Raw genomic sequence first — 144,179 nt, 5'->3', positions numbered from 1 at the left:
GTCAGCTAAGGTAATCTGGTAATCCTAACACAGGATGTTCTTTGATGTCTTTCTCAGTTAGGGTCTATTGTTTGTTTGTTTTGGCTTTTTTGCCCCTTTTTTTCATCAGGGGAGGAGGAGGGAGAGAGGAAATAAATTTAATGTTTTTCATTTAGGTAAATTAAAATTATGCAAAATCACTTTTCTTGGCTTTTGCAGTTTGATTTAACAAATAAATAAGCACACGTCTATTCGACATCTCTACCTGGAAGCACAAATGTGCTGGAGCCTCTCTATCATAAAGAATGTATTGACTTCAGAATAGGGGATGATATTTTTTTACTTTTTATTTTGTAATAATTTTAGAGAGAAAATTTGAAAAAATAGTACAAAGATTTCACATATATACTTTACTGAGCTTCCCCTAATGTTAACTATTTACATAACTATTAATTAACAGTTAACTATGATGTTAACTATTTCCATCCTATGATGAAAGAACCAGGAAATTACTATTATCTAAACTATGAACCTTATTGAACGTTTACTAGTTTTCCCCCAATGTCCTCATTTTCTGCTTCAGTATCCAATCTAGGGTCCCATATTGCATTTAGTCTCTGCCAATCTGTGACATTCTTTAGTCTTTCTTTGTCTTTCATAACCTTGGCACTTTGTTTTTGTTTTACTTATTTATTTATTTATTTATTTATTTATTGGCTGTCTTGGGTCTTTGTTGCTGTGCATGAGCTTTCTCTAGGTGCGTGAGTGGGGGCCACTCTTCATTGTGCACAGGCTTCTCATTGCAGTGGCTTCTCTTGTTGTAGAGCATGGGCTCTAGGCACGCAGGCTCAGTAGTTGTGGCTCATGGGCTCTAGAACACAGGCTCAGTGGTTGTGGCCCATGGGCTTAGTTACTCCACAGCGTGTGGGATCTTCCCGGACCAGGGCTCAAACCTGTGTCCCCTACATTGGCAGGCGGATTCTTAACCACTGTGCCACCAGGGCAGTCCATCCTTGGCACTTTTGAAGAATACTGTTTAGTTTGTAGAATATCTCTCAATTTGGGTTTGTCTAGTATCTTCTTATGATGGGGTTATGCATTTTTGGCAAGGATGCTATACAAGTCATCTTATGTCCTTCTCAGGGTATCATGACAGAGGAACATGACGTTGATTTGTCTTATTATTGGTGACATTAACTTTGATCAGTTGCTTAAGTTGGTCATGTTGGGTTTCTTCACTGAAAAGTTCTCATTTTCTCTTTTGTAATTGATAACTATTTTGGTTATTTTGAGAGTAGGTTGATATCCTATTTCTCCTCAAAGTTTTGCTTCCATAGGTGGATCTTGTCTGCAATAATTATGCAATATAAATAATAAATACTGCAGTATTTGCCTAATAAGGACTTTGTATTTCTTATTATCTCTACATTTATTGATTAGAATTTTTCTATAAGGAAGAGCTGCCCTCTCTTCTCCATTTATTTATTTACTCAGTTATTTATATTGGTATGGACTCATGGATATTTATTTTATCTTATGGGTTATAATCCAATATTATCATTATTTTATTTAGTTGCTCAAATTGCTCTGGATTTAGCCATTGTAGGGTGCCTTTGAGTTGGCTCCTGCATCCTTTGACTTGCCCCATCCTTTTTTGAAAACTTCTCTGTTTTCTGGTACCATAAGATTACCCAGGCTTATCCTGCTCCAGCCCTGGAATCAGCCACTTCACTAAGGAGTCCTGATTTGTTTTATTGGCTTTGTCCTGAGGTCTTGCACTGCTCTGCCTGGGTGGGTAGCCTTTTGGGTATGATGTTCTCCTATACTCAGTTTCTTTCTCTAACTTTGAACTTGGAAGGTCAATCCCTAGACATAAACTGTCCTGACAAATAGCTAATGAACCTCTTCTGGTGCTTTCATTGTGCCTCTAAGTTCCCCTCTGAACTATGGATTTTTTTTTCACTTTTGGCTCTTGGTGTCTCCTAGAGACCTTTTGCTACTGTCTTATCTAGCCTGGGACCCATGGATCACAATATTGGAGCTTACTCTTTTACTTACTGTACTGACTGACCCTGATACCTCTGGGCTCAGATTCTACCCAGACCACACCTCACTAGGTGGCATGGTTGAATGCTATGGAGGACTAAACTTGCCAGCTACCTTTAATTGTGCTGATTAGACTGAGAGGTGGGGTAGGGTAAGCCTGTTCCTCTCTCTGGGCTTTTTGGGGAGAGTGTAGCTTAAATTCTTAGGGGTAGAGATGTCAGAGAACTCCCAGTGAATGGATGGTCCCAGCAGGTAGAGCCAGGTCAGGAGCCCTACAAAAGAACCTGAGCAAGGGCCCAGTCCATGGGCTCTGGCAATAGTCACTTACAGTAGCAACTGTTTTTCCATCTTCATACTTCTTTTCTCTTATTCTCTAGCCCTTAAGTACAATTTTATTCAGAAGTTGTAGCTTCACATTAGCTGTGCTTCAGGGATTTTAGTGGAGTCTGTCCTACATAGATGGAGATGCAAAAGGGAGAACAGTACCCTCTTCCTTGAAGCCAGAGAGGAGGTTACAGTGGGGGGATCATAACTGGGAATAGCTGTGCCAGTGGAGTGGCAGTTTCATGTGGTAGTAGGAGTTGTCATAGCAGAAAAACAATAGCACACCTGTAACACAATCTGGAGAACTTTCCAGTAGATTCCTTCAATTGAGTCAGCAGGGTCCATTGTAATTTCTATATTTAGTGGCAGTATGACCTTATTTTGTAGCTATAGATTGTTAAAGCCTGGAAATTTGGGATAGACCTATTAAAGTTTACTTTGATAGCTTTTGTCCAGTATTCCAGTCTACTAAGATCATCCTGAATTTTGTTTCTATAATCCATCATATTAATTATTCTTTTTGGTTATAATTCTGTTCATTTCAAAAACATGACTATTTTTTTTTTACCTTCATCTAAGTCCAGAATAAAAATGTTGACTTCAGATGATAACTTGTGGTAGGCACTATGGTCCTCCCTGCAGTTAGAGAACTATGGCTCAATCTATGGTTTCTAAAATCTACCCTTTCTCCTCTTTCTGAGATAAGGAGATTATCTTCCCATTCTAGGATTCTGGCACCTCTCCCATTGCCCATTGATTCTCTAAGACTTCTTGACTCAGAGACCACCTCAGCAAGTTCCTTCTGGGTCCATGAATGTAATTCATTAAGATTTAGAAATTTGAAGTCATTTAATGTGGCTAAGTTTTCCTTTCTGATCTCTACCAATTGGTCATTTACTGATAATTAGTTAAACTGTTAAAAAATGGAGAAATTTTTAGTGTAGGTAGAAACCTGAAAGTGCCTTGTACCACATTATATGCCCAATACATGTTGAATGATTGGATGGATGATAGAATGAGTGAATGAGTTCCTGACAAGTTTGAGCATCTATAATAGTGTTAGTGATACCATTGGCTGTTGACAGTGAAAGTACTTCCTCACTAGAAAAATAGGATCTGATTTATACAAGATATTATAAGTTTACTAGTTAAGAGGTTATGAATCAAATACAATGCTGCTTCCTTTAGCTAATTGGAAGGTTATTTAGCTAATTTGAAATTAGTATCTAGATATATTATGTGCCAAAATATCTGAGTTTTAACTTTTAAACTAGTGGAATAAGATTAAGACATTTTTCGTCCATAAACTTACTTAACTTTACTGTTTATTAGCATTATCCATCATGGCGGTTTATATGATATCATTTATGTCACAAACTCTTTCAAAGTATGGGGGTCCATGATTAAAAACAAAATAGAAGGAGTCCTTTGATAAAAAGATTGGGGATGACTAGACAAAATCTCTAAGGTCCCTTTCAATCTAACATTTTACGTTTTACATTTTTAAAATCAGTTTTATTGATGTATAATTAACATATGACCAAATTCACCTATCTGAAAGTGTAAATTATAATCGGTTTTAAGAAAAGATATTTTTTTTTTACTGGAAAAAACCCACTAATTAGTAGATGGAGAATTTTGAATTCTCTGTTATCTTTTATTTTTTGTATGAAACAACTTTATTTGAACATTTTGTGTTTAGCTTCCACATGGTGTCATTATCATCACCAGGGCTGTTTGCTACATTTATCGAGACCCCTACGGAATTGTCGAGAGCACATCATCTTCATTTCTATGTAAATTATTTGATCTATTGCACTTTTTAAACCAGAGCATGGTGCTAGCACTGCATATTACATTAGGAAAGTAAGTTCTTCCTTTCATGTTGTAGGTGAATGGTCTCTATAACAAATCCATTTTACTTAGAGTTTATTTTATTCATTTAATTTTAATTTAACTTTGAATAAACAATGATTCACCTGGTTAAAAAATTAAAGTGTACTGTGAAAATATATGGTATACTCTCATCCCTGAGCCCCATTTGCTCAGTTGCTCCCCCAAATTTGAAATCACTTTACAGTTTCTTGTGTATCATCGAAGAGTTTATTGATTCATATATGAATAAATGTAAATATAGGTCTCACTTTCCCACCTTTTAAAAAACACTGGCACCCCTTAACATTCACCATTTTCCCCTAGCAATCAGTGAGCCATTTTTTCTTTTATTTTTCTCTGGAAAAGGTACTTTTTATTATTTTTAGAACTTAAGATTATTCAGACTGAAATGTCCTGAAATGAAACATAGAGATTCCCTATATCCTTTAGTTATGTTCATTCATCTATTTAATTCATCCCTTCAACAAAAATCTACTGATTTTCTGCTGTGTCAAAGATCCTGTGCTCAGTTCTTAGAGGATTCAAAGGATCTTGCCCTTGAAGGACATATAGTATAGTAGGAGATATAAGACATGAGAGATGTATGAAATGCCACAGCAGTTCAGAAAAGAAAGAGATTAGTTAAATCCTATGGATCAAGGAAGGCTCTGGGAATAAAATGACCTTTGAGCTGAGCCATGAAATTTGAGTCTATGTACCTGTGGGGATGGAATGAGAGAAAAAGAAGAACATTCTATGCTATATCTCAACACTCTTATTAACAAGTGACAGGAACTCAAAGAAAGAAAGAACAAGTAGGAAGGTAATATATTACCTCCTGTTATAAAGAAAGAAAGAAAGAAAAGGAAGAAAGAAAGAAAGAAAGAAAGAAAGAAAGAAAGAAAGAAAGAAAGAAAGAGAGAGAGAAAGAAAGAGAGAAAGAAAGAAAGAAAGAAAAAGAAAGAGAAAAAAAGAAAGAAAACTAGAAAAGACAAGGCTGGAGTGTCAACAGTACACAAAGACTTTATTAATGTTAGCCTTTTCTGTCTCTCCTCCCTCCATCCTGCTTCTTTTCTTCAAGGCTCCTTCTTGTAACAAGTGGTACGGTTGCCAATAACTTTGGCATCATATTCTTACTGCTCTCAATCCAAGAGTAAAGAGACTGTTGCCCCTTGGCTTCCAATTCAGAAATTTTGGAAAAGAACAGGCCCAACTCGGTGATTATACCCCACTGTGAGCTGAAGAGGGAGGTCTTGTGTTTGGCAGCCCCATCAGAAACACATTGAATTAGGGAGTAGTGATCTAAGAGTGCTGCTACCAGAGGAAGGTAGGAAGGAGTGCAGGGCAGGTACAAAGCGTGGAGGTTCACTTACCTCTATAGCATGAGTGAAGGCATGAAGGCAGAAGAATTGCAGGCTGTGCTTTAAATATGGTGAGAAGCTCAGTTATGTTTCAGAAGCAGGGCTGGGAGTAGCATGAGGGAAGTGAGGCATCTATGGTGCACAATTTAAGGAGGTGCTCACTCTCAGATGCCAATCCTGAGCTTGTAAAGCTCTGAGGGTGCCTCCTTAACTTTTGTACTTTAGGCACGTTGCCTGCCCCAACCTAATCCTGGTCCTGTTTAGAAAGAAAGGATGTTCAACAGTGTTAAAAATCAACAGGGTGAGTAGTTTGAGGACCAAGCAGAGTGACCTTTGAGGGAACAGTTTTGATGGGATGATGCAAGTAAAAACCAGATTGCAGGAGGTTGAGGTGTCATTGAAGAAATGGAGACAAAGAATGTAGGCTACTCTCTCATGAACTTTGGTGGTGAAGAGAATGATAAGGAAGGAAGTATAACTTGAGGGGAAAGCTGGGGGCCCAAAAAGTTTATTTTCATTTTATTTTTTATTTTGGCAGTATCTGACTCCAGATGCAGTCATCTGCTTCCATGGAATGACTTGAAGGATTCCTGGCTCTCTTCCAACCAAAACTAATTTTCTACTGGCCTATGAGTGATGTCTGAATTGCTACCATTAGTGATTTGGGGTTATTGAATTAAAGGATTATCTCCTAGCAGTTAGTAAGTACCCTCTCAGGCCCCCATCTGTAAGTAATTCATTAAGCTTTTAGCAGCTATTTGTGTGTTGATGTGAATTGGTTTATCTGATTTTTTGGTGACAACTGAAAATAGATTTTGAAAAAGGGAGGGTGAAGAGCACTGAAGAGTTTCTGACAGTTTGGAATGCAGCATCTGTAAAAAGCCAAGGTAAAGATGCCCCCCAAAAGAAAGGTAACCAGGTTCTAAGGGGTAACCCATCTACCTCAATTCTACCCAAGGCCAGTTTTCCATTTGCAATCTTAAGCTGTCCCCTACTCCATCAATGGGTCATTTTTAAAGACAGCTTTTGAGTAGAACCTTGTCAAAACTTTCTGGGAAAATACATTTTGTCCCAGAGAATAGAAAAGAGTACTGAACCTGGAGTCAGAAAACCTCTTCTCATCAAACTCTCACTGGGCATGTACAGAGGCAGAATTACCTTGAAGCAAATGACGCTTGGGTTTCAAGACACCTCACCTGCACAGGCCCCTTTCAAGGCCCTGGGAGGGATTCTAGCAATCTGTTCGCATGATCATGCATTTTCTAGAAATTAGCAAAATAAAATAATTTAACTACAATAGACCACGTTCTCTTCCACTCTTATTTTCTCTTTGTCACATTTCCCCTAGTGCTGGGTGGCACCTGAGTAATTACAGTCATCTTTGTGATCCAGTAGCTAAAGGGAGGTTGAGTTGGAGGCACAGGCAGTTTGGATTTAGTAGTATAAATTGTTACGGTTTGTTGTCACTTCTGTGTATTGCTAGGTTACTGCTAGCTGCTTCAGTGCAAGGATGTCTTGTAGGAATATTCCTACTGCTCACTGTGCTGACTGATGTGTCACAACATGAATGTTTAAGGCCTTTGATCACAAACTGGTTAATGAGTATTACCAACGCAAAGATTATTCAAGTGGGTCACTGTTCAAGGAAATTTGAAATGTCACAAAACCTTAATGCTCATATATGAAAGAAACTCCATAGAGGCCTTCCCAAATTTAATACCAAATTATACATGGCATCACCAATCATGAGCTACGAAGCTAAAAGAAATCTTTCTAAACCCTGAATAATAAAAACTATTGAAATCAACCCATACTACAGGAAAGACTGAATTATTTTTCTATTTGAGAGTCTACTATAAAATTGTTATATAAAGAAGCAACCAAAGAACATAACAGAGGAAAATAAAGTAGGGAAAAACTATTCTAGAGGTTTACACAACAGTTAATTAATAAAATGATTTTGTTAGGGTTTGAATTTTGTGATGCTTGTTGTATTTGCCAGGTTTTAAAATTTTGTAATTGTTGTCATTTCTTATGTCCAATTTTGTACTCACAATCTTGTATCCTTTATCTTAAAGAGTATCCTCTCCTCCAAACTGTGTTAATTTCAGGTCCTACAAAATCTGGATTCTTACCCAATACTGTGATTTTGAACAAGTAATATGAGCCCCAGTTTTCTTATCTGGAAGGTGGGAATCACCATATCTGCTGACTTACCATACAGGGTTCTTGTGAGGAAGTGAATGATGAAGGTGAAAGGACTTTATTATTAGCTCCAAGAGCCCTACAAATGTAAACAAAGTTGGATCTTTGCTTCCTCCTCAAAGAAATGAACCTTGCCTTTTCTCCAAGAGGTTAGGTAATCTTTCCAGGATAAAATGTTACATTTGGGGTTATCCTGACTTGCAGGATGGGGCAGGATCTCTTTTGGAGAGCTTCACAGAGATGACAAGCAGCTCCAAGCAGAATAAAAAGCCTAGGAAAGAATGATGGTGTGTTAGCACAAGCCCATTCATTACCACTGTTGGAAAATCAACATATTGGGTCTTCCCTGCTGAGTGTGGTGAGCAGAGCTGCTTCTGATACTAAGAACAGCATTTAGCATTTAAATTCAATAATATTCAAAATATGTAGATGAAATCTATTTAAAAAACAAATTTAAGGGGAGTTGTACAGCCTACTTCTTTGCCCCAGCATTTAACAAGGAAAAATAGGAAAAGGAAAGTTCCTTCACTCAACACCTATTATATGTGTGGTTCTGTGCTAGCTGCTTTATATACACTATCTCAGACACCTAGCACATGTAATAGGTGTTCAGTGAATTTACAGGCAATGTCCCTGGATATTGTCAACCCCTTTTGGCAAAAGTAAAAACCAAGGCTCGAAGAATTGAGTGACTGGCCCAAATTCAGAGTGATTTGGTATTTTAAGCAAAGTGTATTTGAGTCCATCCTCCTCAGGTACCAGTCCATTGCTACATCGTGCTTACAATCTAGTTTTCCTTTTCCTATTTACTTGTCTGTTTTAATTTGAGGAATCCAGCTCATAGTCACAATTGCTTGCAAAAATAATTTTATAAATCAGATGTCTAGTATATACACATGGGTCTTTTGTTAAAATGCATGCTTTATCATGAATTTATGGAAAATCAGAAGTATATCCAATGCAATAGAATATGCTTTAAATGGTGCTTAATTTAAACATATGATTTAAATGGATAAATCTTTATTAGGAATTTTAAATATCTGAAAATGTTTGAGATGCACCATAAACTTGTTTACTACCAACTAGACTTTTCATATATCAATTTAATATGCACCAGCTGAACTTAGATATTTGATTTCAAGCTAGAAAATTCAAGACTAAACTCTTCAGTCAAAAAAAAAAAGTAAATCAACATTTTCAGGTTGCAGATTGACAGTATCAGGCTAAAATGATTTTCATCTTCGCAGCTTTATATATATATATATATTATCAGAATTCAAAACTACAGGAGCAGTTCACTTGCTCCTTTCCATTAAGTTTTAAAATTGAGATGAGTTTGGTAGCCAGTAGATTTTCCCAGGGCTTTTGTGATTTACCATGTAAATGAAAACTCTGTCCCCACCTCACCGCCCAGGTCAGCCGAAGCATGGGATGGAATGCCAACATACTATCTCAAAAATGGAGACATTTTTGTGTGTTTTTACTTTTTAATTTGTAGGTCAAGACTAAAATTGGGGAGGGGAAGAGAGAGAGAGAGAAGAAAGAGTTATTTTGGAAGGGGAAACTTCTATCATCTTATCATAGACAAAAATATTAGGAATTATATTCTATTGGGTTCAGAGAGTGTAACAGCTAGAATTTTCAAAACCTAAGGGAATGACTCATGTTACTATTTGGGGAAATGTGTTTGTGAGAAGATAATTTTCATGTTATGAACCCAAAGCCACAGGATTCTGAAAATCAATATGCCTAGAAGGAGACTCATTCCAGAGAACCTGAGAAGTAGGTACCAGCCATTAACCTGAGCTGGGAGGATTCAACTGAACTTTGGGTCCAGTCAACATAAGTCATCTTTGCTGTTCAAATGAACACAGAGCTGCCAGAACTCTTCCACTAATTTGGAACAGTGAGGCTTCAAGGAAGATCCATTAATTCATTCCATTTTAAAATATTTATTGAGCACCTACTACTTAAGCGAGGCGCTGGGAATATAAAGATGAATGAGATTCGCTCCTTGCCCTTAAGGAGCTTACACTCTGGGGTGGGAGGGGGAGGTGCGGGAGTCAAACACATAGACAAATAAACACACAAATGTATTGCAAACTTTAAAACAGACATTTAGATAAGGTGCAGTGGCAGCATTAAAAAGGAAGTGGAAAAGTCTCTGTGGGGAGCTCAGTAACTCAAGAGAGGCTCCTGGGGTGGGGGTGAGGGTGGGGGTGGGGGGGTAGGATCGATGGATTGACAGGTTAGCACTCGAGGTAGGAGCGACGTTCCGGACGGAGGAAACCACCCGGCCAGCGGAAACAGCGAGAGCAGAGGCACGGAGGCGTGAAACTGCTTGTTCTGCCCCGGGGTCGCCCTCTCACTCCTTTGTCTCCAGACAAGGAGTTCGATCCCTCGCGGTAGGGTCCGTCTAAAGAAGTTTGGGACTATAAATCCTAGCAAGTAGAGCTGCAAGGCAGGATCTAACCTGAGATCTGTAAAAGCTGAAACGGAAGCGGGCAAGTTTCCAAAAGAAGGGGGCTCGGGTGGCGGCGGGGGCCTGCCAGAGTCTAATTGGGCGGCCGCGGAACTCTGGTTCTCAGGGAGCCCTGCTCCGGGTCCCCGCCCCGCGGCTCTGCCGGTCGCGCAAAGCCGTCTCGAGGACGCCTCGCCTGCAAATCCCGCTCCCTGAGCCTGGCGTCTCCCTGCTCTCCCGTCCCTGCTCGGGCGGGCGACTGGCTCGGCGCCGCCGAGAACCGGCGGTGGCAAATACTGTTCTCCGGCCCGGCCACGCCACGCTGCTCCGGGCGGCGGGTCCGGGCCCCACGCGCGCGGCAGCTCCGCGGCGCCGGCCGCGTCCTTCAGCTCGAGAGGCCTGCGAACCGCCGCGCCGTCCGAGGCTCGAGGGCGGGCGCGCGCCTCAGCTGCTGCCGGAGCGCGCCTGTGTGTGTGTGTATCCCCTCACCTTGGTTTTCATTTAATTCTTCCCCCCCGGCTTTCGAGAGGTTTCTTTCCTCCGAGTCGGGAAGTCTAACAATAGGAGGGGCTCGAGGCCTGCAGGTCTGAAAGCTCCCAGGGCGGCGGAGGGAAAAGGTGGGTGTGTGGAGTTGTCACCTCACAGAGTCGCGACCCGGGCCCTGAAGGAAGGACCCACCGTCCCGGGTCCTGCGGGCCCTCTCTGGGCTTCTCCTGGGTAGCAAAGTTCGGGCTCCACCTCCCCGCGCCAGGCTACCTCCCCTGGGGGACCCGCGCGCCCGCCGCGCCGGCCGCCATTTCCCAGCAGGCCTCCAGGGGGCTTCCCCGCTGCGGCCTCCCTGGCGGCCGCGCCGCAGAGGGACGCGCCTGGGCGCCCGGGCCAGTGCGCGGACAATGACCCCCTCTCTCCTCCCCGCCTCCTCCTCCCGACACCGCCCCCCTCGCAGCCCCCAGGCAAACCTATTAGCCATTCAGACCGACCAAACCCCGCGGCCCCGCGCATTGTCCCGCGGAGCGCCCGGCCACCGTCATTAGCCCTGATTACGCTGAGCCGCCTGACAGCCCCGCGGGCCGCCCGGCGGACCCCCCATTCACCGCCGCCCCCCCGGCCCCGCCTCACAATAGCAGCGGAAATCGTCCGCGCTCCCGCGTCCCGGCTGAATAGAACCAAAAGCTGCTTCTCTTCTCCTCCCGCCCCATTCACGCTCTCTTTGGATACAATTTTTTTTTCCTTTTTGTTAAAATTGGGGAGAAAGAACGAGGTCAAGGAAGATTTTGCTTGAGCTCTTTGCCTGTCATTTGTTTAATGTAAACAAAGAACAAGTCCTCCCTCACCCCCAGCCTCTCATCCCCTCCCTCCTAGATTTTTATAAACAAACTGGTGATGGGAAAGGCGGCGCGGGGGGTGGGGGTGGGGTGGGGTACCAGGGCGGCGGTGGAAGCCGAGTGGGTCATTAAAGTGGAGGAGAGAGGAACTGCGGCATTTGGCGAGCAGGAGCTGTCGCGCTTTTGGTTGAACTGGCGGGTGGTTGAAATATTTATAGACCATTCGTAAAAGGGGCTGAGGGTTAAATCCTCACACTGGTCAGGTCTGTTGAAATGTAGAAATGCAGCTTCTTTCTACTCTGCTGGAGCAACTGCTTTTGGGGAAATTGTTATAGGAAAAGAATTTTAAGAAAAGAAACCCATCATCACAGATATTTCTCCAAATTCAGAACCCTTCAGCACTGCTACTGACTGGAATTAAAAAACCAAAAACCAAACAGAAACAACGCTTTCTAGATCAGGATAAAACAGATAAGGAAAAAAATTTTAAAAAGAAACGGAAAACCTTTACAGTATCTGCCTATGGGAAGATTTGGACCAATTAAAATAAATCTGTGTGAAGATTTGGACCAATTTCCTACATGTAATCATCAATGAATTGATTATTCACAAATAATTACTATTCATAGGTGCCACCAGGTTTCAGATATTTCAAAAAATCTTTTAAATAATGTCACCCCTTAAGATGCTAAAGTGAAATTATGTAAATAAATCAACAAATTGGTGGAACAGAATAATTACTTTATAATGTAAGCCTTAGGCAGCATGCTACTTTAAGCAAATTAGATGTACTTTAAAAAAGAAGATGTACTTTAAAGGCTTTCAGCAAAGCAGGAAGAGAAATCCTCCATCACTGTTTGGCTTTCTCTTTTTTTGCCACACAATTAAGCATTACTTAAAAATTATTTGTAAAGAGAAAGCTTAGTTCTTACTAAGAACTATATTTATGTTATGTTACCCACCTTTTTATCCCCCTTGAGAATGCAAAATGGACACTTTCTTCTACTTTTAGGCATCATTTGAACTGCTGAGTGGAGTGGGATTTTTAGAATCTTAAATTCCTTCACATCATTCCACTAATTAGTCCTTTCCCTTCCCTCTTAGATGTGAAAGCATCAGCTTAAGAGAGAAAATTTGCCAGCTATTTTCTCCAAATGCTGGTCTGGACAACTCTGTAGTTAGGACGAGGGAACAAGATGGGAAATCTATTGATTTTTTGTTGAAGTGCAATACTCCTTAGCAGATTCAGGACAAGGGTGATGAAGGAGGCACCTAGAGTGCAAAATTTAAGGAGGTACTCACTCCCAGATGCTGTGCACTTGCTTGACCTTGAGAATGCCTCCTTAAATTTTATAGTCTAGATGCCTCCTTTGCCTGTTAGGAGTCCTGGCCCTGCTTCTTGGCATTCTAGGAAGTACCAGGGGCTCTAGGAAATAAAATAGAGCCTTGAGGAAGGTTTACCATCCTAGCTTTTCAGGACCCACAGAAGGGCATTTGCTTGCTTTCTGGAAGAACACCAGCTTGGTCACAAAGACTTCCCCACTTCTTCCATGTAGAGCTCTTGTGCAAGAGAGTTTTGACTCTCAGCAGTTCTCTGGATAAGGGCTCCTGTATACAAAGACAACCATTTATAAAGCCCAAAGGAGGCCAAATCTGTTTAAGTGATTTGGAAACTAAATATCGATCCTTATTCACGTCCTGGGCTTTCCCCATATATCTTGGCATTTGACTGCTTTTTGTCTTCCCTGACTTCACTTATTTTTATTTGGTTTGCACATTGGCACTTCTGTCCAAATAAGTTAGCAGGCTTCTGAACCAAAGAGCATCTGCTAAGGACAGAGAGGCAAATTGAAAGAAGTCCAAGGGCGGAAGTGGGGGCGGGTGCTCAAGGAGGAAGTTCAGCTCAAGAGATTTAAAGATCAATGTCAAATTTTATAATATGCAATCCATTTCACTAGGAAAAAGCTTAGAGACTCTTCTGGATAGCATTTACTTTTTTAGTGCAAGGACGGTAGGTGGGGTTTTTTTTTTTTTTTGGCTTTTTTTTTTCTTTTTTTGGTGTGTGTGTGTCTGTGTGCCTGTGTGCACCTGCACACTTTGGGAGGACAAATTTAATCCTGAGAATATTTGATATTTTTAATTGAGGCCATTACAGGTCAGCGAGGCTCTAGATGACTTGTTTCATGTTTAATACATTGATCAGATTTTTTAAATGCCAGTCCTTTCTCTGCAGCCTTCTATTTGACCTCACTATGTGACATGATTACATCCTTTCCCCCATCTCAGTATCCCTTTTGTTGAAAATAATGCATTTGATTAAAACCTGCTTCTGTGTTGAGAAGATGCTGGTCTAGTTATCACAACCTCTCCTATCTTCTTTTGTCTTATTTTAATACCAGTTCAATCCTAAATGCTGTATATGTTAACTTGCATGATTATGGGTACCTGCTGCTTTTGTATGGATGGGGCCTCAAAAGAGATGGAAAACCTTTCTCATTGCAGAGCCTCGGTTGGAATAGTCTTGTATTTTTATAAAATAGAACTCACTATTGAGTCTCAGAGTTTGGCTTCAGAAATTGTTCCTGAAAGCCAAATGAGCATCTGGTGGACAAGCCATAGTTAGTTACCTGTGCTGGGGATGTGGGATGTTGCCTTAGAGGGGATGATCATATTGCCACTTTCTAGGTTTAAATATATCATACTTACACACATATGTACCTACATACATACACATGCATGCAATTTGACAAGTGGTTATGGACCTACCTTGGGCTGTTTTAAAAATATACCAGGAGACATCAGAAAAGGCAAAAGATATAGAGAAGACACTCCTGAGACCATTTGTACAAGGACCCCTGCCTGGTGAAGAGAAGGATTTCTCTGTTTTCTTTTTAGCAATCTGAGAGCAGCTCCCTTAATTAAGAAAGGTTGCTCATCAGGTTTTTATTGTTTGGCTTCTTCACACAGAACCCATCGGCTCCACCCTGCGCCTTTAGAAACAGCAAGTTCTCTCGATGCAGAGAAACCTAACACGCAGTCTCTTAAATAAGTAAATAAACAACATATATATGTTTTGTTTAAAAAAAAACCTTTAAAGCAAAAGTTATACATATATAACAGCGTCCTTTCGACGTGAAATACCCACGGGAGATTCAGGGCAGGCGCTCAGCGTGCAGTTCGGGTTCCGGAGGCATCTTTGCAGCAAAATCCTTGGGAAAAAGCAAAGCAAGGAGAACGTGGAGCTGGGTCAGGCCTCACCGCGGGCCCCTTTGGTAGCGGCCGGGGGGCACCAGTGGAGCGGGTCAGGCCGCGGGGCAGACACGGCAGTCCGAGCCCGCGGGTCCCAGGCCACCTGGATCGCAAGCGCTGGGTAGCTTGGTGTCTGATCCTTTCCCCTTCATTTTGTTTGTCTCGTTTTTTACACCGAATTCTGTTTCTGAGCGTGCTGGGCGGGCAGCTCAGATGTCGCACTCGCTGTCGCTGGACGTGATGGAGATGGCCGAAGTGGCTGCCTTGCTGGATAGGCTGGCGGCCGGGCTGGCGGCGGTGCCCAGCACCTCTGGCGTGCCCTCTTCCTCGGCCCTTAGCGCCCGGCCGGAGCCCTGCGACAGGACCTGCTGCTGAAGTCTACAGGGAAGGAAAGGAACCGAGTCACTGCGGGTAACATAGCCGCCGGTCTCCCAGCCCCCAGGTCCGCATCTCTTAAGCCCATCAGTCAGCGGCTCTCCCTCAGCCCCTGGCAGTTAAAGAGGGTAAGACGAGGCAACAGAGGCCGGGCAGGAGGTCTGCGGCCGCTGCTCTGCAAAATCCTGCAGTTGCCCCATCCTCCTTCTTAGCCCTTTCTTGGCTCCCTGTCTCCCCAATTGGGGGGATGCTGTGCTCGCAAGGTCGGTCCCGGGTGTTGGTCACCTTTGAGAGATTTACAATAGTGTCAGGATAAATGAGGTGTGGGTGACAAGGACAGATCAGGCTCTGGGACAGCAGACCCCTTTCCCAGCTTGCGTCTGTCTAGGGCGCACGCCTGTGTCGGTGCCCCTGAGACCGGGTCCGCCCAAAACTAAAGGCAAAAAGGATGGCCTGACGTTGCAGGGAGCGTTTGGGCCTGGGGGAAGAGGTTGGGTTCTTGGTCAAAATATTTGGCTGATCGAGAGCCATACGCTGGGGGCGGGGGAATGAAAAACCTCTGCCGACTAGTTTGCTATTTTGAGACAGGGCTGCCCACACATGGGAAAAGTAAAACTCGACTTTCCACTTCTTACAAACAGAAGTTAGAAATTTCAAAGCATTAGAGAAGGATGCATCTGGGCTTTTAAAATGACAACACTAAAGTGCCACATTGTTAATAAGCCAGGCTGCATTTACTAATAGGAGCCTGGGCCCCGGCTGACAAGAATTAGCTTTGAGCCTTGGAGTCTCTAACTGTTTCTGGGATTTTAATTTTTATTTCTCTCTCCCTCTCAGTGCATCCTTGATTTGGTGACTGAAACCAGCTACCGGAGCGACCCCCAGGCGCCGAAGACCAGAAAGAAAGGGAGGAGAATCAAAAGCCTGGAAGGAAATCCCCACCCAGGATCCGAAGTCCTCGCTCAATCCCATCCCAATTCCTGCGAAATCCAAGTCTCCAGGCCTTGGGTAAGGGCGCCGGGAGTGCGGTCACCCGCTCCCTCCCCGGTGAGTTCAAGGCTCCGAGGCCTTTAGGTACCGACCTGTTCTTGGCTGCAGCCGCCCGGTCCCTTTGTCGGCGGTTTTTGAACCAGTTGCCCACCTGCGTAGGGGTTAGTCCGGTTGCCTGGGCGAGCTCACGCTTTTTGCTGGGGTTGGGGTATGGGTCCTGCAGGTACCATTCCCGTAGCAGATGCCGCGTGCGCTCCTTGAAGCAGTGTGTCTTCTGTTCGCCGTCCCAGATGGTGCGCGGCAGCGGGAACTTCTTCCTCACGCGGTACTTGTCCACTGGCCCCAAGGGCCGTCCACGCAGCTTCTCAGCTTCCTGGTAATGCGCTTCGAGCCACAGCGCCTGCAGTTTAGCGTGCGACTCCTTGGTGAACTTATGGTTTTCCAGGATATGGTAAAGCTCGCGGTAGTTGCCACCGTGAAAGGCCACGATGGCTCGCGCGCGCAGCACGGATTCATTCTTGTTGAGCGCCTCGCAGGCCGCAGGGGCCACAGGCAGCGACCAGAGGAAGCGACCCAGGCGCTCCACGTCGCCGCTCTCCTCTAGAGTCTCGCATACCCCAGCCACTTGCTGGGGACTGAAATTCAAGATAGGCAGCTGGAACATCGAGGCAGCGCCGGCGGCAGCGGAGGCGCCGAGTCCGGAGCGCGACACGCAGCAGATGCCCGCGGGCCCGGCCGGGTGCGCCAGGCTCTCCTTGGTGAAGCGGCTCGGGGCCACCAGGACGCACGGCCGGGGCAGCGGCAGCGGCGGCGCAACCGCGGGGAGCGAGCGAGCGGGAGGGACTGGAGGAGGTGCCGACTCCGCAGCTCGGGTTCGGCTCGGCTCCGTTAGGGCACGCAGACCAGCTAGCAGGCGCCGCTACTGGGGTGGGCGGATTGGCCGCGCGGGCGCCATGGAGACCCCCTGTCAGTCACTGGCCGGCTCTGCCAATCAAGACTGCGACCAGAGCGCCCAGGCCATTTCAGCACCTCCCCGCTCTCGACAGCGCCCGCCGTTCTCCCGTAGACTTCTCAGTAATTTGCAGAACTTGGAGAAGGAAAAGACGTACCAGTGGATGGGAGAAAAAGACGGGCCAGCACCGCAGCGTTTCACTACCATCCCTAGCCTTGTACCTCTTTCTTCCCCCGCAACCCTCTCCCCCACCCCCAAGAGGCAGTGATGCTACAGAAATCAATCCACTTTGGGGCGTGGCACTGCCTGGGTCAAGAGGCCTCCAGAGGACAAAGAGGACTGAGCCAAATCGACATCCTCCAAGAGAACTCACCAAGTTTAGTTGTAACGAAACAGAAAACCTTGAGGGGAGAGCACGAATGGGGAGGGAGGGGAAGTGAATCACCTCTTTTCTTGCCGGCACCTATCCCTGCATTCCTCTCCAGCTGCCAAGGCAGCCGAGTGGGAATCGAATCTGAAGCAGAAGGAACGGACCCGGAATCTGTAGAAGAGGTCAGTTTGGACGCTACCCCCATCACCTTCAAAAGCCTCCTGAAATCATTTAAAATACGAGCTAGGGCACTCTCACTCCTGATAACACAGGTGCTGACCACGGAAGTAAAATACTCCCAAGAAAAGGGGCACCGCACACCCCAAGTTTATACTTTTCAGTTTTTTCTCCCCAGTTTAATGGACTTGAATAAATATGCAGCATAGCCACATCTAGAGTGAGAAGTCACTGGTAGGTCAGGACAGCAACTTAAAAGCTTATTTCAAAGACCTTTTTAAAAAGTATTGATTTGCTCTTCTTGCAGGCTAATTTTGCCATACCCTGTGTTAGAATATTTAACTCTTGAGCTGGAAATAAAAACTCTAACCTTGGCCTTTGGGCCCAAAAGTAATTCAATGAAAGTAAGATAGAGAAGGGGGAACCACACCAATAGAGAAGGGAGTGTAGAGAGCACTTCTTAAGCCGCTGAGTACTGACCTCCCCTGAAGAGAGGAAGGGCCTTCTAGGCAGCTCTGCCTTGGGGCCAGCTGTTGAATTGACAACTTTATTGATTCCCAATTGACATACTCCTCATACCGTTTTCTGAGACCTAGGTCAAAAGTAACTACGATCTCACCTGGGCTTTTCATAGGGGTTTGTTTAGTTTGAAGAAAATAATTGGGAGAGGGGAGTCCAACGAAAATGCCAGGAAAACCATCTTCGGGGGGGTCCATCCACAGAAAGGAATCAGATGGGAATTTTCGCCACCGAACTGGACTGGGCCCGGCTGTCTTTTCTTTAGTATCAGCTACAATTTGTATGCGGCTTGTACAGTTCTGGTAAATCAGAAGGCAGATAGATAGCACAGATGGTTGGAGGTGTCGGGTCAGATCATGCTACGCCTGAGTGCAGGGCAAAGCTCATTCTGACGGAAAACCCTGATATTATTTTCACAGATCTTCACAGTTCACTCAAAAAAAAAAAAAAATAGTAGAGGGGAAGAAAAAAAAGCCCTGCAACCATTTGCATCATTTCTCTGAGATTGCCAGCCTCCTCAACGGAGAGACTTTCTTTACTAAGAGCTTATTTTCATGAAATGCGACAGGGCAGAGGCAAAATGGAAAGGGTGATGAGGATAACGTCAAAGCGCAAACCTTCCCTAGCTTGAGGCGACGTCCTCATCCGTCGCAAGGACAACTTTTAGTGAGAAAGATCGCAAACCAGGGCCAACAATGAACTTATAGAAAGTATAGAAAACCCGGCAGGCAGGGAAGGGGTGAAGAGGGACCCCAGGAGGGCTGCGTTCCCGGCACCCCTGGCCACGGAAGGAAAGCACTCCTTTGCTCCAGTTTGCAGAGGTTTCCTAATTTTCCCTCGCGAGGTGTCTCCCCTCCGGGCTCTGCCTAGCCCAGTCGCTTCTCCATCACCCTCCGCGCGCAGAAGCCGCGGGTCCGCGGGACCTTACAGCCCTCGAGGCCCAGAGGGGACCCCCAACCTCTGCTTCTAGCCGCTGGAGGTGAGGAGAAGTTGTGGGTGCCCCCAGGAGACCGCACCTCCGCAGTCTTTTTGCTGCACCATTCGAAAGTGAATTCCAGTTTCTTACCCTAAGTCGTGTGATTTTCCGAGTCTAGGTGCCCTATCCAGGAAATGGGAATGTTTATTTCCAGATGTCCCCTTTGGCTTCTGCGTGTCTGGGGCTCTCCGGTGACTGGGACCGAAGGCCTAGGTTGGCCATTGTGGAGTCGCGGGAAAAGGGCGCTGGCTGCTGCCGCAGAGTCCGACTCCCGCCGGACGCGGTGCCTGGGCGCCGGGGCGGGCGGGTTCTGAGAAGTGTCTAGAGGCCGGGGTCTACTGCCAGGAGATCCTATCTTCATCCTCGCAGGGGGCTTGGCTTAATTTTATTAACTCAACGGAAATAAACTTCTCCAGGGCACACTGGGATCGCTCATTCGTTCATCTGCTTCACTCTGGGAAGGGACAAACGGGAGAAATTTGTGAGCCCCCATCCCTGAGAATGAGAGAAGCTTCGAGGATTTCCTTAGAAATAACTCCATTGTGAAGAGAATGACCCCCACCTTACGACTGAAGCGCACTTTTCCAGCTCTGCCAGGTGAAGGCTGGACCTTTTCTTAATTGTGAGGGGGGATAGATTTTTACCAATTTTAGAAATTTACGCCAACCTTGCAGGCAACTCGCCCCCTCCGCCCCCACTTCATTTTTCTTATGTGCTTGACCAGGAAACCTGGAAAGCTCCGCCGCAGCCTTTGGCCTCGGGCCCGTCTGGGCAGGTATGCAACTTTCTGTGGTTGGTTTGCAGCTCCTAGTAGATTTGGGAGGCCTTGGATTCTCGCCGGCAATCCGTAGATGGCTATTCTTTCTGCAGACTCAAGACTTTTACTTTATGGAGGAAAAGCGTGTAAGAGACAATGCCTCCCCCTGCCCCCTCTGGGAAGGGGGGGAAATTCTGTGTCTCATTGTTCAGTGCAGAGGTAGCAGGGCAGAGTGCCTCCAGGGAGTTGAGAGGTTCATACCAGAAACCTTCAGAGTTCAGCCTGGGACGTCTTGCATATATTGGTCTCTCCCCTCATTTTGCCCCTTATGATTTTGCTGTCTAGAGCAGAGGGGCACTTGGAGCCCAGGTTACACTTTGCTGAAAGATTTGCCAGTGGAGAGCACTGTGTAGAGGTCAATACATTCTTATGTCTAGTTTCCAGTCTCTTGTTTTGTCTTTCTTTCCTTTGACTTTTCCTAAATTAAGCTGTGAAATAAACGTTGTGTCTTTGTTTTCTTTCCTATACAATTCACATAGTCAGGGATTTTAAAAATATAGTAATTGAATGCATCTGAATTCCTTGATAAAGACATTTGTGCTGAATGTGAGAGTCACAGACTGGAAGACAATGAGATCCCAGCCTTTTGTGTATGTCCATTTTGACTTTGTGGGGAGAGATCTTTGTTTCCCTTTTCTGGGCCTCAAAGCCATGTGTTGCAGATAATGTAAAACAAACAAACAAACAAAACCCACAAAGATCAAAAAGCATTTTACTTCTTTGAAATTACAGTATTAAAAATTCACACTCTCATTTATTCATGAATTTAATATTCTGATTTTCAGATGATACCATATACATAAATATAGATATATATTTGTTTATGTACTCGGTGGTTGAGATCTTCAGATTTTGAAGTTAATTCAGTATCCTAGTTTTAAAGTACCAACTATCCTAATAAATTCCCAAAATAGATTGTTGTCTTTCGTGCATTCCTCGCCTGCTTGTATGCACCTTGTAACAAAGAAGAGAGATGCCTCTTTTATTGTGTATGCCTAAGAACAAACACCATTTGAGAAGTGTTTTGTAGATTTCTTGGTGCTGTAAAATTAACTGGCAAAAAAAGTATTACAATCAAAATATTGATCTAATTTTAAGAGATTAAGATATTTTTTGCTATTATTTGCAAAATTATTCACCAGCTATTTTTTAAATGCTACAAAATTGCTTGTGTTGTTAAGTGGAGGAAATATTTATAGGTTTAAATGTGAGGAAATGTACCATTTGAAAGTATTGATTAATTAGCAGTAATGGTTTTTTAAAATGTTAGGCTGACTATGCAACTCTGTTTTGACCTCCAGTTTGTGGTTGCTTCTAGGCATTTGGATGATAATTTGTATTTAAGCCAAAGAGTATATTACAAGTTATAACCCCTTATTTAAACTATGGTTTTAAATTCACTTTTCTCTCTCTCTTCTGCTTCTCTGAGGCTAAGTCTAAATCTTCAGAGGGCTAACCACACCACAGCATAGCTTTCTTAGGGCGATGTGACAGTGGGTTCTTATGTGAAGAATTAATTCTTAAAAATGTAACCAACATGTCATTTATAGACAATTTATTATCAGTAATGAAACATTAGTTGTATGACTGCAAGAATAATTAATTCATAATTCTCTACTAGAACTTTATTTTTTTCTACTAGCAGGTCATTTTTGACCATTTTCAAACCCAAAATCAAAGTATCTTTCTAAAATACACAGACACCTTATAATTCAATGAAGTGAAAGAGTGTAAATTTGTTAATGTTCTCTGGCATGAGTCAAACATTATTCACATTAAATTGTATGTATTGTATGACATATATGTATTAGTTGCATATATCAACATTTTATGTGTAATAAATAATAATTTCCTTCCAAGTAGTGTAAAATCAAATAGAAGCATTAGTCTCCAATAAATACCGTAAATTCTTTGAGTTAATCCAGTTCATTAGCAGAAAATACTTTTAAAGAATTACATTAAAAAATATAATTTTTATGGCATCTCACCCTTCAAAGTAGCAAACCTCAGGAGAGCAGTTATACTCCTTCCTTCCAGGGGACATTTGGCAATGTCTGAAGACATTTTTGGTTGTCACAACTGGCATCTAATGCTTGGAGGCCAGAGATGCTGCTAAACATCTTACAATGAATAGCATAGCCACCCTTCCAACAAAAAATGTCAATAGCATCATTGTTAAGAAACCCTGTTTCAAAGGAACTCAAAATAATCAACAAGGCACAGAAGTACAAAACCTGTTAAAATTGTGTTTATTCTGGAGTTGAAGCACTTTTAAAGGAATCAGTGCCTTTTTAATTTCACCTTAGGTCTAGGCCACACCAATACAATCTGTTCCTAAGGACCTAGTGTAATTTTGTTTCTTTTAAAATTTTATTGTAAATGATATTTATGGTGACTGAATATTTATAAATTTAGAAATATCTCTGAGGGAAGTGGGGTTTTGTTTCTATCATGTTGGAATATATGTTTTTCAAGTAATTGGTGGAAGAGACAATGGTGGTTGAAAAGTGCTCAGTTCCTTTCCATTTTATTTATTTTTTTAATAGACTTTTTTTTTTTTTTTTTGGCCTAGATGTGTGGCATGTGGGATCTTAGTTCCCTGACCGGGGATCGAACCCATGCCCCTTGCATTGGAAGCACAGAATCTTAACCACTGGACTGCCAGGGAAGTCCCTCTATTTTATAAGTGTATAAAATATGAAGGCCGAAGAAATTAAATGATTACTCATATTATACAACTTGTTAGTGGCAGAGATTTGTTTAAAACACAGATTCAATCCTCTATCACATACCTTGCTTTCCCTACTCAAGGAAAATGGTATAATTCCTGCTGAGTTGGAGGGTAAGGATCTGAATCATACATGGATATTTATTGTTGGCTGCCATGTGTAATGTCCTATGCTGTGACTTTCAGAGTTCGATGCACTCTAGTTCCTGGATCTCAGAGAGATTGAAACTATTCTGGGGCTTGTCAAATGGTATACCCTTGGAAACCCTAAAAAGTTCTTGAATCTCAAGTGTGATTCTGGGACTTCAATTATCTTCTTTGTGGGGTGGGAATGTTGGAGTCTGGGTTTATTGAAGACCTTCTCTGAGTCATCACACTGTATACTAGCAGGAAAATGGAACTGAATCCAGCCTCTTGGGCAGGAGAGATTGGACTTGAGGTGCTGTAAGGCTTGGTTTAAGTAAAAAAACCCTCTGAATTCTTTTGTCAGATCTTTCAAAAGAATAACAGTGATGCTCACTAGCATTTCTATAATTAACAAGCTGTCAACATTTCTATTACAACCACAGAAGTCTATTACAGACCACAGAATTGTGATAAATGTTTCTTTAGGTCTGAAATGTTAGCCTTCATCTTCTTTTCAGCCTAAGGCAATTTTTGAAACCAATTTTGTTTCAATCATTTTGGATCAGTTGTGTGGTAATTTTGGAAGTGCAGATGCTCTAGGCCCACCTATTGAAATAAAGATTTTTAAATGGAAGCACAGAGAGGAGTCTGCTTAAGCCCCAGTGGGGACCAGCTGCAAAGCTCTGGCAGGGAATTATATAGGCAGACAGTGAGAGTAGATTTAGAAAAAATTAAGAGGCAGAGAAATGTGTGCATGTTTCCTTTAACAGCAGATTTTTTTCCCCTCAGATCCTTCAAACTATGCAATTTTAATCCTCTTTTGTCTGTTTTGTATTTTATCTGTTACTACTTTCCCTATTTTTCCTAGGTTTTGGTGAAATTAATGTAAGAGAATTTGTCTTTACAGCGATTAAAATTTGGGGCTGAACTGATTACTTTGGAATTTTAATATTAAACCTTCATTTAGTTAAATTTTCTTTCTACCCCTCTCATCTCCTTTCTGCTTCACCATCTTTTCATCCTTGTCAGTCCTTTTATGGACTCTGAAGGTTCATATTTCCCAATGATTATAATTCTCTGTATTTAATAATTTGTATTTATTTATTTATTTATTTATTTTCTCTTTTCCTGTTTGTTCTGACTCCATGATTCCTTCCTTCTGCTTCCCAAGTCTCCATTGCCAAATACCTCTTCACTAAACTAAGCCTTGTTAAATTGTGAGGTTGACAAAGACAAAGTGCTTACTCCTGAAAGTTGATGGGTTATAAGAGTGGTTCTCAGAGAAGAAGGGTATGGTATCATTGTAATGATGTTTTAGTGCAGTAATGCTTCTCAGACTAAACTTTGTGAAAGATAAAATAGTAGAAACAGCAAGGACTCTCAATAGTTTAAGTTTAAATCGTTGCACCAACCAGAAGATTTTAGGCCCCGGTTTCCTTATTGGATAAACAGTATAATACTTATAATACAGAGTAGTTGTAGGGATTAAATAAGATTATGAATGGCTATTCCCTGCATAGTGCCTGGCTCATAGTAAATTCTCCACATGTATTAGTTCCCCTCTTGTGGAAAACCATCCACTTAATCTAGTAGTTTGACCCTCTATATTGGCAATGTCTCACTTTTCACCTTGTCCTTGGTCTCATAATCCTTCAGTGTTCTGGTTAGGTTTCTTGAAACTTTCCGAGCAATAGGTTCTTTTGAAATAGGCCTTCCTGTCTCTGTAGAGGACTGTTTTTTGCAATAAGTTAGTCTAAAGAAGTCAATAGATAGCGTCCATGAAATTTCCCAAATCTTCACTGTATTAGTTTCCTGTGGCTGCTGTAACAAGTTACCACAAACTGGATGGCTTAAAACAACAGAAATTTATCCTCTCACAGTTCTGGAGGCCATAAGTCTAAATCAAGTACAGTGCTTCTTCCAAAGACTCTAGGGGAGAATCAGTTTCTTGCCTCTTTCAGCTTCTGGTGGCTGCCAGGCATTTCTCAGTTTGTGGCTGCATCTCTCTGATCTCTGCCTCCTTCTTCACATCCCCTCCCCTTCCCTTGCCTCTTCCACTCCCCTCCCCTCCCCTTCCCTCTTGCTCTTGCCCTTGCTTTCTGTGAAAATTCCTCCTGCTTATATTTTACATGTACATGTGACTGCATTTAGGGCCTACCATATAACCCAGGATTATAAACTCGTCCTCTCAAGATTCTCAACTTAATCATACATTTTGCCATAAAAGGTGATATTCACAGATGCTAGGCATTAGAAGGTTATATATATCTTTGAGGGGGCTTTTTTTCAGCACGTCACATCCCCATATATGACAAATGTGCTAGTCTCAAATGTTTCTTGAAAGTAAATTGAAAGAGTAGAACATTATAAGTGGTCAATCTGCAAGTAGGAAAATAATCCTTTGGCTTTGTTTTTTATAAATTATAGACTTTCACCTCAACATCATTTAGTGTCAAGATTGACAAATATCCCAAACAAAGAAGAATTTTTATTACTTTCTTCATTTTCATATTGAACTTTGCTTTTAAAACTTCCCTTGGGACATTAACTGAACTGAACAACTAAAGTAGTAGATTTATCTCATGGAAAAAGATAAAAGAGAAGATTCTATCCCTCTCTGCGTGTGTTTAGTATAGAGTGAAAACACATTATGGTACTATATTGAAGTACAATTCACAGATGTAAGAAGAAATTCACAGTTTAATTTATTTCAGTGAGTAGAAATAATAATTTAGAAGTTCTGCAGTATTTTCTAGTCCATCAATGATTATCTTTCCTTTCCTTGTTCTCTTAATTGTTACATGTGACTCTCATTGTCTATAAACAGGATACTTTTAATATCTTCCCCATCAAGATGCACTGTTTTTCCTACCATGGCATTACTTTCCCCATTGTTTTCACCATCCAAATAGGATTAGACTTCTAGAGTATTTTCACTTGCTCACTTTCCTCCTTTCTTACCCCAATCCCAAAGTTTTCTGAAAAGGTGTAATACCTAGAGTTTTCCTTGTAATGTGTCTCTTCTGTTTTAAGAATACTTATTTAGCAATTATGTCACACACTTCTAGACAGTCTATTCTTATTACACACACATACAGACTCACATATTCCTCTCCATTCTTTCCCTCTGCTATGGTTCATTTGTTGATATTTAGATTTCTTTTCTCATGTATTTTCCTCACCTGGAGTGCTATTTTTTTCCGCTACTGGAAATACCTTTTTGTGTTTTTGCTCTTTATAAAAGCAATACATGCTCATTGCAATAACTATCCATATACTTACGGAGTCAAAAGTGAAAATTTTTTGTAATGTCATTATTCCATAGATAAATCACTATTTGTGCTCAGTGCATATCCTTAGAGACTTTTTTTTCCTACACACAGAGATACAGATTTTTTTCTTTTCACAGAAATGCTTTCATATTATCCATACTGTTCTATAGCCTTTTTCCATGATAACATTTTAATGAACATTTTTCCTGATAATAAATACATGTAATCAATTTTGAATGCCTGCATTGTATTCCACAGCATACATACAATAACTCATTTAACCAGTCCCTATTGATGTTTACATTGATTTCAGTTTTTCACCATTATAAACAATGAAGCAATGACGATCTTTATATATTGTCCAATTTTTCCTTCAAATTCTTGGAAGTGAGATGAATGGGTTCAAGCATTTACATATTTAAAAATTATGTATTTCCAAATTGTGATCCAAAAGGATTTTTACTGGTTTTTACTTCTACCCATATGGTGTGAGTGCCATTTTCCCCATACCCTGGCTGTTATTCTTTTAAATCTTTGCCAGACTGATAGATGAAAAATAGTTTTTCATGTTTTCAAAATAGCTGTTTCTTTGATTATTAATAAGATTATGCAGTTTTACATATTTATTGGTCATTTAGATTTCTTCTTTTGAGAACTGCCCAATTATGTCCCTTGATTTGTGAAGTTTATCCTTTTTATTCATTTGTGGTATTTCTTCTAAAATTAAGGATACATTTTTTCCCGTCATATATTGCAAATATTTCTTCCTGCTTTTTCATTTGCTTTTTTACTTTATGGTGTTGTTTGTCCTATAGTTTTTATAATTTTCACATAGTCAGATCTATTAAATCTGGTTCTGTCTCAGGTGTTATACTTAGTACAGTCTCCCTTCCAAGTTATAGAAATAACCTGTATTTTCTTCTCTTACTCTTTCTAGATTAAAAACTTAAAAATTTTTAATCCATCTGGATTTATTTTGAGGTCTCATGTAAATTTGGACTCAGGGTTTTTTTTCCCCCTTCAAATTATTTTCTAATTCTTCTTTCTCCTTCCCTCCCCCCTTCCCTCCCTCCCTCCCTCCCTCCTCCCCTTTCCTCCTTCCTTCCTCCCTTCCTTCCTTCCTTCCTTCCTTCCTTCCTTCCTTCCTTCCTTCCCTCCCTCCCTGGACCAAGAAAACTAGAAATGCAACCCCTTTCATCCCTGGCCCCATTTCCTTTCTAGCCCCCTTCCTCCTTTAATCAAAGAAGTATAAATTTTTCCCTGTGACTTTTCTCCCCCCTTCTCCTGCTTCTCAGCTAATTCACCCCAGGCCTCAGAATGTCCTGGAAACCTCCTTCCATTCCAGACCTGGGTTTGTCTTTTGACAGCCTGGTTCTCTTCTTTCCCTGGCAGTCTTGCTTGGCCTGAGTGTATCTAGACTGTGCTGGTTCTCAGAATATTAAGAGGGTGGAAGCAGGTGGGGTTGCCTAAGGTGCCAAGAAGACTTGCAAGGCTGGAAGAAGATAGGAGTATGTCACTATACAGGAAAGGGAGTTCTCTCGACCTGGGCCTTAAGGACTTGGTGGGATGAGCAGAGATTGGGTTGGAGATAATGAAGTGGTCTGGAGACAGTCTGGAGATTAAAACCAGGGCTCTAAGAGATTTCTTGGACCAAAAAGTGCCTCTGTTGTATATTTCCCAGGGTTTAGTTTTACCACCTCTGAATTCTGCTGTTATTTATTGGTTGATAATTCTTTTCCCACAGATTTGAAATGCCACCTTTATTACATATTAAATTTCTATGTACACATAGGTATTCTTTTGGATTTTCTATTTTCTTTCCTTGATTTGTCTGTTTATTCCTATGGTTCCACTACTGTAGTTCAAATACATTTTAATATTTGATAGGGTAAGTTCTTCTTCAGTATTTTTAAAGAAAAATTCTTTGGCTGTTTTGTGGATATTTTCTTCCAGATCAACTTTAAGGTCAGTTTTTTTTTTATATATAAATGTATTTATTTATTTATTGGCTGCATTGGGTCTTCATTGCTGAACACAGGCTTCTTCTAGTTGCGGCAAGCGGGGGCTACTCTTTGTTGTGGTGTGTTGGTTTCTCACTGCAGTGTCTTCTCTTGTTGCGGAGCATGGGCTCTAGGCATGTGGGCTTCAGTAGTTGTGTTGGGTGGGCTCAATAGTTGTGGCTCATGGGCTCTAGAGTGCAGGCTCAGTAGTCGTCGTGCACGGGCTTAGTTGCTTCACGGCATGTGGGATCTTCCTGGACCAGGGATTGAACCCATGTCCCCAGGATTGGCAGGCAGATTCTTAACCACTGTGACACCAGGGAAGTCCCCTTAAGGTCAGTTTTGTCAAGTCTTCTTCACAATCCCAGATTCCAGTGGAGTTTTCATGGAATTGTGTTGTTTCACAAACTGGCCCTGTACGTGGAGGCAGGGAGAGACCGAAGAAAGAGGCAGACCACTCCAGATTGGTAGGTGGGAGGTTTAATAAGCAAGGGAACTTATTTACAAGAGTAGTCTTGGGTGACCACAAGACAAGTAGATCTCTGCATCGGCTTGCCAAATCTTAAAGTTTATATAGAGGCCTTAACTGGCTTCAGTCATGTATTCAGTCCAGATGATCTCAACAACACCTTACTCTTTTAAGGCTACACCCATGAAAATGGCTCCCGCTGTGGGAATGGTGGGCAGAGCATTCATTCCAAGTACAGGGGAGGAGGGGAGGAGTCTCTGATTGCCTAGGTCTAGCTCATGGGTCAGCTGGTGGTCATGTCCTCTCAATGACCTCCTCCAACACTCCACCCCTTGTGACTGGCTCTTACGGTCTTACACAGTCACTCATTCCCAATGTGCCCTGAGCAGCCAGCAAGGAGTTTCACTAGCATGGAGGTGGCTTGTTTGGCAGCTATCTGGCCACCCAGGTGAGACATACCATTGCAAATTACAGTAGATGACACCTTTCCCAGCATGATAGGGGCTTTGGTGTTCTCAGCAGCATAGCAGATTGATCCACGGTGAAAGTCAGGCAGTGTCTGTTTCCTACAACTTCCATATCTATGGTATTGAGTGTCTCGGCAGGGGTCCCTAGTGTGTCACACAGGGCAACAGGCCGTACTGATTAATCATTCCAATGTATTAAAGCCAAGTTGGTTTTACCTGTTCATATTTTAATCTGCTGCTTTGATAACCTATTTTTCCTTTCTGTCAACCCTGCTGGTTGCCGATTTTAGGGGAGATGAAACCTCCATTCAATGTCATGTTCTTTTACCTAGTCCTGCATATCATAACCTTTGAAATGTGACCTCCAATTACTGTCTATTTGATGAAGGTATCTGTACGTGTTACGCAGCTTCTCTAATCCCCTAATGGTGGCACCCTGGTTTGAGCTGTGGCAAGGGAAAGCTTGGATTAGGCCAGATTCAGGGTTCACACAAACAAGGCATATTTAGAAACCCCACTTGTAGGGAGGGGGCCAATATAATCAATTGCCTATCCTTGCTGGTTGGGAACTCCAGTATATGCCCCCAGACTCCTTTGGTAATTGCCTTGGGTGTTGCTTAGAACACAAAGGACATGTTACTGCGTTAACCAAGTCACTGTATTTCAAGGGCAATCCAGCATCCTTGACAATATGCCATCCCACCCACATGCTAGTGGGTGGTCACTCTTTCTATGCAACCAGTCTACCATGTATAGTGAAGGATCAGTTGCTAGGGCTTGTACCTGAGCTAGGACAACAGCTTCCTGATTGCCAGGGTGTGTCAGTGCCTTGTGAACCAGGACGTGGAAGATGGTAAGGACTGCCTGAAGCTCTTCCAGGCAAACCCAAAATTCTTTCCACATATCCTGATGCTACAAAGGCTTTTTCATGATCATTCACTCCTTAGCTTCCTGTTGTCCAAGTCATAGTGTTCATGGCTTTATAACAGCCCAACTGTCAGAGCAAAGGATTAATGACCAGGGTTCATGAGTGATCACCAGCCAAACTGCTCTGAGTTCAGCCCACTGGTTATTGTGGTTTGTTCCTGTTTCCAGGCATCTGTTTATCAGATATCAGCAGGAATTCCTTCCACTCCCTCTTTACAGGCTGCAGGGTCTGCCACAGGAATAGGGGTGGAGGCATTCAGAGCATCTTCATATTCTACAGGACTTAGTAGCACCTGTATTTCTAGAGACCGTGGGCTGGCAGACAGGGTGCTCTCTGCTGCACATAGGCATGCCACTTAGTCAAAGTGGGAGTTTGAGCCATGACAGAAGTGGGTTGATGGAACATATTCTCTATCCACCCTTTGATAGGAAGGGAAGTTCTTACCATGGTATGCTGTTCTTTTGTGAGAACCTCTACCTTGAGGAGCACTGTATACACTGTCAGGAACTGTTGCTGTCTATGTGTGTTGGGGGTGGGGTGGGCATATTGGGTTTCTGCCCCTTTCCAGAGCTGGGACCAAAATCCTAGGGATACTTTCTCATTCTGTTGTCTCTGCCACCACCCCCAATCCAGAACTTCCAGAGTAACAGATATATCTAACTCAAACGGTAGCCCTGCATGGGAGATGCCCAGAGCTTTAATCTGCTTCACTAGTGTTTTTGTCTTTTCAAAGTTAGCTTGTTGCTCTCATTCTCAGTCCCACACATGCCCTTTCTTCACCAGGCAGTATAAAGGATGGAGGCACTGTGCCATGTGGGGAATAAAACCACAACCCCCACATTCCTACAAAACTTACACCTCTTTCATGTTCTTAGGGGTTGGATAGGCTTGCACCTTGTCAATCACAGCTACTAGGATAATGCACATCTTACCCAACTAAATGACTCCCCCAAACTTTATGGCAGTGCCTGGACCTTGAATTTTCTATGGGTTCATTGTGCATCCTCTCCCTCACAGATGTTCCAGCAAAGTCTGCAGAGTGTCCTGCAGCAGAGGCAAGTCTTCACATGTTAACATAATGTCGTCAATGTAATGGGCCCATTTTACTTAGTGGGGAAGGAGAACAGGGCCAGATCTTGGGCTGCCATCCCATAGCATATTGTGAGCCTGTGCAGGTAGCCTTAAGGAAGCATTTGAAAAGTCTATTGTCCCTACCATGTGAAGGCAAATTGATCTTAATTGTTAGAAACCTGTACTTGTCAGAGTCTTTTCCTTAAAACTCCTTGAAGAGGAAGCACTTTTGCAGGAACAAAATAACCTGAAGAAAGTTTAGTATCACTTCTTATTTGACATTGCTTCCCACATAATTTAATATATCAAATAAGCCTAATTAATTTAATTCTCTTTTATAAGGAGAGATAACATATCTTTTAGATGTTCCAGGAGCCCTCTAGAAAATCCCAGTTAGGTCAAGGTCAATAGGACTTTGTTTAGAATTTGATTTGGGGTAAGTTTGTCAAAAATATCAAAAGGTTTAAAACACTTGATTGAATAGGACCATAGATCACTGTGAAAAAATACTTATTTATCTAGTTAACCAAAGTGATAATTAAAGGCTTCAAAGGCAAATACATAAAGTTATATAGTTGTAAAAACAAACCAAAACTAAAACACAACATATCTCTTTTAATAGAGAAGACTCAGTTTTCTTAAGTAATCAAAGCCTGATAAAGACAACATGAAACATAGGAAATTATTTTGATAAAGCACAGATTCTCTGTTTTCTAGGCAGATTATTTAAAAGGTGAAGAAAAATCTTTCACAGTCCCACTAAGAACAAACCAATGGTGCAAAACAACTTTGTCCTTTTAGCAGATGAAAACAATTTTCACTTTTATATAAGTACACTATTGATATTAAAGCTTATTTTTCTTTAAGCCAATTAAATAGAGTTCTTTTAGAGGTTAATTTTGGCAACACCCTCCAGAGGTTAAAAAAATGTCACCTGTACGTAACATACATTCATAGACATACATCAACATATAGACAGACACAGAGACCCCATAGGTTTCATTCAAAAACTATAGCCAAGAGTCAGGTACAGTAATATAAAACTCACTAATTTATAAGCCAGTTGAATCCAATGTGTTTCTGGTAAATGGAACAAGTTAAGGTTACCTACTCACATGGCTAAAGCTTTTTATTAATATTTGTGGAGAAGACTTTTAAAATTTGCAATTACCAGTGATCCTATGGAGTCTGTGGATTAGATTTTAAAAACAAATAAATTTACTTATTTATTTATTCAATTTATTGGCTGTGTTGGGTCTTCATTGCTGTGTGCAGGCTTTCTGTAGTCGCAGAGAGCGGGGGCTACTCTTCATTGCAGTGCACAGGCTTCTCATTGTGGTGGCTTTTCTTGTTGCAGAGCACGGGCTTTAGTCACGTGGGCTTCAGTAGTTGTGGTTTGTGGGTTCTAGAGCACAGGCTCTGTATTTGTGGCGCCTGGGCCTAGCTGCTGCATGGAATGTGAGATCCTCCTGGATCAGGGCTTGAACCCAGTGTCCCCTGCATTGGCAGGTGGATTCCTGACCACTGCACCACAAAGGAAGCCCCTGTGGACTAGATTTTGAGCAAGGGAGCTTCTGTAGCCATCTGTATTTTAAATAGTCTCTTTCTCTCCTTTTTTCTGTTCAATCTCAGGCAATTATGGGCAGTGTTTTAGTTATCTCCTGAGGAGTTTACATTTCAAATAAAACTTACAACTTCAAGGAACAGAAAATGAATGCAAAATTTTCTCCTAGGAGTTTTTGGGTATATTTCTCTATTATAAAAATTTAGGGGACTTCCCTGGTGGCGCAGGGGTTAGGAATCTGCCTGCCAATGCAGGGAATACAGGTTTGATCCCTGGTCCAGGAAAATACCACATACCTCGGAGCAGCTAAGCCCGTGTGCCACAACTACTGAGCCTGCGTGCTGCAACTACTGAAGCCTATGCTCCACAACAAGAGAAGCCACCACACTGAGAAGCCCGTGCACTGCAAGGAAGAATAGCCCCCACTCACTGCAACTAGAGAAAGCCTGCGTGCAGCAACGAAGACCCAACACAGCCAAAATTAAAAAAAAAAAACTTAGGGTAATTAGTATTTAAAATTTACCTTTGTATTAAATGTCAGATGGCATGGGTCTACTCTGCCCATTTTATTGTTCAATCACTACAACATCCTTCTCTTTGCTTTCCTCACTTTCCCAGAGATTCTGCCTCTTAGTGTCCTAATCAGGCTTAATCCATGGCAGCTTATGGTCTCCTAGCTTTCCAAAATAGCACTCTAAGGTCTCCAACTTATTATTCTGCTCTTCCAAAATTGTCTGCTACCTCTGAAATTAGAGTAGTGGACAACCGCACGTCCTTTTCTAACCTGAGCTTTTCTTCCAGCTTTCTAACTCAAGTTAGCCCCTAGTTGGGCATCAGTGGTCAGCTGAACTGCCCACAGTAGAGGCCAGCCCACTGTGGCAGCCATTTGTTTCTCTTCTTTACTTAAGTTCTCTATGTGTAGTTTCTCAAACAAGTTCATTAAAGCAGCCACATTTTGGGGTGTCCTCATACTTATGGGGTGGTCCACATGCATCTGACATATGGGCCACCCTGCCTCATGCAGTGGTCAATGGCCAATGCAGGATTTCCCCCACAGATGACTCTTTCTCAAGGCCCATTTATTCCATCTCCTGCTGGCTTACCAGTTGTTGGTTTGCAAACTTGCCCCCTGAACACAGAGAGCAAGGAAAGAACAAAGAAAGAGGTAGATTACTCCATATTGGTAGCTGGCAGGTTTTATAAGCAAGGGAACTTGTTTACAAGACTTGTCTTGGGTAACTGAAAGTTGAGTAGGTCTTGGAACCAACTCATCAAACCTTAAAAGTTTTTAATATAAGGCCTTAACTGGGTTCAGTCACCTATACAGTCCAGATGGTCTCAACAACACCTAACTCTCTTAAGGCTACATACTTGAAAATGACTCCCACTGTGGAAATGGTAAGCAGAGTGTATATTCTAAGGACAGAGGAGGGGGTAAGGACTTTCCAGTTGCCTGGGTCTGGCTCATGGGTCAACTGGCGGTCATGTCCTCTTGATGACCTCCTCCAACAAGTTGCATTACATAAATAGATTAATTTGGGATAAACTGCATCTTTACAATGTTGAATATTCCCATTCATGTACACAGACTGGCTCTCACTTATTCAAATGTTCTTTTATGTCCTTCAATAAAATTTTACACTTTCCTCATGTAGGAAAAACAGACATGAGAAAAAGAATCCTGGCTTGAGGTTATTATTATAAAGGTCTTAAGTCCTATACAACTCCATAGATTTTGAAGGCATCATTGTATTACAGCATGGTACAATAATTAACATTTACTATTGTTTAAAATGAATGAGGAAGTTTTTCCGTTGAGTCCCCCTGAGTTGGTAGATATAGATAATTGGAAGGGGAAGAGGAGCAGAAAATGAGGTTAGAGCTTGAGGAATTGTCTAGGGCAGGGTCATGATAATTGACCTTTCCTATCTGCCCCCTACTCCTCTGAAAGCACCCAGACCGAAGCCTAAGAAATAGTCTTTAATGAAATCTAGTGATTAGCCTGGGAAGGTATAGGTCTTTCAAAGTGGAGAATTTATGCTTACTCAGGGCTCAGAAATTATGCCAGTGCATTCAAAAAGCAGTAGGGAGCCTGAGGGATTTAGTGATATGGCAAAGAAGACATGATTCTTCTGTATATTACTCAGCTATAAAAAGGGATGAGATGGAGCTATATGTAATGAGGTGGATAGAACTACAATCTGTCATACATAGTGAAGTAAGTCAGAAAGAGAAGGACAAATATTGTATGCTAACTCACATATACGGAATCTAAAAATGGTACTGATGAACTCAGTGACAAGAACAAGGATGCAGATACAGAGAATGGACTGGAGAACTCGAGGTATGGGAGGGGGCGGGGGGTGAAGGGGAAACTGAGAAGAAGCGAGAGAGTAGCACAGACATATATATACTACCAACTGTAAAATAGTCAGTGGGAAGTTGTTGTATAACAAAGGGAGTCCAACTCGAGGATGGAAGATGCCTTAGAGGACTGGGGCAGGGAGGGTGGGGGGGACTCGAGGAGGGGGAGTCAAGGGAGGGAGGGAATACGGGGATATGTGTATAAAAACAGATGATTGAACCTGGTGTACCCCCAAAAAAATTAAAAAAAAAAAAAGGACAAGGAAAAAAAAAAGAAAGAAAGAAAGAAAAAAAAAGCAGTAGGGAGCCTGAGGGATTTAGTGATATGGCAAAGAAGACATGATTCTTCTGTATGCAGGGAAAAAAAGTACACTTAGGAACTCCGGGGAAAACAAAATCTGTGTAAGAAATCATGGATCAAATGTGAAACAAATGAAAATATGGCATAATTATAATCAATTGGTGGAGACTAAACAAAGAAAATTTAATTGATTTTGATACTTGGAAATTTGATGCAAGTAAATTTTCAAATGGCATATGTGTAGTGACACGAAATTTCATCATCTCTACTTTTCTGCTTTCTTTAAAAAGACTATAGGTGCAGGTGATATAAACCCAATTTAGGCTATCTTGAATGAAAAGAGAATCTCTTGACTTACAGAACTAACTGACTCTTCTATATCTTGCTTCTGTGTTCATCTGCGGGCCTTCATTATACGGCAGGTTTTTTCCATATGGTGAGATAGTTATCAGCTGCTCCACCCTTACAAGGTTTTTGGAGTTCACCAGCTCAGACAGACAATTTTCTTCTGTTATTCTATATGTACCAGTTAAGGAAAGACTGGGCTCAGCGGTAGAGTGCTGTGATTGGTCAGGCCATCTCTGCCTGGTCACATGTCCATTCCTGAGATCTGAGCCCTGTGGGAGCTAGATACCTAATGTTACTGATTCCTCTTATAAAAGAGGAGTCCTGTTGTCTAAAAAGGAAGTCTTGGATGTCCTGAGACTTTAGCTCTTTATAAGTGATCGAATCTTTCTCACAAGCTTCTACCCTGCTGGGTACCAGGGGCAGTCAGGGGGACAAGTTTAAACTTCTGATAGATATCTTAGTTACTGCCAGTTTAAAAGTTTCTTTTAGATAACTCAGTCTGTTTCAGATGTATGCTAAATCTTTTAGATTTCCCCTGCCTTCCTCTCTAAAATGGCATTTTAATATATGGGAAATGGAGTAAATGTGACTTCATTGTGGTGTAGACAGGGCTTCGGATACATTTGGATTTCTTTGGATCCTTTCTGGTTTCTGCTTTGGAATGGATGATTTTACAGTATGGATTGGCTGCCATATGGCTTTTTGGAGTGTTGTGCAGCCACCTGTTGCTAGAATCTGGGCTTCTATATGTTTACCTTTATGAGTGAAACACCATACACCTTGTCCTCAGCCCATATGTCTATAGGTAGTCTTTTCACTAAAGTCTTATCACTTGACTCATCTGGGGCGATTTTGTTTCCTGCTGGAACCCTGACTAGTACAGAGTTGCTGACTGACTTTGAATTAAAGGTCACTGAAGTCATTGATGTAACATTCCCAAACTATCATCCAATCACATATGTGTATCTCTGTGATAGTAGTCATAACTATTAATATCTGTCTTCACTGTCAAATGGTGAGGTTTTTGAGAGCAAGAACTTTCTTCATCTTTATAAAAACCAGTGTTTAGCATACTGTGTAAGTAAGTAGTACACACAGTTCCATATACTTCAGAGAAAAGGAATATCTATAATAGCCAAGGAAGGCTTTCTTGGGATCTGAACTCTGAAGAATGGGTAGATCTTGATTGGATCAAGGAAAAGAAACTTTCCAGTTGGGAGGAACATTGAACACAAAGCCATGGAGGCTTAAGTGAATATAGTGTCTTCATGGATCAGTGAGGGAACTGCTTAAAATAGATTTTGTTGAGAAATAAAGTTGAGGTCAAATTTAGAAGATCTTAAAATAGTGCAGAGGCATTCCAATTTGAAGCAGAGGAAAATATAATCATTAATTTCTTTTGACTTTTATGAGAATCATGATAAAATAGATGTAAAAAAATCAGTATTGTAATAGGATGGAATAGGAAGAGTATAGAATAGATCAAAGGGGAAGGATTGTCCCCAGCCTGTTACAGTAATCCAGATGTGAAATGGTGTAACCATTTTTTTAGCATTAACATTCATTCATGTATTCATTAAAGTATCTGCTGAGTTTCTATCATGTATTAGGCACTGTGCTAGGTGCTGGGGATAAAATGGTGAGCAAAAAAGGAATAAAATTAAAGAGTTATGTGACATAAAGGATAGAATAATGAAGAGTAAATTATAATTTAAAATACCACATAATAGGATTTTAGAGGTAAGTAGACATATTTGATGGAAATAGTCTTGCACCAAAGATAAAATCAAAGGTACATGAACAGTAAAACAATGAATGAGTCAGATTAATATTAAATGGCATCTACAAGATCTACAAGAACAAAAAAGGCATTCTTTTTTTTTTCATTTGCCTAATATGGTTTGCACACATTTGGAAACCCTCTAGCATTAGAATTACTGTCAAGAAAGGTCAGCAGAGTTGTCAAACTACTACCTATATTTTATTGACATGGTAATTCAAGGAGGTGATGAAGGTATAGATCTAATGTGGCTAGGAAAGTCAACTAATTTCAACACAGGCTATCAACTGAGAAAACAAAGGAGAGGTTTTTGTTTTAACATTAAAATGTAAATTTAATCATGCATATTTGAAAATCCTGGCACACTTTAATCTGTTGTTTTTCCCACCGACCTGATTGCCATTCACGTAAATAAATTTGTGAGCAGATTCACATTGCTTCACTTCCTGTATTTTGACTATTTACCATATAAGCAGTGTTCTTAGAATGAAGTGGCTTTTATTCTCTTGGAATTGCTTGTGAATTGAATTGGGATTATAGCCATTATAACAAAACACTGCTGTAACCTACTCATTGTGGCTGCCAAGGTGTCTGTGTGGGCTGAGGGGAGGGGAAAAAAGAGGGCCTGTTTTCATGGAGCCTACAGTATGGTGGATGAGATAGATATATAATAATTGCACAAATAATTTAGCATTATAACCATGTTAAAGGCTATGAAGGATAAGTAAATGAACTTTGAGAGTTGATAATGGGCATTGCTGAGACTATGATACTTTAGTTGAGATTTGAAGAATGAGTAGGAGGTTATTAAATGAGGAAGGATAGAGCATCCCAGGCTGAGGAGCCAGCCAGTGCATTGTCTCTGTTATGGAAAGGAGGATGTTAAGGCTGGATTTAGGAGAAAGAAAAGGTGGTATAATATGAAGAAGCAGAGATAGATGGGGACAGGATCATAAAGGGCCTTGTAAACCATGGTAAGAATTCTGTTCTTTTTTTTTTTTTTAAATAAATTTATTTATTTATTTATTTATTTATTTACTGGCTGTGTTGGGTCTTTGCTGCTGCAGACGGGCTTTCTCTAGTTTCCCCGAGCCTGGACTACTCTTCGTTGTGGTGCACAGGCTCCTCATTGCCGTGGCTTCTCTTGCGGAGCACGGGCTCTAGGCGTGTGGGCTTCAGTAGCTGCAGCACATGGACTCAACAGTTGTGGCTCACGAGCTCTAGAGCGCAGGCTCAATAGTTGTGGTGCATGGGCTCAGTTGCTCCGCGGCATCTGGAATCTTCCTGGAGCAGGGCTCAAACCTGAGTCCCCTGCATTGACAGGCGGATTCTTAACCACTGCGCCACCTAGGAAATCCCTGTCCTTTAGTCTCAGAAGAATAAGAAGCCATTGATGTGTTTTAAGGTGTGTGTGTATGTGTGTGAGAGAGAGAGAGAGAGAGAGACAGAGACAGAGACACACACACACATAGAGAAAGAGAGAGAGAAAGAGTATAAGAATTGCTCTGTTGAAGGATGGATGATTAATGGACAAGAGGGCTGGAGTAGACATGCAGCAAAACCAGTTTCAAAGCTATTACAATAATCTAAATGAGAGAATGATGGTAACTTGGCTTAAGATGGTGGCAGTTGAGATGAAGAGAAATGGATGGATTTGAAAGATATTTAAAAGGTAAAATTGGTAAGATTTGTGCTAGATTAGATATGGGGGATGATAGGAGAGGAAGACTGTCAAGGATGATGCCTAGGTTTCTGGTATGTACAGCTGGATACTGGTCCCATTCATGAAAAGAGAGATAATAAAAAAGGTCCAGGATTAGTGGGGGGAAAACACATGTTGTGTTTTGACTTATCATGTAGGCAGTTAGATATGTGGGTTTGGAACTCAGAGGTTAAGTATCATGGAAAGTTGCTATTGTTTTTGACTTCCCAGCATTTAAATCCACTTCTTATGTTTGGAGAAGTTCCTAGCTTAACAGTCTGAAAGGACAACGAAGTGAAGCATGGGTCTAGGCTTCTCCAATCAAATGTACCATCCAAAATTTTGGATTGGGAATAAGTGACACAAAGAAGTATGCCCTAGGAAGAATCCCGTCTGGCAGTGGGGGCAGTTGAAATAAGATCGAGTTTATAGGGTGGTTGTGGTACTGAAACATCTCGTGCTGGTAGTAGTGGTGTGACCTGCAGCCCTTAGCGCTTGGTTGTGATTGTGGTATCGACCCCCAGTTCTGTAGTATGAGTTTGGGCACTGCTCTTTGCTATGCTGCTTCTTTGCTAGCGCTTGGCTCTCTAGCTATTCTGGGGATTTTGTGTTACACAATATCCTTTTTAACAAATTTGATTTTTGCTTAAATCAGCCAGAATCAACTTCCGTTATTTGCCACTAAGGACCTGAATTGATACTATAGATTTGTGCTAGAGATATGCATTTGTGAGTCATATGTATAGCAGTAAGCTATAGACAGGGATGAGATTACTTAAACATAGAGAACAGAATGAGAGAAAAGGGCTAGGATTGAGCCTAAGGAATTTATGACATTTAATGACAGTAGAAGACGATGAATCTGAAAGAGGAGATAGAGAAAAAAAGTTAAGTAAATACTGTGTCTTCAAATCTTAGAAACCAAGATGTAGAATTATTAATTCTTACTTCACATTTGAGGAAATTGAAGCTTAGGTTAGAAACTTGCCCAAAGGTGTGACTTAACAAAAAGCAGAATAGAAGTTGAATCCATATCTAACTACAAAAGCTATTTACAGAATTAATTGGATATATACAAGGGATATATCAAAGAAAAAAATCAACAAGGCTTTGTGAATAATTATTTATGAGGCAGTAATGAGTCATATAAGATACCAACTCTTCATGTATTGATTTTGGGAAGAATTACTGTGCCACTGAGACAGGTATGTTAGAGGCAAAGGAAGAGATGACTTTGGATTTGGACCAGATTGAACCTAGATTGATGGAAAAGCATGTAAATATAAATATTTGGATAACTCTCAGATAATAGGATACAGCTGGAAATATAGATTTGGGAGTTTTAATCACATTTTGAATGAATAATCCAAATAACGTATAGAAGAGGGTGAAGTTAAAAAGCTTAGATGAGAGTCTATAGTTGGGTAGTGATGGTGAGAGAGAAAGAAGTAGAAGCTAAAATCAGAGGGGCAGGTAAGAGAAGTGTGAGAACTTTAAGAAAGTAGTGTCTTGGAAGTCAGGGTTAGGGCTGCAGAAAATTCTAATGCGACCAAGTACGGAAGAGTCAGGAAAAAAAGAGGGAAGGATAAGACTGAGAAAAGACCATTATATATGGAATAAAAATATTTTATTGATTATCTGAGCAAGCAGTTAAATGTGATGGGGTATAGTGGTTGAGTTGAAAAAGTCAATGAGGAAAGGAGCGGAAAGGAATTGTAGGTAGAAGACATACTTTCTATTGAGAAATTTAGCAGTAAAAGTAATACAGTGCAATTAGAATGGGCATCAGTTTTAAATTAAGAATTTCTTTAGATTCTGATTTGCATGTGTGGAGCAAGAAGGGAAGGTGCTAATAATAGATAGGGAGAGGTTTTAATGATTTGCTAGGATAAATGTTTATCTGAGTCAACATTCTATAATTTTTCAAACAGAACATTATATTTCATTGAGGGGATTTAGAGGGGAGAATAAAATTTATTTAAAACTCTCCAGTAGATGGAACATCTTCATCTTTATTGCTTTTCCAGAAGGAAGTTTTGCAATTGAATAAGGGGTAGTGGAGTTGGTAGAATTCAGGTATATTTTTATGAGAGTAATTAGGATATGCATAGATGTGAATGTAAATGCAAATAAATGGATTTCCAGGTCTCAGTAGGGTGATGTTTCTAGGTTTCCACAATTTTACATAAGAAAATCTACTATTAAGTTGAAATGGATGAGCTCTTTGACCTGTCAAATTTTCTTGACAAAGCAATGTAATGCCAGCAAGACTAATGATAATTTAGCCTTCATATCCATTCTCTCATACCATCCTAAAAAGGGATAGCTAATAAATATATTATAAGCAAGTATAAGAATAAAGCTTCTAAATCTCTTCTGTCATCAAATTTACATTAGTCTTGATGACTCACTATCATTAATACTAATGAGCAGTATTACATCATATTATAATAAAATTGGTTATGCATATTTGATCTGAAGTACTTAAGAAAAATCTCTGAAAGTACGTTTTTCATTTTAATAATCTGTGAAACAACTTAGGTTATGGGGAATTGAGGCAATTATTTACATCATTTAGTACTGAAAACATTTTCACCAGAAATATACCAACAATGAAGACAGTTTGGGGGAATATTTGTTTAAATTATTGTGAACAAGTTATAAACCATAAATAATTTATAAATTATAAAGTGAACTCTTTATTTCACCTTGGATATGCAAAGTCCAAGAGCATAAATTATCCAAAGACATTATTTTGGAAAGAAAATATGTGCCTTTTATTTGAAACTAAATAAATGAGTCACTCTCAAAACGTTTGTTGAATGAAAATATATTCGAATTCTTATACTTGCTTTTCAAGAAGTTTTGAATGCTGAACGCGAAATTAAATTTTGCCGATTGATTCGAGTGGTTTTTGTTGTCTTGTTAAAGTTAGTATCAATTTTACTGCTGCCCTCCAAAATATATTTTAAACTGTTCTTTTACAAGCAGAATGGATAGTCTTAAAAAAACAGCCCCTGGCAGCTTCCCTAGCCTGGGTCTGTGGCTTCCGACCCAGCACGCTCTTCTCGCGCGGTGAGAGGCTGAGTTCTCCATTCACCGGCGAGGGAGGAGGGAGCGCCGCCGCGCAGGTCTCGCGGGGAGCTGAAGCCCGCTCTGGAGCGCGATTTGCAGCTCCCGCCGTGGGCTTCGCGGGGTCAGGTGGGGCCGAGCGTGGTCGAGGCGGGGCTCCGGCCGTCCTGTGTCGGGATCTGCTGTCGCGTCGTCGGCGCTCGCGACCCTGAGTAGCGTCTGGGACCGGGGGAGGAAGGGTGGGCGTTCGGGTCCCAGAGGGGCCAATGAGGTGGGTGGGAAAGAACCGAGTATGGCGGTTATTCCGTGGGCAGGCGGCCCTGAGGGGTTTGGCGGGCTGGCGGGCCCTGTCGCCGGAGAACTAGCGGAGGTCGCGTTCTGGAGGCTTCCCGGCGCGTGGCCTCGCCCTCGGCCACACTGCCGCCCGAGGTTTGGGGGGTTGCCGCGTGGCTGGAGGTTTCGGGGGCCGCCTCACCCGTGGCGGACTCGGGTGACGAGAAGCGAGTCGGCTGTGAAGGTAGTCGGCGAGCCAACTCCCCGCTTCAAAAGGCGCGGGAAGAGTGATCCACACCTCGCCTCGGGCGTGGTTTGTTTGGTTTTTTTTTTTTTTTTGATGCGACTTGATAGTTCAGTGAATACCTCCATTTTTGGATTCTCGGTGGTAAATTCGCAAGTGTCACATTGCACGGTTCCTGTAGGTTTTACCTCGCTGTTGGTGAAGGAATTTTTTAAAGAATTTTGCTACGCGTAGTAGTACACACAGAGACGGACATATTCAGAGATACTATTTATTTTAAAGGGCATATCCTTTTGCGAAATCTGGGTGTCTGTGGACTTCAGAATATCCATGTATAAACAATTATGAAGTTTCAGTTATGGAACGACTTTCAATTTATTTTATATATAATTGTGTACATATATTTTAATAAATATAACAACATTCATTTATTAAATAACTGCTAGGGCTCTGCCCAGTACCGGGATGAAGGTGTCTCTCCCCTCCGCAGTTCTTGCTCCACCCACATTTTTCTCTAATAATGCTATGTCAAACGGTTTTTAGAAAATCCTCCCTTATTATTTTTTTTTAGCAAAGTATCCAAGATGAATGACAGCCTATTTATCAGTTTGGACAGACTTTTGCTAGAATTTGGTAGGTATAAAATGAAAATGAAGTAGTTAACTATTTATTTGTATTATCATTTGACATTTTAACAATGAAATAATGTAACAAAAGAGTTGTTTATTTTAGTTTTCCAGTATGAGCAAGATATAAGTACTAAAGAAGATATGATTCAACGAATTAATAGTAAGTAGTTTTGCATGACAAAGATGTTTTTATTTTTAATTTTTTATGGAATATAAGATATTATGCAGTTGCCTTGTTTAGAGTAATTTATAGTGGGCATTAGAACTTTTCTCCTGGTTCTGTCCAGTGACTAATAATGAGCTATTTACCCTAACTAGTTTTTCCATAATACATTTTTGTATTCAGCATTTAATTATTTTGTGTTTAACAATTTTTGTTTTAAGTAGAAATCACCCTTAATTAATTAAATACAATTGAAAATGTTATTTTTCTCAAATAACACAGGTTATTTTAAACATTTGAGTGAAAATTTTAAAATATATTTAGAAATCATCAAAAGTCAGTGGCCAGAATTAATGGATGCCACATTTTCAGAAATGCTAATTATGAAAAATTAATATTATGAGTGGAATGACAAAGCAAATTACATAAAACTTTAAAATCCTACATAAAAACTATCAAACTACAATCATTAATTTCTTAAAAGTTCTGAAAGATATTATAGAATTTGGTTATCTTTTCTGCAACAAGAAAGAATATAGGATATTAAGAATTTATTTTACTCTTTTTAAGAAATTACATTTTATTTTTATCTTGTGTTTACTCAATAGTAACAGAAGTGAGTTGAAGGTGCATTAAATAATGACATGGAATTGATGAATGGTAATTTCACATTTGTCAAAAACAAAACTCATGTTAGTATCATATGAGTAGATGTTTACATGAACTAATAGCATCATAAGATGCCATTGATCTTAGGTATTACTTAATCTAACCGTCTTACATTAAAGATGTGGGACTGGCGACAATTATTTCTCTTCCATCTCAAACAAATTCTTAGCTTGTGGGTCTAGGAGCAAGCCTGACTCTGGTCCCGTGCTTTTTAGTATAGGGCCCTTCCATCTCAAGCTTCACTTCCTCTCCATTCTCTGGCTCTTTTCTAGGTGGGTTGCCATACCTTTTTTTCTACTGTATTTGTTTATTTTGAATTTATGATTTCTCCTTAAGAAGATAAATATTTCCATTTTCCAGAATGCTTTGAAGATATTAAAGAAAACAAAGCGACTATTTGTAAGATACATGAAACTATAAATACAACAGATGAGGAAATTGGTCATTACTGTAAACATAGTAAGGAGATCAAAGACAACTGTAGTGAGTGAGTATTTTAAAGAAATTTTCAATAGTTGTCATTAGATTTTCTTATTCAAGGTTTTTGAGTTTATGGTTGAAGACACTTGCGTTAAAGTAGTATTTTGTATTAGGAAAATGATGAATCAAGTCTTAAATTTTGCTGTTCCATGCCACTGTAAAAAGGATCACAGAAGTTTCAAAAGAAAAATAGAAGTTCTGTAACATCTCTCTAATTAAGATCCAGTTAGTCTGAATACAGTATTTTGAATAATCTAGGCTCAGTATAAAAAATTCCTATTAAATAAATAAATTTGAAATAATTTCCATCTTTGAATTTTCAAAATCTTATTTTTGTCTGAGGGAACCAAGCCTAAAATTAGTAGCTTTTCAAAATGAAACTATTTAGTATGTTAAGAATTCTTTCCATATAGCTTCAGGTTCTAGATTCTAGTAGTTACATCTATTATAAGACAGACGTTTTGAAACAGAGACTTGTTAATGGAACTTAATTGTATGGACAGGTACTTACAGAGGTAAAATGTGTTAGTTTTCTGTATTTAATTTTATGTGGACTGCTGTCTTTGTATTAAGTACTGTACTTAAGAATCGTTTGTTTTAAAATATTCTGTTATTTAAAGTTTACATAAGCTTTTTGGTTTTCCCTCATTACTTTTTTTTAATATTGGTTTTAAAATTTTATGAAAGTAACACATGCCTAGTGTAAAAATTGAAAGACTATACAAATGTATGGAGTAAAAAGTTTCTCCCTGCCTGCAGTCCCCACCCCTACCCTGTCTTCTTTGTTATAGGTAATCACTCTTTAACAATGAGTACCATTTCAGACCTTTTAAAATATATATTCAGCACGACTATTTATATACTTATATGCACATCTACCTGTATATCTGTTTCCTTTTTCCAAAAATGCAACGTACCATACTTATTTTTCAACTTGTTTTTTAAATTTAACAATATGTGATGTAAATGGTACTATACATTATGTATAGATTTCATTTTTTTAATAGCTTGATAGTATTTTATAGTATTGATGTATCCTAAGTTATTTAACCAGTTTCCTATTAATAGACTTTAGGTTTTTTCCAGTTATTTCCTATTATAAGCAACATATACAGGTATCCTTCCATATTTCTAGACTTATTGCTATAGAATGAACTCCTGGAAGTGAAATTGCCAGATCAAAGAGTATGCATGTTTAAATATTTGATAAGTAATGCCAAACTGCTCTCCAAACAAAATTATACTAATTTATATTTTCACCAACAATATATGAGCGTTTCTATTCCTCACAGCCTTGCTAACACTGAAATTATCAGTGTTTAAATTGTCAATCTGATCAGCAGGAAACTACGTGTTGTTGAACTTTTTCTTTTACTTTGGTTTAGGTTTATCGTAGTAGGTTTTACCAGTGGTTTCCCTTAACTAGCTGCAGTGGATGCTGGAAACGTACTGGTAGTTTCCCCTTAGAACGTACTGTGTCCAAGATGTACTTTACAGGATTATTCTCTGCTGGGTTCTGAGGACAGTTAGTAGGATCTGTTGATTTTAATGCATGAATACCTCTAGTTCATGATTTCAGCAAGCTGGCTAAGAGGTTTAAATGTAAAATATGAATTCATGAACGTATTAGAAGAAAATATAGGTGACTATAATCCTTGGGAGAGGAAGGCCTAAGTATGTCATCAAAGGTAGAAACCACATAAGAAACAATGGATAAATATGACACATAAATTAAAAAGAAAAACACCTCAAAATGATACAAAAAGCAAAAGGGTGAGGTAGGAAAATGTCAAAGAAGGGTTAATTTTTAAAATATAAAGTGCTTGTAGAAATTAATAAAGAGCCAAAGCTTGTTAGAAAAATAGGCAAAGAAGGTAAACAGGTAAATACCAAAATAAAGAAATGTATGTCTAATAAACATGTGAACAAATGCTCAATCTTACTAATAATCAAAGACATCCAAATTAAAGCAATAATAAAATACTGTATATTTTTTTGCCTTTAAGTTTTGCAGAAATTTAAAGAAGCATAATACCCAATGTTGGCCAGGAAATAAGAAAATTACATCTCTTATACACTGTAGGAATGTACGCTGACATATACCTTTTGGATGACATATCAGTATACTTTAAAGGCTTTAAATATAAGCATGACTTTTGATTAAAGGGTTCCATTTTTGATAATTTTTCATAAGAAAATAATTAGGCATTTTCTCAAAGACGTATGTACAACAAATTATTTATTTCAACCTTTTTATGATAGGAAAACATTGGCAACAAGTCAAATGTTCAACAGTAGGTGAATTGTTTAAGTGAATTTTGGTATATCCATATGAATGAACAGTAGGCAGCCTATTAGTTTATAAGTGAATATTAATTGACATGGAAAAGTGTTAACAGTATATTACAAATTGAACAAAACATTAAAACAACATTCATAGGATGAACTCAATTTAGTAATTGTATATTTATGTATAATTAGAAAAAGTCTAGAAGTATGTACATCAAAATGCTTACAATGAACATCTTTTCAGTGAACATGTATTTCTTATAGAATTTTAAAAATAGTCAGAATATATGTATATATAACCTTTGACCTTGTAATTCCATTTTGGGGAATATTGTCTAAGGAAATGATTGGAAACAGACAAATATTTAAGTACAAGCTCTTAAGAGAAACTTAGACTAACCAGAATGGGCAACAATATTGGAATAGTGAGATTAATTATTTAATATGTTGTATTTATTAAAACCTTTACAGTAAGTTCTTAGTGACAGAGAAAATGTATATAGTTTAAAAGTAAGTGATAAGTCGAGGGAGGGAGGGAATACGGGGATATGTGTATAAAAACAGATGATTGAACTTGGTGTAACCCCCAAAAATAATAAATAAATAAAATTTTAAAAAAAAGTAAGTGATAAAGGAGGATATGTTGTTTTATGTGAATATAATCTCAAAGATGTTAAACTATATACTTACAGTAAAATCTGTAAATAACTTATTAAAACATTATCAATATTAGTAGTTATTCAGTGTTGAGAATATGGATCATAATTATTTTCTTATGTATACTTTTCTGTGTTTCCAAAGTGGGTATGCATACTTTTTGAATCTGAAAAAATAAAAAAGGATTAGAAAAAAGAGCTAGAGGAAATATTTGAACAATACCTAGAATGTAAGCTGCCGTGTGTATGCTTAATTTTAAATTTTTCACATTGGCAACATTTTTTGAGTCATGTAATAAAACAAATGTATAAGTTGAATATTCATTTTATTCTTCCTATCTGATTTTATAATTCATTTTGGTCTAGTTTCTTTCAAGTTCAGGAGGGTATAAAACCTGACTTTCTTATTCTAGCTCTTTCAATGTTTACTCCAAAAGAATTTCTTAGCAAAGATCTTAGAAGCATGATGAGAAAGAAAGCCTGATGCTGGAGTGTTGCAGAGTATATTCCAGAAATGCCATAGCAATACAGTCCAGCCATGTTACATTTGTTCCTTCCCTAGTTGTGGTTCCAAAACCAGCTTTATGTAAAAATTAATGGATACTGATATTTGGGCATGTATGTGATTGCATGAATGGTTGTAGTAGTGGGACGGCAGATGGGAATGTTTTTCTTGTTATAAACTTGTTTTTCCCAGAAAAGCAAAGATTTGTTTACCTTTAAATGGTTACATTCATTATTATTATTTCTTCAATTTGTTTATCATTCTGAGATGCTAATTACAGTATTTTTTTCCATAGCTGGAAGCCAACATGTGATGTATTTCATAAACATGAAGACTACATGCAGGATCAATTTACTATCTATCAAGAAACTATTGAAAAAGACAAGTACAGTACATATATTAATTTAAGCTTATCAGTTCTATAAGTTAGTATTAATAAGATTTTCTTTGTAAAAATATTAGTTGAAAATGTACACAAAAAGTTTTGGTTTTTATTTTTGAGTTTTTTTTTTTAAGTAAATTCAGTGTTTTGGACTCTGGTTGTCATTGTTGGCCTACCTATTTGTTATAAAGCTCTATCCAGCCTCGGATATGTTTAAATATGTCCTTAGAAAGAAACTATTTATCAATGGCGATTATAAGGCAGAGTGCTTCAGTTAATGTTTTTGATGACTGAATTGCTATAGACAAACATCTGGGGGAGTAGTTAGCTGTGCAGTTAGCGTACGGAAAATTTGGAGTATTGACTTTTGAAGGGTTTTTTTTTTTTTTTTTTTTTGTCTACAATCACTTTTATTTATTTATTTTTTTTTTAATTTTTTTTTTTGGGGGGGTACACCAGGTTCAATCAACTGTTTTTATACACATATCCCCGTATTCTCTCCCTTCCTTGACGCCCCCACCTCGAGTCCCCCCCACCCTCCCTGCCCCAGTCCTCTTAGGCATCTTCCATCCTCGAGTTGGACTCCCTTTGTTATACAACAACTTCCCACTGACTATTTTACAGTTGGTAGTATATATATGTCTGTGCTACTCTCTCGCTTCTTCTCAGTTTCCCCTTCACCCCCCGCCCCCTCCCATGAAGGGTATTTTTATATCAAACTTCTGTTTTTGAAAATGCCGATTTAGTTGGAGGTTATATTCTGACAGAGAAATACTGTTGGGTTGGCCAGAATATGAGATGTTTCGGAAAAACCTGAACGAACTTTTTGGCCAACCCAGTATCTGTGTGGGCTTATTTTATTATGTGTTAAATCACCTGGTTTGGGGGACTAAATGTAATTAGTGGATATAATGAAACAAGGTGAGAAACTTTGAACCCATTATATAGCATTATAATTTCACTTAATTTAAAAAATTGAAATTTTTTATTTTTAACATAATTGGACAAGAGCAGTATCGATTTTATTTTTAGTTTTTATTTACTTACCTTACTACTTTCCCCCCAACTTTATTGAGGTATAGTTGACATATATCATTAAGTCAGAGGTGTAAAACATGATGATTTAATACGTGTGTATTGTGAAATGATTACCACGATAAGGTTAGGTAATAAATCTATCACTATTTTTTTGTAGTGAGAATATTTAAGATTTACTCTTTTAACAGCTTTGAAGTGTATAATACTCATGGTATTATTATATTCACCGTGCTTTATATTAGATACCTAGAACTTATTCAGCTTTTAACTGAAAGTTTGTACTTTCTGACCAACTTCTCATTTCCTCTACCCCTCAGCCCCTGGAAACCACCATTATACTCTCTATTTCTATGAATTCAGCCTTTTGTTTGTTTGCTTTTTTAGATTTTACATATAAATGAGATCATAACAGTATTTGTCTTTCTCTTTCTGACTTATTCACTTAGCATAACACTCTCAAGATCCATCCATATTGTTACAAATGGCAGGATTTCCTTCCTTTGTAATGGCTAAATAACATTCCATATATATATATATATAATATTTAAAAAATCTGTTCATCTGTCAGTGGACACTTAGGTTGTTTCCATGTCTTGGCCATTGTGAATAATGCTTCAGTGAACATGGTGCAGATATCTCTTTGGGATAGTGATTTTATTTCCTTTGAATGTATAACCAGAAGTGAGATTGCTGGATTATACGGTTTTTCTATTTTTAATTTTTTGAGGTACCTCCATACTATTTTCCATGGTGGCTATATCAATTTGCATTCCCACTACCAGTACATAAGGGTTCCCTTTTCTCTACATGCTTGCCAGCACCTATCTTTTGTCTTTTTGGTAATAGCCATTCTACACATATGAGGTAATGTCTCATTGTGGTTTTGATTTGCATTTCTCTGATAATTGGTGATGTTGAGCATCTTTTCATGTAGCTGTTGACTCTTCGTATGTCTTCTTTGGAAAAATGTCTATCTAAGCGCTTTGCCCATTTTTAACTTGGATTATTAATCTTTTTGCTGTTGAGTTGTATGCATTCCTTATGTATTTCGCATATTAACCCCTTATTGGATATATGGTTTGCAAATATTTTCTCCCATTCTATAGTCTGCCGCTTCATTTTGTTGATTGATTCTTTTGCTGTGCAGAAGCTTTTTTAGTTTAATGTAGTCCCACTTGTTTATTTTTCCTTTTGTTGCTTGTGCTTTTGGTATCATATGCCCCCATATCATTGCCAAAACCAACATCAAAGAGATTTTTTCCCCTATGTTTTCTCTAGGGGTTTTGTGGTTTCAGGTCTTACATTTAAGTCTTTGAGTTACTCTTTATGAGTAGTATAAGATAGGGGTGCAATTCCATTCTTTTGCATATGGCTATCCAGTTTTCCCAGCACTGTTTATTGCAGACTATCCTTTCCCCATTGAGTATTCTCGGTTCCCTTTCCAAATATTGGTTGACTATATATGCATGGATTTATTTCTGGACTCTTGATTCTATTCCATTGGTTTATCTGCCTGTTTTTATGCCAATACTGTGCTGTGTTGATTACTATATCATTGTAGCATAGTTTGAAACGAGGAAGTATGATGCTTCCACCTTTGATTTGTTTTGAGATTTCTTTGACTATTTGCGGTCTTTTGTGGTTCCATACAAATCTTAGGGTTTTTTTTTTCTATTTCTGTGAAAAATGCCATTGTAATTTTGATGGGATTGCATTGAATTTATAGATGGCTTTGGAATAGTATGGATATTATAACAATATTAACTCTTATAATCCATGAGCACAGGACATCTTTCCATATTTGTGTCTTCTTCAGTTTCTTTCATAGTGTCTTATAGTTTTCAGTGTACAAATCTTTTACCTTGTTGGTTGCATTTACTATGAACTTTTTAAAATGTGTTTGATGCTACTGTAAATGGGATTGTTTTCTTTATTTCTTTTTTCAGATAGTTGTTTGTGTATAGAAGTACAACTGATTTTTGTATGTTGATTTTGTATCCTGAAACTTTACTGAATTTGTTGATTAGTTCTAAGAGGTTTTTGGTGGAGTCTTAGGGTTTTCTGTATATTGATATAAGGACATACTGTTTTGCAAACAGACCATTTTACTTCTTCCTTTCCTTTTTGGATGCATTTTATTTCTTTTTCTTGCCTAATTGCTTTAGCTAAGTCTTCCAATACTATATTGAATAAGAGTGGTGAGAATGGCACCTTTGTCTTGATTTTGGAGGAAAAGCTTTTAGCTTTTTACCATTGAGTATAATGTTAGTTATGGACTTGTCATTTATAGCCTTTATTAAGTTGAGGTATACCCAATTTATTGAAAGTTTTTATCATGAAAGGGTGTCAGATTTTGCCAAATACTTTTTCTTCATCTATTGAGATCACATAATTTTTGTCCTTCATTCTATTAATGTGATATTTCATGTTTAATGATTTGTGTATATTGAATCATCCTTGCATCCAAGGATAAATCCCACTTTGTATTTCATGTATGATTGTTTTAATGTGCTGTTGAATTTGATTTGCTCGTGTTTTGTTGAGAACTTTGCATCCATATTTGTCAAGAATATTGGCTTGTAGTTTTCTTTTCTTGTAGTGCCCTTATTTGGCTTTGGTATCAGGGTAATGCTGGCCTTGTAAAATAAGTTGGAGAGTGTTTTCTCCTCTTCCATTTTTTGGGAAGAGTTTGAGAAGGGTTGATGTTAATTCTTCTTTAAATGTTTTGGTACAGTTTATCAGTGAAACCATCTGGTCCTGGGCTTTTCTTTGGAGGTTTTTGATTAGTGCCTCTATCTCATCACTAGGAATTGATCTGTTCAGATTTTTAATTTTTTCATAATTTGATCTTGGTAAGTTGTCTGTTTCTAGAAGTTTATCCATTTCTTTTAGGTTATCTAATTTGTTGTCATATAACTGCTAATAGTAGCTTCTTAAGAGCTTTTGTATTTCTTTGGTGTCAGTTGTAATATCTCCTCTTTCATTTATAACTTTGAGTCCTCTCTCTTTTTTCCTTGGTTAGTCTAGCTAAAGGTTTGTAAATATTGTTTTACGTTTTCAAAAAAGCAACTTTTTGTTTCATTGATTTTTTTCCTATTGTCTTTCTTATCTCTCCATTTATTTATGCTCTAACCTTTGTTATTACCTTATTTCTGCTATCTTTATGGTTTGTTCTTTTTCTAATTCCTTGGGAAGTGAACTTCTTTGTGTCTTGTGACTGATTTTGACTGAAAAAGTCTATCTTATCTGATATAAGTATAACCACTTCTGATCTCTTTGGTTACCATTTGCATGGAATATCTTTTTCCATCCCTTTGCTTTCAGCCATGTGTTTCATTAAAGCTAAAGTGATTTCTTGCAGTCAGCGTATTGTTGGGTCTTGTTTTTTCTAATCCACTCAGCCACTATTTGCCTTTTGAATTTAGTCTATTTACATTTAAAGTAATTACTTTCTATTGCCATTTTATTAATTGTTTCCTGAGTGTATTTTTAGTCCCTTTGTTTCTTCCTTTCTTGCTGTCTTCCTTTATAATTTATTTTTTGTGGTGGTATGCTTTAATTCCTTTCTCTTTCTTTTTTGTGTATCTACTGTAAATTTTTCCTATGTGGTTACCATGATGCTTATATAAAACATCTTATAGATATAACAGACTCTTTTAAACTGATAACAACTAACCTTCAATTGCATGCAAAAACTCTGCACTTTTACTTCTCCTCCCCACACATTTAATGCTATTGATGTCATACTTTATACCTTTTTATACTGTACATCCATTAACAAATTATTGTAGCTGTAATAATGTTATATAATATTGTTTTTTAACTTTCATACTAGAGATTAAAGTGACTTACATACAGTCATTACAGTATTATGGTATTCTGAATTTGCGTATATATTCACCTTTAGCATTAAGTTTTATTCTTTTATGTTTTCATGTTGTTACTTAGCATCCTTTTATTTCAGCTTGAAAAACTCCTCCTAATATTTTTTATAAGGCAGTGTAATGAACTCCTTTAGTGGTAATGAACTCCTTTAGCTTTTGTCTGTCTGGGAGTGTCCTTATTTTTCCTTCATTTCTGAAGGACAGTTTTGCTGGTGTAGCATTTTTGGTTGGCAGTTTTTTCTTTCAGTACTTTAAATATGTGATCCCATTCTCTTCTGGCCTACAAAGTTTCTGCAGAGAAATCTGGTAACATTATAGAGGTTCCCTTGTGATGAGTTGTTTTTCTCTTGATGCTTTCAAAATTCTCTTTTTGTCTTTGCATTTTAACATTTTGATTATAATGTGCTTTGGAGTAATCTTCCTTGGATTGGTCTTGCTTGGGATCCTTTCGGCTTCCTCTATCTAGATGTCTATCTCTTTCCTAATATTTGGGAAGTTTTCAGCTATTGTTTCTTTCCTGTCCTAAAAATTTTTATTGGGATATAATTGATTTACAATGTTGTGTTAGTTTCAGGTGTATAGCAAAGTGAATCTGTTTTACAAATACACATATCCACTCTTTTTTAGATTATTTTCCCATATAGGCCATTACAGAGTATTGACTAGAGTTCCTTGTGCTATACAGTAGGGGTCCTTATCAATTATCTATTTTATATATAGTAGTGTGTATGTGTCAGTCCCAATCTTCCACTTGATCCCTCCCTCCCCTTACCCCCTGATAACTGTAAATTTATTTTCTACATCTGTAACTCTATTTCTGTTTTGTAGGTAAGTTCATTTGTAACCTTTCTTTTTTAGATTCCATATATAAGTGATATCATATGATAATGTCTTTGTCTGACTTCACTTAGTATGAGAATCTCTAGGTCCATCCATGTTGTTGCAAATGGCATTATTTTGTTCTTTTTTCTGGCTGAGTAATCAACTATTATTTCTTTAAATAAACTTTCTGCCTCTTTCTCTCTTTTCTCCTTCTGGGACTCCCTTGATGCAAATATTTGTTCGCCTTGCAGTGTTTCATAATTTATGTAGACTTTCTTCACTCTTTTTCATTCTTTTTCTTTTTGTTCCTCTAACTAATAATTTTAAATGAAGAGTTTTTGAGTGTGCTGATTATTTCTTTTACATGATCAAGGCTGTTATCAATCCTCTCTATTGAATATTTCAGTCCTACCATTGTGTTCTTCAGCTCCATAGTTGCTATTTGGTTCTTTTTTATGGTTTCTATTTCTTTATTAAACTTCTCATTTTGTTCATGCATTGTTTTCCTGATTTTATTTAGTTGTCTGTGTTCCTAAATTTCTGTAAGATGATTACTTTGAATTATTTGCAAGGCAAATTATTGATCTCCATTTCTTTGGGGTCAGTTACTGAAGATTTATTACTTCTCTTCTGGTGATGTCATGTTAGCCTGATTCTTGTGATCTGCTTAGCCTTGCATTGTGTCTGTGCAATTGAATAAACAAACCCTTCTTCCAGTCTTTACAGTCTGGTTTTGGGAGGTAATGCCTTCTGTTGATTTCCTGGGCTGATGGGATTGCCTATAGAATTTCAGTTGTGCTTGGTTGGAGCTGATTTTGAAGCTGTCATTGAGTCTGTAGTGGGATCCATGGTTGGTGTGCTTGTTACCAGGGGCTTAGGCAGGTATGGATCCTGTCTAGTCTTGGGCAGGCGAGACTTCCTTCAATACTTTGTTCAGTAGGATAGTACTGGGACAAGAGTATGATTCACATTCCACAATTGGGTCCTCAGTCAGCAGGCATATCACCAAGTGTGTGGACAAGTGTGTCTCCCAGCAAGTCCCTGGGAGAGCTCCTGCCTAGTCACTGAATGGATTCATGGATAGTCAGGACTGGCCCTGGACTGTGGCTTAGAGGGGCTAGAACTGAGCCTCACGGCTGTTTCAGATTCTACAAACAAAACTGAGGTCTGCAGTCCTGGTTCTCAAGGCACAGATGGGCGTGTCTCCAATCAGGTCCCTGGGTACGCTGGACTGCTCCCTGACTGTGGCTGGAGGGGCTAGAGCCAAGTATAGGGCCCTTTCAAGATTTCCAGGGGAGCAAATAGGATTATCTCCTTGGGTCCCTGGGCCAGTCTGTTAGTGCTAGACTGCTTGAGATTTAGAACAAAGTATAGGTCCTTTCAGGATCTATGGGGTGCAGACAGGAGTGTCTCTTGCTTGGACCCTGGACCCTCAGTACTCCTGACAAATTGTGCTGTGAGAGAGTTGGAACCAACTATAGGATCCTTTAGGATCTTGAGGGATATAGATAGGAGTGTCTCCTGCTGGGTCTCTGTGCCAGCAGGATTCTTCAGTGATTGTGGCTGGGACAGGCTGGAACCCAATTATGGGGTGCTTTTAGAATCTACAGTCTGGCTGAGTTTGGCAGGTTTACCTCCTGGGTTTCCCAGACCACAGCCATGGAGGACTGGAGGTGGTTCACCTGCCACTTCCAAGACCACAACCCAGGACCAGGGTCTGTATGCCTGTTGGTTAACACACAGCTGGGTATGACTTCTCCCAGGTCCCTTGGTTTATGGGGCTGGTTACAGACCCAAAGCTAAATAGGCCTGTAGCTCAGTTCTCAGGGGTACAGAGATGTTTTCTGGGTCTGCAGCCAGGACCATAGTCAGCAGGTTAACCACCAAGATGTGAGCCTGTCTTCTCAGAATGGCTCTCCTCAGTCTTGGACTACACCAAGATTTCATAGTCTCCTACCTGGATTCCAGAGTTTCCACAAAGGCACTTTTGTCCATGGATGGATGGCAAATTTTTATTGTTGAGGGGCTGATATGCTCAAGGGACATTTTAGTATGCCATCTTGCTGATGTCATTCCTATCTAATATTTTAATTATAAATACACACAAAATCTAGAACGCAATACATTTCATATTAGAAAATGGGTCTTAAGAAAAGGTAGGGACTGAGGTATAGATTTGGACTTCAATGGCATTTGAAATCATAAAAATAGATGAGATTGCCCAGGGAAAGTATAAAGCAAAAAAAAAAAAGCTGGAGGACACGATCATCCAAGTAATATGCAGAGGGTAGAGCTCATCCAAGAAGTAGGCAGAGGGTAGAATTAGCAGAGAAGACTGTTACTTTGTTATTTATAGGCTCCACTTCAATTCAAAAAGAATTTGAAATGATTTATATAAATAATATCATAGTGTTAAAGTTAGATATACAAATTGAGTCTTAGGAAAGTAAGGATAATATAGGAAGATGAAGCCTTTGATCAGGATAGAAATTCATAGTATATGGTCTTACACATCTGTTAGATATAGGCACAAATTAGGCTTTGAAATTCCTAATACTAGTCAAAGCATTGTGGAAGTGTGATCAATTTGGAATTCAGAATATTCATTTAAAAAACTGTTTAATTGCCAAACATATGGACACCAAGTCGGGAAAGCAGGGATGGGGGTTGGGGGGAAGTGAATTGGGAGATTGGGATTGCCATATGTACATTACTAATAAGAAAAAAAATATCAAATTGTACACTTTAAATATATGCAGTTTATTGTATGTCAGTTGCATCTCAATAAAAGTTCTTAAAAAAACAAAACAAAACTGTTCAGTTGCTTAGGATAAGTAGAGGTTTTTTCCCTAGTACTGAGACTTGAGAGAAATTTCATCCTTGGATTCTCATAAAGGGAAAATTGTGCAATATGGTAGTCATTATCTTCAGTAGCCTCCCTCAAATAAACACAATATGTATTACTGCTTCTTATAGCTTCTTAGAGCAAGCTGTAGCTCTAAAATATTATTTTATTTTTTTAAAGATTTATTTTATTATTTATTTTATTTTTGGCTGCATTTGGTCTTCGTTGCTGTGCATTCTCTAGTTGTGGCGAGTGGGGGCTACTCTTCGTTGCAGTGCGCAGGTTTCTCATTGTGGTGGCTTCTCCTGTTGTGGAGCATGGGCTCTAGGCACATGGATTTCAGTAGTTGTGGCATGTGGGCTCAGTAGTTGTGGTGCACCGGTTTAGTTGCTCCATGGTATGTGGGATCTTCCTGGCCCAGGGATCGAACCTGTGTCCCCTGCACTGGCAGGCGGATTCTTAACCACTGCACCACCAGGGAAGCCCTAAAATATTATTTTAAATGATTCTGTGAGGGGCTGAAGCAAACCAGTCCAATATGTACCTCTCTGACAGTGTTTATTGTGGATGATTTCTCTCAGCTAGCAGAGGCATTGAAGTGAAAACAACTCTCTCTTTCTTTCTTAAACCAGCCACATAGGTTTATCAACTTGATGACTCAATGCTATGTATTTATAAGAGGAAGAGAGTCAATTTGTTGGTATCATGGGTAATGAAGGAAGTAGAGGCACCAGCTACTTATTTATCCTAATCTCCCATCCCTATCCCAGGCATTCACAAAGAGTAGTATTGCTGGCAACAGATGAAATAGTAATGGCTCTTCTTGAATCATGACTTGGGCTGGCAAAGTTCTTGTATAGATTATATTAGAAGAGTTGGCATGAATATGCAGTCTGAGCAGAATAGATGGTGGGGGTGGGGGTGAGGGGGTGGATATACTAATCTCATCTGAAACTGGTGACCCAGACTCAGTTTTCTTATAGGTATTTCCCTCCTTTTTGACTATTTTCCCAAGAAGTGAAGGCTTAATTAGCAAATATGCATTTAGAAGAATAGGAACAAACTTGTTTTGGGCTAAACTGCTTTATCTTGCATAATGGGACAGTTTAGTAATATTAAGAAATTAAAACATTCTTAAGATTCAGACCTGCTGACCAGTAGAAGGCTGTTGTCCTTTGTTTTCTTCTCACTATACAAGCAGTTTATGAATACTTCTTTTCTCATCTACTAAGTTGAGATAATCATTGAAGTATCTTTTAAGAAATTCATATAGTATGGCTTGACTAGAAAATTTATAAAATTTTGAGGAACATAAAACCTATAACAAATTTTTAGAAATTTTTCTATGAATGTTGTTTTTGAAAGTACGTATTTGTTAATAATTGGGTAAAAAAAGGATCCAAGGATATATTTTCTGTTTAAATTTAGTTCATTTACAATATTTACGATATTGTGTTAGTTTCAATGTACAGCAAAGTGATCAGTTATATATATAAATACATATGTTTATATATACATAGACACATTTTTTGATTGCTTTCCATTACAGGTTATTACAAGATATTGAATATAGTTCCCTGTGCTATACAGTAAATCCTTGTTGTTTATCTATTTGATATATAGTAGTGCGTATCAGTTAATTCCATACTTCTTATTTATTCCTCCCCACTTTGGTAACCATAAGTTTGTTTTCTATGTCTATGAGTCTGTTTCTGTTTTGTAAATAAGTTCATTTGTACTATGTTTTTTTAAGATTCCACATATAAGTGATATCACGTGGTATTTGTCTTTGTCTGTCTGACTTACTTCACCTAGCATGATAATCTCTAGGTCCATCCCTGTTGCTGCAAATGGCTTCATTTCATTCTTTTCTATGTCTGAGTAATATTCCATTGTATGTATATACCTCATCTTCTTTATCCATTCATCTGTTGATGGACACTTAGGTTGCTTCCATATCTTGGCTGTTGTAAAATAGTGCTGCTATAATCGTTGGGGTGCATGTATCTTTTCAAATTAGAGTTTTCATCTTTTACAGAAATATGCCCAGTAGTGGTAACTCTATTTTTAGTTTTTTATGGAAGCTTCATATTGTTTTCCATTGTGGCTGCACCAATTTACATTCTCACCAACAGTGTAGGAGGGTTCCCTTTTCTCTATACCCTCTCCAGCATTTATTATTTGTAGACTGTGAGGTAATACCTCATTGTAGTTTTGATTTGCATTTCTCTAATAATTAGCAATGTTGAGCATCTTTTCATGTGCCTAATGGCCATCTGTATGTCTTCTTTGGAAAAATGTCTATTTAAGTCTTCTGCCCATTTTTTGATTGAATTATTTGTTTCTTTGATATCGAGTTGTATGAGCTCTTTGTATATTTTGGAAATTAAGCCCTTGTCAGTTGCATCATTTGTAAATATTTTCTCCAAGTCCATAGGTTGTCTTTTTGTTTTGTTTATGGTTTCCTTTACTGTGCAAAAGCTGTTAAATTTGGTTAGGTCCCACTTGTTTATTTTTGCTGTTATTTATTTTGCCTTGGGAGACTGACCCAAGAAAATATTGGTACAATTTATGTCAGAGAATGTTTTGCCTGTGTTCTCTTCTAGGAGTTTTATGGTATCATGTTTTCTATTTAAGTCTTTAAGCCATTTTGAATTTATTTTTGTGTATTATATGAGGGAGTGTTCTGAATTCATTGATTTACATGAGGCTGTCTAGTTTTCCCAACACCACTTGCTGAAGAGACTCTCTTTTCTCCATTGTATGTATTCTTGCCTCCTTGGTTGAAGATTAATTGACCACAGGTGTGTGGGTTTATTTCTGGGCCGTCTATTCAGTTCCATGATGTATATGTCTGTTTTTGTGCAAATACCACCCTGTTTTGATTACAGTAGCTTTGTAATATTATCTGAAGTTTAGAAAGGTATGCCCCTAGCTTTGTTCTTTTCCCTCAGGATTGCTTTGGCAATTCTGGGTCTTTTGTGGTTCAATATAAATTTTAGGATTATTCTAGTTCTGTGAAAAAATGTTGTGGGTAATTTGATAGGGATTGCATTAAATCTGTAGATTGCTTTGGGTAGTATGGCAGTTTTAACTATATTAATTCTTCCAACTGAAGAGCATGGGCTATCTATCCATTTCCTTGAATCATCTTCAGTTTCCTTTATCAATGTTTTATGGTTCTCAGCATATAAATCTTTCACCTCCCTGGTTAGGTTTATTCCTAGGGTTTTTTTTTTTTTTTTTTGATGCAATGCAATTTTAAACAGATTGTTTTTTTACTTTCTCTTTCTGATATTTGATTGTTAGTGTAAAGAAATGCAATAGATTTCCATATGTTAATATTATATCCTGCTACCTTGCTGAATTTATTTATCAGTTCTAGTTTTTGTGTGGAGTCTTTAGGGTTTTCTATATAGAGTATTGTTATCTGAATATAATGACAATTTTACCTCTTATCTTCCAATTTGGATGTCTTTTGTTTCTTTTTCTTGTCTGATTTCTGTGACTAGGACTTCTAATAGTATGTTGAATAGAAGTGGTGAGAGTGGGCATCTTTGTTTTATTCGTGCTTAGTGGGAAGCTTTCAGCTTTTCACGATTTAGTATCATATTTGCTGTGGGTTTGTCATAAATGCCTTTTATTATGTTTAGATACGTTCCCTTTATACCCACGTTGGTGAGAGTTTTTGTCATGAATGGATGTTAAATTTTATCAAGTGCTTTTTCTGCATCTATTGAGATGATCAAGTGGTTTTTGTCTTTTCTTTTGTTGATGTAGTGTATCACATTGATTGATTTGTGTTTGTTGAACCATCCTTGTGACCCTGGCATGAATCCAACTCGATTATGGTGTATTACCCTTTTTATGTGTTGTTGGACTTGGTTTGCTAATATTTTGTTGAGAATTTTTGTATCTATATTCATAAAAGATACTGGCCTGTAATTTTCTTTTTTGGTAATGTCTTTGTCTGGTTTTGGTATCAGGGTGATGATGACTTCATAGAATGACTTTGGGAGTGTTTCTTCCTCTTCAGTCTTTTGGAAGAGTTTGAGAAGGAGAGATGTAAGTTCTTTGTGTGTTTGGTAGAATTCCCCAGTGAAGCCATCCAATCCTGGACTTTTGTTTGCAAGGAGCCTTTCTTAAAAAAATTACAGATTCTATTTCACTTGTAGTGATCAGTCTGTTTAAATTATCTGTTTCTTCTTGATTCAGTTTTGGCAGGCTGTGTGTTTCTAGAAACTTGTCCATTTCTTCTAGGTTGTTGAATTTGTTGGCATGTAACTGTTCATCATGTTTTCTTAATAACTTTTTGTATTTCTGTGGTATCCATTATTTCTCCTCTTCCATTTCATATTAAATTTATTTGGATCCTCTCTCTTTTCTTCTTGATGAGCTTGGCTAGAGGCTTGTCAATTTTGTATATCTTTTCAAAAAATTATTTCTTGGTTTTATTGATTTTTTTCTATCATTGTTTGTCTCCATTTATTTATTTCCTCCCTAATCTTTATTATTTCCTTCCTTCTGTTGAATTTAGGTTTTGTTTTTCTAATTCTTTTAGGTAGTAGGTTAGCTTGTTTATTTGAAAATTTTCTTGTTTTTTGAAGAAGGCCTGTACTGCTATGAACTTCCCTTTTAGGACTTCTTTTTTCTGCATCCTATAGATTTTGAATGGTTGTGTTTTCTTTGTTGCTTAGTTTGAGGTATTTTAAAATTTCCTCTTTGATTTCATCATTAACCCATTGGTTTTTAGTAGCATGTTGTTTATTCTCCAGGTAGTCATTTTTTTTTCTTGGTTTTCTTTCTGTGGTTGATATCTAGTTTCATGCCATTGCACTCAGAAAAGTTGTTTAAAATAATTTCTGTCCTCTTAAATTTGTTGAGTCTTCTTTTGTGTCCTAGTATGTGATCCAACCTAGAGAATGTTCCATGTGTGCTTATAAAGAATGTGTATTTTGGCTTTTTTGGATGTAGTGTCCTGTAGATATCAATTAAATCTAACTGTCCTATTGTGTCATTTAAGATCTCTGTTGCCTTATTGTTTTTCTGTGTGGAAAATCTGTCCATTGATGTCAGTAGGGTGTGAAAGTCTCCTACTGTTGTATTTCCATCAATTTCTCCCTTTATGTCTCTTGGTATTTTATGGATTTTGGTCCTCCTGTATTGGGTGCATATGTGTTAATGAGTGTGATATCCTATTCTTGTATTGATCTTTTTATCAATATATATTGACCTTCATTGTCTTTCTATGTGGCCTTTGTTTTAAAGTCTATTTTGTCTGATATGAGTTTTGCTACCCTCACTTTCTTGTCATTTCCTTTTGCATGAAATATCTTTTTCCATCCCATCACTTTTTAAAAAAATATTTATATATTTATTTTTGGCTGTGTTGGGTCTTCGTTGCTGCATGCAGGCTTTCAGTAGTTGCGGCAAACAGGGGCTGCACTTCATTGTAGTGCATGGGCTTCTCATTGCGGTGGCTTCTCTTGTTGCAGAGTATGGGCTCTAGGCACATGGGCTTCAGTAGTTGTGGCATGTGGGCTCAATAATTGTGGCTCGCAGGCTCTAGAGCACAGGCTCAGTAGTTGTGGCACACAGGCTTAGTTGCTCTGTGGCATGTGGGATCTTCCTGGCCCAGGGATCGAACCAGTGTCCCCTGCATTGGCAGGCCGATTCTTAACCACTGCGCCACCAGGGAAGCCCCTCCATCCCCTCACTTTTAATTTATATGTGTCTTTCACCCTAAAGTGGGTCTCTTGTAGGCAGCATATTGTAGATTTTTGTTTTATTATCTAACCTGCCACTGTATATATTTGATTGGTGCATTTAGTCCACTTATATTTAAACTAATTGCTGATAATATGTGTTTATTGCCATTTTAAACTTTGTTTTTTGGCTGGTTTTGTGCCTCTTCTTTATTCTTTTATCCTCCTTTTTGTTTTTCTGTTTGCGGTTTGTATTATGCTTGAGTTCCTTTTCTTTTTTTTTGGTTTTTGTGAATCCATGTTATGTTTTTGATTTGTAATTACCCTGGTTTTCAAATATGTTAACTCATAACTATATCTGCTTGCTTTAGATTTGGAGTCATATAAGCTCAAACACGTTCTAAAAGATCTGCATTTTCTTTCTTCCCTCCCCCATATTTTGTGATTTTTGATCTCCTATTTTACATCTTCATGTTTATCTTTTTTTTCTGTTCATTGTATTCATACTTGCTTTCGCAGAATTTTTTTGATTGTTTTTTAATCTATGTACTGACTTATTTAAGTGATATTCAGTCCTTTTATATATTTGCCTTTCCTCTTGTGAGTTTACCTTTCTTATAGATTCTTGCTTCTTTTCTATTTAAAGAAGACCTTTCAATATTTCTTTTAGGATAGGTTTAGTATTGCTGTCTTCTTGTAGTTTGTGCTTGTCTGAGAAATTCTTTAACTCTCCTTCTATTCTAAATGACAGTCTGGCTGGGTAGAGTATCCTAGATTGCAGGTTTTTCTTTTTCAGGACTTTGGATATATCTTGCCCCTCCTTTATGGCCTGCAAAGTTTCTGGAGAGAAATCAGCTGAAAGCCTTATGGGGATTCCCTTGTAACTGACCCTTTGTTTTTCTCTTGCTACCTTTAGAATCATCTCTTTATCTTTCACTTTTGCCATATTAATTATGATATGTCTTGGATTTGGTCTCTTTGGGTTCATCTTGTTTGGAACATGCTTTCTGTATGTGGATACCTATTTCCTTCTTTAGGTTTGGGACGTTTTCAGCCATAATTTCTTTGAAAACATTTTTGATCCCCTCTTCTCTTTCTTCTCCTTCTGGGATTCCTATTATGCGTAGATTGGGTTGCTTTTATTATCCCACAGATCTCAAATGTTGCTTTCTTTCTTTTTTTCATATGTCTTTCTGTCTGCTGCTCTGCTTGGGTGATTTCAATTATTCTGTCTTCCAGATCACTTATTCTTCTGCATTATTTAGTTTGCTATTTATGCCTTTAGCTCAGTTTTCATTTCAGCAATTGAATTGTCTAATTTCGATTGGCTTCTTTTTATAGCTTCTAATTCCTTGTTACAGTGATCTACATTTCTATTGATAGTCTTTCTTAATTCCTTCAGCATTTTTATTACCCCCTTTTTGAACTCAGGGTCAGTAGATTGGAGAGGTCTGTTTCATTGTTCTTTCAGGGAATTTCTCTGGTTCTTTTAATTCAGAGAAGTTCCTCTGCTTTTTCATTTTACCTATATTTCTCCAGCTCTGTGAATTTAGGAGAAACAGTTATCTACTGTGGTCTTGAAGTGCTGTATTTATGTGGGAGTGACCCTGTGTAGACTGTGTGAGTGCAATATTTTTGGTGCAAGGGCTGTCTGTGGTACGGATGCTTGCCAAGTCTTTCCTCAGGTTGTGCTGGCCCTTGTCCCCTTGATAGGGGGTGTGGTTGGTGTTTTGGTCACTAGAGCCTGCCCTGGATGTTGGATGGGGCCTCCTCTTTGCTCTGGTGGTTATTACAGCCCTGTCAGGGTCAGGGTCTGCTCCCCAGTTGTTGGAGTAGAAGCCCCCAGGTCCAGTTCTAAGCTGTGATGTGAGGTATGTGGGACTGGAGCACTTCCTCTGAGGAAAGAGCCACTGTGTATTCTTCCCCAGGAGCTGTCCACTGGGGCATGTGACTCTGTGATGCTGCCTGCCACTTGGTTTGTGCACCCACAAAGAACACTGTTGTTGGTGCTGCCCTTGGGGGGCCACATATGCTTCGGCGGGTGGGGGGCATATCCACTGAGCTCATAATGGGCTCAGAGGTCCTTTAGGCCTGTATGTGTGCTCACAAATCCACCTGCAAGAGAACCTGCCCAAGCCTCACCCCCACACCAAAGGGGGAGAGTAGGTAATTGGCTCAGATTTCAGCCCTCCTGCAGGGGCAATGGTTACATGGGAATTTTTCTCCTAGTTTTGGTTGTATGAGATCTTCTACAAGCTTTTTGTAGGTATTCTATGAGAATTGTTCCACCTGTATATGTAGTTTTGATGTGTTTGTGGGAGGAGGTGAGCTCCACATCCCTCTACTGTACCATCTTTTTCTCCTCTCAATAATATGGTTTTGCAATGAACCTGGATTGAACGTGTTTAGTGTTGTAGATGAGGACTGACAAACTTTTTTTGTAAAGGGCCAGATAGTAAATGTTCTAGGCTTTGTGGGCATATACTGTCTTTGTCACAACTACTCAAGTCTGATATTGTGGTACAAGAGCAACTTTAGGCAATACATAAATGATTGACTGTGTTCTAATAAAACTTTTTTTATGGACATTACAGTTTGATTTCATATAAGTTTAATACATCATGAAACATTATTCTTTTGATTTTTTAAGTCATTTAAAATGTGAAACTTGTTCTTAGCTCATAGGCTATGCAAAAAACAGGTGGCAGGTTAGATTTGGCCCATAGATCATAGTAATTGACCCCTGTTGTAGACCAAGCAAAGTTCAAATGAGAAGGTCTAGTTAATATCCTCTTGTAAGAATTGACCATCTCACTCAAGACTGGTTCCTAAATAGATGACCATGCACCTCTGTCTGAATTGTACTGAAGGGGTTCCTCCAAACAGTGCTGAAATTTTCTTATAAAATAATTCTGCAGTATACAAGAATGATTGTGAACCCAAAGTTCTATCACATAGAACATGATAATTTTAGCTTAGAAAACTGAGGGAGATTTAAAAGTTATAGAGATAGCTGAACTGGCAACAGTAGAGATTCAAAACTCAGGGAGGATAGAGATTCAAGAAGTCTTCAAAGGAACCATGTTCTGCAGTGTCATTTAGGATAAGAAGTGAAAAAAGATCACTAGGTTGGACAAATTAGATCATTGATAACCTTGGGAAGACTAGTTTTATTAGAATGGTGGAAGTAGAATTTTAATCGAAGAGGATTAAGGAGTGAGTAACTCAGGTAGTGAAGAAAAAGAGTAGAGAATTGAAAAGTGTAATAGAGTTAAGAAAAATTTGAAGGACAGACAGTATTGAGGGAAGCAAGAATAAGTAGATTTTTAACTTGTCTTTTATGCTTATTTTAGACTTTAACAAGTGATTTTAGTTATACTTTTGTTATATTGACATCATTTCTTTTAATTTTAACAGAAAAATGTACCATGGTTATATATGTCAATATAAAGATGTTTTAAAGCAATACCAACTAAAATACTCAGAAACACCACTTTCACATGAATATTATAAGAAGAAGAGAGAATATGAAGAAATTCAAGACAGAGTGTTGGCATGTACTGACCAACTAAAGATGAATGAAACTATTTTTATGGAATTTTTAGGTATTAATGGTTGTGTTACATACTGTTTTAACAACATTATCTTTGTAATGAAAAGAATATAATAAATCAGTCTGAAATATGACTTTGTTTTTCAGTGCCTGCTCCCTTCCCATCACTTACCGATTGGACATTACACATGTATCCACAGTAGTATTTCTACTTAGAATTTTTATTGGATAAGTATTATTTCTGTATTCTAATTGTTACTGTGTTTCCCTGTGAGAATCACATTGGTTTGGTTTTTTGTTTAATCAAAAAAAATTAGAGATTGCTTTAAAGGTCATCTGGGATTAGTTTTCATATATGTGCATGTCATCAGAAGCAAGAAATTTTAATAATACAAATAAAATGGTATATGTATTTGTCTTTAAGTGCCAGCCAGTGAGCAACCAAACCAATGAAAAAGTCATCTTGCTCTGTGTTACCAAAGAAAGAGTTCCAATTAAATTAATTGATTATTACTTGTTAAGATGGAAGATGGTAAGGAGGTGAGTCACAATTCATTGGGTACCTACTTTGTGCCAGGCAATGCTCAAGAAGATACAGAGCTGTCTTATAAGGAGCTCATAGTTGAGTAGAGGAAGCAGACATGTAAACAAGTGATTCTAATGCAGTGGCATTGTATTAGATGCTTAAGTAATTCTTAATTGGTCTAAGTCTCATCTTTTTGTCAAGGAGATCTTCCCTGATGATGAACTTGGAACTTTAATCCTCTTCCAACCTCCACAATCCTTCATATGCTTTCCTATCATATTATAACTCCACTATTAGTACTGTCTTCTTTATCCCTGCATTCTACCTTGCTTCATTCTGCTTCATCCTAAATCATCCTTTTAACTCCTCTGCTACTTGCTCTATCCATGTTTGGGTATTAGCTTATTCTGTACTTAGTTCATTTGCTGCCCATCTGTGTTTTAACTTCTCAATAGGAAGAGGCAGAGGTTGGTAGATGCAGCAGGCACAGCTGGGGTTTATGGAGTTGGATGTAGAAACAGATGAGATGTAAGATTGCGTGACAAACACGAAGAGGTGATGGAGGTAGGGAGAATTGAAGATTAGGATTTAAATGTCTATATCTAAAATTTTAAATTGATACTTTTGATAACAGCATAGCATTATAAAAAATGTTCATCTGAAATTTTATGTTCTAGCATATAAATCATAAATTTTAGGGAAATAGGAAGGGTCTGATAAAGATTTTCTCTGGAGTTCTTGTTCATTAGCACTGTTTTATTCATTTTTAAATTCTCCTAAATGGATTGTAGAGTGACTTAGAAAATTGTAGTAGCTAATAACCATGCAAGGTGTGTGTTAACAGCTGAGAAATTCTCTACTTGAAATTGGATATAAATCTAGTTCAAGCAGAAAGTTCAGATGGAATATATATCTTTCTTTTGAGTTCTGCATAGTGTACTGATGGACCTTAAAGAGCAAGAAAAGGGAAATTGAGTAGATTTTTAATGTTGACCTTGGAACAAATAAATTATAGAAACACAAGTTAAGTTTGAACCTGAATTGATTATGTTTATCATACCAAATGACATGATAAACTTGGGTAAAAATCAAAAGTAAAAAAACACCCTTTGAAAATATTTAACTGAAAGAAAAAATCCTGACACATGTTTTTGATGCAATGTTATTTTTAAGCTAAATATATATCATAGACAAACAGTAAATTGTCTGTCAGTTTGCCAAATGTTTGTACTAGTCTTAGTGCTGTTTTCAGATACTGTTATTAATATTGCTTATATGATACATATATAAATGTTACATAATACTAATTTTTGATTTAATATATATATTTATATAAGTGTGAAAGTTACTTATATAACATAGTTCCTTAACATGAAAGGGTTAATTTGAGATGTAAAACACAAGATATTCTTAAACATGCCAACAAATTTTCCAAAAGATCGTGTGAATTGAAGAAAGAAATAGATGACGTGGAAGTAGAAATTAATTATTTAAACCAGGTATTTTGTTATATGTTTCTAATATATGTGTTAATGTGTAAGTGTAATGGTGTGTTAGATGACATTTTAAGAAGAGCTATTTCTAAAGAGCCTCAATATGGAGAAAAGCTTATAATAATTTATTTGCCTCAGATTACTTTGCAGCCAAAATGTGTTTTAGGTATTGAGTATATTCAACTCTGAGTTTTGGGGAATAGTTTAACTTTCTTTGGGTGCTAAGGAAAGAAGATAAGGAAAGAATAAAATAGAGCTTAATAATAGGTATTTAAAGGCATTAGCAGAGTTTACAACACTGTTGTCAAAAAAGAGAACAAGACAGCAAATAATTTAAAAAACTTAATCTAGAAAATTTATGACTATACTAGTTTAGCCTTTAAGATTGATGATGCATGATATTTTCTTGAATACATTTTTAGTTTCCTCTGTTAAAATGTGGCTTTTGTTGATGGGTATGAGAACCCATCAAAGTCACTTCCAAATTCTGAAAAAAAGTTGAATAGCTAATTTTCTGAAAATTGTGTAAAGATATTATATTTATCATTCATAGGCATGAGGTTCCAAATAATAGTAATATTATTTTAGTAATGAGAAGAAAGTGGATGCTACTTCCTTTAAAATATATGGTAACTGCGTTTCATTGTCTACTTTGCTTCTGACTGTCGTTTCAAAAAAAGATGAAATTCATTGAAACCTAATAGATTTGCTAATGGAGTTGTAAGGAAAAATAAAAGGAGTATGATTTATTGTTAATTTTGAGTCTTTTCACTAGAAGATTGCTAATACTACCAAAAATATATCTTGTGATTATGTAGAAAAAATCATATTAATTAGTTAAGAAAAACCAAATGTTCCTTAATAATGCAAGTAATTATTTTGTTTTGCTATGTCATTTTTCTTTTTAGCAGATGGCAAGACTTTATGAAATGAAGGATCTTTCAGAAACTCTGGAAGAAAAAAATAAAAATATAGAAAAGAGAAAGGAATTGAAAGAAAGGTATAGATAAACTTTTTTAAGCTCTTTATTGGAATATAATTGGTTTACACTGTTGTGCCAGTTTTTGATGTACAACAAAGTGAATCAGCTGTATTTATACATATATCTCCATATCCCCTCCCTCCCACGACTCCTTCCCACCTTCCCTATCCTCTAAGTCATCACCCATCATCAAGTTGATGTCCCTGTGTTATGCAGCAGCTTCCCACTAGCTATCTGTTTTACATTTGGTAGTGTGTATATGTCAGTGCTACTCTCTCACTTCCTCCTGGCTTTCCCTTCGCACTCCCCTCCCCCCTGCCCTTTGTCCTCAGTTCTGCTCTCTACATTTGCATCTTTATTCTTGCCCTGTCAGTGGGTTCATCTGTGCCATTTTTTTTAGATTCCATATATATGAGTTAGCATACAGTATTTGTTTTTCTCTTTCTGGCTTACTTTGCTCTGTATGACAGACTCTGGGTCCATCCACCTCACTACAGATAACTCAATTTCATTCCTTTTTATGGCTGAGTAATATTGCATTGTATTTATGTGCCACATGTTCTTTATTCATTCATCTGTTGATGGGCATTTAGGTTGCTTCCATGTCCTGGCTATTGTAAATAGTGCTGCAGTGAACATTGTGGTACATGTTTCCTTTTGAATATGATTTTACCAGGGTATGTGCCCAGTAGTGGAATTGCTGGGTCATATGATAGTTCTATTTTTAGTTTTTTAGGTAAACTTTAAAATGGGATTTTATGTGAACAGGTATTCTGCATTTAAAATTTTATTACATATTCGGTCCAAAGCCACTAATATTTAGATAGAATCTATAAGTATTTATTGTGCGGGCTATTTTCTATTCATTACTTATGAAGAATATTAATATATACATTTAAATATTATGGACTAGTATTCAAATTCGCTTATTATTTAGTAAGGCCAAGGATAATGTGTAGAGAGAAATACCATAGAAACAGCCCATTTGCTGGCATCATATATTTCATTGTCTTTCATCCTAATGGTGATAAAATAGACATCAGTGGTAGAGGCATTTGAAAAGAAAAGATGAATTTTTGTCTGTTATTGTGTGACAGAAAAATAGATATATTACTGTTGTTGTTTTTGATCAACTTTTTACTTTTTCTGCCTATACCCTTTTAAATCTTAAATTCCTCTTCTCAGGCTATATTGCTCTTATTTTGATTTTTCAACACACTCTTCTCCCAAGTTAATTTCCCTTATCCTATTTCCTTGGATCTGTTATTTTATTTGATTTCCCCACTCCCACATCTCACATCCATGATAATGTCTTTAATCTTATAATGAATTAATTAGAAAAATAAGTAAATGTACAGAATTTCACTTTGCTGATAACTTTTTAATATAAAAATTCTCTATTGAGAGGCACTTGTATGACTAGTTATTTTTACTTATATTTTGATAGTTATTAACAAATAATACCATTATTTAAATTATTAACTATCAATAAAATACGATTTTAGTATTTGTAATAGTATTTTATTGACAGTTAAATAACAATGAGATTAATCTTCCAGTAAAATACTTAGAAGATCCATTTATGATTGTAGTAGTATTGCTTTAATGATGTCTGTGTTCATGCTGGTTGATTTTTTTCTGAATAAATCTTTTTAACGTTTGAAGTAGTACTCTAAAATCTAAAGCATGCTATTTGCAGATACAGTTTTGGTTTAAAATGTTTTTCACAAGTTTAGAAAGTCTTTTAAAATTATGTTTTAAAAATGAGAGTGTGGTACATTGAGAAGAGCACTGGACTTAATCAGGAAAAGTGTGTTTTAGTTGTGACACTAGTAAGTAATTTAATAATATTGGGCAGATTTGTTAAATTCTTTGAAACTTCTTTTCATTATCTGCAAATTGAGGAGTTTATATAATATCTAAATATCTCTTCTAGTTTAAAATATGTGAATTTTTTATTTAGCTAGTATTTAATATTTCATTCTTCTCTGTAGAATTTTTGAAAAAGATGAACAACACATACTTATGTTGAATAAAGCCCCTCAAAACAACCAATTACTTCTTCCATGTGAATCTCAGAAATTAGTCAAACCAATAAAGATGCATTCTTCAGAACCAAGAGTTATAGGTACAGTATCTGTTTATTATTAAAAAACTTAGTTTTCTTTGACAACACGTAAGAGAAGAAATAGAAAGGAGCAACTTATTTATCACTTGGTGTAAACAAGAGCAAACAATACTGGAGACCTATAGGCTCAGTAAAGTGCCACTTTGATTCTTTCTGAGAGCAAACAAGATGTGCCTTCTACACATAACATTTTTCTCTTTGAAATAGAAATCACTCATATGATTTTTTTTTTAAAAAGTGTTTCAGTTGGTATCCAGCTGTCAGGGGAGGATGAATAATTATATATTTTTCATTTGAGAGGTTGTATTATCAATATGTATGATTAAAGTGGGTGGCTGACTTGTGATAATGATATTTATGATGTAGTCACTGAGATATTTGAATGTTTCATTCAGTTAGGTTAACTACATCGGCTGTTTTATTCCACCAATAATTAATATCACCACTCTTTGTTCTTTGTTTCCCCATCATAAAGATGTAGTCCCATTATAAAGATGTAGTTTTGTCAGCTGTTTTTTTAAAAATTTTATTTTATTTTATTTATTTTTGTCAGCTGTTTTTCATTTTACATTCATGGTTATTGTAATAGTTATATATTGAGGAATTAAGATTGTGTAATAATTTCATAGTTCTTTATTTTAATATAATTTAAATATTCATGTTACTTGATTTTTTTTAATTACAAGGTTAAGTTAAATGTTGGGCATGAGATTAGATTCTATTTCTGAAATTTATTTGAATTTGTACAATTTAAAAACCTAGATAAAAAAGAAGAGAGTTCTGTGAAGCTTGCCAATATTGACTTCAGACAAAAAGAAAGTGATACACAGGTAGGTATTTCTTTTTTAATAGTACAAATTAAATGCCTGCATTAAATGAGATAGTGAATGTACTGCATTTACGACATGGGTGTGTGGGTGTGGGTGTGTGTGTGTTATAAATATAGTAAAGTAGCCATTAGTACAATCTCAGGATCTAAAACACTTAAAAGTTTCAATATGGCAGCCTGAGAATATACTGTAGCCTTCTCCCTTACTTCTAAAAATAAAAGATACTTGAAAATACCAAGCCCTGTACCCAGTAGACAAAAACTGTAAGACATTTCTAAAGAAACTCGATTGAAGTGGGAAATTGTGGCACCATCTCCATAATGTCATCATTTCTCAAGCTCCAGTGGTGTTTTCTTTTCCTGCCTATCCTTAATGCTAAGCTTTCACCTCAAGGTTATTTCATGGTCAGAAGCTAACCATTACAACTTGCTATCATATCTTCCTTCTAGTCAAGAAAGAAGAAGGGGAGAAAGGCTAGTTGAGTCAGCCTCATTTTAGGGGTCTTTCATGGAAGCTCCTTAAACAATATATGTTAATGTTCATGGGCCAGAACTTTGTAACATGGCTACCTCTGTCTGCAGAGAGGTTGAGAAATATGATGGGCTTTTTTGTTTGTTTGCTTTTAAAACCAGAACACAAAGGAAATGTAGATTTTGGATAGGATAGAAAACTGCCAGTCTGTCACAAGAACAAATCGAGTAGATGAAAAATAAGTAAGGATGAAGAGGATCTGAGTAACACAATGAGCAAACTTTGTACCCAACATACACAGAATTCAGTTAAATTTTGTTTGTGATATTCACCAAAATTGACTATTTGCTGGAATAAAAAGGGTATCTCAACCAGTTCTAAAAAGCTGCTATCTTCACTAACCACAACGTAAAAAAATACAAGTTAAACAAAAAGATAGCACTCTCCTCAAAAAACTATTGTGGCTGAGGAAAAAGAAATTCACATACTTTGAAATAACTTTGGGGTTATAGAAGAAATCAAAATAGAATTTAAAAACTATATACTATGCTACAAACCCAAACCTGTGAAATGTAGCCAAATTAGTCATCAGAGAAAAATTTGTATTCGAAAACAAACATATTAGAAAATAAGAAAGATTAAAATTAGCTGAACTTTAAATATGAAAAGTTGAACTCAAAGTATGAAAAGCTTAACTCAAAATACAAAAATAATAAATGTAAAGAAAGTAGGCATTAAAACAGAGAAAAGCAGAAATTAATGAAATTTAAAAGTTGGGTTAATTAATATAACCAGAAGCTAATAAGTTTCAGCAAGTGTAGAGAAAAAAGAGAAGTCCTCCCACAAAAGAAAAGAATAAAAAGAGGGAAAAGTGCATATCACTACACCTATGGAAGAAATCTTTTCTAAGTCCTAAGAGGATACTATAGAACTGTATACCAGTAAATTTGAAAATTTAGGTGAGATGGACAATTTTTTAGGAAAATATAAATTGCTAAACAGACGGAAAAACATGAATAGATCAATAACCTGAAGAAACTGAAATGTAAATAAATACCTATTTCCTTCTTTTCTCCCTTATTTCCCTCCCTTTTTCCTGCACCACATGTGCCCTCCAGAACACATCAGACTCAATTTTTCAGGTGAATTCCACCAGATCTTTAAGGATTAGATGAGAGTTTCTCAGTAGTGACACTGTTGACATTTTGGATCAGATAATTCTTTGTTGTTGTGTCGTCTTGTGACCCATAGAGTCCAATAGCACCTCATCCCCAAATTATGACAATCAAAAGTATCTCCAGACATTGTCACACAAATGTCTCCTGAGAGGCAAAATTGCTCCCAGTTGAGAACCATTGGATTAAATAATCTTTTTATACAAACAGTTCCAGAGTATAAAAAGAGTTGGAAACTATCCAACAAATTTTACATGCATAATCCATTAGATTGCAGGGACGAGGATAGTGAAAGAAAAGAAAAATTATAGTACATTAGTCTCAAGAATGAACATAGATGTAAAAATCGTAAATAAGTTATTAGCAAATCAAATTTTGCAATGTAGCATTGAAGGAATAATATATTATGACTAACCTTGGTTTTCCCAAAGAATAGAATGATTGTTCAGCATTTAAAAAATCCATGATTCACTACGGTAATAGATTAATAAATTATTTTAAATAAAGATTTTTAAAAGAATGTTAAGGAGACTCTTACTACCAGATATTAAAATGCTTATTTTTTTACTTTTGTTATTGAGATATAATTCACATATAAAATTGATTGTTTTAAAGTGTACAATTCAGTGGCTTTTAGTATATTCACAAGATAGTGTAACCATCATCACTGTCTAATTTCAGAACATTTTCATCATCCCTAAACATTTTTAAACATTATCAAAATGAAGTAATTATAACAACATGGTGCAATAAAAAACAAATTAATCAATGGAGTATATCAAAATAAAAAGCTTTTGTATGGCAAAAGACACTAACAAAGTTAAAAGACAGTGACAGGATTGTCACTTAGGGGATTGGTGTCTGGAATGTATAATATTCAAAGAAATACATAATAATTCTTAAAAATTAATTAAAAAACTATAAAAATGGGCAAAAGATAAGTCAGCTTACGTAAAAGGAAAGACTAAGGGTCACTAAACATAACAAGATGCCTGACCTCAGGAGAACAGGAAAATGCAAATTAAATTAATGAGATACCTGGTTTCACCTGTCAGATTTGCAGACAGTAAAACATTTGATAATGTCTAATGATGTCAATGATAGTGGGAGTATAATTTGGGACAACTGCTTTGAAGAACTGGTTCACAGTACTCATTAAAAATTAAAATGCACATACTCAGCAGTTTCACTTCTTAGCACCTACTGTAAACAAATACTTGAAATACTCATACAAATACTTGTACCAGGAGGATTATACAAACATGTATATTGTTTAAAACATACATCAAAACAGTAACAACACTTGTTTTTTAAGGGACAGATGTTCTTTGAGGGACAAGGTCTTATGATCTAAAGGCACAATAAGATGATAGAATTAAGACCAATGGCTGTTATAACAAAAGAAATGGATAAACTTTCCTATGTAAAGATATTTTAATTTCAGGTCAAATAAGAAAAATCAGTAACTCTTCAAAATGAGTGACTCAGGGAGGATGAAAGACTTGAAACAGACAGTACAAACATTAGTAAAGCAGTGATTTAAATATTAGCATTAAATAAAATTTAATTAAAGTTAAAAATGAAATAGCTCTGTCATATATATCATACATATTTTAAAAAGAAAGTTTCAGGCTTTAATCTTTTAACCTACTGTTTCCCTTTCCTGTGGTCAATTTGAGAGATTATAGGGGAGAGAGAGACAGATATCAGGTAATTAGTTGAGAAAATGGTAAGATTCACTTGATTAATCATGAATAAGGAAGAAAATTTTTAAAGTTTACCCTTAAATTAAGAAATATTGTCAGGCATAGTTATTATACTTGTCAGAAACATCAAATAATTCCTTGAGTCTTAAACCTTTTTTGTTTCCCAGTGTTTGACTTAATGGTTTGTATGTAGTTGTTTCATTTAATTTAACGTTTTTTTTGTAGTTGTTGATGTTGATAATAACAGTAGTGATGAGGAAGATGACAGTGTTCTTGGAGAACCCTCAGTAGCCATGGCAAGCAAAACATTTTATTGTTTTGTGTAGTTAATTCTAATGCTTAGTTTCTTTTGTTCAGGTATTGAATGACTCTGCTGTGAATAACCACTTAAAATGTTCACATGTTACGGCTTTTAAAACTTCACGAAATTTTATGCAGTTCAGGTAATCTGTAACAATTAAAAATTGCTTTAATTTCTGAAATAATTTATCAACTCAGCAAATAACATAAAAATTTTGTTTATTGTATTTTAGATTGTTAACCCCACAGAAACAATCAAATTGCAATCAGTGGTTGGAAAAGGGAGATACAGGTATTTGCTGTTTATATTTTTCCTAAGAAATGGGAATAACAAGTTATATCAGGTTTTTAAACTAGTCAAATAAATTATTTGGATTCTTTGCATCTCTGGTTAACTGACCATGCATGCCTGGTTTTTAAATACATTTTTCTTAAATATAAAACAAATACATCTTATTGTAGAAAATTTGAAAAACAGAGAAAAATATAAAAGAAGCAAAAATACCACCACCCAGATATAACTGACACTACACATACTGTTATATATTCTTGTCTTTTTTCTATGTATATCTGTTTTATTCTTTTAGTTTATTCCTCCAAATTTGAAACATACTATGTATATTATTTTGTATCCTTTTCTTTCCACTTGATATGCTGTCGAGGATATTTTTCCATTCCATTAAATAGATTTTATTTGTGATGACTATAATGTCTTTGCATGGGTATGCTATAATTTATTTAGCCAATCCCTCACAGTGAATATTTTGTTATTTCCAGGTTTTTGCTGTTATAAATAATGCTACTATATTCTTTTATATAAATATTTTATTATCTTGGATTATTTTCTTTGAATAAAATCATAGAAAGGTCACAGAATATATATGTATGAGTTTATTATCCCATAATCAACTAGCTGTTGGAACTTTGATGCACCCTTGAGAGACAGAGATTCATTCTGTCTATGTGTATATGTGTATGTATCTGTATACATGTATATATATATACATACAAAATATATATCATAGGGACACATACATATATATGTATATATATGTATTTTTTGATAGCCCAGTATAATGAATAGTAATTATTACATTCATTAGGCTATATAAAAGTCTTTACCTCTTCTTGTCTATGGCATGTGGATTACTGACTTATTTTGAAATTTAAAAAATGGCTCATTCTGGCAGTATAAAATTCTGTAAATATATGCATATTCAGAATGGTCATATAATATACTATGAGTCTATTCCTCTCAATGTAGGATTCAACCAAGACAATATGCTTATTTAATGCAGATGGATATTCTTCCTGCTTTCTTCTGGAAAAATAGAATTATATCTTATCTGCCCAGGTGATGTATTTCACCTGTTTATAATCCTCTATATAGGCTAACTGACAGAGTGTTAAACAAGGGAGGAATGGATAATCTTTAGGAACAGTATACCCCCTAATACAGATATATGGGGAAATGCATGTGTCTGGCATAGTTCTAGCTGCCATTGAGCGTATATGGTTAGGCTTCACACCCAAGAAGGCATGTAATTATCTTAGAAGAAGAAAATATTCTCTTCAACAATCTCCAAGCCTATCTTTTGAAGAAAGTGAAATAGTAGTGTGACTAAATGCAAGAGGCAAAACTATAAACCTTTCAGATGACCAAACAGGAAAACATATAGTCAAGATAGGAAAGAATTTCTTAAAAAGAACTAAAAAGCTCAATCATAAAAGAAAAATTGATAAATTTGGCTACATTAAAATTAAGAATTTCTATTCATCAAAAGACACTGTAAAAAGAATGGGAGGCAAGAGAATATATTTTTACAATATGTAAAACTGTCAAAGGACTAGTTTCCAAAAAATGTATAAAAAACTTCTACAAACCAAGAAGAAAAATACAGACAACCCAATTAGAAATATGTGCAAAATAAACAAATAGGCATTTCAAACAGAGAAACTTTTGTGGCAAATAAAGATATGAAAAGGTGTTCAGCAAGTCAGGAAACTGAAAAATAAAATCACAGTGAGATATCATTATACATCCATCAGATTAGCAAAATTCAAAAAGTCTGACAATATGAAATGTTGATAAGAATGTAGGGCAGTTAGAACTCTCATAACTATTGGTAAGGGCTGTCATTTATAAATGAAATATATTGACATATAACTAAATTATAATTGGAACTAATTATTCTGTCTGGTGAAATTGAATAATTTCCTAGGGTAGCTCAGGATGGCTAGTTGCCACAACAAAAATTTGTGAACAGTCTCAGAACTAAAGTTTGGAAAATAGTTTAACATCTGGTAGAATGGAAGATACACATATATCCTATATTTCATAATTCCACTCCTAGGTATATACCTAAAGAAATACAAGTACATACATACAAGTTTATATGTAGAAGAATGTTAACATCATTGTTTGTAATAGCCTCAAAGCAGAAACACCCCAAATGTCCATTTGCAGTAGAAGGAGTAGATACATATATTGTGTTGTGTTTGTACAATGGAATACTTTACATCTATAAAAATAAGCAAAAGTAAGATACAGATGAACCTCAGAAGCGTACACTAAACAAAAAAGTGCGACAAGGAGCATGTATATTATTTCATTATAAAACATTTTAAAACAGAAAAAAACTATATTGCTTAGGTGATAAAACTGTATAAAGCAAATTAGGGCAATGATTATCACAGAAGTCAGGATAGTGTTTACCACTGAGGAGGAGGATATGGGGAATATGGGGCCTTTTGGAGAACTCATAATATTCTATTTCTTTACCTAGGTGGTGGTTATATGGAGTGTTCTCTTTATAATTTTGTTTGTTAGACTGTTCATATAGGTTTTATTCTCTTTATGTATTGGGTTGAACTATGTAAAATTTCCATTTTTGTAGACCAAGAACAGTTAAATATTGGCAACTTCATATGGTTTGACTAATATGTTTTGTTTACAATTAAATTACAAGAAGGAAAAATAGTTTGTTCCCATATAATAAACAGGTGCTGAGTGTGGAGATAAAGGGACAGTAAAACAATCGAGAGAATCAAAATGTACTTCACAAGTAAGTCAAATGTTTGATTTCTAAATTCTAAGCACAATATTCCAATTTAAAATATTCTGTTTCCATTTTAATTTCAGATTTGGTATAATGAAGATTATGTGAGGTCTAGATGTTATTAGCTTGGTAATCAAGTTGCTGTGATGTTATAGATTCTATCCCTTGGAGGAGTTATAGATTAAAAAATGAAGCCACAAAAAATTTACATGAAAATATACACAAAAATTTGTCGTTAATAATTCACTATATATATTTATACCACAACTAAATCATAACTGAAGAAAACAATTTTGTTTGGTAAGATTGAATTATTTGCCAAGGCTGCCACAAAAATATCTTCAAAATATTTTTTAATAGTGGACAGCTTAGGGAGTTCAACTCGAGGATGGAAGATGCCTTAGAGGACTGGGATGGGGAGGGTGGGGGGAACTCGAGGGAGGGTGGGGGGGTAGTCGAGGGAGGGAGGGAATACGGGGATATGTGTATAAAAACAGATGATTGAACTTGGTGTACCCCCCAAAAAATAATAAATAAATAAATAAAATTTAAAAATCATATGCTTCCATTTCACATATAATAAAATGGCCACTGAACTACCAAAAAAAAAAAAAATAGTGGACAGCTTTAGTGATGATAGGTGTAAACAATGTACCATAGCTACTAAGGGATAAAACAAGAGAAACAGTACTATTCTGCTGTAAAGAAATACATGTAAAAAAGTACATTTTAATTTTTTTGCTGGAGGGACCCAAATTGTTTCCATGATGGGATTTGGTAACAAACACATTTGAGAAATCATATTCCTAGCCTACAAAATGATATAAAGGAAAATTAGTATTCAAGTTCTCAATCTTTGCAGGAAAAGTAGTATAATGAATTTATGAGGGCAAAAAGTGCAAAGAACATAACCAGTGACAGCAAGATTGCTTTTTTTCAAGAGGATACCATATACAAATCTTGATCCAGAGTGTGATGTGGAAATTTTAAAAGAAAAATTATTTCTAACCATTTTTCTTCATCAATCTGAGTACGTCCTGGTTATGAGTTACTTGTTCAGGTAGGGGTAGGTGAGATAAAGGTGGGAAGAAAGGAAAATTGGAAAAAGTAAAAATAATTATTTTCCCATTTTTTGGACAGATATGTTTTGATATCACTTTCACCAATTATTCTTATGTTGCTTATTTTGTCTGTGAAATGATAACATCATGTTAACATGTATTTAACCTCACACATTTTTACGTATATGAGTTTATTAATGCAATAACATTCATTTTTATAGTTTTCTGTTACTTTGAATTTGCAGGTTATATATACAGAACATTTGGGGAAGCCAGTAGAAAGTAATAGTGATGAAGTAGAAGAAAGGGCCGAGATTTTTCCACGGACTCCTGAAATTCCTTTATTTTTAAGGACTCCTGAAGCTGTGAGAACACCTGACTCTGTGGAGAAATTACCTAAAACCCCCTCATTTGAAATGTAAGATATTAATACTTATAATTAAAGAATCTACATAAATTGTGTTAAATAAGTAATAGAAGTAGTAAAATGCCTAATACCTGTAACTTTAAAAAGTTTTTTTTATGGAATATTTCAGATATATGAAGGAAAGAGAGACTAGTATAATGAACTCTCATGTACCTATCATTTTGGAACAGTTATTAACATTCTGCCATTTCATTTAATAGATCCTGTTCCCCATTTTCCCTGAAACATTTAGCTGAAGGTGGCATAGATCCTGAGAACTTATCAAGTTCAATAGTATAAGATTTAAGATTTTCGGAAGAATAAAAAATGTATGGAAGAATTTTTAATGTCAAGCCGAAAAGTTACTATCACATTTGGTAGATTGTGGACATCATTGAATAATGTTCCAGCAATCATTTTTCCTTAACATTGTAGTGTCTAAAACAAGAATTGTGATTCTTTTAAATTACCTTGGTAGGCGTAAATATCTCTAACATCATTATTTAACTTTGGAAACCACAGATTTGTAGTTTACAGCCAAGAAAATAGTGCTGCATTCAAGCTCTCTGTTTGGTTCAATCTTTTCTTAAATCTGATCACTGAGATTCTTCTAAAATATATGTCAAACAGATTTCACTTCATCAGGAATCTCTCACCTGTGTTCTACTCTGTATTTTAAATTGCAAGTAAGATTTTTACATATGAATGTCATGCTGTTGACTCAAACACAGCATATTCAAAGTGGAACACATCATCAAGTCTGAGAACTGTAAAAGGATGTGGCAATCTACTAAAACCTCTCTTTATGAGTGAGAAAACCAATCTGTAAAGTGACTCATTAATGGTCATGGAGAGACTTATTGAAGTATCTTCAGACTTCTATTATTTAGCAAGCACTTAATAGCACTGTGTGTAAGCATTTTATAAATATTGCTCCTTTCATAGTCACAACAGCTTTATGAGATGTAAGTACGTTATTCTTATTTTATAGATGAGGAAACAGAATCACAGGTGATACAACTCATCAGGGGATAGAATTCAGATTTAATCATAGGCAGTTCTGCCTCCAGAATTCATGCTTTTAACCACTGTATTATATGCTGTCTTGTCTAATTATTTTTCCCAAATCATTTTATAATGTAACTCCCTTATGAAACAATCTGTCATAGCTGGCTTCTCATTAAGACTAAAATTTTGTGACTGATTTCAAGATCTTGTGGACAGAATAGCATCAGGCTTAAGAGCTTGGACTTTAAATTGGTGTTGCTATATTCAAATCCCAATTCTGGCACTTACGTTCTTTTGAGCAAATCATTTAATCTTCCTATGCTTCAAAATCCTCTTCTCTGAAATGGAGGTGATAATAATGGTAGCTATCGCATAGGGTTATTGTGAGGAATAAGTAAATTAATGATGATGGAAATACATAGAATGGAGCCTGACAGCATATTCACAGTAGGAATTCTTTATTATCAATTCATAATTGATTATTCTACTTTATTTAATATTATTCTCCATCCAGAACCATAGGATTGTTTTTTCTCTATAGGTTTGTCATTTCAATAACTACATCCTCCCTTCTCCTGCTTTGCTAATTTGCTAATTCTTACTTCTTTGCCATTACCTATGGTGCTTACCAGTCTGCAATATTTAATAATACATATTTAACATTTTGATGATTTCTTATTTCTCTGTATCAGAAATAGAAATACAGCTACTGAATGTCAAAAACAAAAGGAATCACCTGGATTTTCTTTTTTTATGAGTTATACCTCTAGATCTCCTGGATTGAATTTATTTGATTCTTCTATATTTGATTCAGAAATCTCATCACATCAGGTAACATGAGAAGCTAAAGTTTTATTTTTTAAAAAATTGTACATTGAAACCTCAAAAAGTTTAATTCTTTAATACCAGACTTCCTTGAAGCAGAGTACAAAATAAAGGCAATTTATTTTATTTTTTCAAAAATTTTATTGATGTATAGTTTACAAGGTTGTATTAATTTTTGCTGTACAGCAAAGTGACTCAGTTATACTTTCATATCCTTTTCCATTATGGTTTGTCACAGAATATTGAATGTAGTTCCCTGTGCTGGACAGTTGGACCTTGTTGTTTTCCCATCCTATATATAAAAGTTTGCCTCTGCTAATCCCAAATTCCAAATCCTTCCTCCCCTCCCCGCCCCACTTGGCAGCCACAAGTTGTTTTCTATATCCGTGAGTCTTTTTTTTGTTTTGTAGATATGTTGATTTGTGTTGTATTTTAGATTCCACATATAAGTGATATCATATGGTATTTGTATTTCTCTGACTACTTCGCTTAGTATGATAATCTCTAGGTTCATCCATGTTGCTATAAATGGCATCATTTCATTCTTTTTAATGGCTGAGTAATATTCCATTGTATATATGTAACACATCTTTTTTATCCATTCATCTGTCGATGGGCATATAGGTTGTTTCCACGTCTTGGTTATTGTAAGTAGTGCTGCTATCAACACAGGGGTGTATGTATTTTTTAGAATTATAATTTTGTCTGGGTATATGTCCAGGACTGGAATTGCTGGATCATATGACCACTCTATTTTTAGTTTTTTGAGGAACCTCCATACTGTTTTCCATTGTGGCTGCACCAATTTACATTCCTGCCAACAGTGTAAAAGGGTTCCCTTTTCTCCTCAGCCTCTCCAGCATTTGTTACTTGTAGACTTTTTAGTGATGGCCATTCTGATTGGTGTGAGGTGGCACCTTGTAGTTTTGATTTGCATTTCTCTAATAATTAATGATATTAAGCATCTTTTCATGTGCCAATTGGCCATCTGTGTGTCTTTGGAGAAATGTCTGTTTAAGTCTTCTACCTGTTTTTTGATTGGGTTGTTTGTTTTTTTGTTGCTGTTGAGTTGTATGAACTGTTCCTATGTTTTGGAAATTAAACCCTGTTGTTTGCATCATTTGGAAATATTTTCTCCCAGTCTATAGGTTGTCTTTTTGTTTTGTTTATGGTTTTGTTTGCTGTGCAAAAGCTTAAAAGTTTGATTAGGTTCTATTTGTTTATTTTTGCTTTTATTTCTATTGCCTTGGGAGACTGACCTAAGAAAACATTAGTATGATTTATGTCAGAGAATGTTTTGCCTGTGTTCTCTTCTAGAAGTTTTATGGTGTTTTGTTTTATATTTAAGTCTTTAAGCCATTTTGAGTTTATTTTTGTGTATGGCGTGAAGGTGTGCTCTAACTTCGTTGATTTACATGCAGCTGTCCAACTTTCCCAACACCACTTGCAGAGGCAATTTTTTAAAAGATGCTGAGTATTGATAGTATTACAGAGTTCCCTCATTAACTTTATGTTTTCAACTTCAGGTGTCTCAAATTGACCCCTGTTCATAAAAACAGAATCTCAGGATAACGATGATTTAAATTACAGTTAAAGGCAGTTTAAAAATTAATTTGTCTTTATAGTTCTAAACAAACCTCATATTCTCAGCGTGAAAAAATTTTCAGGTAATTAGTTGGTCTTTTCATCTACACGTGTATGTAGAAACAAAAATTGACAAAATTAAAGGGAGAAATAGACAAAAACACAAACTTGGTTGGAGATTTTTAATATTCCCTTTCTCAGCAATTGATAGAATTAGACAGCACAATCAAGAAAGATCTTATATAAAATCTGAACAACCCTATCAACCCCCTTGACCTAACAGACATTTATAGAACACCATGTGCAACAACTGCAGCATATTTATTCTTTTCAAGTGCTGATGATACATTCACCAAGATAGACCATATTCTGGGGCGTAAAATGGCTCTTAATAAATTTAAAAGGATAGAAATTATACAGAGTATTTCTTTGATCATAATGGAATTAAATCAGAAATCAATAAGATATTAGGAAAGTCCTAAGTATTTAGGCCATGGATCAAAGAAGAAATTAGAAAAGATTTTGAAATGAATGATTATGAAAATTCAGCATATCAGAAATTGAGGGTTGCTGCCAAAACCAGAGCACAATAACTTTAAGTAATTTAATTAACCATTTAAGTAATTAAATTGATAGAAAATAAGGTCTGTAATCAGTGACCTAAAGTTCCACCTTGAAAAGCTAAGTAAAGAAGAAAGTAAGCCCAAAGTAAGTAGAATGAAAAAATAACAAGTCAGTGAAATAGAAAACAAGTAATAGAGAAAAATAGCAAAGCCAGAGTTGGTTCTTTGGAAAAAACTGACAAAATTTATAAACTTACTAGACAAAGAAAAAGATAAGACAATTTACCTATATTAGGAATGAAAGAGATGATATTATAGCTCCTACAGATTTTAATAATAAGAGAATATGATGAAATAGAAGACTGATAAGGGGGAACTTCACTTTCTACATACTAAAATATCCTGTAAACCTAGAGCAATCAAAATACTGTGATAAAGGTACAAGGATTGATTGATTGCTCAATGACATGGGCAGTGTCTTGAAACAAAAGAATTTAGAATACGATATAGATAGGACCACAGATTTGTAGGGATAAATTAGGTATTTATCTTACACTGTACACCAATAGATGTTATAGATGTATTAAATTTTAAAATGTTAACTATAAAATATTTCGGAAGAAATATAGCTGAATAATTACCAGATCTTAAGAGAAGGAAGGATTCTCTAAGCATAAAAACAATGGACGAAGAGCCAAAAGAAAGTAAAAAGGGTTTTGGTTTGTTTACATACAAATATATGTTAAAAAAATTTAAAGGCAAAATGATAATGTGATATAAAATACTTACAATAATATGACAAAGAATTAAGATCTTTATTATGTGAAGAGCTTATATGTACCAGCAAGAAAATTACTGCCTGAATGGACAAAGTTCATTTGGTGAATAGATAATGCACCAAAAAAGAATTTCAAGTGACTTATAAAATCTCATTCCTTATTAATTGTCAAAGAAGTGTAAATCTGTGCATAATAGTATTTATTCGTGTGATTTATATTATAAAAAAATAGAAACAACCTAAATGTTTTAAACAAAAGAATGATTGAAACTATATGGTATGTCCATATAGAGGAATATTAATATGTCCTAAAAAGAATAAGGTTTTGAAAGAATAGTTACATGGAAAAATGCTCATAATGCAATGTTAAGAGGGAAAAAAAGAGGACAGAAAACTATGTTTCATGATACGATTTTTTGAAAAGTCTTTTACGGAGAAAACAGACTCTCTTGGCAGCAAAACTTTGAGCTGATATGAAGCTATCATACTTTGTATTATTTTTATAGTTAGGAAAGCAATACCAACAATCTGATTTGTAAAAGGTCTTTAGAATAAAACATTTAATTAGAATTTTAGGTTACATTAATATTCCAAAGTAGGAACTATCCTTAGTAGAGTATATATTGCCTATTAATATTTTATTTACTGCCAAAGGCAAATCATTAAGCCTTATTTTAATATGTCAATGATAGTTTTGAAGATAGACCTCTTTTTTATTACAATAATGTGTTATATAGAATGTTGCCATTTTGTCTACTCTAATTATGCTTATTAGAAGAACTAGCCTTTAGAGTCTGATATAAATGCTACACCTACTGTTCTACTGATTTCATGAGTAATATTTAATGGAAATTATTTTTCAGTTTAATGAACATTATTCTACAGGAAATTTAAATCCTCTATCATCACAGCAAGAAATTGGTAAGTGATTTGAAGTTTGCTGTATATAAAAGCATGTTAACTTTCACTGTTTGTGGTGTTTGTCTTGATTTTCTTAGGCACTCAGTTTATTCTTTAAAAATTACTTCTGCACCACTCACTAATTATTATTGTTAATTTTTAGCAATTTAGATTCTTCTCTCACTGCTCTACCAAAACTTGCTTTTTCCAATATTACTGATGAATTACCAATTATCAAACATTTTGAGCATTTTGTATTATCATATTCAGTCTCTTTGAAGCATTTGATATAGTTGAGTATTTCCATCTTCCTTCTGGGGTTTTTGGATTTCTTCTTATCTCACTGGGGCTTACTTTTTATTGGATCTTCTTTTCTCCCTTGATTAATTGATTTATTCAACATACAAATATAAATATATATGTGTATATATAGTATATTTTATATCAGGTGCTGCTTCTGGCTCTGATGATAGAACAGTGGACAAGAATGCGAAGTTCTCATAAGGTTTATGTTCTAGTGGGAGAAACTGAAAATAGACAATGATTGTATGTCAGGTAATACAGTAAAAAACAGTTGATATGGGTTCAAATTGGCAGTCAGACTCACATGTCACAATTTTTAGTCTTGTATTTACTTAGCTTTATAGAAAGATACAGGATAGGAGATAACAGCATGTACAGCATCTTTATTTCATTGAAAGGCCCACTGGCTACCCAATTAATAACCTTTCTTTTGCTGCCTCATCCACATGGGACATGTAAAGCCGCTAGGGACAAAAGGCATGGCACAGGTAAATCACCTTGACACACAAAAGCTGCAGCCTCAGTTTCCCACTAGTCTTTTTTTTTTTTTTTTTTTTGAGCTCTTTATTGGAATATAATTGCTTTACACTCTTGTACCAGCTTATGAGGTACACCAAAGTGAATCAGCTGTATTTATACACATATCCCCATATCCCCTCCCTCCTGCGACTCCCCCCTACCCTCCTCAACCCGGCTCTCTAAGGCCTCACCCATCATCAAGTTGATCTCCCTTTGTTATACAGCAACTTCCCACTAGCTATCTATTTTACAGTTGGTAGTATATATATGTCTATGCAACTCTCTCGCTTCATCTCAGCTTCCCCTTCACCCCCTGCCCCCCTCCAGCCCCATGTCCTCCAGTCCATTCTCTGCATCTGCATCCTTATTCTTGTCCTGTCACTGGGTTCATCAGTACCATTTTTTTTTCTTTTAGATTCTGTATATATGAGTTAGCATACAATATTTGTTTTTCTCTTTCTGGCTTACTTCACTCTGTATGACAGACTCTAGGTCTATCCACCTCATTACATATAGCTCCATTTCATTCCTTTTTATAGCTGAGTAACATTCCATTGTATACATATGCCACATCTTCTTTATCCATTCATTGGTTGATGGGCATTTAGGTTGCTTCCATGTCCTGGCTATTGTAAACAGTGCTGCAATAAACATTACGGTACATAATTTCTTTTTGGATTATGGTTTTCTCTGGGTAAATGCCCAGTAGTGGGATTACTGAGTCGTATGGTAGATCTATTTTTAGTTTTTTAGGGAACTTCCAAACTGTTTTCCATAGTGGCTGTACCAACTTACATTCCCACCAACAGTGCAGGAGAGTTCCCTTTTCTCCACACCCTCTCCAACATTTGTTGTTTCCAGATTTTGTGATGATGGCCATTCTGACCAGTGTGAGGTGATACCTCATTGTGGCTTTGACTTGCATTTCTCTAATGATTAGTGATGTTGAGCATCTTTCATGTGTTTGTTGGCCATCTGTATGTTTTCTTTGGAGAAATGTCTATTTAGGTCTTCCACCTGTTTGTGGATTGGGTTATTTGCTTCTTTGGTATTCAGCTGCATGAGCTGCTTATATATTTTGGAGATTAATCCTTTGTGAGTTGCTTTGTTGCCAAGTATTTTTTCCCATTCTGAGGGCTGCCTTCTTGTCTTGTTTATGGTTTCTTTCGCTGTGCAAAAGCTTTTAAGTTTCATGAGGTCCCATTTGTTTATTCTTGATTTTATTTCCATGATTCTAGGAGGTGGGTCAAAAACGATCTTGCTTTGATGTGTCTCATAGAGTGTTCTGCCTATGTTTTCCTCGAGGAGTTTTATAGTGTCTGGCCTTACATTTAGGTCTTTAATCCATGTTGAGTTTATTTTTGTGTATGGTGTTAGGAAGTGTTCTAATTTCATTCTTTTACATGTTGCTGTCCAGTTTTCCCAGCACCACTTATTGAAGAGGCTGTCTTTTTTCCATTGTATATTCTTGCCTCCTTTGTCACCCACTAGTCTTTTAATACTATTCTGAGCATGAGGCACAAGGACTGTATACCAACTCACAGCTCCTCTGATTCAGGTGTAGTCTCACCTAGTAGACTAGGCAGATGCATCATTCTACATTTACTTTAATTCTGTATTTTCTAAGTAAACAGTGCTGTGAGAAGTCAGACTCCAAGATCATTCTTCCAGGTGCGCCTGGATCAGCACAGGCTTGATATTAACCCTACTCACTTGTGGGGATAAGTATTAGAAAAGTAAACCAGAGTATGGGAAATAGGGAGTGTTTGGATTGGGAAAATAGTTGCTGTGTTACAAGGGAATCAGAAAGCATCTCTAAAAGGCAGCATTTGAGCAGAGACCCGAAGGAGGTGCAGATACAAGCTACTGGGATAACTGTTGTGGGCAGAGGGCTCAAAGGCCTTGAGATGGGAATGTGCCTCAGCATGTTCATTGAACAGCAGCTAAATTGATATGATTGGAATCAAATAAGGAAGGAAAAACTGATAGGAAATTAAATGAGAGGTTGGAGTGAGAGCAAACCCTAAGGAGGCCCTTAGATCATTTAAGGACTTTGTGGGGGGGGGGGGTTCTGTTTGAGATGGGAAGCTATTGGAGAGTTTTCAGCAAGGACTGAAATGATCTGACAGGTTTTAAAAGAATTGCTTGGCTGCTGTATGGAGAATAGATCATATGGAAATGTGGGGGAAATCAGGGAGATTGATTAGGGAGCTATTGAAATAATACAGGTGAAAACTGATAATGGTGAGGATGATGTCAGTGGAAGTGGTGAGAAGAGGTCAGATTTGGTTATTAAGTTTTCTGAAAGTAGAGTTGTAAGGATTTGCTTATGGACTGGATGTAAGGATTAAGAGAAAGAAGGATGATGTCAAGATTTTGACATGAATAATTGTAAGAGTGGAATTAACATCTATTGAAATATGGAAGGCTAAAGAAGTTAATTTGAGATTGACAGGAGTTTAATTTTAGATGTTATGATTGAAAAGCCTATATTAGATATCTAAGTGAAAGTAAGTAGGAATTTATATATGAATTTGGAATTCAGTGGGAATTCAGTAAGACATAAATTTTGGAATTGTCATAAATGGTTATTAAATGCCACAAGACCAGAATGAATCAAGCAATTGTAGACATTCTTTAAATGCAGTCTATCTAAAATATTATACCTGTTTACGTTCTCCCCTTTGACACTGTCATTTGACACATTCACTTCAGCATTTTCAGATATTATAGGTGATGATCAAATTCATATCTTCCCTCCCTAACTTCTCCTAATTCTCTTAAACTCCCAGACCTTACTTTTTTTTAGCCTTCCTGCCCCAGTTTTATTGAGAGAAAATTGTCATACACCACTGTATAAATTTAAGGTATGTAACACAGTGGTTTAATATATATACATTGTGAAATGATTCCCGGAGTAAATTTAGTTAGCATTCATCATCAAATATAGATACAATAAAAAGAAAAAATTTTTTCTTTGTCATGAGAACTTTTAGGATTTAAACCCTTAACAATTTTCATATATATAATACAGTAATGTTAACTATGGCATTGTGTTGTACATTACACCTCTAGTACTTATTTATCTTATAACTGGAAGTTTGTACCTTTTTACCACCTTCCCCTAATTTCCCCTCTCCCTACTCTCACCTCTGGTAACCACAAATCTTATCTCTTTTTCTGTGAATTTGGTTTTTCTTTTCTATTTTTTTAGATTCCACTTATAAGTGAGATTATATAGTGTTTGAATTATTTCACTTAACGTAATGCTCTCAAGGTCCATCCATGTTGTTGTAAATGACAGGATATTCTCCTTTTTTATGGCTGAATATTTGTATATGTATGTATACATATTAAGACATCTCACAATGTCTTTATCCATTCATCCATCAGTGCACACTTAGGTTATTTCCATTCTATTCTAAATAATGCTGCTGTGAACATGGAGATGCAGATGTCTTTTCAAGTTAGTGTTTCATTTCTTTTGGATATATTCCCAGAATTGGAATTGCTGGATCATATAGTAGTTCTGTTTTTAATTTTTTAAGGAACTTCCATACTGTTTTCCATAGTGACTTTAGCAGTTTCTAATTCCACCAACAGCAGTTTCTAATTCCACCAACAGTTCTAATTTTCTGTACATCCTCACCAACATTTGTTATTTCTTGTCTTTTTCATGATGGCCATTCTAACAGGCATGAGAAGATATCTCATTGTATTTTTAATTTGCATTTTCCTAGTGACTAGTGACATTGAGCATCTTTTCATGTTGGCCATTTGTATATCTTCTTTGGAAAAATGCCCATTCAGATTGCCCACTTTTTAATTGCATTATTTCTTTGTTTGCTGTTGAGTTGTATGACTCCTTATATATTTAGGACGTTAACCTTTTATTGGATATATATGGTTTGCAAATACATTTTTCCATTTTGTAAGTTGTCTTTTCACATTTTTGATTGTTTCTTTTGTTGTGCATAAGCTTTTTATTTTGATATAATTCCATTTATTTTTTATTCTGTTGCTTGTATTTAGGTGTCATATCCAATATATTGTTGCCAAGGCTCATACCAAGAATCATTTTTTCCTATATTTTCTTCTGGGAGTTTCATGGTGTCAGGTCTTTACTGACATTTAAGTCTTTACTCTGTTTTGAATTAATTTTTGTGAGTGATGTAAGATAGTGGGTCTAGTTTCATTTTTTTTTACATATGAGTATCTTATTTTCCCAGCACCATTTATTGAAGAGACTGTCTTTTCTCCATTGAGTATCCTTGACTCCCTTGTCAAATATTAGTTAATTGTGTATGCTTGAGTTTATTTCTGGGCTCTCAGGTCTGTTCCATTGATCTATTTGCCTGTTTTTTATACCAGTACCATTCTGTTTTGATTACTATAGCTCTGTAGTATAGCTTGAGATCAGGAGTGCGATGCCTCCCTCCTTGTTCTTTCTCAGGATTGTTTTGGCTTTTCTTTTGTGGTTCCATATAAATTTTGGGATTGTTTTTTCTACTTCTGTAAAAAATGTCATTAGAACCTTGAGAGAGATTGCACTGAATCTGTAGATGGCTTTTGGTAGTATTGGCATTTTAGCAATATTGATTCTTCCAATCCATGAACATGGGATACTTTTCCATTTATTTCTGTCTTGAATTTTTTTCAACAGTGTCTTGTTGTTTTCAGAGTAAAGGTCTTTTACCTATTTGGTTAAGTTTATTCCTAAGTATTTAATTGTTTTGGTATAAATGGGATCATTTCCTTTATTTCCTTTTCAGATAATTTGTTAGTAGACAGAAATGCTACTGATTTTTGTATGTTTACTATGTATCTTGCAACTTTAGTGAATTTGTTGATTAAACAGTTTTTTGGTGGAGTCTTTAGGATTTTCTATACATAAAATCACGCTATCCGTAGATAGAGACAATTTTACCTATTCCTTTCCAATTTTGAGGCCTTTTATTTCTTTTTTTTGCCTGAATGCTCTGATAAGGACTCCCATTCAATACTGTGTTGAATGGGAGTGGCAAGAGTGGACACTCTTGTCTTGTTCCTGATCTTAGAGGAAAAGCTTTCAATCTCTTATTATTGTGTATGATGTTAGCTATGGGCTTATTATGCTTATTATGTTGAGGTGAGTTTTTTCTATACCTAATTTTTAAAGAGTTTTATCATGAATGGGTTGAATTTGTCAAATGCTGTCTCTGCAACAGTTGAAATGATCACATGACTTTTTGCTTTCATTCTGTTAATGTGATGTATCACACTGATTGATTTGCATACATCAAACCATCCTTGCATCCCAGGTATAAATCGCACTTAAGCATGGTGAATGATCTTTTTAATGTGCTGCTTAATCGGTTTGCAAGCATTTTAGTGAGAATTTTTGCATCTATATTCATCAGAGATACCTGTCTGTATTTTTTTTTCCTGGTAATGTCCTTTTCTGGCTTTGGTATGAAGGTAATGCTGGCCTCATAAAATGAGTTTGGAAATGTTTCCTCTTCTTTGATTTCTTTGAAGAGCTTGAGAAAGATTGACAATTAATTCTTCTTTAAATGTTTGGTAAAATTCACCAGTGAAGTCATCTGGTAGAACTTTATTTATAATTGTATAATTGATTTCTCTTTATATGGAAAACATCTGTTAAGATTAAAAACTCAGTATATCTGAAATCAAACTTATTCTCTTTCTGATGTACCTAATGGTATCTCCATTATCCTAGCTGCCAAAACTCAGAACATCAGTGATAATTTAAACTTATTTCTGTGCCTATGACTACATTCAGCTAGTCATCAAGTTTTATCAGTTCTGTCTCTGAAATATTTTTTTTTCTATTTTCATTATATAGAAAACATTATATTTCAAACTCTTACTACCATTCACTTGGGCTATTACAGTAACATTATAATTGGTCTGTTTATCCTTTTAGCTTATTTATAGATCATACCCCAATTACTCTTCCTTGTGCATAATGTTGGCCATCTTATTGCCCTGGTTAAATACTTTTAGTGGCTCCCCTGGAATAGCAAATTATGCTCCCAGTTTTCTAACCTAGCTCCTAAGCCTTTTCTCCTATAAAAATAATCTATGCTTTGGCCATACTGAAGAACTCATTGCATCTCAAATCTGCCCACACTTTCTTACCCATTTTTTTCTTCTTGAAATCCTCAACTTCCATCTCTTTCTAACCATCTTTTCAAGACCAAGTTATCTTCCACAAAACCTTTTACTTTTCCCCTTTGACATTCCATTCCAAAAGGGTCTCTCCCTAAAAGGTACTAGATGAAGAATATTCCCCAAGCTATAAAACTTGGAGCTTTGGTTGCCTAACTGAAAGTAAAGAGAATATTATCTGAAGACTAATAAGTTACTTTGTATATGAAAACTTCCCGGATCAACAACAGACAGACAGCAATGGGAAGTGACTGTCCATTAGTCATTTTTAAAACATGGTAGAAGTAAAGTAGCCATATTTAATTAGGTTATTTTTAGGTATGAGACTTCTGCATATACTGTTACAAATTATCAATTTTTAAGATTTTTTTCTGAATTTTTAGTCCTTGTTACATAGAAATAAAATTTTTCTATTTTGAAAAAAAAGCTTGCTCCCTCACTTTTCTGAATGTCTCTTTTTAAATACTTTTTTGTATCTATACCATTATTATAGTGTCATTATTTATGAATATATGTAAAATCTTTTTTAATCATAGGTTCTTTGAGGGCAGGGACTCTGTTTTGTTTACTTTTGAATTCTCCACAGCACCTAGACTACATGGTAATCTTGCACAGTAATCTGTTACTTTATTTACAGTGATCATAGGAGTTTTATGAAGACTTCATATGAAGTTTTTCTTCTTTAATTAAAATAATGTTAAATTCATTTTTTCAAAGGGAAATTCAAGATTTTTAGTTCTTTCTGGATCTGTAGCTATGTTACAGCTATTTTCCTTTGTTTAAGTTTTACGGATATGTACTGAAGTCAATGGAAAAGAAGTGAGAAAGGGAGAGAGGAAGAACTCAAGGATCAGTCTGTCTATCTGTCCATCCCTCCATCCATCCATCCATCCACCCACTCACCCTATTGCTGGTTGGCTTAGATTTAGTTAGGGTAAAATAACTGAGATCTTTGAAAATATATGAAATTTCAAAAGTGGCACAAAGTAAATTGTTTTGCTTAATGTATTAATTGAATTGGTTCTATGTGGAAAAAATATAGATGCTTTAAAAGACTTATTTCAAGTAAGTCTTTGGATTACAATACATTTAAAATTGTTTAATAGTAATTAAAAATTCTAATAAGTTGTTGAAAATATATTTTTATAATTATAGTCTTAAATAATGTAATGAATGAAAACACTATTTTTCCTTAATGGCAATTCTGGGAATCATTAACCAAATAATTCTTTTTCTTTTTAAAATAAATTTATTTATTTATTTTGTGTTGGGTCTTCATTGCTGCATGCAGGCTTTCTCTAGTTGCAGAGAGTGGGCGCTACTCTTCGTTACCATGCACGGACTTCTCATTGTGGTGGCTTCTCTTGTTGCAGAGCATGGGCCTAGGTGCATGAGCTTCAGTAGTTGTGGCATGTGGGCTCAGTAGTTGTGGCTCACGGGCTTTAGAGCACAGGCTCAGTAGTTGTAATCCATGGGCTTAGTTACTCCGTGGCGTGTGGGATCTTCCCAGCCCAGGGATTGAACCTGTGTCCCCTGCATTGGCAGGTGGATTCTTAACCACTGTGCCACCAGGGAAGTCCCCCAAATAATTCTTTATGTAATGTTGATTTCAAAAATTCCTTTTAAAACTATAAAACCCTTTTCACTGTTCTGTCAGTTTCCTTGAACAATGCCATAAACAGTATATTGTAGTTACTCAATAAATAATAGTTGAATAAATTTGACTTGTACAGTATGTCTCAGATCCAGCATTTCTTTCTCCATTCTCTTTTTTATGATTGTAGGTAAAGGCCAAGCTTTCATCATCTCTTTTCTGTTAGCTCCATTTTTTAATACTTTCCTGTTCTAGCCTTTCTACACATTCTCTCCTTAGTAATCTTTATAAAGCAGTTCAAATCTTATCATATCTCTGCTTGAAAACTTTTAATGGGTTCATCTTATCTATCAAATAAAGTCCAGATTCTGTGGTTAGAAATTCACCAGTCTTTCCAGGCTCATCTTTATTAATTCCATTTTAATAACTCTTATTTCTCAATGCTTCTGATAAGCTGAATTGACTTCTGTTGTCCTTATATTTCCTGTGCACACCTATTTCTGTTCCTCTGTGCTGTTCTCTTCATTTGAGATTTTTTACTTCTCTTTCTACTTTATATACTAGTTCTTTATGTACTTGAATTCAGATTACATCAAAGTAGGGTATAGTTTGAACCTGTTTAACCTTCCATAGTACAAAGGACAGTGCTTTGCACATAAGAGGAAAACAGTTAAATATCTGATTCAGTGTTACCCTATTTACTGTATACAGTATACTGTAATTTGGTAGGTTATAACCAGATTAACCATATTATGTAACATGAACAGCATGATATTGTAATATTTATCTTCCTCAGGAAACTTATTTGGGAAGCCAGAAGGAGAAGATGCCTTTACTTTTACTTTTCCATCGGACTCTTCAACTCATACATTTGGAGCTGGAAGAGATGATTTTAGTTTTCCATTTCCATTTGAACAGGATCAAAACTCAACACCTTCTTCTGTAAAAGGGTTTTCATCCTCCTCACAAAATACCTCACAATTTACTTTTTTCTGAACTAGTAACTAATTTATTGAATTATTTTGCTGCTCTGTAATCATCTAGGGCATAAATTTATATTATTACTTAAAGACCACTTTCTTTCGTTGATTAAAGAAATAATGGGTTGCCATAGTAACATTATTTGATTATATTTGTTGAAATATTGAAGGAAATTAAGCCTGTGTAATCTACTTTTGTTTTTATTTGCAGCATTAGCTATCATTATTTATTTTGGTTTTGGTTTTGCAAGCTATATTCATACAGAACCTATGCTTCACTGCTGCAGTAAAAGAGTGGTACTTTAATAATGATCTCAAAGAATTTATGTTATTGATAGTTAATAAAAAGTGTTCTTCTAATACAACAAAAGTTCAGATATTATCATTTATTCTAATATCTTTAATAGAAGGAAATTAAATGTGAAGGGCTAGAGTAATTTCTGAAAATTGGATGGTTGCATTGATGGTGATACTGTTAATATTTTTGCTTAAACCTTTTTGAAAAACATTTAAAATTTGTTTCCTGTCTTCAACAAAAAATTCACCTTTGTTTTATATGTAGTATTTGCTTGTCAATCAGTTATATAGCTTAAATGAAGATAATTAAAATTTGATGAAATTATATAAACGTAATTACTCAGTATCTTTGTGCTTTTTAAAATTAGTAATAGAGTCTGACTCCATATTTTGAAGTGTGACTGCTGAAAGATTTTGAGCCTCACCCTGTTTTCTTCCCCTTCTGCTCCACATCTGGTCAAGCTGGTAAGAAAGCCCAGATAGTTCCTCCTTTGGCATCAGTGGGAAGTTCAAACCATGTATAGGAACTTTTGCCATGGCCCACTCCTAACCACCATAAAAACCCAAAGCCTGTTTCCTTTCTCTTGCTCTCTGTCAAGCCATTTTCAAACCAGCTTTTGAGGCCTGGTCTTCTCTTCCCCAGAAATGTTATTATGTGAGTAATAAATTTTTCATACCCTATTAGAGTGTATGGTGTCATCAATCTCAATATCCAAACCAAATTTTGGGTTAGAATCAGTCTTGCTTCTTCAGGGTGTCCATAACATCACAATTGTATTAAATTAAACCTTCCCAGACTTTTTAGAAGTCAAAAGGATGGTATGACTAATGATAGAATTTAAGGAAATTTTGGGCTGTGTTTTAAAAAAACCTTCAGCAGCTGGTTGAAAGATGAAAATTTCAGTTAAAAAGCTGGAATTTTTCTTTTTATACATCAGCTTGATTTCATTGTTCCTTGTGATTTAATTAATTGGTAGTTTTGACATAATAAAGACATAGACTATATATGAAAAAAGATAAAAATGTTGTCACTCGACTGTTATTTAGTAAAAGATTCAAAACTGGTTTTACAGAGTTGATAAATCATTAGCCAGACATCAGGGAAAAAAGGGAAAAGACGCAAATCAACAGAATTAGAAAGGAAAAAGAAGTAACAACTGATACTGCAGAAATACAAAAGATCATGAGAGACGACTACAAGCAACTACATGCCAATAAATTGGATAACCTGGAAGAAATGGATAAATTCTTTAAAAAGTACAATCATCTGTGACTGAACCAGAAAGAAATAGAAAATATGAACAGACCAATCACAAGTATGGAAATTGAGACTGTGATTAAATAATCTGCCAGTACACAAGAGCCCAGGGCCAGATGGCTTCACAGGTGAATTCTGTTAACTATTTAGAGAGGAGCTAACACTTATCCTTCCCAAACTCTTCCAAAGTAGAGCAGAAGGAGGAACACTCCCAAACTCATTCTATGAGGCCACCATCACCCTGATAGCAAAACCAAAGATGTTGCACACAAAAAATTACAGGCCAATATCACTGAGGAATATACATGCAAAAATCCTCAACAAAATACTAGCAAACAGAATCCAATAGCACATTAAAAAGATCACACACCATGATCAAGTGGGGTTTATCCCTGGGATGCAAGGATTCTTCAATATATGCAAATCAATCAATGTGATACATCATATCAAATTGAAGGATAAAAACCACATGATAAATCTCAATAGATGCAGAAAAAGCTTTTGACAGAATTCAACATCCATTTATGATAAAAGCTCTCCAGAAAATGGGCACAGAAGGAAGTTACCTCAACATAATAAAAGCCATATATGAGAAACCAAAGTCCAACATCGTTCTAAATGGGGAAAAACTGAAAGAATTCCCTCTAAGAACAGGAACAAGACAAGGGTGTCCACTCTGATCATTATTATTCAACATAGTTTTGGAAGTGTTAGCCACAGCAATCAGAGAAGAAAAAGATATAAAAGGAATCCAAATTGGAAAAGAAGTAAAATTGTCACTCTTTGCAGATGACGTATTATACATAGAAAATTCTAAAGATTCTACCAGAAAACTGCTAGCACTAATTGATGAATTTAATAAAGTAGCAGGATATAAAATTAATGCACAGAAATCTCGCATTCCTATACACTAACAATGGGAGAACAGAAAGAGAAATTAAGGAAACTCTCCCATTTACCACTGCAACAAAGAATAAAATACCTAGGAATAAACCTGCCTAAGGAGGCAAAAGATCTGTATGCAGAAAACTTTAAGACACTGATGAAAGAAATCAAAGACGATACAAACAGAGGGACATACCATGTTCCTGGATTGGAAGAATCAACATTGTGAAAATGACAGTACTAGCCAAAGCAATATACAGATTAAGTGCAATCCCTATCAAATTACCAATGGCATTTTTCACAGAACTAGAACAAGAAATCTTATGATTTGTATGGAAACGCAAAAGACCCCGAATAGCCAAAGCAATCTTGAGAAGGAAAAATGGAGTTGGTGGAATCAGGCTTCCTGACTTCAAACTATACTACAAGGCTACAGTGATCAAGACAGTATGGTACTGGCACAAAAATAGAAAGGAAGATCAATGGAATAGAATAGAGGACTCAGAGGTAAGCCCAAACACATATGGGCACCTTATCCTTGACAAAGGAGGCAAGAATATACAATGGAAAAAAGACAGCCTCTTCAATGAGTGGTGCTGGGAAAATTGGACAGCTACATGTAAAAGAGTGACATTAGAACACTTCCTAACACCATACACAAAAATAAACTCAACATGGATTAAAGACCTAAATGTAAGGCCAGACACTATAAGAGTCCTAGAGGAAAACATAGGCAGAACACTCTATGACATCCATCAAAGCAAGATCGTTTTTGACCCACCTCCTAGAATCATGGAAATAAAATCAAGAATAAACAAATGGGACCTCATGAAACTTAAAAGCTTTTGCACAGCGAAAGAAACCATAAACAAGACAAGAAGGCAGCCCTCAGAATGGGAAAAAATAGTTGCCAACGAAACAATGGACAAAGGATTAACCTCCAAAATATACAAGCAGCTCATGCAGCTTAATACCAAAAAAGCAAATAACCCAATCCACAAATGAGCGGAAGACCTAAATAGACATTTCTCCAAAGAAAACATACAGATGGCCAACAAACACATGAAAAGATGCTCAACATCACTAATTATCAGAGAAATGCAAGTCAAAGCCACAATGAGGTGTCACCTCACACTGGTCAGTATGGCCATCATCACAAAATCTGGAAACAACAAATGTTGGAGAGCGTGTGGAGAAAAGGGAACTCCCTTGCACTGTTGGTGGGAATGTAAGCTGGTACAGCCACTATGGAAAACAGTTTGGAGGTTCCTTAAACCAAAAATAGAACTACCGTTTGACTCAGTAATCCCACTCCTGGGCATATACCCAGAAAATACCATAATCCCAAAAGAAACATGTACCATAATGTTTATTGCATCACTATTTACAATAGCCAGAACATGGAAGCAACCTAAATGCCCATCAACCAATGAATGGATAAAGAAGATGTGGCACCGCTTCCGCCACGCCCGCCATGGCAGTGGTGGCGGCCCGCCCCTGGTCCCGCCTCTGGGGATGCCGCGCCGGTCACCTGACGCGCGGGCTAAGGAGACACAAGAGCAGTCGCTGTCGCCACAGTCGGAGCCACCGCAACCACCGCCTGGGTCCCCCGGGACCTTGCACCTGGCCTCCCTTGCCCAGCCTGCCGCGCCATGCCATCGGAGAAAACCTTCAAACAGCGCTGAACCTTCCAGCAAAGAGTAGAAAATGTCCGACTTATCCGAGAGAATCATCCTACCAAAATCCCGGTAATAATAGAACGATACAAAGGTGAGAAGCAGTTTCCGGTCCTAGATAAAACAAAGTTCCTGGTGCCTGATCGTGTCAACATGAGTGAACTCATCAAGATAATTAGAAGGCACTTACAGTTCAATGCTAATCAAGCCTTCTTCCTGTTAGTGAATGGACATAGCATGGTGAGTGTGTCCACGCCGATTTGTGAAGTGTATGAAAGTGGGAAGGATGAAGTTGGATTCCTGTATATGGTATATGCTTCTCAGGAGACTTTTGGAATGAAATTGTCAGTGTAAGAGTTTAAAAAAAAAAAAAAAAGCATCTGTTCTAGAATTTTTTTAACCCTTATTTACCAAGAAATAAAAAAGGGATGTTACCAACTGATTGATCACTTCATCTAATCACAGATCATCCAAACAGTAGTGTTCCTGCCTAGGAGTTTTAGGAAGTTGTTTTTTGGGACTTCAAGCAGAAAAACTGAGCTCCAAATGAGCACATTCAGCTTTGGGAAACTTTATTACTTTATTATTTAACCTAGGCTGTCTTGTTTTCAAATTTAGAAGTTTAAAAATAAAATACTTTGCATACTAAGTTGCCAATAAAATAGACCTTCAAGTTATTTTAATGTTTTTTTTCCCCCAAAAGGAACTTGCAATTTGAGCATTCAGAGAGACATTAAGTCTTCTCTTTAGGTTCACAGAACCTGCCAACTTTTTATAGAAGGATTTCTACTCACCTAGAGAAATCTCCTTTACGAGGATCTTTAAGCGTAAGTTGTCAGGCATAGCCACCCCACCCCACCCCCACCACCCCCAATACATTTGCCATAATAGTTGGCAAAAAGCAGGGTGGATGTGGGTGTATAGGAAATAAGAGAACAGACCTGTTGTCCAGGGTTCCTGATTGCTAATAAGTGTATTTCAAGACAGTGCTCTTGTTATGAAGTTTTCATTTGGTTTGTTCTCTAGACAGCAGTAACATAGAAAAACAGCACTGCTCAACAGGAACCTTGAATAATTTATATAGTTTTGACCAAGTTTCTCAAAAGGCCTAGAGAAAGAATGACATGTTTTTGTTTTGAATATTTTGTTAAGAGCTCAAAATAGTGCCTGCTTTGGCAAATAAGCAGTTACATGGGTTTCATTCTTTGGGACAAAGGTAGAACGCTACAGGATACTGAAACTAAAAGCATTAAAATTCAGATACACTTCCTCTACCTTTTGGCTTAAAGCTGTAGATGATGCATGTTTTATGTTAAGTATGTGACTAAAATATGTTATTAAAAAGCATTTTTAAGAGTATTTCAGTTCACTCTTAGGTCAAACAGTCATCAGAATTCCCCCACTGCGTGTGCATGTCAGTTTTTAAAATAGCAAAAGGAAACACAGATTAATGTCAAACTAAACATTTTCAGAGTCCAACTAGGATAAGTAACCAGTGCTTCTGACTACCTGCATGGGGTTTACTATGTACTATTTTTGTGAGCGCTGTCGCAGAAGGATCACAGACCCACTTGAGACTGTACGTGTAGCAGGTCACCATTTACCCTTGTGTATTTAGATGTGTGTGGAAAACTTGTATCTGTTAGTGGCAGTTATTTACTGTAATTGAGGAAGAAAAAGCAATATTACTGCACATGGGCCCTCAACCCCTATCAACTACTCTTCCTGATGCATGCATCTGTCCACATGGCTAACTTTTAATATGTATATTTTTACATTATGTAAATTCTTAATTAGCCTGTTTTGTTTAGATTGTATACATCATTATATCTGACATTCTTGTAACTACTGTGTGATCAATAAGATTCCTATAAGAAACTCTGCTTTTTAAAGACAAAAATACCATGCTGAGAGGGGTGACTTACTTATAATCCCACGTTAGTGGGTGGTTACTCTATTTATAGGATCTTTAAAACAAGTCCATTTTTAATGAACTAAGGTGAATAAAAGCACAACTAAAAAAAAAAAAGATGTGGCATATATATACAATGGAATATCACTCAGCTATAAAAAGGAATGAGATGGAGCTGTATGTAATGAGGTGAATAGACCTAGAGTCTGTCATACAGAGTGAAGTAAGTCAGAAACAGAAAGACAAATATTGTATGCTAACTCATATATATGGAATCTAAAAATGGTACTGATGAACTCAGTGACAAGACAAGAATAAGGACGCAGGTGCAGAGGAAGGACTGGAGATCTCGAGGTATGGGGGGACGGGGGATGAAGGGGAAGCTGAGACGAAGTGAGAGAGTAGCATAGACATATATATACTACCAACTGTAAAATAGATAACCAGTGGGAAGTAGCTGTATAACAAAGGGAGTTCAGCTCAATGATGGATGATGCCTTGGAGGACTGGGATGGGGAGGGTGGGGAGGAGTCAAGGGAGGGAGGGGATATGGGGATATGTGTATAAATACAGATGATTGACCTTGGTGTGCCTCAAAAACTGGTACAAGAGTGTAAAGCAATTATATTCCAATAAAAAAATAAAAAGAATTTTAAAAAATAGCACGTTAAAAAGATCATACACCATGATCAAGTGGGGTTTATCCTTGGAATGCAAGGATTCTTCAATATATGCAAATCAATCAATGTGGTATATCATATTAACAAATTGAAGGGTAAAAACCATATGATAATCTCAATAGATGCAGAAAAAGCTTTTGACAATATTCAACATCCATCTATGATAAAAAAAAAAAACTCTCCGGAAAGTGGGCATAGAAGGAAATTACCTCAACATAATAAAAGCCATATGTGACAAACCAATAGCCAACATCATTCTAAATGGTGAAAAACTGAAAGCATTCCCTCTAAGAACAGGAACAAGACAAGGGTGCCCACTCTCACCACTATTATTCAATATAGTTTTGGAAGTTTTAGCCACAGCAGTCAGAGAAGAAAATGAAAGAAAAGGAATCCAAATTGGAAAAGGAATAAAATTGTCACTCTGCAGATGACATGATATTGTGCATAGAAAATCCTAAAGATGCTACAATAAAACTGCTAGCACTAATCAATGAATTTAGTAAAGTAGCAGGATATAAAATTAATGCACAGAAATCTCTTGCATTCCTATACACTAACAATGAAAGAGAAGAAAGAGAAATTAAGGAAACACTCCCATTACCATTGCAGCAAAAAGAATAAAATACCTAGGAATAAACCTACCTAAGGAGGCAAAAGACCTGTATGCAGAGAGCTATAAGACACTGACGAAAGAAATCAAAGATGGTACAAACAGAGGGCCATACCATGTTCTTGGATTGGAAGAATCAACGTTATGAAAATGACTATACTGCCCAAAGCAATTTACAGATTCAATGCAATCCCTATCAAATTACGAATGGCATTTTTCATATAACTAGAACAAATTTTACGATTTGTATGGAAACACAAAAGACCCCAAATAGCCAAAGCAATCTTGAGAAGGAAAGATGAAGCTGGAGAAATCAGGCTCCCTGACTTTATACTACCAGGCTACAGTGATCAAGACAGTATGGTACTGGCACAAAAACAGAAATATAGATCAATGGAACAGAATAGAGAGCCCAGAAATAAACCCTCACACATATGGGTACCTTATTTTTGACAAAGGAGGTGAGAATATAAAATGGAGAAAAGACAGCCTCTTCACTAAGTGGTGCTGGGAAAATTGGACAGCTACGTGTAAAAGAATGACATTAGAACACTTCCTAACACCATACACAAAAATAAACTCAACATGGATTAAAGACCTAAATGTAAGGCCAGACACTATAAAACTCCTAGAGGAAAACATAGGCAGAACACTCTATGACATACATCAAAGCAAGATCCTTTTTGACCTACCTCCTAGAATCATGGAAATAAAATAAAAACAAAAATAAACAAATGGAACCTAATGAAACGAAAGCTTTTGCACAGCAAAGGAAGCCATAAACAGGATAAAAAAACCCTCAGAATGGGAAAAAATAGTTGCCAACGAAGTAACAGACAAAGGAGTAACCTCCAAAATATACAATCAGCTCATGCAGCTCAATATCAAAAAAGCAAATAACCCAATCCACAAATGGGTGGAAGACCCAAATAGACATTTCTCCAAAGAAGACATGCAGGTGGCTAACAAACACATGAAAAGATGCTCAACATCACTAATCATTAGAGAAATGCAAGTCAAAGCCACAATGAGGTATCACCTCACACCGGTCAGAATGGCCATCATCAAAAAAATCTAGAAACAATAAATGCTGGAGAGGATGTGGAGAAAAGGGAACCCTCCTGCACTGTTGGTAGGAATGTAAGTTGGTACAGCCACTATGGAAAACAGTTTGGAGGTTCCTCAAAAAACTAAAACTAAAACTAAAAAACAAAAACTAAAAATAGAACTACCATATGACCCAGCTATCCCACTCCTGGGCAATTACCCTGAGAAAACCATAATCCAAAAAGAAACATGTACCATAATGTTCATTGCAGCACTATTTACAAGCCAGGACATAGAAGCAACCTAAATGCCCATCAACAGATGAATGGATAAAGAAGATGTGGTACATATATACAATGGAATATTACTCAGCCATAAAAAGAAATGAAACTGAATTATTTGTCGTGAGGTGGATGGACTTAGAGTCTCTCATACAGAGCAAAGTTAGCCAGAAAGAGAAAAACAAATACTGTATGCTAACTCATATATATGGAATCTAAAAAATGGTACTGATGAACCCAGAGACAGGGTAAGAATAAAGATGCAGATGTAGAGAACGGACTTGAGGACACAGGGTGGGGATGCAAAGGGGAAGCTGGGATGAAGTGAGAGAGTAGCACTGACATATACACACTACCAAATGTAAAATAGGTAGCTAGTGGGAAGCTGCTGCATAACACAGGGAGATCAACTCGATGATGGGTGATGACTTAGTGAGCTAGGATAGGGAGAGTGGGAAGGAGTTGCAGGAGGGAGGGAGGGGATATGGAGATACATGTATAAATATAGCTGATTCACTTTGTTGTACATCAAAAACTGGCACAACAGTGTAAAGCAATTTATTCTAATAAAGAGCTAAAAAAAAAAAAGAGAGAGAGAGAGAAAAGAAAGGTCATCATGGACTGGAAAGCCTGAGAAGAATTCACTGAAGAGGTAGGACTTGAATTAGGTCTTTAAAGGTATGTAGATTATAAAATTCTTGAGTATAAGGTTGATGACTTTTTTTTAAGTTTTACATTTTTTTATTGCCTAACTTTAGTGGCTAGTGTTTAATAGGATTTCATTAAATGGTTTTTGAATTTATAGAGTTGAACTGAATTGGTAAAGGAGGCAGGGAGAACTTTCTAGGTAAAGGTGACAATATGAGCGAAAGAAAAATGCAATCACAAATCTAATATGTGTGGAGGAAATTCAAGAATAGGCCTAATTGGTATGAAGAATAATATGGTAGCGGAAAATTGAGTTTAATAGATACAGTACTGATTTTTAGAGGATCTTCAAGTGTTTTGACTTGATTTCTGAGGCCGATAAGGAACTTATATCTTAAATGCCAGAACTGCAAGAGAAAAGAAATGGCTAAGAAAGATTAAACAGACAATATAGTTAGAATTGGGAGAAATTAGAGTTAAACCAATTAGGAGGCATTATGCAGTGATAAGTTTCAGATGATAATAACTGAGTGTCTTGTTGTTTGATACTCCTAACACCTAAAATTGGAAAAGTATACCTTAAATACATTTGAATGAATACCATCTAGGTATAAGGTAAGAGGAGAAAGGAATCAGTTATTTGTGTTTCAATGTCACAGGTCCTCCAACTGGTGAAGGCATGTGCAGTGTTTCTAATACAGATCACAAAAATAGCTTTGTATGATCAAATTGTATGATCAATAGCCTTCTAAAGATAATTTTTAAAGAGTAGTATTTCCCTAAAGAAGATGAAATCTGCTGTAAGACCTTCAGAATAGGAATTTGTTTCTACTTCTACTCAACAAAATTTCAGAAATATGAGGTCCAGTTGCAGAACCCTCTCTCACTTAGTCTAACAACAGTACGTATATTATCATGTTTAAGAAAAAAGCTATTTTAATATGATTAGACTAATTATTTCCTCTACAATTAGGAAAGATATTTTCAGTATATGAGAGGAGTATTCCAAAATCAGTCAAGACTCTTATCCTCAAAGGAGCACACGATAGTTACTTGGGTATCACTACTTCTCATTGGACAAAGCCAGGATCTCTCACTAGACAGAGCAGGGAAATAGATGAATGTATACTAATCTATCTATACATACATATGTCTATCTAACTAACTAAATGCTCTGAGCCAAAGAAAACAAAACATGGGCTTATACAGATAACTTCAGCAACTCGAGGATCATTTTAGTATTCCCCTTTTGCTTATTTGTAACTTCTTTCTCTGGCAATGAGAAACCTGGCTTTTCTTATCTACAGCTTATTTCTTTCTTGTTCAACCCTAGGATATATAGTTTCAGGACTGTGAACTCAGACTGTGTGAGAAATTTATCATAGGTCATATTAGTTTTCTATGGCTGCTATAGAAAATTACCACAAACTTGGTGGATTTGAAACAACAGGAATTTATTCTCTCACAGTTGAAAGTTCAAAATTGTTTTTTGTTTTGTTTTGTTTTTGGTTTTTTTGGTTTTTTTGGCTGCTTTAGGTTTCAGTTGTGGCATGCAGGATCTTCCTTGAGGCATGTGGAATCGTTCGTTATGGTATGCTGGCTTCTCTCTAGTTATGGCGTGTGGGTTTTCTCTTCTTTAATTGTGGCACAGCAAGTTCAGGAGTGCGTGGGCTCTGTAGTTTGCCTCACACAGGCTCTCTTGTTGAGGAGCATGAGCTCAGTAGCTGTGGCATGTGGACTTAGTTGCGCCATGGCCTGTGGGATCTTAGTTCCCCGACCAGGGATCGAACCTGCGTCCCCTGCATTGCAAGGTGGATTCTTTACCGCTGGACCACCAGGGAAGTCCCCAAAGTCAGTTTTATTGGGCTGAAATCAAGGCAAGATCATGCTTTCTCCCGAGACTCTATGGTAGAATCCATTCCTTGCATGTTTCAGTTGCTGGTGGCTGATGATGTTCCTTGGCTTGTGTCCACATCAATCCGATTTCCAAGGTCATTATGTTAGGTTTCAGAAAAACAGAACCAATAGCACTATCTTTCCTCCTCCCTCCCTCCCTCTCTTCTCTCTCTCTCTCTCTCTCATCTATCATGTTGATTTATTTTAAGGAATTGGTTTTCATGATTATGCAGGTTGCATATCTGAAATCTGTAGGGCAAGTTGTCAGGCTGGAAAATCAGGTAAGGCTTGATGCAATATTGAGTCTGAAATCTTCAGGGAGACATGGCTGGCTGGAAACTCGGGCAGGGTTTCTTTGTTACAGTCTTGAGGCCAAACTTCTTTGGGAAACCTGTCTTTGCCCCTATGGCCTTTAACTGATTGGAAAAAGCCACCAACATTATGGAGAGTAATCTGCTTTACTCAAAAGTCTACTGATTTACGGGCTTCCTAGGTGGTACAGTGGTTGAGAATCCGCCTGCCAGTGCAGGGGATACGGATTTGATCTTTGCTCCAGGAAGATCCCACGTGTCGCAGAGCAACTGAGCCCGTGCGCCACAACTATTGAGCCTGCGCTTTAGAGCCCATGAGGCACAACTATTGAGCTCATGTGCTGCAACTACTGAAGCCTAGAGCCCATGCTCCACAGCAAGAGAAGCCACAGCAATGAGGAACCCGCACACCACAACGAAGAGTAGCCCCCACTCATCGCAACTAAAAAGAAAGTCCATGCACAGCAAAGAAGACCCAACACAGCCAATGAAATAAATAAATAAATGTATTAAAAAAAAAAAGTCTACTGATTTAAATGTTAATCACAGTAAAAAATACCTTCACAACAATATCTAGAATGGTGTTTGACCTAAACTGGGCACCATAGGCTAGTCAAGTTGACACATGTAATTAACCATCACAGCCAGCATCTTCAAATCTCTCTCTGCTCTGCCTTCACATGGCCTCCTCTGTGTGTGTGAAATCTCCCTCTGCCTTTCTTTTATAAGAACATGTGGTTGCATTAGAGTTGGCCTGGATAATTTAGATAATCTTCTCATTTCAAGACCTTAACTTAATCACATCTGAAAGACCCTGCCACTTTTTCTTGTCATATAAAGTAACATTCACAGGTTCCAGGAATAGGATGTGGATATCTTTGGGGAGATATTTTCTAGCCTAGTGTATAGTATTAGAGTATCCAGTCAAAATACTGTTTTCCAAAGTTACTTAGGATAGCTCCTGTCTTCCCTACCCTCTTGGTTATGATGTCACTCATTTATAATACAGTTTGATTCATTTTTGGCCATTTGCACTTCATCTTGAGTTTATCTGAATTGGATTGATTTTTGGTATATAGTAAAAATTTCTTTGTGATGTGCAGTTATGTGCAAATTTTAACAAATAGAGTTTCATGTATCTGTGCAGTACCATACAGAAGAGTTTTGTCACTCCTAAAATTCACTAGTATTGACCCTTTGTAGTGAACCCCTCCGTCTACTTTCAAAGCCTGGAAACAGTGGACCTGTTTTCTGCCTCTATAGTTTTATCTTTCCCAAAATGCTATATAAATGGAAATATACAATATGTAGCCTTTAGAGTCTGGCTTCTTTCACTTAGCAAAATGTATTTAAGCTTCATCCAGGTAGTTGCATGAGTCAATAGTTTGTTCCTTTTTGTTGCTAAGCATTACATTGTATGGATGTAGTACAGTTTGTTTATTTGTTTACTTGCTGATAAGCATTTTGATATGTTTTAGTGATTATGAGTAAAGCTGCTATAAACATTTATGTATGGGATTTTATGTGAATATAAATTTTATTTCACTTGAGTAAATACCTGGGAGTGGGAGTCTTGGATTGCACAATAAGTATATGTTTAACTTTGTAAGAGACTGCTAAACTTTTTCCAAAGTGACTGTACTATTTTGCATTCCCACCAGCAGTGCATGAGGGTTCCAGTTGCTTCACATTTTTTTCAGTACTTGGTAGTTATCAGTTTTTAAGATTTTAGCCATTCTAATAGATATAAAGTGGTATATTGATCTAATTTTAATTTGCATTTCCCTAAAGTCTAATGATGTTGAGCATCTTTTCATGTGCTTATTTTCCATCTGAATATCTGTTTTCATTAAAAGTTTGGGTTGTTTGTTTTCTTATTGTTGAATTATGCAAGTTCTTTATGCATTCTGGACACAGGTCCTTTATTTGCAAATATTTTCTCCCTGTCTGTGGCTTATCTTTTTATTCTCTTAAGTGTCTTTGACAGAGTAAAATTTTTAAATTTTGATAAAGTGCAATCAATAATTGGAACATGCTTTTGGTGTCATAGCTAAAAGCTCTTTGCCAAACCCAAGGTCATAAATTTTTCTCCTATGTTTTAAAAGTTTTAGAGTTTTGTATTTATATTTATGTCTGTGGTACATTTTAAGTTAATTTTTGTATAAGATGTGAGGGATGTATCAAGAAACATTTTTTTTGCATCATTTGTTGAAAAGACTACCCTTTTTCCATTGAACTGCATTCGTACCTTTGGCAATAATAAAAAAAATTTTTTTCATCCATGCTGTGCAGCTTGCCAGGTCTCAGTTGCCTGACCAGGGATTGAACCTGGGCCACGGCAGTGAAAGCCCAGAATTCTAACCACTAGGCAACCAGGGAACTCCCTGGCAATAATCAATTGACCATGTTTGTATGGGTCTATTTCTGGGCTCTTTATTCTTTTCTATTGATTTATATGTCTATCCTTTCATCAATACCACATTGTTTTGATCATTTTAGGTTTATAATGAATCTTGAAATTGGGTGGTACAAGTCCTCTAACCTTGTTCTTTTTACTTTTTCTTTTCTAAAATCCTCTTTTTTTTTTAAATTGAGGTATAGTTGATTTACAATATTATGTAAGTTTCAGATGTACAACATAGTGATTCACAATTTTTAAAGGTTATACTCCATTTATAGCTATTATAAAATATTAGCTGTATTCCCTGTACTGTACAATATATCCTTGTAGATTATTTATTTTATGCATAGTAGTTGGTACCTCTTAACCCCTACTCCTGTCTTGTCTCTCCCCTCTTCCCTCTTTGCTAGTGTTCTCTGTATCTGTGAGTCTGCTTCTTTTTTTGTTATATTTACTAGTTTGTTGTATTTTTTAGATTCCACATATAAGTGATATCATACAGTAGTTATCTTTCTCTGACTTATTTTACTAATCATAATACCCTCCAAGTCCATGTTGTTGCAAATGGAAAAATCATTTTCTTTATGGCTAAGTAGTATTCTATTGTGTGTGTGTGTGTGTGTGTGTGTGTGTGTGTGTGTGTGTGTGTATACATGCCACATCTTCTTTATACACTCATCTGTTGATGGACACTTAGGTTGCTTCCATATCTTGGCTATTGTAAATAACGCTGCTATGGACATTGAAGTGTATGTACCTTTTCAAGTTCATGTTTTTGTTTTCTTCACATATATACCCAGGGGTGGAATTGCTGGGTCATACAGTAGTTCTATTTTTAGTTTTTTTAGGAACCTCCATACTGTTTTCCATAGTGACTGCACCAGTTTACATTCCCGCCAACAGTGTATAAGGGTTCTCTTTTCTCCACATCCTCACCAACATTTGGTTTTTGTGGTCTTTTTGATGACAGCTACTCTTACAGATGTGAGGTGATATTTCATTGTGGTTTTGATTTGCATTTCTCTGGTAATTAACAATGTTGATCATCTTTTCATGTGCCTGTTAACTATATTTGTTCCTTGGAGAAATGTCTGTTCAGGGCTTCTGCCCATTTTTTTTCTTAATAAATGTATTTATTTATTTGTTTTATTGGCTGTGTTGGGCCTCTTTTTTTGCTGTGCACGAGCTTTCTTTAGTTGTGGTAAGTGGGGGGTACTCTTCGTTGTGGTGTGCGGTCTCCTTATTGCCGTGGCTTCTCTTGTTGTGGAGCACGGGCTCTAGGCGCATGGGCTTCAGTAGTTGCAGCACATGGGCTCAGTAGTTGTGGCTCACGGGCTCTAAAGCACAGGCTCAATAGTTGTGGCACATGGGCTTAGTTGCTCCGCAGCATGTGGGATCTTCCTGGAGCAGGGATTGAACCTGTGTCCCCTGAATTGGCAGGCGGATTCTTAACCACTGCACCACCTAGGAAGCCCTGCCCATTTTTTAATCAGATTTTTTTTTGATGTTGAGTTGTGTGATCTATTTATATTTTTAATATCAACACCTTATCAGTCATATCATTTTGCAAATATTCAGTAGGTTGTCTTTTCATTTTGTTGATGAATTCTATTGCTGTGCAAAAGCTTTTAAGTTTAATCAGGTCCTATTTGTTTATTTTTGCTTTTTTCCCCTTTGCCTTAGGAGACAGATCCAAAAAAATATTGCTACAATTTATGTCAAAGAGTATTCTGCCTATGTTTTCTTCTAGAATTTGTATAGTTTCTGGTCTTATATTTAGGTCTTTACTCCATTTTGGGTTTTTGTATATGATGTTAAAATGTTCTAATTTGATTCTTTTACATGTAGCTGCCCAGTTTCCCCAGTACCACTTATTGAAGAGACTGTCTTTTCTTGCCTCCTTTGTGGCAGATTCATTGACTATAAGTGTGTGAGTTTATTTCTGGACTGTCTATTCTGTCCCATTGATCTGTATGTCTGTTTTTGCGCCAGTACTATACTGTTTTTTTGTTTCTTTGTTTTTTGTTTTTTTTAAGCACTTTATTGGAATATATTTGCTTTACACTCTTGTACCAGTTTTTGAGGTACACCAAAGTGAATCAGCTGTATTTTATACATATATCCCCATATCCCCTCCCTCCCGTGGCTCCCTCCCATGCTTCCTGTCCTGGCCCTCTAAAGCACCACCCATCATCAAGTTGACCTCCCTTTGTTATACAGCAACTTCCCACTAGCTATCTATTATACATTTGGTAGTGTATCTATGTCTATGCTACTCTCTCACTTCATCCCAGCTTCCCCTTCACCCCCTGACCCCCCAACCCCGTGTCCTCAAGTACATTCTCTACATCTGCATCTCCACTCTTGCCCTGTCACTGGGTTCATCAGTACCATTTCTTCAGAATCCATATACATGAGTTAGCCATGGTATTTGTTTTACTCTTTCTGGCTTACTTCGCTCCGTATGACAGTCTCTAGATCTATCCACCTCATTACATACAGTTCAATCTCATTCCTTTTCATGGCTGAGTAATATTCCATTGTATATATGTGCCACATCTTCTTTATCCATTCATCTGTTGATGGGCATTTAGATTGCTTCCATATCCTGGCTATTGTAAATAGTGCTGCAATGAACATTATGGTACATATTTCTTTTTGGATTATGGTTTTCTCTGGGTATATGCCCAGTAGTGGGATTACTGAGTCATATGGTAGTTCCAATTTCAGTTTTTTAAGGAACCTCCAAACTGTTTTCCATAGTGGCTGTACCAACTTACATTCCCACCAACAGTACAGGAGAGTTCCCTTTTCTCCACACCCTCTCCAACATTTGTTGTTTGTAGACTTTCTGATCATGGCCATTCTGACCGGTGTGAGGTGATACCTCATTGTGGCTTTGACTTGCATTTCCCTAAAGATTAGTGATGTTGAGCATCTTTTCATGTGTTTGTTAGCCATCTGTATGTCTTCTTTGGAGAAATGTCTATTTAGGTCTTCCGCTCATTTGTGGATTGGGTTATTTGCTTTTTTGGTATTAAGCTGCATGAGCTGCTTGTATATTTTGGAGGTTAATCCTTTGTCCGTTGCTTCGTTGGCAAGTGTTTTCTCCCATTCTGAGGGCTGCCATCTTGTCTTGCTTATGGTTTCTTTCGCTGTGCAAAAGCTTTTAAGTTTCATGAGGTCCCATTTGTTTATTCTTGATTTTATTTCCATGATTCTAGGAGGTGGGTCAAAAACGATCTTGCTTTGAAGGATGTCATAGAGTGTTCTGCCTATGTTTTCCTTGAGGAGTTTTATAGTGTCTGGCCTTACATTTAGGTCTTTAATCCATGTTGAGTTTATTTTTGTGTATGATGTTAGGAAGTGTTCTAATGTCATTCTTTTACCATGCTGCTGTCCAATTTTCCCAGCACCACTTATTGAAGAGGCTGTCTTTTTTCCATTGTATATTCTTGCCTCCTTTGTCAAAGATAAGGTGCCCATATGTGTTGGGGTTTACCTCTGGGCTCTCTATTCTGTTCCATTGATCTTCCTTTCTATTTTTGTGCTAGTACCATACTGTCTTGATCACTGTAGCCTTGTAGTATAGTTTGAAGTCAGGAAGCCTGATTCCACCAACTCCATTTTTCCTTCTCAAGATTGCTTTGGCTATTTGGGGTCTTTTGCGTTTCCATACAAATCATAAGATTTCTTGTTCTAGTTCTGTGAAAAATGCTGTTGGTAATTTGATAGAGATTGCATTGAATCTGTAAATTGCTTTGGGTAGAACAATCATTTTCACAATGTTGATTCTTCCAATCCAAGCACATGGTATATCTCTCCATCTGTTTGTATCATCTTTGATTTCTTTCATCAGTGTTTTATAGCTTTCTGCATACAGGTCTTTTGCCTCCTTAGGCAGCTTTATTCCTAGGTATTTTATTCTTTTTGTTGCAACGGTAAGTGGAAAAGTTCCCTTAATTTCTCTTTCTGATTTTTCATTGTTAGTGTATTGGAATGCGAGAGATTTCTGTGCATTAATTTTATATCCTGCTACTTTATTAAATTCATCAATTAGTGCTAGCAGTTTTCTGGTAGAATCTTTAGGGTTTTCTATGTATAATATCATGTCATCTGCAAAGAGTGACAACTTTACTTCTTCTTTTCCAATTTGGATTCCTTTTATATCTTTTTCTTCTCCGATTGCTGTGGCTAACACTTCCAAAACTATGTTGAATAATAATGGTGAGAGTGGACACCCTTGTCTCGTTCCTGTTCTTAGAGGGAGTGCTTTCAGTTTTTTCCCATTTAGAACAATGTTGGCTGTTGGTTTGTCATATATGTCTTTTATTATGTTGAGGTAATTTCCTTCTATGCCCATTTTCTGGAGAGTTTTTATCATAAATGGATGTTGAATTTTGTTGAAAGATTTTTCTGCATCTATTGAGATGATCATGTGGTTTTTATCCTTCAATTTATTAATATGGTGTATCACATTGATTGATTTCATATGTTGAAGAATCCTTGCTTTCCAGTAATAAAACCCACTTGATCATGGTGTGTGATCTTTTTAACGTGCTGTCGGATTCTGTTTGCTAGTATTTTGTTGAGGATTTTTGCATCTGTATTCATCAGTGATGTTGACCTGTAATTTTCTTTTTTTGTGACATCTTTGCCTGATTTTGGTATCAGGGTGATGATGGCCTCATAGAATGAGTTTGGGAGTGTTTCTCCTTCTGCTCTACTTTGGAAGAGTTTGAGAAGGATAGGTGTTAGCTCTTCTCTAAATGTTTGATAGGATTCGCCTGTGAATCCATCTGGCCCTGGGCTTTTCTTTGTTGGGAGATTTTTAATCACACTCTCAATTTCCGTACTTGTGATTGGTCTGTTCATATTTTCTATTTCCTCCTGGTTCAGTCTTGGAAGATTGTATTTTTCTAAGAATGTATCCATTTCTTCCAGGTTATCCAATTTATTGGCATATAGCTGCTTGTAGTAGTCTCTCATGATCTTTTGTATTTCTGTGGTGTCCGTTGTTACTTCTCCTTTTTCCTTTCTAATTCTGTTGATTTGCATCTTCTCCCTTTTTTTCTTGATGAGTCTGGCTAATGGTTTATCAATTTTGTTAATCTTCTCAAAGAACCAGGTTTTAGTTTTATTGGTCTTTGCTATTGTTTCCCTCATTTCTTTTTCATTTATTTCTGATCTTACCTTTATGATTTCTTTCCTTCTGCTCACTTTGGGGTTTCTTTGTTCTTCTTTCTCTAATTGTTTAAGGTGTAAGGTTAGGTTGTTTATTCGATATTTTTCTTCTTTCTTGAGATAAGACTGTATTGCTATAAACTTCCCTCTCAGAACTGCTTTTGCTGTGTCCCATAGGTTTTGGGTTGTTGTGTTTTCATTGTCATTTGTTTCTAGATATTTTTTGATTACCTCTTTGGTTTCTTTAGTGATTTCTTGGTTGTTTAATAGTGTATTGTTTAGTCTCCATGTGGTTGTATTTTTTACAGTTTTTTCCTGTAATTGATATGTAGTCTCATGGCATTGTGGTCAGACAAAATGCTTGATACAATTTCAATTTTTTTGAATTTACCGAGGCTTGATTTGTGACCCAAGATGTAATCTATCCTGGAGAATGTTCCGTGTGCACTTGAAAAGTGTATTCTGTAGTTTTTGGATGGAATGTCCTATAAATATCAATTAAGTCGAGATGGTCTAATGTGTCATTTAAAGCTTGTGTGTCCTTATTTATTTTCTGTTTGGATGATCTGTCCATTGATGTAAGTGGGGTGTTAAAGTCTCCTACTCTTATTGTGCTACTGTCGATTTCCCCTTTTATGGCTGTTAGCATTTGCCTTATGTATTGAGGTGCTCCTATGTTGGGTGCATAGATATTTACAATTGTTATATGTTCTTCTTGGATGGATCCCTTGATCATTATGTAGTGTCCTTCCTTGTCTCTTGTAATAGTCTTTACTTTCAAGTCTAATTTGTCTGATATGAGTATTGCTACTCCAGCTTTCTTTTGACTTCCATTTGCATGGAATATCTTTTTTCATCCCCTTACTTTCAGTCTATATGTGTCCCTTGGTCTGAAGTGGGTTTCTTGTAGACAGCGTATAGAAGGGTCTTGTTTTTGTATCCATTCAGCCAGTCTGTGTCTTTTGGTTGGAGCACTTAATCCATTTACATTTAAGGTGATTATTGACATGAATGTTCCTATTACCATTTTCTCAATTGTTTGGAGTTTGTTTTTGTAGGTCTTTTCCTTCTCTTGTGTTTCCTACTTAGAAAAGTTCCTTTAGCATTTGTTGTAAGGCTGGTTTGGTGGTGCTGAATTCTCTTAACTTTTGCTTGTCTGTAAAGCTTTTGATTTCTCCGTTGAATCTGAGTGAGATTCTTGCTGGGTAGAGTATTCTTGACTGTAGGTTTTTCTCTTTCAGGACTTTCAGTATATCCTGCCACTCCCTTCTGGCCTGCAGAGTTTCTGCAGGAAGATCAGCTGTTATCCTTATGGGTTTTCCCTTATATGTTATATATTGCTTTTCTCTTTCTGGTTTTAATATTTTTTCTTTGTGTTTAATTTTTGTTAGTTTGATTAATATGTGCCTCAGTGTATTTCTCCTTGGGTTTATTCTATATAGGACTCTCTGTACTTCTTGGACTTGTTTATTTCCTTTTCCATGTTGGGGAAGTTTTCTACCATAAGCTCTTGAAATATTTTCTCAGACCTTTTCTTTTTTTCTTCTTCTTATGGGATGCCTGTGATTCAAATGGTGGTGTGCTTAATGTTGTCTCCAAGGTCTCTGGGACTGTCTTCCATTCCTTTTATTCTTTTTTTTTTTTTCCTGCTCTCTGGCAGTTATTTCTCCCATTCTATCTTCCAACTCACTTATTCGTTCTTCTGCCTCAGTTATTCTGCTGTTTATACCATCTAGAGTATTTTTAATTTCGGTTATTTTATTACCTATTACTGTTTGTTTGTTCTTTAGTTCTTCTGAGTCCTTATTAACTGCTTCTTGTATTTTCTCTATTTTGTTATCTAGATTTTGGATCATCTTTACTATCATCACTCTGAATTCTTTTTCAGGCAATTTTCCTATTTCCTCTTCATTTATTTGCTCTTGTGTATTTTTACCTTGTTCTTTCATCTGTGACATATTTTTTGGTCATCTCATTTTTCCCCCACTTTGTATGGGCAGGATTCCTGTCCCACTGGGTGTTTGGCCTGAGGTTTCAAGCACAGGAGTTTGTAGGCTGTTGAGTATAGCTGGGTCTTGGTGTTGAGGTGAGAACCTCTGGGAGACCTCACTCTGATGAATATTCCCTGAGAACTGGATTTCCCTGTTAGTCCAATGTTTTGGCCTCAGAGCTCCCACCTCAGGAGCTCAGGCCTGACCCTGGGCTTGTGAATCAAGATCCCACAAGCTGTGTGGAGCAGGCAAATGAAAAAAATTAAAAAATAAAAAGTAGGAAAACAGCAGAACAGTAGCAAGATGAAAAAATGCTATAATAGGAAACTAACAGATGTGTTAGAAAAAATTTTAAAATAGATGGAGCAACAACTGAAAGGTAAAACAACTGCAATAGCCTAAGTGAGGAGGTGGGAAGGAAAAAAAAGAAAGAAAAATGCCAGAAAAGGCCTTGGCTGTGGAGGTGGGGCTTAGACAAGGATGGGGTGGGGGGGTGGAATTTAGGCAATGGGCAGGGCCTCGCTTAGAAAAGGCCCTGGGGGTGGTGGGGAATGCGGCTTAGGCCCAATGAGGCAGAGGGGCCCAGGATTGCCTCTGGTCCTGGGGGAAAGGACCAGGTCAAGGTACCCATTGGGCTCCCTGGGCCCGAGTTGGTGGGAGAAATGCTAGGCACCTCCCCTAGTCCTGCAATCTCGGAGGGTCCCTCCCCCTTGGGTTCTCTTCTTCCTCACCCCCTCTCTCCTATTCCCCAGGACCCTCACAGCTGCAGGAGGCACTGGAAGGCAGGAGACCAGACTCTGATGCCCAACAGGCTTCCCAGGGCCACCTGGGCTAGGGTAAGGCCTGCGGCACTTCCCCAGATCTCCCAGTCTTGTAGGGTCCCTGTCTGTCTCTCTTCCTCTCCCCTGCCCCCCACTCTCCTAGGTCCCAAGCAGCTGGAGGGGGCCCTGGAGTGTGGAAGACCAGGTCTGTGAGCCTAGCAGGCTTCCCAGAGCTAGTGGGCAGGGGAAATGCCTTCTCCACCTCCCTTGATCCTCCAGTCCCAGAAGGTCCCCTCCCGTGCCTGCCTCTCCTCTTCTCCTCTGCTTTCCTTCTATACCACCAGGACCAGTGAGACCTGGAGGGGCCCCTGGAGGACCAAAGACCAGGCCTGGGTGTTCAACAGGTCTCCCGGTGCCAAGTGGGTAGGGAGATTTTCCGCAGCATCTTCCCTGATCCTCCAGTCCTGCAAGGTCCCCCCCACAACTGTCTGCCTCTCTTCCTCTTCTCCTCTCCTCCCTCCCTCCCACACCTGTATGACCCACTCAGCCGGAGAGACCAAGGGACCAGACTTGGGAGCCCAGAAGGCCCACCAGGCCAAAGTGGACAGGGAAAAGGTCCTCCACACCTCCCCTTGTCCTCTGCTCCTGGAACGTCCCACCACCAGTCTGCCTCTCTTCCTCTTCCCCTGCCATGCTGCAATGTCCCTGGGACCAATGCATCTGGGAGGGGACCCTGGAGAGTTGGAGACCAGGCCTGGGAAGCCTGCTGGGCTCCCGAGCCAGTGGGCAGTGGAAATACCTTCTGCTCCTCCCCCAATCCTCTGATCCCAGAGAGTCCCTCCCCCCTTCTTCCTCTCTTCTTTCCCCCACACTGCTTCCCTCCTGTACTTCTAGCACCAGTGGCCAGGAGGAGCCTTGGAAGGTGGAGGACCCTCCCAGAAGAGATATCTGGCAGTGCCTCCCCTATTCTTCTGACCTGGAGAGATCCCTTCCCATCCCCCACTGTCTGCCTCTCTCCCTCCTTCCCTCCCCCCCCCCACGCCCCCAGGACCCTCGTGCCAGAGTGGGGCCCAGAGAGTGAAGGACCAGGCCTGGGAGCCTAGTCAGCCTCCCTGGCCAAGAGGGCAGGTGAAACACCCTCTCACCTCCCTGTCCCCCAATCTCAAAGCCCCCACACCCTCCTGTCCACCTCTCCACCTCGTCACCCCTCCTCCCTCCTTCCCACACCCCCAGGACTCAGGCAGCCCAGAGGGGGCCCTGGAGGTTGGAGGACCCCGCTGGGGAGCCCAGCAGGCCCCCAAGCCAGGGACCTCAGCAGGCCTCCTGGCCTCCTGGGTGAGAGAAACCCAGTTACGGTTTCCCTGATCCCCCCAGCCCCCAATGGTCTCTCCAGGTGGGAACCTCCCCCCTCACCCAGCCTCCCCCCAGGGGCACCGGTCCCATCCGGCTTACCCTTCCCTGCCCTCCTGACTTCCCCCAGATCCTACCCAGTTGCTCCGGGGTTCCTGCTGTCTGCTTGAGCCTCAGGTGCCCCGCCAGCCTCTGGCAACTGTTCTATTTGTGGGGAGAGGCCATCTCCACGTCTTCCCATGCTGCCATCTTGACTCTGCCCCTATACTGTTTTGATTACTCTACCACTTTTCTCTTTTTAAAAATTAATTTAGTTCTTCTAGTTTTTTTGCCTTTCCATATATATTTTGAATCAGCTTGTTAATATTTGTAAATGCCTGTGGGATTTAAATTGGGATTTAAATTAAATTAGACCTGTAGGTGCAACATTTTACCAATTTTGAGTCTTTCAGTCCATGAACATGGTATATTTCTATATTTCTGTATTTACTTACATCATCTTTGATTTCCTTTATCATTACTTTTTAATTTTCATAGTGAAAATCCTGCACATATCTTGTTGGATTTATACTTTGTGTGTGTGTGTGTGTTTCTGTTACTATTATAAGTGACGTTGCTTTTTTATATTTGATTTTGAATGCCCATTATTTATTGCTAATATATAGGAATACAGTTGATTTTTATATTAACCTTATATCCTGTGATCACACTAAACTCACTTAGTAGGTCTAATAGCTTTTTTGTAGATTCTTTGGAATTTTCTATGTAAGCAGTCATGTTGTCTGCAAATGGAGACTGTTTTATTCCTTCCTTTTCAACATATATGCCTTTCATTTCTCTTTCTTACGTAACTTCACCAGATAGGACTTCAAGTAGAAATTCAAATAGGGATGGGGAGAGAGGATATCTTCACTTTGTACCTAATCTTAGGGGGAAAGATATTCAGTCTTTCACCATTCAATATGATGTTAGCTGTGGGTTATGATATATATGTGCCTTTATCAGGTTGGGAACATTCCCTACTATTCTGTTAATTTTTAATATGAATGGCTGTTGAATTTTATCAAATTTTTTCCTGCATCAATTTGTATGATCATATATGTTTCCTTTTTCAGTCTATTAATATTGTGAATTACATTGACTGCTTTTAAAATGTTGAGCCAGCCATACAGTCCTGGGATAAACTCTGATGTATTTCCCTTTTTATTTATTCTGATTTCAATTTGATAATATTCTATTGAGGATCTTTGCAATGTTCATGAGAAATTCTGATCTGTAGTTTTCCTTTCTTCTGTTATCTTTATCTAGTTTGGCATTAGGGTAATAGTGGCCTCATAAAGTGAGTTAGGAAGTTTTCTATCCTCTTATATTTTCTGGAAGATTGTGTAGAATTGTATTTTTTAAGCTCTTTATTGGAATATAGTTGCTTTACACTGTTGTGCCAGTATTTTTCTGTACACCAAAGTGAATCAGCTGTATTTATACATATATCCCCATATCCCCTCCCTCCCATGACTCCCCCCCATCATCCCCATCCTGGCCCTCTAAGGCATCACCCATCATTGAGTTGATCTCCCTATGTTATGCAGCAACTTTCCACTAGCTATATATTTTACATTTGGTAGTGTATATATGTTAATGCTACTCTCACTTCGTCCCAGCTTCCCCTTCGCACCCCTGCTCACCCCATATCCTCAAGTCTGTTCTCTACATCTCCATCTTTATTCTTGCCCTGTCACTGGGTTAATCAAAACCATTTTTTTTAGATTCCATATATATGAGTTAGCATACGGTATTTGTTTTTCTCTTTCTGGCTTACCTTGCTCTGTATGACAGACTCTAGGTCCATCTACCTCACTACAGATAACTCAATTTCATTCCTTTTTATGGCTGAGTAATATTCCATTGAATATATGTGCCACATCTTCTTTATCCATTCATCTGTTAATTGTTGGGAAAACTTTCAAGTGAAACCATTTCAGTCTGGAGTTTTCTGTGTTAGATGGTTTTAAAACTATGAATTCAATTTCTTTAATAGAGGAATATTCAGGTTACCTATTTCTTCATAAATAAATTTTGGTAGTCTGTGTCTCAAAGAGTTAGTCCATTTCATCTAGAGGCTTATCAATGTTACTATTTTCCCCCCTAAAGCTGCCTTTTGATATCATTGATTTTCTCTGTTTTTCTGTTTTTGACTGCATTGATTTATACTCTTTATCATTTCCTTCCTTCTTTTTGCTATGGCTTTAATTTTCTCTTTTTGTTTTAGTTTCTTAAAGTGGAAGCTTATATTACTGATTTAAGACCATTCTTCTTTTCTAATAAGCACTTAATGCTATAAATTTCCCTCTAAGCCCTGCTTTAGCTATATCTTTCAAATTTTGATATGTTTTATTTTAATTTTCATTTAGATAAAAATGTTTAACATTCCTTTGAGACTTACTTTGGTACCCATGGGTATTTAAAAGTTTGTTGTTTAGTTTCCATACATTTAGGGATTTATAGATATCATTCTGTTATTAATTTGTAGTTTAATTTCATTATGACCAAAGAAATACTTTTTATGATTTCTTTTCTTTTAAATTTGTTAATGATTTGTTTTATGATCCAGAATAAGGTGTATCTTGGTGCTTGTGTCATCTATATACTTACTGATTTTCTGTCTAGTAGTTCTATCAAGTACTGAGAAATATTATCTTCAGCTACAGTTGTGGATTTTCCTCTCCTTTCAGTTCTATTAGTTTTTACTTCATGTATTTTGAAGCTCTGTTGTTACATATATACACATTTAAGATCATGTTTTCTTAGAGAATTGACTCTTTTATCACAACACAATGCCCCTCTGAAGTCTACTTTATCATATTAATATAGTTTACTTTTGGTTAATGTTTATATGGAATGTCTTTTCTCATCCTGTTGTTCTTATTTATGCCTTTGTATTTAAAAAGTGTTTCTTTGCAGACAACATATATCTGGGTCTTACTTTTTTATCCAACCTGTTAATTTCTTTTTGTTGGTATGTTTAGGCCATTCAGATTTAAGGCGATTATTGATTGTTTTATTAAAATCTACCATCTGGGCGTGTGTGTGTGTGTGTGTGTGTGCGCGCGCGCGCGTGTGTGTGTGTGTGTGTGTTGGGTCTTCATTGCTGTGTGTGGGCTTTCTCTAGTTGTGGTGAGCGGGGGCTACTGTTCGTTGTGGTGTGTGGGCTCCTCATTGCGGTGGCTTCTCTTGTTGCAGAGCATGGGCTCTAGGCACTCTGGCTTCAGCAGTTGCAGCACACAGGCTCAGTAGTTTCAGCACATGGGCCCTAGAGTGCATGGGCTTAAGTAGTTGTGGTGCACAGGCTTAGTTGCTCTGTGGCATGTGGGATCTTCCCAGACCAGGGATCAAACCCATGTCCCCTGCCTTGGCAGGCAGATTCTTAACCACTGCACCACCAGGGAAGTCCCCCATCTACCTTTTTTTTTTTAACTTACTACAATTGTTCTCTGTTTCTTATTTCCTCTGCTTTTTCTTGAGTTAACTGAGGTTGTTTTTCTTTTAATAATTCCATTCTATTTATTCTATTGAATTATTTTTTATTCCTCTTTGTAAATGTTTTTTTCTGTTTCCCAGGGGTTTACAATATATGTCTTTAATTAATCAGAGTCTACCTTCAAGTACTATAGTACCACTTCATGTGTAGTGTAGGGATTTTATGACAGTCTATTTCCAATTCCCGTTTATCCTTTGGCTATTGTATTCATACATCTTACTTTTACATATGCTGTAAACAGACAATAACACATTACTGCTATTTTTTCTTAGGTCAGTTATCTTTTACATAAATTAAATGGGGGAAATAATTTAATTTTACCAACTTTTATTCAATTTCTAGGGTCTTATTTCTTTGTGTAAGTCCAAATTTCTGTCTGGAATATTCCTTCTACCTGAAGAATTTCCTTTAATGTTTCTTATAGGTCTGCTGACAAATAACTTTTACTTCTCTTAGGAATTATTTTTTTCTCCTTTATTTTCAAAATATATTTTCACTGGGTATAGAATTCTGGGTTGCCAGAGGTTTATTTTTCCCTTCCTCTCAGCATTTTAAAGATGCAATTCCATTGTTTTCTAGTTTGCATGGTTTCTGAGTGGAAGTCTACTGTAATTCTTATCTTTGTTCTCTGTATATAATGTCTTTTTTCTCTTTGTGTACCTCTAAGATTTTCTCTTTGATTTTTATTTTCAGCAGTTGGAATATGATGTACCTAGGAGTTTTATTTATTTGTTAAGTATTTATCCTGCTTGGTGTTCTCTAAGATTTAATGATCTCTGCTTGTTGTTTAGTCATTAAGTTGAAATTTTTTTAGTCATTGTTTTTTAAAACATTTTTCCTGCCCTGTTCTTTCTCTTCTTTCCTTCTAGGATTCCAATTATGTGTATTTAAAGCCCTTTGATATTGTCCACAACTCATGAATACTCTCTCTCAACTCTTTCCTTTGTGTTTTAGTTGATATCTATTGACTTATCTTCAAATTCACTGATTCTTTCCTCTGTTGTGTTGTCTACTGATGAACCCATCAAAGACATTCTTCATCTTTTTTTTTCTCTAACATTTCCATTTGATACTTTCATGTGGTTTTCATTTCTCTGTGAAAATTACCCATCTGATCCTGCATGTTGTCTATATTTAATTAATTAATTAATCCAGAAATTTTTGGGAGCATAATTGCTTTACAATGTCATGTTATTTTCTGCTGTACAACAAAGTGAACCAGCTATGTGTATACATATATCCCCATATCCCCTCCCTCTTGAGCCTTCCTCCCATCCTTCCTATTCCGCTACCCTAGGCCATCCCAAAGCATTGAGTTGATCTCCCTGTGCTATGCAGCAGCTCCCCACTAGCCATCCATTATACATTTGGTAGATTATATCTGTCAATGCTACTCTCTCACTTCATCCCAGCTTCCCCTTCCCCCACTGTGTCAAGTCTGTTCTCTATGTCTGCATCTTTATTCCTGCCCTGCCACTAAGTTCATCAGTACTGTTTTTTTAGATTCCATATATAAATGTTAGCATGTGGTATTTGTTTTTCTCTTTCTGGCTTACTTCACTCTGTATGACAGACTCTAGGTCCATCCACCTCAGTACAAATAACTCAATTTTGTTCTTTTTTATGGCTGAGTAATATTCCATTATGTATATTTTAAATTAGGGTCTTTAACATATGATTCATTGTTAAATTCCCTAACACACTGTACCAATATCTGTGTCATATTTGAGTCTGATTCTGATGACTGCTTTGTCTCTTAGGATGTGTTTTTATTTTTGCCTTTTCATATGCTTTGTGATTTTTTTTCCCTCAAAGCTCCTATCTTGCATAAGATTGGAGTGGCAAAAGAAAATAAGTTTTTATGCCCCCAAATGGAATACTTTTTCTTTTGCTACACCTTTAGTATGGTGGTTTTAGTTCAACAAAGTAGGAGTTTGGCCTGGCTTGAGATTTTTTGTTGATAGGGCTCCCTTCAGTGCACCCCAGGCTTTGGATTCCTCTAGTGACATCTTGTGTTTAGGATGTTAGTTTGTGCTGTATAGAGTTTTTCCTCCCACATCTGTTCTGTCCTCAGCTTTAGGTATTCCCTTTGTGTGGAATCTCCAAAAGAGTCTTTCTAACCCCCATGCTTATTAGCCTGGTTGAAGGGAGTGAAGAAAAGAGGAGCATGCTCTTGATTAAGCCTTGTCTTGGGCAGACCTAAGCCCTTGCTTCTCAGGGGTGTGGTCTTCTTAGTGTTGCTTTCCTGCCTCTGGCATTGTTCTGAGCCCAGCAGATATTCCTACCACTTCCCTAATTGTAGAAGTTTTCCCCTTTTTCCTTCCCCCATCTTCAATGGATTTTTGCCAGTGCTTTATGAATGACAGTGTTTGTTATGCTTCCACACACAGGTTAAGGTACATAGGGGAGATAGAGGTATAGATTGCTAGCAGACTTTTGTGTCCCTCTTGCCACAGCTGATGTTCTGCACCACAAGGGGGGCTTTCTCAGGACTCTCTGAGACTTTTCTTTGAGTACCTGGTAGAATTGTGGGGAAAAGGCCTGCAAGATGGTGCAAACTCCCCAATGACTTAATTCTCCCTATTTATACCTACCTGGCCTCCATAAATTTGCCAATTTGTCTGAATTCTTTGTACAAGTATCTAGCTACATCTTGCTCAGTTAAGCTAGTGCTCAGATCCAGTGTCTCCCTGCAGGTCTCTGTCTCTCTAGATTTTGGCCACTTGGTTGCCCTCAGAACTTTGATGAGTTCAAGGTATGAATTTAGTGTTTGTCCAGCTTTTTGTTGTTGTTGTTGTAAGGTTGTGAGTGATGCTCCTTCTAGCTCTCTACATCCCTGAATGGAACTGGGAGAAATGATAAATTGTATTTTTCAAAGAGTTTATCAGTTTCATCTAAGTTGTTTGCTTTATTAGTATAAAGTTGTTCATAATATTTCCTCATCCTTTCAGGTCTGTAGTGACAATCCATCTTTCATTCCTGATTTGGGCAATTTCTGTTCTCTCTTTTTTACCATTCAACTTGGGGCTTATCAATTTTGTTGGTGTTTTCAAAGAACCAACTTTTGGCTCTATTAATTGTTTCTATTGATTGTTTTCTATCTTGTTGATTTCTGCTCTTATTTTATTCCTTCTACTTACTTGGGTTTACTTTTGTCTTCATTTTCTAGTTTTTTAAGACACAAACATAGATCATTTATTTTATTCCTTACTTCTTTCTGATACAGTTGACCCTTGAACAATGTGGTAGTTAGGGGCGACTCTCCATGCAGTCGAAAATCCAATATAACTTTACAGTTGACTTTCCATATCCACAGTCCTGCATCCACAGATTGAACCAGCTACAGATCATGTAGTACAATAGTACATAATTACTGGAAAAAAATTCATGTATAAGTGGGCCCACACAGTTCAAAACTGTGTTGTTCAAGGGTCAACTTTATAAGCATTTAAAGCTATAGATTTCTCTCTAAGCACGTCTTCTAGCTGCATCCCAGAAAATATATATTTTTCATTATCAGTTCAAAATATTTCTTAAATGTCTTTTTCAGTTTCTTCTTTGACCCATGAATTATTTAGAGGTGCATTGTTTAATTTCCAAATATTTGGAGTTTTGTAAATATTTTATTTTTATTGGTACCTAATTTAATTCCTTTGGGATCATTTAGAGTATGATTTCCATCCTTTTAAATTTGAGACTTCTGTGGACCCACATATAGTTTATCTTTGTAAATGTACTTGAAAAGAGTGTATATTTGGCAGTTGTTGGGTGTAATGTATTAGTCTCTGTCAGTTTGGTCAAGGTATTTGATGGTATTGCTCAGATCATCTCTATCTTTGTTCTTAATTGCTGAGAAAAGGCTATTAAAAACTATGACTGTATTTCTATTTCTGCCTTTGTGTTCATTTTTCTTTCATATATTTTGAAACATTGTCATTAAATTTATATACATTATGATTGTTATATCTATCTGATGAATTGACCTTTTTACCATTATGAAATCTCTCCCTTTAACTCTACTGGTACTCTTTTTCTTGAATTCCGTTTTATCTGATATTGATATAGCTCCTCCAGCCTTCTTACTACTGTTTTCATGATATAACTTCTCCATCCATTTATTTTTAACTTGTCTGTATCTTTGTATTTAAAGTGTAACTCTTGCAGATAGCATATGGTGTCTCTTTCTTTTAAAATCATTCTAATAATCTCTGCACATGCTTCCTCTAATAGTCACACATAACATCGTGGCTTTTCTCTCATTGGTCAGAATGAAGTTGAGAAATGTGGTTTTTTAAGTGAGCACATTACCCAGGGTTGTATTACCAAGAAAGAAGAGGAAAGTAGATATTGAAAAGTAATTAGTCACATATTATGTGTTTTTGTTTTGCTTTATTTGGATAGTAGTAAATTTTAGGACTTGGTGACATGTATTCTCCCTTACTCCCCATATTTCATAGTATATTCCTGGATATATTTCTTTTAATGCTCAAGTATGTCCTCAAAGAGTGTTTTCCAGGATGATCCTTGAATAGTAAATCTTCTGGGACCTTTTAGGTCTGGGAACATGTTTATTTTTTCTCTTTTATGAATTAAAAACATTAAATTTCTTTTTCTTTTTTTAAATTGAACTATAATTGACATATAATATTATATGCATTTCAGATGTACAGCATAGTTTTGACATCTAAATACATTATGAATTGATCACCATGAGAAATCCAGTAACCACCTGTCACCATACAAAGTTATTAAAATATTATTGGCTATATTCCTATGCTGTACATTACATCTCTGTGATTTACTTATTTTATAACTGTAAATTTGTACCCTTTGATCTCTTTCACCTGTTTTGTCCATCACCCTCCCCTCTGGCAATCACCAGTTTGTTTTCTGTATCTATATATCTGTTTTTGTATTGTTTTTTTTTTTTTTTTTTTTTTGCTTTTTAGATTCCACATATAAGTGAATCATACAGTGTTTGTCATTCTACCCCTGACTTATTTCACTTAACATATTGCCTTCTAGGTTCACTCATATTGTTGCAAATGGCAAGATTTAATTCTCTGAAGTTGTGTTCCATTGTATGTGTGTGTGTCTGTTCATTTTTCAGTGAGCACTGAGGGTGCTATTACAAATAATACTGCAATGAATATTACAAATAATACTACTTGTATTACAAAATATTATAAATAATAATATTACAAATAATACTGCAATGAATATTGGGGTGTGTATATTCTTTTAAATTAGTATTTTCATTTTCTTTGGATATATACCCAAAGGTGGAATTGCTGGATCATATGGTAGTTCTGTTTTAATCTTTTCAGGAACCTCCATATTGTCCTCCATAGTGGCTATACCAATGTACAGTCTCACCAACAGTACACAAGGTTCTCTTTTCTCTACAACTTTGCCAACACTTGTTATTTCTTGTCTTTTTGATAATTCTGAAGGGTGTAAGGTGATATCTCACTGTGGTTTTTATTTGCCTTTCTGTGATGACTTCAGTGATATTGAGCATATTTTCATGTGTCTGTTGACTATCTTTATGTCCTCCTTGGGGAAAAAAGGTCCTCTGCCCATCTTTAAATTGGATTGTTTGTTTTTTTGATATTGATATGTGTGTGTTCCTTGTATATATTGGATATTAACCCCATGTCGGATGTATCATTGCAAATATCAATTTGGTAAATTGCCTTTTTGTTTTGTTGATGGTTTCTGTCACTGTGCAAAGTTTTTTAGTAGACACATTTGTTTATTTTTGCTTTTGTTTCTCTTGCTTGAGTAGAGAGATCCAAAAAAAGTTGCTAATTTCAACATCAAGGAGTGTACTCCTTGTGTTTTTTTCTAGAAGTTTTATGGTTTCACATCTTATACTTGTCTTTATTTCATTTTGAGTTTTTTTTTTTTTTTTTTGTATATGATGTGAGAAAGTAGTCCAAGCTGATTCTTTTTCATGTAACTGTCCTGTCTTCCCAACATCATTTATTGAAGAGGCTATCTTTTCCCTATTGTATCTTCTTGCCTTCTTTATTTTAGATTAATTTGATCCATATGGATTTATTACTGGCCTTTCTACTCTGTTCCATTGATTTTTGTGTCTGTTTTTGTGCCAGTACCATATTGTCTTGATTACTGCAACTTTGTAGTATAGTTTGGAACAGGGAACATGATACCTCAAGCTTTGTTCTTTCTCAAGATTATTTGGGTCTTTTGTGTTTCCATACAAATTTTAGAATTATTTATTATAGTTCTGTGAAAAATGACAGTGGAATTTTTATAGGGATTGCAGTGAGTCTGTGGATTGCCTTGGAGAGTATGGTCATTTTAACAATATTGTTTCTTTCAGTCCATGAGCACAGCATATCTTTCTATTTGTTTGTGTCATTGTCAGTTTCTTTTATCAGTGTCTCATAATTTTTGAGTACAGGTCTTTTACCACCTTGGTTAAACCTATTCCTAGATCTTTTATTCTTTCTGATGCAATTGTAAATAGAATTGTTTTCTTAATTTCTCTTTCTGATAGTTTGTTATTAGTGCATAGAAATGATTTTAGTGATATTGAACAACAGATTCCTGTATATTAATTTTGTATCCTGCAACTTTACTGACTTCATTGATGAGCTCTAATAGTTTATTTGTGGTGTCTTTAGGATTTTCCATGTATAGTTTAATGTCATCTCAAACAGTAACAGCTTTACTTCTTCCTTTCCAATTTGCATTCCTTTTATTTCCTTTTCTTGTCTAATTCTGTGGCTAGGACTTTCAATACTATGTTGAATAAAAGTGGTGAAAGGAGACATCCTCATTCTGTTTCTGATCTTAGAGAAAATGCTTTCAACTTTTCACCATTGAGTACAATGTTGGCTGTAAGTTTGTCATATATAGCCTTTATAATATTGAGGTACGCTTTCCTCTATACCCACTTTGTTGAGAGAGCTTTTTGTTATAAATGGATGTTGAATTTTGTCCAGAGCTTTTTCTGTGTCTATTGAGATGATCATATGATTTTTATTCTTCACTTTGTAAACGTATCACATTGATTGATTTGTGGCTATTGAATCATCCTGGCATCCTGGGATAAATCCCTCTTGATCATGGTGTATAATCTTTTTAACCTATTGTTCAATTTGCTTGCAATATTTTGTGAGGAATTTTGTATCTATGTTCATCAGTGGTATTGGCCTGCAGTTTTCCTTTTTTATCGTGTCTCTGTCTGATTTTGGTGTTAGTGTGATGTTGGTCTTGTAGAATGAGTTTGGAAGTGTTCCTCCCTCTTCAGTTTTTTGGAATAGCTTGAGAAGAATAGGTAATAACTGTTCTTTTAACGTTTGGTAAAATTTATCTGTGAAGCTGTCTGATCCTGGACTTTTGTTTGTTGAGAATTTTTGATTACTGATTCAATTTCATTACTGGTAATTGGTCTGTTCATATATTCTATTTCTTTCTGACTCAGTCTTAGGAGATTGTACATTTCTAGGAACTTATCCATTTTTTTCTAGGTTGTCTATTTTATTAGCTTATTATTATTTGTAGTAATATCCTATGATTCTTTGTGTTTCTGTGGTGTTGGTTGTAACCTCTCTTTCATTTCTGGTTTTATTTGGGCCCTCTCTCTTTTTTTTTCTTGATGAGTCTGGCTAAAGGTTTATCAATTTTGTGTATCTTTTCAAAGATCCAGCTCTTATTTTTATTTATCTTCTCTGTTGTTTTTTAGTCTCTATTTCACTTATTTATACTCTGATCTTTACTATTTATTTCCTTCTATTAACTTTGGGTTTGTTCTTATTTTTCTACTTCCTTTAGGTGTAAGATTAAGTTGTTTATTTGAGAATTTTCTTGTTTCCTAGGGTAGGCTTGTATTGCTATAAACTTTCCTCTTAGAACTGCTTTTGCTGTGTCCCATAGATTTTGGGTCCTTGTGTTTCCCTTTTCATTTATCTCCAAGTAACTTTTTTATTGAGCTATGGTTGATCCAGGTATTTTTTAATTTCCTCTTTGATTTCTTCAGTGACTCATTGGTTGTTTAGGAGCATATTGTTTATCCTCCACGTGTTTGTGTTTTTTGTAGTTTTTTTCTTATTGATTTCTAGCCTCATAATATTGTGGTCAGTTAAGATGCTTAATATGATTTCAGTTTTCTTAAATTTACTAATACTTGTTTTGTGGCCTAGCATGTACTCTGTCCTGAAGAATGTTCCATGTGCACTTGAAAAGAATGTGTATTCTGCTGCTTTGGGATGGAATATTCTAGATATAGCTCTTAAGTCCATTTGGTCCAATGGGTTGTTAGACTAGTGTTTCCTAATTGATCTTCCATCTGGATGAGCTGTCCATTGATGTAAATTGGGTATTAAGATTCCATACTATTATTGTGTTAACTATCAATTTCTTTGTTTATGTTTGTTAATATTTGCTCTATTTATTTAGGTGTTCCTCTGTTGGATGCATGTATATTTACAACTGTTTTATCTTCTTGATGGATTGATCTCTTGATCTTTATATAATGTCCTTCTTTGTCTCTTGTTACAGTCTTTGTATTAAAGTCTATTTTTTCTGATATAAATATTGTATCCCCAGCTTTCTTTTTGTTTCCATTTGCATGAAGTACTTTTTTCTCTCCCCTCACTTTCAGTCTTTGTGTGTCTTTAGATTGAAGTGAGTGTCTTGTAGGCTGTATGTATATGGGTCTTGCTTTTTTTGTCTATTCAGCTGCTCTATGTCTTTTGATTGGAGCATTCATTTACATTTAAAGTAATTGTTGATAGGTATGTACTCATTGCCATTTTGTTTATTGTTTTCTCATTGTATTTGTAGTCTTTTTTAGGTCCTTTTTTCTCTTGCTCTCTTCCCTTGTGATTTGATGACTATCTTTAGTGTTATGTTTTGATTCCTTTTTTGTTTTAAAGAGAGCTTTATTTATTTATTATTTTTTGACTGTTGGGTCTTCATTGCTGTGCACAGACTTTCTCTAGTTGCAGCAAGTAGGAACTACTCTTTGTTGTGGTGCATTGGCTTCTCATTGCAGTGGCTTCTCTTGTTGCAGAGCACAAGGTCTAGGTACACAGGCTTCAGTAGTTGCAGCACAGGGGCTCAGTAGTTGTTGCTCACGAGCTCTAGAGCACACGCTCAGTAGTTGTGGCACATGGGCTTAGTTTTTCCATGGTATGTGGGATCTTCCTGACCCAGGGACTGAACCCATGTCCCCTGCATTGACAGGCAGATTCTTAATCACTGTGCCACCAGGGAAGTCCTGATTCCTTTCTGTTTGTGTGTGTGTATCTATTATAGATTTTTGGTTTGTGGTTATCATGAAGTTTATATATAACAACATATATATAAATAATATATTAACATAAATATATGTGAAATTTTAAATTGATGATCTTTTAGGTTTGAACTCATCCAACAACCCCACATTTTTATTCCCCTCACCCCACATTTAATGTTGTTGACATCATATTTTACATCTTTTTGTTTTGTGTATCCCTTAACTACTAATTGTGGATATATATAATTTTACTGTTTTTGTCTTTTAATCTTCCTACTAGCTTTATAAGTGGTTGATATACTACCTTTACTGTATATTTGCCTTTACTAATGAGATTTTTCCAGTCATAATTTTCATATTTTTAGTTTTAGTTTTCTCTTTTCTGCTTAGAGAAGTCCCTTTAGCATTTCTTGTAAAGCCAATTTAGTGGTGCTGAACTCTTAGCTTTTGCTTGCTTATAAAACTCTCTCTCCTTCAAATATGAATGATAGCCTTGCCAGGTATAGTATTCTTGGTTGCAAGTTTTTTCCTTTCATCACTTTAGATATATCATGCCACTTCCTTCTGGCCTGCAAAGTTTCTGCTAAAAAGTCAGCTGATAGTCTTACATGAGTTCCCTTGTACATAACTTGTTGCTTTTCCCTTCTTGCTTTTAAGATTCTCTTTTTATCTTTAATTTTTCCACTTTAATTACAGTGTATCTTGGTGTGTATCTTTTTGAGCTCATCTTATTTGGGATTCTCTGTGATTCCTGGACTTGGATGTCTGTTTCCTTACCCAAGTTAGGGAAGTTTCATCTATTGTGTCTTCAAGTAATTTCTCTGCCCCTTTCCCTCTCTCTTCTTCTTCTGGGACCCCTATAATGTGAATGTTAGCACATTTGATATTGTCCTAGTGATCTCTTAAACTATTCTTGTTTTTTAAAATTCTATTGTCTTTTTTCTATTCACTTGGGTGCTTTTCAGTACTCTGTCTTTCAGTTCACTAATCTGTTCCTCTGTATCATCTAATCTACTATTCTTTCCTTCTAGTGTATTTTTTATTTCAGTTTTAATTCCTCAGCTCTGTTTGAGTCTTCTTTGTATTTTCTAACTCTTTGTTAAACTTCTCATTGTGTTCATCCATTCTTCTTCTGAGTTTGTTGATCCTCTTTGCAATCATTACCTGTTTATCATGTAGACTGCTTATCTTCACTTCACTTAGCTCTTCTGGAGTTTTATCGTTTTCCTTCATTTGGAACATATTCCAGTTTTCTCATTTTGCTTAATTCTCTCCTTATTTCTGTGTATCAGTAGATTGGTTACATTTCCCAATCTTGAAGAATGAGACTTATGTAGGGGACGTCCTATGGGGCCCAGCAGTGCACTCCCCTCTGGTCACTAGAGTAACATGCTCTAGGGGTGCTGCCTATGTGGGCTGCATAGGCCCCTCTGTTGTGGCAGGGGTGACTACTGAGAGCACACTAATAGGCAGGGCTGACCTCTGACCTAATTGTCAACCAGACAGTGCCTTGTTCAGTGACTCCAGCCCACTAGTGGGTGGGCCTCAGTGAGGCTCAGGATTTATGCCCACCCACTGCATGGGCCCAGGTCTTGGGGTGGCTGGCTCCATGCAGGGGCTGTCCTGGGGCTGGTGCCAGCTTGCTGGCAGGTAGGTAAGCCCCTGGTGCTACTAGGCTAGAGGGAGGATTCCAAAATGGCACTTGCCAGCACCAGAGTCCTTGTGATGTACAAGCTCCCCAAAATGGCTGCTACCAATGTCTATGTCCCTATGGGGAGTCCCAGATGCCTCCTGCCTCTCCAGAAGGCTCTCCAAAAATTAACAAGTGGATTTGACCCAGGCCTCTTTCAAATTACTGCATCTGCACTGGGTTCTGGAGTATGTGGGATTTTGTGTGCATCCTTTAAGAGCAGATTGTCTGTTTCCTACAGCCCTCTAGCTTTCTTTTAGTCTTCAAAGCCAGATATTCTGGGGGCTAGTCTTCCCAGTGCAGGACCCTTGGGCTGAGGAGCCTGATATGGGGCGGGATCTCTCAATCCTTGGGAAGAACCTCTGCAATTGTGTTTATCCTCCCATTTGTGGTTTATCTACCCAAGAGTGTGGGTCTTGACTGTACCACATCTCCACCCCTCCCACCTGTCTTGTGGTTCCTTCTTTATATCTTTAGTTGTAGAAAATCTTTTCTGCTAGTCTTCAGGTTGTTTTCATAAGTAGTTTCTCTGTAAGTAATTGTAATTTTTGTGTGCTTGTGGAAGGAGGTGTGCTCAGGGTTTTCCTATTCTGCCATCTTCTCCATTTCTTGATAATGACTTTTTAGATACAATACTGAAAATACAATCCATGAAAGAAATAATCGGTAAACTGAACTTCATTAAAATCAAAACTTTCTGCTCTGCAAAAGACACTGTCAAGAGAATGAGAAGGCAAGCTATAGACTGGGAGAAAATATTTACAAAAGACATATCTGATAAAGGACTCTTATCCAAAACATACAAAGAACACTTAAAGCTCAACAATAAGAAAGCAAAACCACTCAATTTAAAAAAAATGGACCACAGATCAAAATGGACACCTCACCAAGAAGATATATAGTTGGGAAATAAACATGAAAAGATGCTCCACCAGCATATGTCATCAGAGTAATGCAAGTTAAAACAACAATGTGATACCACTGTACATGTATCAAAATGGCCAAAATCCAGAACATTGACAACATCAAATCCAGAACATTTGACCAAAATGGCCAAAATCCAGAACACTGACAACTGACAAAGAAGTGGAGCAATAGGAGTTGCTCATTCATTGCTGGTGGGAATGCCAACTGGTATAGCCACTTTGGAAGATAGTTTAACATACTCTTACTATATGATCCAGCAATAGTGCTTCTTGGTATTTTCCCAAAAGAAGTGTGAATTATGTCCACACAAAAGCCTATACCTAGATTATAGAAGCTTTATTCATAATTGCCGAAACTTGGAAGCAACCAGGATGTCCTTTAAGGAGTAGGTGAATGGATAAGTAAGCTGTGATACATCCAGACAATGGAAGATTATTCAGTGTTAAAAATAATAGACATGGAGGAAACTTAAATGCATATTACTAAGTAAAAGAAGCCAGTCTGAGAAGACTACATCTATACTATTCCAACTATATGACATTCTGGAAAAGGCAAAAAACTGTGGCGATAGTAAAAATATTAGTGGTTGTGTGGGGTCAGGAGGTAGAGAAGGATGAATAGGCAGAGCACAGAGGATTTTTAGGACAGTGAAAAGATTCTGATAATATAATGTTGAATACACGTCATTATGTATTTGTTCAGTACAATAGAATATACAACACAAAGAGTGAACCCTCATGTAAGCTATGGACTTTGGGTGATTAAGATGTGTCAATCAATGTAGGTTCATTGATTATAATAATTGTGTCACTATGGTGGTGGATGTTGATGATGGGGAGGCCAGGAATGTGTTGGGGTAGGAAATGTATGGGAAATCTTTCCACCTTCTGCTCTGTTTTGCTATGAACCTAAAACTCTAAAAATGTCTCTATAAGCTCTAAAGATGTCTATTAAAAATCAATAGAGATAAAATTTCAACAACACATAAACATACACACATGCACATGTGCACACACACACACACACACACAAAGCTCTAAGCTTTCTATTACCTTACTGTATGCAGGATTATAAATCCTTTGGGTAATGGAAAACATAAATAGGTACTACAATTTCAGGAGTCCAAAGAGGTGGCTGACTAGAGCTTCTCTTTTTTTCTTTTCTTTTTCTTTTTCTTTTTTTTTTTTTTGCTGCATTGGGTCTTCATTGCTGTGTGTGGGCTTTCTCTAGTTGTGGTGAGCAGGGTCTACTCTTCATTGTGGTTCACAGGCTTCTCATTGTGGTGGCTTTTCTTATTGCAGAGCATGGGCTCTAGGTCCACAGGCCTCAGTAGCTGCAGCATGTGGGCTCAGTAGTTGGCACACAGGCTTAGTTGCTCCATGGCCTGTGGGATCTTCCCTGAGAAGGGATTAAATCCGTGTCCCCTGCCTTGGCAGGTGGATTCCTAACCACTGCACCACCAGGGAAGTCCCTGACTAGAGCTTTAATAACTGCTAGCTGACCAGAGATTGTTAATAATTTTTTTATTAATAATTTTAAAAGCAGTATTATTACTATTTTAAAAACAAAGTTTTTCTGATATTTGAAGGAATGAATGAACAAGCAACATAGAAACCTGGCTTGCATGTTGATGCTTCCCCTTTACATTTCATTGCTGCCATACAACTTGCCTTAGAGGCTGAATGGCTCATTTAGAAACATTCCTATTGCCTTGCTTTTATATTTTGCTCTTGATTTCTCCAAAGTTGACATGAGTCACATGCAATCAAATCTATATCCCTGGTGGACAGGCCTGTCCTAATATTCTCTGACTCACATCCAGGTTATTTGCAGCCCAGCTATTCTTCTAGATATATCATTTTGTATTCTGATGTTAATAGCCTTCTGAGAATTTGTCTCTTAAAACATTATTTCTTTAATAGTATACCTTTTTTAATTTGATATGAATATGATACTCTTTTTAGAACTTTACTGTACTTTTTAGAAGGTTATTTTGCCAAAATATCAGCTCACTTTTAAAGATTTTTTCTGGTGTGTTTTAGGAAGTGTTGTCTTTTTTTCTTTTCTCCTTTTTTTTTTTTATTTGGCTGCATCAAGTCTTAGGTGTGGCACATGGGATCTTTGTTGCAGCATGCAGGATCTTTTGTTGTGGTGCTCGGGCTTCTCTAGTTGTGACACACGGGCTTCTCTCTAGTTGTGGCACCTGGACTCAGTAGTTGCAGCGTGCCAGCTTAGTTGCCCCACAGCATGTGGGATCTTAGTTCCCCAACCAGGGATCAAACCCACGTCCCTTGCATTGGAAGGTGGATTCTTAACCACTGGACCACCAGGGCAATCCCAGAAGTGTTTTCTCATGAAGTATATGTAGCTCCAGGTTGATGAATCACAGAGAGTATATCAGAGGAATGATGGATGGAGTACTGAATAATGACTGAGAGTGTGGACCCTGGAGTTCCTCTCTGGGTTTAAACACTGAAAGATTCATGCCTAAGGGGGACTCTGAGACAATCATTTGTCACCTATGCTTCAGTTTCCTCATTTTTAAAATGGGGTTGATGATCCTATATATCAAAAAGGGTTGTTGGGAGTATTAAAATATTTCACTTGGTGCTTAGCTCATGGTAAGCACTTGAAGAATGGTGGTCTAATTTGTTTAGAGATAGATGATAGAGATTTTCATGCAAAACATAAGATAATTTGATATTCAGTTTTTAAAATCATATGTTAAGAAATGCTAAACATGTCAAATGATAGAGACAAAAGATACTTTAAGTTAACTTTTAGTCTGTCCAATAATAAAGCAAGTGTTCAGTAGGAAGGCACTTTATATTAGTTCAGTTGTAACTTGGTCCAAATGGGTATGAAAAATAACTTGCAAAAGTTATGCATGTTTTTCTAGCCAAGGAAGTAATAATTCTGTCTTTCAACACATAATAAAAGAGTAACATCAAAATATTTACTCCCTAATTTCATTTTTATTCTTTTGCCCTTCATAACTAATTCTGCTGATTTTAAAATATTTGAATTGTGCATTGAGGGTTTTTTTTTTTCTTGGAATTAATAATAGCCTACATCTTTTGAATTAGTCTGTCACTTTCTTACTCTCTGTACTTGCTGAGTAGAAAAATAAGAGGATCTCAATAGTGAAAATGTGGCAAACCTAGTAATAATTAATTCAAGAAATATTTGTTATGGTCTACTGAGTGGGCGCGATAGCCAGTATACAAAACTTGCGTAAATACTTTAAATGTTCTAGGTAATGGCTATAAAATGGGCATAGGTCCTGAGGTAGCAACTTGGCATTTCTAGGAGGTGGAACTCAGTGTGGCCAGAGCATGGTGAATGAGCAGAAGAGAAGAGAGGGAAAATAGTAGTGTCTGTTATCTGAGTGAAACAAAAATTAATCCTCCACAGCAATAGTAGCACCTCTATGAGAACCTGAGTTTATTCATACACAAAACCAACGTGGTCTTAAAAACACAGTTAAGACTATAATACATATGTTTTTTATTTCAACATAACACAGCAAGAGTAACTTATTATGAGTGTATCTCTAACAGATAGCTTAAACAGAAATGTACTTAATATTCTATGCCTACAAAAACAAAATCAGTACAATCGTGTAAATCTTTTTCTTTATGATTAGAAAATTATGGGGAGAAAAATTTCTTATTTGCTTCCATTGATTAAAATACCACTTGTATGCTACTTATTCCTACTTATCCTCTACAGCTCAGCTCAAAGACATCTCTACAAAATATTCTCTAATTTCTCTAAGCATTTCTCAGCTTGTATGCTTCAAATATACTTTGTTCATACCTGTTAACATAGCTTTTAAAATATTCACTTATTATTTATCTATTTGTAAAATTAGACTTGAGTCCCACAAGGACAAGGATTATGCTCTGGGTATCTAAGGACTCCCAAATGCAATAATGCTTTAATTATTTTTATAATTCTTGAGTGCTTCCTATTTTCCCCACTTGACTATATATAATTTGTTTGCTCCTGCTACCTCAGATATAATCTAACATGGTATGTATCCCTTGTAGGTGCTCAATAAAGATTTGTTGGAGAAAGGTGAATGGCATAAGCTAACTATGCCAGTACAGATCAAAGGCTAGCTCTTGATCATTTTTATGTCACCAGTGTCTAGCACTACTCTTTTATAGGATTTATTTTTCCTGAGAACTTTTCTCATAATCCTAGATACGAAATCCTCTTTCTTTTTAAAAAAATTTTATTTATTTATTTATTTTTTAATTTATCAGCTGCGTTGAGTCTTCATTACTGCATGTAGGCTTTCTCTAGTTATGGAGAGCGGGAGCTACTCTTCATTGTGGTGTGCAGGCTTTTCATTGCAGTGGCTTCTCTTATTGCGGAGCATGGGCTCTAGGCATGTGGGCTTAAGTAGTTGCAACACATGGGCTCAATAGTTGTGGCTCATGGGCTCTAGAGTGCAGGCTCAGTAGTTGTGGCGCACGGGCTTAGTTGCTCCTCGGCATGTGGGATCTTCCCCGCCCAGGGCTCAAACCTGTGTCCCCTGCATTGGCAGGCGGATTCTTAACTACTGTGCTACCAGGGAAGCCTTCAGGACTGGTTCTTGATAAGTGATCCATAAATGTTTACTAAATTGCTATGTAGCATGTAGTAAATACACTTGTACGTGTATGTGCAGATGATGATTTGAAAAGTATTCTTAGGTATTCTTTAAAAAAAATTATAAATACTTGAAATATTTATGTCTTAATAGATAATTAGCTTTATCTAAAGTATACTTTTTCTGGTTGTTTTTTTTTTAAGCAAAAGAATGTGTAGCTGTGACACTTATCAGCATTGAATTATTCCATTTTCTTTAGGGAATGAACTTGAAAAAAATTACCTGAGAAAAAATGAATTGCAATGTGAAATTAACTTTAAATAGCAACCTAAACTCTAATAGCTATTGCCTTTTCTTTAAGTATCTTGAACAAAACTGATTTTACATCTTATTTGGCATTAAATGGCATGTTAGTTAGAATTCTCAGATGTAAGAAACAGACACCCAAGTCACACTAGCTTAAACACAAAAGAAACTGTAGGTTTGGCTTCTGGTCTGATTAGAACCATAGACTTTCTAGTATTCTCACTGATTCATGTCACTTCCTCAAATATGCTTTCTCTCCTTCCCACAGACTGTTAGGATACCTCTCATAACATCCTGCATAGCTCCTTCATATAACATCACAATTTTAATTATATAAAGAATTATGTACTTAATTATTCAATATTTGTATCTACCACTAGACTGTAGGTTCCAGAAGGTGAGGGATCAAATCTGTCTTGTTAACTGCTGTCTCCAGTGCAGGACTTTTCATATAATAATACTCCATAAATTTTTGTTTTGATTAAATGATTAAAATTCTTTTTGAAAACAACTGAAATTTATTGGTTGGTAAAACCTGGGTAAATATGCCCCAGAAATTATTATATTTTTTATTGAATAATGAAAATAAAAATAAAAACAAAACTGTAATTATGCAGCAAGTCTTTTCTTTATATTAAGAGAAAAATTATTCCTTTTTGGAAGGTACAAGTGGCCTGAAACAGAACAGGGTTACAAAAAGCATACCTCAATGTGCTAGCTCTCTTGATGCATACCACTGCTATTTTACTTTGTAAGAATTTTCACCTATCCATAAACACAGCTGAGTATTCTCTGGTTTAGATAATAAAGAGGAATACAAAAAAGTTGTATAAAAGGAACAATTCTTTAATTTACATAATTGAGTATGTTTCATGATCTGTTTCTTCCTGTTTGTAAAAGCAAGACCAATCCAGCTATTTGGAATTTCATAGGACTTTATGTATACTTTCCTTTAGTTCTTAAAGGAAGTGGTACTTCAGAAATAAGATCATCAGAGAATAAGCAGAGTGGCTAGATCAATTGTAAGTACTGACATAACAAAACCACTATTTGTATTCCTGGTTTTTGTCATTTATTGCTTCTTGTTAGTCATGATGATTACTTTGACAAGAGAATGCTGAAGGTTTAGCAGTTTTTTCCAGGGCTTCAAATATAGTTACCTTTTCTCTGGGCTATCAATAGATGAGAGATGACATTTGATGGTCAATGCTTACCACATCTTTATAAGTTAGGATATGAAATTGGATGCAAATGCATATATTATTATAATAACATTAGTAAGTATGGAATAACATTAGTAAGTATGGATTTATAAACCACTAATAAGAAGTTCTATGCTATAAACACATAAGAAAAAAAACACAAAATGTGTCAAGATTTACTCATAAGCAAGTAGTTTAAGTGTGTTGTTAATTTTTTCTATTATGTGTCAACTATGAGAACTGCTATAAGCTAGGTTATTTTAGAAAACTGTGGATCAGCTATTACCAAGAAATTGGAGATAAAATTTTTATAATGCATTTTTCAAATTAATACAATATATATTTAAGAAAGTTATACTAAATTTAGTAAGTATTAACCTAGTAATTTGAGAAATGCCTGATCATTTTCTGAGCTATCTAATTTTTTCATGAAAATAGTCAGTATTGTATCCTTTGCTATATCACACCTTACTATGCTATTAAGGTAAACATAGTAGCTAAATGCAATATACATAATATTTATTTTAATATATAACAGTTTCATAATTATATTGGTGTTATATATAATATAGATGTATTAATATCTGTCATATAATAATAAAGTTGATATGTGGATGTTAAATTATTTGTAGTTTTGTGTAGGACATGTGATTAGCTTACATATGGAAGAAGGAAGCACTTGAATTTTATATACCCTGCATTTCCTTTTTGTGAATCTCCACTCATTTTGAGAAGAAAATCTAGAAATAGCCTTCTATTTCCCTTTTACATATCTATCTTAAATTTCTTTGTTTGTAAGTCATAGAAACTGACTCTTACTAAGTTAAGCCAAAATGAAAGGTTGGTGGAAGGTGACAATTTATTGGAAGGATGGGAATAGCCTGTTAAATCAAAGCAAAAGCTAAGCAATTAGGCCTTAAGAAGGATGGGAACCAGAGAAATTCCAGGGATCTAGGTCTCTTCAGGGTTCTGCCAATGGAATGAATGAGCTTCAGCCATTTTTCCGTCTTATATTACTCTGCTCAAGATTAAAATTTGCAGGAAAGCCTGATGGGCCTTACATAGGTCATGTGCTCACTCCTTGATGCCTTGATTAGTCTTACTTTCCAAGACTGCATGGAGTCATGGAAAGTAGTTTCTAAAAAGAAAATTAGGAAAGGAAATTTTTCTATTCCCAAAGAAAGGAAAATAGATGATAAATAAACAAAACATGATATATCCACAACACTGTAACACACATACATTCTTGGTAATAAGAATTTTTCCCAAATGAACATCAAGCATTTTGTCCTTGTCAGAATTCACTCATTTATTCAACAAGTATTCAACATGTACTATATGCAAGGTGTAGGGAATCCCAGAATAAGCAAATAAAATTGGTTGCTACATGATACAATAAGTACAAAAAATATCCATCTGGCAAATTAAGTACAGAAAAGATATAATGAACACTCACTCCTCTACACTCTGTCAACTCTCTCTCAGCTCCACATTAACATCAGTTGCAGGGCAGCTTTTGCTGATGACACATGACATAAGCTTCAGCCGTGTCTTACTTGTGCAGAAGCAGCCAACTGGAGGTCTGAGGGTCTTCTTCATCTTGCACAGTGTTATAAGTTATTACTAACATTAAAAAAATCAGGACAAAGGAGATATGACTAAATGCAATATGGCATCTGGATTGGATCCTGTTTCAGAAAAAATGATATTAGTAGGACAATTGGTGAAATCTGAAGAAGGTCTAGAAATTAGTTAATAACGTTATGTCATTGTTAATTTCTGGTTTTGATAATTGTACTATGGTTATATAAGATATTAACATTAATGTAAGACTAAAATTATTTTTAATAAAAGAAATGTTAAAAAAAACAATTTCTAGCTTCTCTTGAAAAAATGGGGCAATCTGATAAGATTGTTTTGATGGAATGAATGATTTTCTGAGAAAATTTAAATTATCAGAATTGACTCAAGAGGAGAAATAATCATGTAACAAATTGAAAAGTTTATTAAAATTTACCTCTATAAAATGTACTAGGCCTTAGGGTTTTAATGGTTGTTACTCTCAAACTGTCAAAAACAGATAACTCATATGCTTTTAAAAGTATTTCTGAGCACAGAAAAAGTATGGCAGCATCTTAGTTTATTTGAATAACATATCAAAATCTGACAAAAATTATGTATAAAATAAAACTATACAGAATTTATCATCTGATTTGGAATAACTTCTAAATAAAATATTAACAAATTAAACCTAGAAATATATTAAATAAATAAACAATTACCATAGAGAATTTATTTCATAAAATGCAGTGATGGCTTAATATTAAGAAAGCTATTCATATGATTTATCATGTAAATAAGTCAAAGGACTAAAAAAATGTGTTGTAATGGTGGATATCAAAAAGGCAGTCATTGAAGTTCAACATCTTTTCCTGATAAAATGCACACACACCTCCAAAAAAAACCAAAAAAACTATCTCCAACTTGTAACCAACATTGTACTTAATGGTAAACCCTAGAGATATTAGAGAAATAAAATAAGGATGATTGAAAAGACCAATGTTCTTTAATATTATTTTGGATGCTGAACTTTTAAGCTAACTGAAGAAGAAAAAATAAATAAAAGCAACAAACTAGAAAGCCAGATGCAAAATTTGTAGTCAACTTATATGATTGTTTAGCCAAGAAAATCAATGGAAAAAACTATTAGAATTCATGAGGTATTTCATTCAGTATGGGAGCCAGATATAAATATTGGGTTGGCCAAAACGTTTGTTTGGGTTTTTCCATAAGATGCTATGGATAAACCCTAATGAACATTTTGGCCAACCCAATGTAAATACAAAAATCAATATCTTTTATATACCATCAGTAATCTGTTAGAAAATATAATGGAAAAGAGTACCAATCAGACATATCATTTTACAAAAAGGCATAATTTTAATCATATTATATACAGTTCAATGCAGTCTATGTTTTTTTCTTTTCCTTTTTTTCTTTGCTCTACTTTTCTTCCCTTTCTGCCACTTTCATGTTCCTGAACGCTCTTTCTCCCCAGGTAACTCATATCAACAACCTGATATGTATGTTTCCATATTTTTTCTATGCTCATATTATCATAAGAAGGCATATAAACTCCCATACATACATATACTCACAATCACATAGGAATTTTGTCATTATTTGATTTATTAAAAGGGGATTACATTACACATTTTTTTCTTCATCTTGTTTTTCTTGCTCAACTTTGTGAGAATCCTTCAAGCTAACTGGTGTAGCACCAATTCATTTTTTAATGAATGCATATTATATATCATCATTACTCTATCACTACCAAATTGATGGGTAGTCATTTTGTTTCTAGGTTTTGCCACCAAGAACAAATTCAGTAAATATTTATATGTTTTTATACCCTGATGGCTTATTTCTATGGGAAAAATTCTCAGGCCTGGTATTAATAGGGCCATTAATATCTCATGAGAGTTATTAGTCTGTAGTTTTGGAGGGTTTTTTGTACTGTCTTTGATTTTGGTGTCAGTGTAATAGTAATCTTATAAAATGAGCTGGGAGTTGTTCTCTCCTCTTGTACTTTCTGAAACAGACTCTGTACAATAGGTGTTAACTCTTGAAATGTTTGATAGAATTTTCCACTAAATCTATCTGGGCCCAATGATTTGGGGTGGGGGAAGCATTTTAATTATGAATTCCTTAATGGTTATGGGACTACTTAGGTTTTCCATTTCATATTGGTTGATTTTTGGT

The 144,179-nt window shown here is 36.9% G+C and overlaps 2 protein-coding genes and 1 pseudogene across 2 annotated transcripts; 2 read left to right on the top strand and 1 right to left on the bottom strand.

Annotated features, from left to right (window-relative positions):
• Positions 1–15,034: 15,034 nt before the first annotated feature.
• Positions 15,035–16,932, bottom strand: SIX6 (SIX homeobox 6). The gene is made up of 2 exons (XM_057733223.1): positions 16,283–16,932; positions 15,035–15,203 (listed from the first exon to the last, which is right to left on the bottom strand). The coding sequence occupies exons 1-2, from the start codon at positions 16,852–16,854 to the stop codon at positions 15,035–15,037; spliced, it is 741 nt and encodes a 246-aa protein (XP_057589206.1). The 5' UTR covers positions 16,855–16,932.
• Positions 16,933–43,294: 26,362 nt separating this feature from the next.
• On the top strand, positions 43,295–95,708 carry C4H14orf39 (chromosome 4 C14orf39 homolog). The gene is made up of 18 exons (XM_057733763.1): positions 43,295–43,343; positions 43,443–43,499; positions 44,532–44,658; positions 48,397–48,486; positions 66,195–66,382; positions 66,478–66,520; positions 68,235–68,355; positions 69,258–69,349; positions 71,326–71,459; positions 72,222–72,289; positions 75,999–76,084; positions 76,175–76,233; positions 78,945–79,006; positions 80,307–80,479; positions 81,864–81,869; positions 82,168–82,306; positions 86,089–86,146; positions 95,509–95,708. Exons 1-18 carry the CDS (start codon positions 43,295–43,297, stop codon positions 95,706–95,708), a joined length of 1,752 nt encoding a protein of 583 aa, XP_057589746.1.
• Positions 95,709–99,784: 4,076 nt separating this feature from the next.
• Positions 99,785–100,162, top strand: LOC130852570 (microtubule-associated proteins 1A/1B light chain 3B-like; annotated as a pseudogene).
• The last annotated feature ends 44,017 nt before the right edge of the window (positions 100,163–144,179 follow it).

This window comes from Hippopotamus amphibius, chromosome 4 (genome assembly GCF_030028045.1).
Source record: "Hippopotamus amphibius kiboko isolate mHipAmp2 chromosome 4, mHipAmp2.hap2, whole genome shotgun sequence".
NCBI lineage: Eukaryota > Metazoa > Chordata > Mammalia > Artiodactyla > Hippopotamidae > Hippopotamus > Hippopotamus amphibius.
This window is presented reverse-complemented; position numbering and strand designations above follow the sequence as displayed.

Coding starts and splice junctions, on each gene's coding strand:
- SIX6 (XM_057733223.1), bottom strand. CDS start 16,854: ATGTTCCAGCTGCCTATCTTGAATTTCAGTCCCCAGCAAGTGGCTGGG. Junction 15,204..16,282: donor GCGGCTGCAGCCAAGAACAG/GTCGGTACCTAA, acceptor CCTTCCCTGTAG/ACTTCAGCAGCAGGTCCTGT.
- C4H14orf39 (XM_057733763.1), top strand. CDS start 43,295: ATGAATGACAGCCTATTTATCAGTTTGGACAGACTTTTGCTAGAATTT. Junction 43,344..43,442: donor CAGACTTTTGCTAGAATTTG/GTAGGTATAAAA, acceptor TGTTTATTTTAG/TTTTCCAGTATGAGCAAGAT. Junction 86,147..95,508: donor ATCATCACAGCAAGAAATTG/GTAAGTGATTTG, acceptor TATCTTCCTCAG/GAAACTTATTTGGGAAGCCA.